The sequence below is a fragment of the Salvelinus sp. IW2-2015 genome, linkage group LG3 (assembly GCF_002910315.2).
Source record: "Salvelinus sp. IW2-2015 linkage group LG3, ASM291031v2, whole genome shotgun sequence".
In the NCBI taxonomy this organism is placed as follows: domain Eukaryota; kingdom Metazoa; phylum Chordata; class Actinopteri; order Salmoniformes; family Salmonidae; genus Salvelinus; species Salvelinus sp. IW2-2015.
Window position 1 is genome coordinate 31,944,084 of NC_036840.1, and position 128,875 is coordinate 32,072,958.

The window sequence follows — 128,875 nt, forward strand, 5'->3', positions numbered from 1 at the left end:
GTATTTTCACACATAATAGAGAGACAAATGTGGGCAGGGTCAATTTGCAGTCTACAAATTATTTGAAATTATGTTCTGGCCCCCGACCATCCGCTCAAGAAGAAATCGTCCCGCGGCTGAATCTAGTTCGTGATCCCTGCTATAGGCTATTATCCTTGTGGATAGAACATGTTATCAAATCAAATACATTTTTATTTGTCACATGCTCCAAATACAACAGGTGTAGTAGACCTTAACGTGAAATGCTTACTTACAAGCCCTTAACCAACAATTCTGTTTTAAGAAAATAGAATTAAGAAAATATTTACTAAATAAACAAAAGTACTAACTAAAGTAACACAATAAAATAACAATAATGAGGCTATATACAGGGGGTACCAATACTGAGTCAATGTGCGGGGGTACAGGTTAGTTGAGGTAATTTGCACATGTAGGCTTTCTCCTATAGAGCTCAATTTTTATGGAATGGTCTGCCTATCCATGTGAGAGACGCAGACTCGGTCTCGACCTTTAAGTCTTTATTGAAGACTCATCTCTTCAGTAGTTCCTATGATTTGAGTGTAGTCTGGCCCAGGGGTGTGAAGGTGAACAGAAAGGCAATGGAGCAACGAACCACCCTTGCTGTCTCTGCCTGGCCGGCTCCCCTCTCTCCACCGGGATTCTTTGCCTCTAACTCTTTTACGGGGGCTGAGTCACTGGCTTACTGGTGCTCTTCCATCCCGTCCCTAGGATGGGTGCGTCACTTGAGTGGGTTGAGTCAATGACGTGATCTTTCTGTCCGTGTTTGGCGTCCCCCTCGGGTTCGTGCCGTGGGGGAGATCTTTGTGGGCTATACTTGTCTCAGGGTAGTAAGTTGGTGGTTTGAAGATATCCATCTGGTGGTGTGGGGGCTGTGCTTTGGCAAAGTGGGTGGGGTTATATCCTGCCTGGTTGACCCTGTCTGGGGGTATCGTCGGACGGGGCCACAATGTCTCCCGACCCCTCCTGTCTCAGCCTCCAGTATTTATGCTGCAATAGTTTATGTGTTGGGGGGGTAGGATCAGTCTGTTATGTCTGGAGTATTTCTCCTGTCTTATCTGGTGTCCTGTGTGAATTTAAGTATGCTCCATCTAATTCTCTCCCTCTCCCTCCCCTCCCAGAGCTCTCCCTCCCCTCCCAGAGGACCTGAGCCCTGGGACCATGCCTCAGGACTACCTGGCCTGATGACTACTTGCTGTCCCCAGTCCACCTGGTCGTGCCGCTGCTCCAGTTTCACTGTTCTGCCTGCGGCTATGGAACCTTGACCTGTTCACCCGACGTGCTACCTTGTCCCAGACTTGCTGTTTTCGACTCTCTCACTCTACCGCACCTGCTGTCTCTAACTCTGAATGCTCGGCTATAAAATGCCAACTGACATTTACTCCTGAGGTGCTGACCTGTTGCACCCTCTACAACCACAGTGATTATTATTATCTGACCCTACTGGTCATCTATGAACGTTTGAACATCTTGGCCATGTACTGTTATAATCTCAACCCGCACAGCCAGAAGAGGTCTGGCAACCCCTCAGAGCCTGGTTCCTCTCTAGGTTTCTTCCTAGGTTCCTGCCTTTCTAGGGAGTTTTTCCTAGCCACCATGCTTCTACATCTGCATTGCTTGCTGTTTGAGGTTTTAGGCTGGGTTTCTGTATAGCACTTTGTGACATCGGCTGATGTAAAAAGTGCCTTATAAATACATTTGATTGATAATAAACAGTGAGTAGCAGCAGTGTAAGACACAGGGGACATGTCAATGGGGGGGGGGCGTGTCAATGCAAATAGTCCGGGTATCCATTTGATTAATTGTTCAGCAGTTTTATGGTTTGGGGTAGAAGCTGTTAAGGAGCCTTTTGGACATAGACTTGGTGCTCCGGTACTGCTTGATGTGTGGTAGCAGAGAGAACAGTCTATGACTTGGGTGACTGGAGTCTTTGACAATTTTTTGGGCCTTCCTTTGACACCGCCTATTATATAGGTCCTGGAAGTCAGGAAGCTTGGCACAAGTGATGTACTGGGCTGTACGCACTACCCTCTGTAGCGCCTTACGGTCGGATGCCGAGCAGTTGCCATACCAGGCTTTGATGTAACCAGTCAGGATGCTCTCGATGGGGCAGCTGTAGAACCTTTTGAGAATCTGAGGACCCATGACAAATCTTTTCAGTCTCCTGAGGGGGAATAGGCTTTGTCGTGTCCTCTTCACGACTGTCCAAGTTACACTTTGGATGATGTATCAATACACCCAGTCACTACAAAGATACAGACGTCCTTCATAACTCAGTTGCCGGAAAGAAAGGAAACCGCTCAGGGATTTCACCATGAGGCCAATGTTGACTTTAAAACAGTTACAGAGTTTAATGGCTGTAATAGGAGAAAACTAAGGATGAATCAAGAACATTGTAGTTACTCCACAATATTGGCAAAAAAATTAACTTCATGTCCTGAATACAAAGCATTACGTTTGGGGGAAATCCAACACAACACATCACTGAGTACCACTCTTCATATTTTCAAGCATGGTGGTGGCTGCATCATGTTATGGGTATGCTTGTCATCTGCAAGGACTAGGGGAAAACTAAGCACAGGCAAAGTCCTAGAGGAAAACCAGATTCAGTCTGCTTTCCAACAGACACTGGGAGACAAATTACCTTTCAGCAGGACAATAACCTAAAACACAAGGGCAAATATACACTGGAGTTGCTTACCAAGACGACATTGAACATTCCTGATGAGTGGCCTAGTTACAGTTTTGATTTAAATCGGCTTGAAAATCTTAGAAATAAAAATAATAATGTGCAAATATTGTACAATCCAGGTGTGCGAAGCTCTTAGAGACTTACCCAGAAGAGACTTAGCCTTCAGGTTCCTTGGTGTCCACATTATCAACAAACTATCATGGTCCAAACACATCAAGACAGTTGTGAAGAGGGCACGACAATGCCTATTTCCCCTCAGGAGACTGAAAAAATTTGCCATTGGTCCTCGAATCTTCAAAAGTTCTACAGCTGCACTATCGAGAGCATCCTGACTGGTTGCGCCACCGCCTGGTATGGCAACTGCATTGTTGGTTAAGTGCTTGTAAGTAAGCATTTCACAGTAAGGTGAAACCTTTTGTATTTGGCGCATGTGACAAATATGATTAGATTTGATTGATTTGAAAGACTCACAGCTGTAATCGCTGCCAAAGGTGATTCTAACATGTATTGACACATGTAAATGAGATATTTCTATATTTCATTTTCAATAAATTTGCCAAAATGTCTACATTTTCACTTTGTCATTATGGGGTATTGTGTGTAGATTGGTAAAATGTTTTTATATTTAAACAATTTTAAATTCAGTCTGTACAACAACAAAATGTTGAATAAGTGAAGGGGTATGAATACTTACTTAAGGCACTGTAGAAATATATATATATACATACAGTGGGGCAAAAAAGTATTTAGTCAGCCACCAATTGTGCAAGTTCTCCCACATAAAAAGATGAGAGAGGCCTGTAATTTTCATTATAGGTACACTTCAACTATGACAGACAAAATGAGAAAAAGAAATCCAGAAAATCACATTGTAGGATTTTAATGAATTTATTTGCAATTATGGTGGAAAATAAGTATTTGGTCACCTACAAACAAGCAAGATTTCTGGCTCTCACAGACCTGTAACTTCTCTTTAAGAGGCTCCTCTGTCCTCCACTCGTTACCTTATTAATGGCACCTGTTTGAACTTGTTATCAGTATAAAAGACACCTGTCCACAACCTCAAACAGTCACACTCCAAACTCCACTATGGCCAAGACCAAAGAGCTGTCAAAGGACACCAGAAACAAAATTGTAGACCTGCACCAGGCTGGGAAGACTGAATCTGCAATAGGTAGCAGCTTGGTTTGAAGAAATCAACTGTGGGAGCAATTATTAGGAAATGGAAGACATACAAGACCACTGATAACTCTCCTCGATCTGGGGCTCCACGCAAGATCTCACCCCGTGGGGTCAAAATGATCACAAGAACGGTGAGCAAAAATCCCAGAACCACACGGGGACCTAGTGAATGACCTGCAGAGAGCTGGACCAAAGTAACAAAGCCTACCATCAGTAACACACTACGCCGCCAGGGACTCAAATCCTGCATGCCAGACGTGTCCCCCTGCTTAAGCCAGTACATGTCCAGGCCCGTCTGAAGTTTGCTAGAGAGCATTTGGATTGATCCAGAAGAAGATGGGAGAATGTCATATGGTCAGATGAAACCAAAATATAACTTTTTGGTAAAAACTCAACTCGTCGTGTTTGGAGGACAAAGAATGCTGAGTTGCATCCAAAGAACACCATACCTACTGTGAAGCATGGGGGTGGAAACATCATGCTTTGGGGCTGTTTTTTTGCAAAGGGACCAGGACGACTGATCCGTGTAAGGAAAGAATGAATGGGGCCATGTATCGTGAGATTTTGAGTGAAAACCTCCTTCCATCAGCAAGGGCATTGAAGATAACGTGGCTGGGTCTTTCAGCATGACAATATCCCAAACACACCGCCCGGGCAACGAAGAGTGGCTTCGTAAGAAGCATTTCAAGGTCCTGGATGGCCTAGCCAGCCTCCAGAATCCAACCCCATAAGAAAATCTTTGGAGGGAGTTGAAAGTCCGTGGTGCCCAGCAACAGCCCCAAAACATCACTGCTCTAGAGGAGATCTGCATGGAGGAATGGGCCAAAATACCAGCAACAGTGTGTGAAAACCTTGTGAAGACTTACAGAAAACATTTGACCTCTGTCATTGCCAACAAAGGGTATATAACAAAGTATTGAGATAAACTTTTGTTATTGACCAAATACTTATTTTCCACCATAATCTGCAAATAAATTCATTACAAATCCTACAATGTGATTTTCTGGAATTTTTTTTCTCATTTTGTCTGTCATAGTTGAAGTGTACCTATGATGAAAATTACAGGCTTCTCTCATCTTTTTAAGTGGGAGAACTTGCACAATTGGTGGCTGACTAAATACTTTTTTGCCCCACTGTATATATATTTATTTTGGGGGTTTTAGGTTCCCGTGGAGGTTGGGGTGTCACGCCCTGATCTGTTTCACCTGTCCTGGTGATTGTCTCCACCCCCTCCAGGTGTCGCTCATTTTCCCCGGTGTATTTATCCCTGTGTTTCCTGTCTCTCTGTGCCAGTTCGTCTTGTATGTTCAAGTCAACCAGTGTGTTTTTCCCGTGTTCCTGCTTTTTCTATTCTCTTTTTGCTAGTCCTCCCGGTTTTGACCCTTGCCTGTTTCTGGACTCTGTACCCGCCTGCCTGACCATTCTGCCTGCCTTGACCTCGAGCCTGCCTGCCTGCCACTCTGTACCTCCTGGACTCTGAACTGGTTTTGACCTTTTGCCTGTCCACGACCATTCTCTTGCCTACCCCTTTTGGATTATAATAAATATCAAAGACTCAAACCATCTGCCTCCCGTGTCCACATCTGGGTCTCGCCTTGTTTCCTTATACTGGGGCCCCCAGATAGTATATAAACACGTCATAAGCAATGTCAAAATGCAGGAAATTAGCTTCAATGGTTGACATTGGGCACGAAAAACAGTCCATCACCTCCTCTTTCTCAATTTTCAAATAGAAATGGGGTGTGCTTTTGGTGATTCATTGATGTGTCATTCTGGTCATGGTGTAGCTAGTTTGTTAGCCAAGCTAGCCGATTGTAGCTAGCCAGTAACTCCTCCAGTATGTGTTGACTCATATCATATTCATCCATTTGTTTTGTTTTAAGCATGAAATGACTTGGTATGGTTGTGCATTGATCAATTATACAGTTTAAACCGTTATCTTTGCGTTTTTGCACAAAGTCAACCTTTAAAGTAACTGTGCAGTGTTTCCAGATATCTATGAAATATTACCTATAATTAATTACAATATATATTAAATAGTTTTCCTTACAAATGTGTTTATTAAGAATGTTAAAAAGCCGCTTTTCTATGTTGGAAGGGTGTACCCCAACAACAGAATGGTGTGGCCTTATACCAGTCATTAAAAATATTAATGTGAGTAGACCGCTGATTAGCCAGCTCATCCTCTTCAGGAGGATTACATCATCCTCTATTAGGAATTAGCAAGGATTTTTGTTTAGGATGAATCAACAACATTATTTGTGTATGAGTTAACAGAATATTAACTTTTAAAAGTGAGATTTTCACTGGACAGTTACTTTAAAACTCTCAGCCTCATGTCGAAATGTGAAGGGTAGCAGGGAAATTAATTTAAAACTGCAACATTTTCTCTTATCCTCATGGAAAAATTTGAAAAATAGTATGAGATCAGCTATAAAGCAGAAACCAAAAAATCTGTGACCCATGGCAAAATGGCAAAATGTATAGAAAATAGAAATGCATGAAATTAGCTTTAAAACGGCAACATTTTCTCTGACTCGTGACAAAATGTGTGGAATAGCATTACAAAACTGCCATTTTTTCTCTGCCCTAAGGCAAAATGTCTTGAAATGCAGGAAGTTCACTGTTTTCCCAAAAATATATCTGTTTTGAGGGTGGCCTTCCACTTATTCTTCCACTTATACTGTTTTCAAAATACCCATTCAGATACTCCTCAAAATACCCGTCCATATACCCCTCAAAATACTCCTCAAGAGAGGCATAATAAGTAATGTCAAACTGAGTAGAATTGCAGACAATACATTATTAAACGTTAAAAAAAATTCAGGGGGAGGACTTCTAAACCACAATTTCGCATTGTGATTTATCAGCTCTTGTTCTAAATTTTGCACAAACCGTCATCCCGGATACTTATAGGGCAGCCGGGTGTGGGGAAGCAGGGGGGCGTCATGCTGGCCACACACACACATACTTACAGTTAAACACACACACAATCACACACATTTGGGTGGAGGAGTCTAGAATGAGTCGACCGCACACGCACACACAAACACACACTGGTAATGACCAGCGGTAACACAAGTTGTGTCTCCATAGCTCTGTGATAATTAAGGTAATCAGTGCTGCCTATCTAGTCTCTGCCCCTGTTGACAGACTCCCGGGCGGGCCTAGCAGGGCCACATTCAGCCCCGTCAGTTGATTTTTTTGCATGGAGATCTATCAGCACGGCTCTACGTTAGGTTATTTGTAGTGGCCCCGAAATAGAAATAATTAAGACATGGGCGGGAAAAGAGGAAAAGTGAAAACGTGTCAGACCACGCATACACTCCATGCAAGGCCCTTAGACCCCCTCCTCCATCTCCCTCTGTCCTTCCCTCCCTTGTTCACTGTCTTCCCTTTGTTTCATACTCCTCTGTGTGTATGGACAGAGTGTGTGGGTGGTTGGAGGTCGCAATCCAATGCTGAAATTAGGCGAGACGAAGTAGTCAGGTTTTCCAGTTGGCCACACACACAGCATAGACATCCATCTGATCTGATGCTATCACTCACTGTGTCTGTCTGTCCGGCTGTCTTCTCAAAGTACTGACCAGGTGATGGCTTATGTGTAAGTCTAAGATGGAGAACTCTACAAGTGATTGATAGATCTCAATGATTCATGTCCCTCAGAACACTATTATCATATAGTATCCTATAGTAAAGATAACACAGGAAAACCCAATAGCCTACAGTTGTTCAGAGTACTGTATTATGTCAAGATAAAGATGTCCTTTCTAATGTCTTCCCTCTGTGAAATATAAGATATGTAGATAAGGTTGTCTTTGTTATATAAAGAAAACATGACATCTTTACCAATCTTATCTCGATAAGCACAAACAGATGAAAGCCAGTTTGAACCAGTTGGAACTAGTGTAAACAATGAACTGTAGCATCCCATCCCCAATGATGGCCTAATCATTACCTCATCTTTCTTCCTTAGTCCAGAGGAAGGTGGAGGGTGAGGGGTGATGGTGGTAGAGTGGTGTGTGTGCGTGTGTATGAGTGTGTGCATGCGTGTGTGTACATATGCGTGCATGTTGGTGCGTGTATGTGCAATTATCAAAAGTCCTGAGCCGCCTAAAAGCTTTGACCTCAAGTTCAGCCATGGCGAGGCCGGGCATGAGATATATGAGATATAATTGTCACGTCTGAATTCCCATAGTCTCCCACACACCCCCCTTCATCCTACTCCAATATAAACCCACCCCAACCGCATGCCTACAAATACCCTTAACACCAGCAGTCTGCAGAGAAGTCAGAAGCCAACAACCCAGAGGAACTAAATGATTTGCACCAACTTTCTTCACAGAAAAGATAAGTCTTAAGGTGAGTACATCTTTGGTTGCAGTCTTTCGTTGACATTGTGGAAAATCTTTACATGCTTTTCTTTCATGAGAATGTTTTTGTGTGGTATCAGAATTTGAGCTACTTCAGTATATTTTGATTGCATTACCTATTTCGCAACACATCAAGTCAACAAAAGAACGATGCTCATCTTCTAATAAACGGATGAATGTCTAAAATATAATATTTTCTGTCTGCCATACAGATGCTTTACTCAAGGTGTGTGTTAGCTGTCCTGGGACTTTACCTGATGTTGGGAAACTTGTCTGCCTTCCTGCTGCCTGATATGCTGAGACAGAAACGGGTAAGAAAATTACACATGCTCAGTGGATTTTCTTAAACAGTTTATACATGGATAGTGGCAAAAAATATCCTTAATCTTGGAAATACCTTGATGCCATTCTTGCATTTATTTCATAGATAGTTGCCCTTTGTGTGGGACTGGTGTAGCTACTTCAATGAAAATAACAAGGTTTCAAATAAATACAGATTGGTCATTTTATAGAAACTACATTGTCATATGCTGCTTGTCTGAAAATAACCTCCCCCTCCATGTCCAGGATGTCAATTGGCTGGACCAAGAGTTCTTCCCACACCTGTCTGAGCTCTCTGACCTCGCCAACCTTTCGCCACCCGGAGACGCCGGGGAGATGACCCGGGATTGGGAAGAACGTCGTTTCCAGTCTGCCACCTTCCTCGCCCCTCTGGAACGCATATCCACCCCCGTGGAACACATCCCCACCCCCGTGGAACGCATCTCTGTCCATCATCACAACCACCACCGTCGCAAACCCAAGGACAAGAGGTGAGAGAATGGAGCAGTGGGCAATTACGTAACAACGTTGAGACAAGGAGTAGCCGCTGATGTAGTGTAACGTTGTAGTAACATTGTAACAATGTTGCGCTATATTACAGTGCTGTGTACTTGCATCAATTTAGCTACCAAACAAACATGTAAGATATTTCTCTTCCTGTCACTCCAGGAGGAAGGCAACAGTTCCTCTGGATTCTATTGGAAGCGGCCTTATGTCCAACCAGCGTAGCAGAAAGGTGAGAGCACAGAACAAGAAGGGATAGACTAACCATCTGTTTATTGGGCTGTTTGTCCAGAATGTGAACCAGCTAATGTGTATCTCCTTGTCTTGCAGGATGAACCAGAAGGCTGAATGAAGGAGCAACAATAACAGCTTCCAACCCCTTCAGTCTCATCCAATGCTAACTTTACTGTCTTACAGTCTAACCAAATCCAATTAGTTGGTTGTTTTGTAAAGATGCACTCCCACAAATATGTATAACTATTTATTTCTATTTAAGATGCTGTACTAGTGTACTAACCTGCTTAGATGTGTGGGACTCATCCCCCTCTAGTGGTTCTGTAAGTATGTACAATGACAAACACATMATGTGTGCCTAACTTCAATAAAATGCATTCCTTACAATATATTAATCTACTTCACATATACTGGAAAGATAAGATACAACAGGTGCTCCCCAAAAAAGAAAACATTTTATTTTTCAAGCTACAGTTAAAGAAAAACAATATCAGATGCCGAAAATATAGCATTTGCTTGGCTCTTTTCCCCTCTCTTTTCACTTTCACATATGTACAGTCATCGAAGAACAGGGTATATACACAGAGAATCGAAGGGAAAGGTGGTGGCGAGAGTGCATTTGCTTTTTGGGGACTAAACATGACTCTCCCACCAACAAAAACAGGTAAAACCTACCAACATAAACTTCCACGAGTCCACGACTCTGATATCAACTGATTTTTCTGTACACTACAAACAGTCAACTTTGTTTTTCGAATGAGAAGATCATGAGGGGAAGAGATTTGTATCCTATTCTGATTAGGGAGCAATGTCAGCATTTTCTGAAAAGTTAACCAAAAAACAATAACATGAAAAAAAACAAAAAAACATTTTACAACCATTCATGCAAAAAGATGTTAGAGCCACTTTGACAAGGTAAAGCGACGATTCTCCAACTTTTCCCACCACGACAGTTCACAACAATGACATTCCCAAACCAGAAGTATCTTGATGAAAAACAATATACACACAAAACGTAAATAAAAACAAAACAAGCATTGTAGATTGAATTTGAAGGCTGTAGCCATGTCAAACCGTAACCAAAAGGGCAGTCATAGGACGCCATTGTCATGCTGAGGGAACTCAGTTATCAAGCTGTGCTGTAGCAGATGTCTGTTGACAAAAAAACAGAAAGGGTGAATAAAGCAACAAATATTTCTGGATATGGGCTGCATCAAAAAAACTTTCCGGCACAGCCCTCAGTTTATGAGTTACAGGCTCTTAGCAGTTACTGAAACTATGAAACTAAAGAAATTAACTTTCCAATGAAAAATAACACCTCAAAGGGGTGTTTGGTTTGGGCTCGCCTTTTAAAACGTGCACTCTTGTAGCACCAACTGTCTTTGCATATGTCAATGGAATAGATTCAACATTTCAGATTTGATCTGGTATTTGTTAGAATCTGAAAACATCCAATGAGAGACATCTCATAGGGGCTTAACACTCAGTGATAAGCAGGTACTGAGTGTTATATTAGACAAAGAAATTCATAAACAATCGCAAATCGAAAGCTTACATGAGAAAAAAGTAGCTACAAAAACAATCAAATAAAACGAGAGCTGCCCTTCTAACACTAAAAAGAGAAACTTAAGGACAAAAATAAACAGGAGTATCCGTTTTCTTTTCAGAGAAAGAAGGGGGTTGTGCCTGTGTCATGGTGTAGCAGTCGCATTGCATTGATTACTGGTTGCAGAGTGTCTCACAATAGTCAATGTACCATTATAAAATACTAGCTTTTTTCCTTGAACATTGACAGACAGAAAAGTTGTCCATCAATGTCCTAAATAAATAATTCTCTATAACTTGTCATGCACCTTATGCTATGACCTTAACATGAAAACCAGGAGATGGATATCTGTTTGGGAGTCTAACATTTCAATGAAAAAAATCTCAATTTAGTAAGAATACTAAGCAAGAGAAGCATATCTATTTGTATGTTACAGATAATAAAGAGATCTCCCCCCAATGTCTTCCTGTTTTAGCCCAGTTTTCACAGAGGCAGAAAGTGACAAAGAACCTACATGAATAAGTGAGGATAGTGATTGTCAAAAAATAACACCTAGAAAACTAACGATACAGTTGCTGTCCAGGTGAGGGTTAACAATCAGCTGCAGGCATCGCAGAAAAGAACTTGGATGTTGTAGTGGAACACAGAAAATAGGGTAGATTGAAAAGGGATATAGGAGGGATATAGTCCCTCCCACCCCCTCTCTCTTTAGGGATCTTTCTTTTGCCCCGACCGTCGAGTGTCCCTGCACTTGTGGCAGTAAAAGATGTCAGGGACGTTGGACTTCTTGATCTTGGCGCACGACAGATGGACCCACACGCCGCACTGGTTGCACTCGATCATGGGTCGCCCCGCAAACGGCTTACCGCAGTAACAGGTGATTAAGTCCCAAGAGTCGTCACCTGTGTGAGGAAGGAGGGAGAGAAAAAAAAGAGGTAAGAGGGGGCATATCATAGTGGTACAAGTAGCGTTGGGTTCAGTGGGCACCTAACGGGGGCAAACGTTTTCAAAGAGAAGAGGCACTTCAACTGTTTTGTTTGTTGAGGTCTTATTTTATGGGCCCCTAATTACTTATTTACTTAGAAACTACACGAAAACAGAGTAATTACATCTTTATTATTTATTGGTTACATGGTGACTCAAGTTCCAGAAAGTACCAATTGTTCCCAAGTAGTTTCTCATTAAATACAATGTTCCCCTGACGTGATTCCTTATTCTACATGTCAGAGAGGCATGCTTGTTCTACATAACATATTTTTTAATCTGAAGCATACAAAACATTGTGTCCTGCTGAACACACCCCAGGTATGAGCCTCTGGTTTAGAACTCACGGAACAGACCAGTGCATTAATATGGATGAATTACATGCCAAGCATTTTACCAGCCAACACTGCAGCCATAGACTGACACTGAAGTGATGCATCTTGTGTGAGGAGATTACTGCACTCACGTTTACAACTTGAAAGATATTTGCGCTTCCTTGTCCACGGCGTGGTCAGTATGAAATCACTTACCCGACTCCACCATGATGTCCTCATCAGCGATCCAGGTCTCGCCTTCGCTCGAGCTCATTTCTGCCTCCCGGTTGGACTCCTCCACCTGAATCTTAGCCAGCCCCTGCATTCCTGGTGAGGAGACCCCGTTCCCTGTCAGGTCATCTCGGACCAGGCGCTCCCCGGGATGGGCATGGCCCGTCTCTGAGTCTGTCTCACTTTGTGTGGCCGAGCTCTTAAGCTTTTTGAGGGCTTTGGCCTGCTTGGGGTTTTTGCTGCGCTTGATACGGGCCCTCTTCTCCCCGCCGCTACTCCCGCTTTCGCCCCCGCCGCCAATGGCAGAACCCATCGACAACTTTTTTAGCTTTTTGTCCTTCTTGCGCTCTGCCTTGCTGCCTGCCTGGCTGTCGTACAGGGAGTCTTTCAGGCGCATCTTGTCCAGCAGGGAGCTGTCGGAGTGCATGCGGCGCATACTCTTGCCCTTGTTGGCACGGGCCTTGCGGACAAACGTGTGGATGGTGTGCAGGTCGTTGCCGCCGTCTCCCCAGCTGGCCCCCAAGGAGCTGCCGCCGCCGCCTCCTTCACCACCACCCCCGCTTTCCCCTGACGCCCCTGAGCTGTGCGGAGAGCTGGAGGATGCTGGCGACCATGGACCTTCCTACACAGCCACAGGTGTAGCAGAAGAACAATAAAGAAAACAGTACAGGACAAACAATACTTGATGCATAGGGTCATAAATGTTGTTTAAAAATGTGGTAAGTTCTCAAACCCTATTAAAAGACAGACACACACCATCAATAATGGGGTAACTTGATGTCCTGGTGTGCCTAGTTATCCTACCTCTTTAGGATTGGGGATATAGCCTGCATATGCCAAGACAAAGTTGCAGAACTTGTTAAAGTCTTCTACGGTCCTCTTTCTCCTCTCTGGAGGCTAAAGAGAAAAAAACAATGGCATTCACACAAATTAACCAAGCTAATAAGTCATGCATACAACACCAAAGAAATTGTGAACAGGATCAGAAGGGGGGATTAAAGTAAACGTCACATCAGAAGTCTATTTACCAGAGTATCCGTTTTGCACTTCAATAACGAATCTGTGTGGAAGAAAACAATATTACTATACTACAATCTGTTCAGATTTGTAAACAAAATCATCACGTAAAAAAAAAAAAAACGTCATCATCTCCACTAACCCATCCGCATTGAAGTATTGTTAGCTGCTAGCTTGCTGTTGGTCTATTTTTGTTCGGCCTTGCGATGTATCTATTCTAGAGAATATAGCGATAACTAGCTAACATTAGCAATGAAACATGCAATGAAACAACTGAACCAGGCAATGGTTCAAAACGCAAAGTCTGCAACCTAACGTAGCTGGGGGCATTTCTATTCTAAAAGTAGCAAACTAGCTAAGTTGATGTCTAGCCTCGTGCTGCAACGTCAGTCAGCAAGGATAACGTATTGCCTTTTTAGCTAGCTAGCGTTTAGTTGTCTAAAAATGAGTGAATACCTGCCCTGTTCACAAACTAGCCAGCTAACGTTACCGCCAACAACATTGTCGTGATAGTTTCACCTAACGGGCGACGCAAAGAGAAGACCGTTTAAGATATCCATGGTTGGCTATGTTGGCTAACAGTAGTTAGTTAACAAACGTGAAACATTGTGAGCCAACATTAGCTCACGGCTGCGATGGCGTGGGGAGCCTCCCGAATTTTGAACATGGCTAGGTAGCTAACAGCATCTGGCTAACTAGTTACAGTAACTTGTTAACCAACGAGCACTATTTGCTAGCTAACTAATGTTAACTATTCAAGACATGTTAACGTTAGCTTGCTGGCAAAGCAACAGACATTATGGCTCCATTTGCTTAGCACAAACTTCTAGGTAGCTAGCCAGCGGTTAACATACCATTAGCAACCAATGACATGGTTAGTTAGCAAACATATATAGTCTATATATAGTTATCGTTACTGCATAAAAAAAGATAACTATGTGTATATAACTATGTAAGCTAATTTACGTTCTCGACTGTTAGCAGCGATGTAACAAACTTCGCTAACTAGTAAACTGCCAGTTAATGTTAACGTTGGATAGCGTTAGTTCGCTAGCCAACTAGCATGGCGATTGAACAACCAACAGTTGCTTCACTGAAGGAGGATTTTTAACAAAACCGAGAATGTCTGCCAACTAGCAATGAACTCAATATAAATGTACTATGTGAACTGACACTTTTAAACGTACCTTGGTGTTCAGACATTATTTCAAGCATTGTCGCCTCAGCAACAAGGCCCGTGATGGTAGCTACCAGGTAGCTAACAGCGTCTGTGCTTTTCTCCTGACTTGACTACTGACTGTGCGGGAGAAGCCCTAGCCAAGAACGGAGTAGTCAACACCACTCTTCGAAGCCAAGCGAATTTATTGGAGTTTGTTGGCTTGTGTTCTGGATAGTTCAGCCGGCAAGGTACCGGGCTAACCAACAGAAAATGCAACAATAATTCCGATTAGCCCGTTTAACAAGATAACTAGYTAGCTAGCTAATTGCTAATTTCTTCGTCACAGCAGCTATTGCATACATAATCCTGGCAATCAAACTACTTTAGTAAACTAACGAGCTAAGTCACCGGAGAAAAACTGCAGCAGGTGCATCCATTGTATAGGACAAAAGCATTCAGGTAACATATTTTTTACATGCAGTTGACGTTGTTCCATAACACGAGCAACTATCGACAAGAGTTTAACAAAATATACGTCTACTCCGTGTAGCCCCTTGCGCGCCTCCTCGAGCCATCAGCGATGTCAACTGWTTGCAGAAGCCCCTTGTGGTTGCCACAACGCAGTGACAGCTCTGCGCTTTGCTGGGTAGTGTAGTTTAATGTGTGTATATTCTTCTTAATGAGGACGGACGATAAATCCATAGAACAACACTACCCATGTGCCATTGCACCTACCTGAGGTTTATTTGTATCTAACTCAGTGGTCTGTATAGCAAACATGTAAAAATGGTTTATTGCACCAAACACAACCACCACACCATCCAATTACAGTAAGACCRCAGTGTCGTTTAACTAAGACTGTAATGCCTGTTCTCCAACATTTTCGCTGTTATGCAAGAAAATGTGGTCAAATAGAATTCTAAATTTTTGACAGTTAACAATGACCCTTACTGAATCAATTTCAATGTCAGAAAACATGCGCAAAGAAAAACAAATTGTCTGCATCTACCATAAGAACCTTCATTAGGCCCCTGCAGGGACCATCAGAGGTCCCTTTCAGGCAGGCTTGTATATAAAGTAGTATCAACGAGTTAACTTAGATACGTATTTTTGGTTGTTGAGTCAGTTAGACTATGCGCATTTCAAGGTTATCTTTCAGGCAGGCTTGTATAAATCATGTAAGAATCTAATTTACTACATTAATGATTTCATGACCAAAATATAGACAAGAACGGCATCATGCTTAGGCGCAAGCGCGAAAGGGGATACAAACCGGATGCTTATGGAGCATTGAGTTTCCCTGGCACGAGCTGCGTGACTTGTACATGGAATACAATAGTACAACTTCATTATTCTCCTAAACGCAAACTTCGGTGTTCCATCTATGTCCAGTTGACAAACGCTTGTCATGAGAATTGTCATCAGATTTGTAGGGCAGCATCAATATTTGAAAGCGGATGAAGAGGCATCACACGTAATAACCGACACTCTTGCTACAACGTTAGCTAACTATCTGGGCAGCTAGGAAGCTGTTTAGCCTGTAACGTTAATATGTTGTTGGAAGTTTTGCAAGGAACAGAAGCGGGAGGATTCATTTTGATACAAGGTAAATATGCTTGCTGGTGGTAAACTCGTCATTGTTTTCAGAACCACAGACATTAGCTAACTACCTAGCTTTTTTTTTTGTTGCTTTTGCGTTACTTTGACAGATTCTGTGAATTACTGTGGTCGACACCTCCTGAAAAGCTGCATCAATACAGCGCTTAAACGGTAAATAACTTACCCATGACATGAACATTTTCGCTGTTATCTAGTTAGTATTCATATAGTTTGTTGTGCGCTAATGTCATACCAATATATTGTGTTTCAGGGAAGAAGTGGTCCATGTATTGGGGTTTGAGGTTAGTCAAGAGGAACTCAATGATGGACTGGACAGAACATCTGCACAGAGGTGACTATAAACAAATAAGAAACTCCCTTTAGATGGGAGTCAACACTACTAGCAGATTTCTTGAGATCAAGCGTTAACTTGCTCATGTTTTCCCCGGACTTTGAATATAGGCTGCACTTTCACAATGCCTACTCTGACCCTCTCGGCTGGACCGGTAACTCACCGTTTACGGTCCACCAGTTTACCCTAGAGGACATCGGCACTCTTCTCAAACAAACACCTCAGGCCAAAGCAGTGACACTTGTCATTGACTCTCTGTCGTGGATTTTGAGGCATCACGACCCTGCTGCTATCTGCCAGAAACTTCAGGCTCTCAAAAAAGGTTTGTTATGGTACTTATAAACACTGTCTTTCTGACTTGACCAGCTCCATTTTATTTCAACGCTGCAGAAAGAGGTTAGCTAAGTTTCTCCAATTTCATCAATATTGATGCCATGTTGTACATTGAAGTCAGTGAAATTGTTTGGCTCCAGTTCAGTTCAGGCTCCACTTAATTCACTCGTCTTTAGGTGGAGTTGTGAGAGCAGTAATTGGTCTGCTGCACTCAGACCTGCATCAGCGAGGCACTGTGGGAAGCATATGCCACTTGGCTACCTCAGTCATCACAGTGGCCCCAGGGACCAGAGGACTAGGAGCTGTCGCCAAAATAACAAGACGCACCAAGTCGGGCAAGCTCATGCAAGATGTAAGAACAGTGGAGCATGGAGTGCTGCTGGTTTGAATTGAAGAATTGAACTGTCTTAGCAACTTTTCTGCTGATTGAAGGGTTGTGTGTCGGTTAACAGGAGGAGATCTTCAGCATCAATGAGGACCTGACAGTTACAATACAGAGCAAACGCAGTCATCCTGGAAGCACACCGATGAATACAGACGAATCTGAGGTAGCACGCCTGATATTGATTCCTGACATGCACAATGTGAGAATGATAAGGAAAAAGCCAATGGTATTGTATGATTCTCTTGTTTTCCCCAGGTGGATCCAACAGCCAACCTGACCTTTAACCTGCGCCTGTCTGATACACAGAGAGAGGCCAAAGAAAAACTGCCGCTTCCCTTYGTCTTCAGTAAAGAGAAGTGAGATTTTGTTTTCTGCCATGCCTTTTCTACATATGCTGTCTTGCTACTGTCTGAGGTGTTTATCGAACTCTCCCTATTTGTCTTCTTCCAGGAAGTCAGCACTTCTGCACCCGGGCACCGGTTCAGGACGGATCCTATACGAGCCTGATGCCAATGATGATTATGACCAGGAGGATCCTGATGACGACCTTGATGTCTAGAGGACAGGCTACTAGCCATGTAGAGCACAGTGCCCTGCTCCTTGCAGTTAATGCCACTTTTGGACATTTACATGCCGGAAACCACAATAATAGCCTGGGTTCCTGCCTGAGATATTTATTTTACTTTCCCAGAGGAGATTTAAATGAAAGTTTAACAAAATACCAGGCTTACCGAATGCCAGTTTTTGCAGTGGAGGAAGTTTATTTGGGTGGAGTCTGTAAGTATAGGAGATATATTGCTTSTTACAACAATCAATTCAGGAAAATTTCAGCGGAAGACTGAATGATGCTGAGATCAGATGCCTACAGCCTACGACAGGTCTGTTTAAATAAAGGCTACTGTTTGCAGTTTGTCTGTATATTTTCTAACAATTTAGTTATTATTTTGTAATGAAAATCCCTATACTATCACATTTGTAATGCCTCAAATTGACACCTTTTTGTACAGAATGCTTGCAGTTTCTACTGCAAACCACTGGTGTGGGAGCTTGAGTCTGTGGCCCTATTGTTCGGTTCTACGCAGGTCTAGTCAGACCCAACACGTTAGCCACATGAAATCACATAGACTAATGATAAAATAGTTCCTATAGTTTGTTGCTAATTTTAGGCCTTTAAAGGAGCAACTGAGTTCTTGTGATGGCCCTCAAGGATGCAATTGTATACCAACTCAATGGTCAATAAAAGCTTGGCACTGGTCTACTCTCTAAAAACAATCAACATCACTGGCATGGAATAGTCAGCAATGAATATACATGAATACAACTTAAATAGCTTGGCTTGACTTCTACGTCATCAATGATGATAATATAAAACAACACAGTGCTTATTGGGGTGGCAGGTAGCCTAGTGGTTGGAGCGTTGGGCCAGTAACGGAAAGGTTGCTTGATTGAATCCCCGAGCTGCAAAAGTAAACAGTTAAACGTTCTGCCCCTGAACAAGGCAGTTAACCCGGTAGGGTGTCATTGTAAATAAGAGTTTGTTCTTAACTGACTTGCCTAGTTAAATAAAGGTAAAATAAAAATGATTATCTGTGTATTTCACCATGTTTATTCAGGGTAATAATTGCAGGTGAATAGTGGGGAACTGCCACTGAGGATAAGGCAGGACAAACTTGCATTAGTGTACTGGGTGAGGTTGAAAGGGAGTTCAGAAGGACATCCAGCGGTCACTGCAACTGGGGAATGCTGGGAGCAAGGAATGGGTAAGCAGAGGGTGTACAGGTGGACAATTGGCCAGAAGGTGGTAGAATATGGACTGGGGGAGAGAGAGAGAGATAGGGTGGCAATTGCATTGGGGTGCGTTCCTCTGTGGCTGCTTCCAAAACCAAGTGTAGATGTGGTTATGAATGGGGTGAGACGGTGTGTGGAGAGGTATATAGATAATTGGTGTAATACATTTTTAAGGATATTTATTGCTTCAAAGGATCCAGTCAGTGGTAGGGTGGGGGGCAGGGGTGTATATCCCAGATTTCAATGTTAGTGTATGTAAGCGGTTAACTGATTATGTGTCAGTGTATGCGGCCCAGTTTATGGCCATGATTATAGGTTTGAGATGGGTGGAGGAGGTGAAACCACTGAAGATAGGCAGGTTGGATATGGGAGACTTGTTTGCTTAGMAGTTGATTTTGATTTGTTAGTGGAGATGATGTTGCTGTTAATGGGATTGGAGAGGATGGGAGTGGTGGTAAGCTTTTGCTGGGTTCCCGCCAATGTGGGTGTGGAGGGTAATGAGAAGACYGATGTGGTGGCTAAGAATGCTGCGAGGAGAGGGGGTAGATATTCAGGTCCCACTAAGCCGCAGGGAAGTCCTTAATTCAGGCAAAAGGGCTTGATCTATGGCAAAGGGAGTGGGATGTTAGTACTAATGAACAGAATTTAATGTAGGTAGGCCGTAACACGCCGCATACTCCAGTACAGTAGGTGGCGGTGTTTGCACCTTAAAAGTTGTGATTCCCCAACCCAATACTTTTTTAGTTTTTATGTTATTGCGTTATACAAACATTATACAAAACAACATAGAAATATCACACATAACCAAAACAAATTTTTAGAGACACAAATAAAGTATATTACCCTATAGACACGTTACATTTTGACAAATACTGTACACACTTCTTTGATAATTTGGTATTTATATATTTTAGGGATGTTATATARTATTGTAAATCAATTAGAAAAATATTGAAACTTTTTTTATCCCATGAACTTTTTTTATGAAAACTTTTTCCCAATAAAATCAAGAAATTCAAAATCCAATCAAATTGGATTGGTCACATACCAATATTTAGCAATGTATTGCGGGTGTAGCGAAATGATTGTGTTCTAAGCTCCAACAGTGCAGTAGTATCTAACAATTCACAACAATACACACAAATCTAAAAGTAAAATAATGTATTTAAGAAATAAATATTAGATTGAGCAATGTTGGGGTGGCATTGACTAAAATACAGTAGAATAGAATACAGTATATACAGTTTAAGTTGGAAGTTTACATACACTTATGTTGGAGTCATTAAAACTCGTTTTTCAACTACTCAACAAATTTCTTGTTAACAAACTATAGTTTTGGCAAGTCGGTTAGGACATCTACTTTGTGCATGACACAAGTAATTTTTCCAACAATTGTTTACAGACCGATTATTTCACTTATAATTCACTGTATCACAATTCCAGTGGGTTAGAAGTGTACATACACTAAGTTGACTGTGCCTTTAAACAGCTTGGAAAATTCCAGATATTATGTCATGGCTTTAGAAGCTTCTGATAGGCTAATTGATATAATTTGAGTCAATTGGAGGTGTACCTGTGGATGTATTTCAAGGCCTACTTTCAAACTCCGTGCCTCTTGACATCATGGGAAAATCAAAAAATTGTAGACCTCCACACATCTGGTTCATCCTTAGGAGCAATTTCCAAATGCCTGAAAGTACCACGTTCATCTGTACAAACAATAGTACGCAAGTATAAACACCATGGGACCACACAGCCGTCATACCGCTCAGGAAGGAGATGCGTTCTGTCTCCTAGAGATGAACRTACTTTGGTGCGAAAAGTGCAAATCAATCCCAGAACAACAGCAAAGGACCTTGTGAAGATGCTGGAGGAAACAGGTACAAAAGTATCTATTTCCACAGTAAAACGAGTCCTATATCGACATAACCTGAAAGACTGCTCAGCAAGGAAGAAGCCACTGCTCCAAAACCGCCATAGAAAAGCCAGACTATGGTTTGCAACTGCACATGGAGACAAAGATCGTACTTTTTGGAGAAATGTCCTCTGGTCTGATGAAACAAAAATAGAACTGTTTGGCTATAATGACCATCATTATGTTTGGAGGAAAAAGGGAGAGGCTTGCAAGCCCAAGAACACCATCCCAACCATGAAGCACGGGAGTGGCAGCATCATGTTGTGGGGGTGCTTTGCTGCAGGAGGGACTGGWGCACTTCACAAAATAAACAGCATCATGAGGAAGGAAAATTATGTGGATATATTGAAGCAACATCTCAAGACATCAGTCAGGAAGTTAAACCTTGGTCGCAAATGGGTCTTCCAAATGGACAATGACCCCAAGAATACTTCCAAAGTTGTAGCAAAATGGCTTAAGGACAACAAAGTCAAGGTATTGGAGTGGCCATCACAAAGCCCTGACCTCAATCCCATAGAAAACTTGTGGGCAGAACTGAAAAAGCGTGTGTGAGCAAGGAGGCCTACAAACCTGACTTAGTTACACCAGCTCTGTCAGGAGGAATAGGCCAAAATTCACCCGACTTATTGTGGGAAGCTTGTGGAAGGCTACCCAAAACGTTTAACCCAAGTTAAACAATTTAAAGGCAATGCTACCAAATACTAATTGAGTGTATGTAAACTTCTGACCCACTGGAAATGTGATGAAATAAATAAAAGTGACAATAAGATCATTCTCTCTACTATTATTCTGACATTTCACATTCTTAAAATCAATAAAATTGCAATCAAATGTATTTATAAAGCCCTTCTTAGATACAGCTGATGTCACAAAGTTCTGTTCAGAAACCCAGCCTAAAACTCCAAACAGCAAGCAATGCAGGTGTAGAGCAACGGTGGCTAGGAAAAACTCCCTAGAAAGGCCAGAACCTAGGAAGAAACCTAGAGAGGAACCAGGCTCTGAGGGGTGGCCAGTCCTCTTCTGGCTGTGCCGGGTGGAGATTATAACAGAACATGGCCAAGATGTTCAAATCTTCAATAGATGACCAGCACGGTCAAATAAATAATCACAGTGGTTGTCGAGGGTGCAACAGGTCAGCACCTCAGGAGTAAATGTCAGTTGGCTTTTCATAGCTGATCATTCTAGAGAGTTGAAAAACAGCAGGTCTGGGCAGGTAGCACACGTCCGGTGACCAGGTCAGGGTTCCATAGCCGCAGTCCAGAACAGTTGAAACTGGAGCAGCAGCACGGCCAGGTGGACTGGGGACAGCAAGGAGTCATCAGGCCAGGTAGTCTGAGGCACGGTCCTATGGCTCAGGTCCTCCGAAAGAAAGAAAGAAAGAGAGAAAGAAAGAGGAAAAAGAGAGAGGGAGAGAATTAGAGAGAGCATACTTAAATTCACACAGGACCAGGATAAGACAGAATAAATACTCCAGATATAAGACTGACCCTAGCCCCCCGACACATAAACTACTGCAGCATAAATACTGGAGGCTGACACAGGAGGGGTCGGGAGACACTGTGGCCCCATCCACGATAGCCCCGGACAGGGCAAACAGGCAGGGTATAACCCACCCACTTTGCCAAAGCACAGCCCCAACACCACAAGAGGGATATTTCACCACCCACTTACCATCCCTGAGACAAGGCCGAGTATATCCCACAAGATCTCCGCCACGGCACACCCCAAGGGGGGTGGGTGGGGGGGGGGGGTGAACCTACTGACCTAAGACAGGGAATTTTTATTTGGATTAAATGTCAGGAATTGTGAAAAACTGAGTTTAAATGTATTTGGCTAAGGTGTATGTAAACTTCTGACTTCAACTGTATATACAGTACCAGTCAAACGTTTGGACACACCTACTCATTCAAGGGATTTTCTTTATTTGTACTATTTTCTACATTGTAGAATAATAGTGAAGACATCAAAACTATGAAATAACACATATGGAATCATATAGTAACCAAAAAAGTGTTAAACGAATCAAAATATATTTTAGATTTTAGATTCTTCATAGTAGCCACCCTTTGCCTTGATAACAGCTTTGCACACTCTTGGCATTCTCACAACCAGCTTCACCTGCAATGCTTTTCCAAAAGCCTTGAAGGAGTTCCCACATATGTTGAGCACTTGTTGGCTGCTTTTCCTTCACTCTGCGGTCCAACTCATSCCAAACTATCTCAATTGGGTTGAGGTCGGGTAATTGTGTAGGCCAGGTCATCTGATGCAGCACCATCGCTCTCCTTCTTTGTCAAATAGCCCTTACACAGCCTGTAAGGGCTCTATATTTCCATACTTGTACAAAACATTTCACGATGCAAACAATCCCAATATAAATGCTCTAGAATCAAATGTTCCAATTCAAAAAAGCTACATTAATGACATATTTAGAAATAAGACTATTACAAGGATAACATCTGTGAAGGATCATGTAAGAGACTTCTCTGATTAGTCCACCCACACAGCCATTTCATATCAAATGAAGATGCCCACTGAAAATTTGCAGCAGCGGTAAACTTGCTGTAAATAATTTATCTGACTAAATCGTCGTTACATTTCTTATTTAATATATTGATGCCATTAATTTATACACTATCACTGTAACTTAGTGCATGTAATGAAAAGCTTGATYGATCTTTCAGTAAAGTAAGGATTCCATTGGGAATAGCTTTCATTAAAATGTCATATTCCTTACACAACATAACAAAGTTAGATTTGGCTAATAAGTCATTGTAAGTATAAAGATTACCATTGTAATTTATAAGCTGATTAACCACAAAGACGTTATTGGCAACCAATTGTGAAAAAAAGGTTTTATTTCTATATTTAATATCACTGTTATTGTAAATAAAACATTTGTGTGGAGAGAAGTTGTGCTTGTATAACAAGGACCAGCACATTATAGGTTGTTTATGAAATTTGGCTAATTTAACAGGAAGTTTACCCACAGCATTATGGCATTGGAGTAAAAAATGAAGCCCCACAATATTCTGGAAAATAAAATGTGGTATTATATTTAAAAGACTAAGGTTTTTGAGATACCTTTTAACCCAGTTCCCTTTTGTAGTCTGGTTAAACAGCGTAAAATCTAAAACATTAAGACCACCATCACACATMTTTTTATTGAATAATAATTGGTCGAGAGAGTTACACATAGATTTACGAATCTCTCTAAAGAAGCTCGAGATAAACCCTCTGCCTTTGACAGGAGAACTCTAACCTGAAGAGAAAAATCTCTTGCCAACTATGATCATTTTTTAAATATATATATTCAATTAAGCGATGTACATTAATTGCTTTCATTTCGTTAGTATTTCGTGTAATTTTGACACCTAAGTAGGTTACTACATCTTTCACATATTCTAGGARTCATTGCATCTTTAAGTGCGCAAATTTCACATTTTGCAATATTCAATACCAAATCTTACACTTGAGATTATTGCTCTACTGTATGTGTAGCTAGAACCTGATTTTAATTTCTTWAAAAAGTACTGCTCGTTCACTTTTTGTTTGTCTGCTTTCCACGGAGACGTGCTGCGCGCAACCGTCAGTTTCGAATCGTATGAGAATACTTTTCTCCCCGCGGAAGTGACGGCAAGGCGGCTCGCAGTTCGATTCCGGATTTGCTGTAGACTGCAAGCAGTTTTCATGTTGACGTTTGTTTGTTTTCAATCATAATTTTTCTTCAGATACCACGGAGCAAATACGCGCACGAATTACTGCTTTCAAATTGCAATGGCCGAAAGTTTTTAGTTATTTTTGTCAAGGGTTCAATCAAGGTGGTGGTCAGCCTACCGAGCTAGCTAGCTAACGTTACTAGCTTGTCGGCGAGAAGAGCTGCGTGGTACATTCTGACCGTAGCTAGCCAGATTGGCATTGGATAGCAGTCATCGTGCTAGAGTTACTAGCTACTTCTGTTTTAGCTATTGTTTTTATAACAATTATTCTGCTACACAATGCCAATGCATTCCAATCGATGAGAGTTGTGCAGCAAGCGTGCAGAGGCTCTCACACGTTTGCTTGGTCTAGTTTGGTTGATTTGGACGCATTTGGTTCGTTTTGGAGAGGTTGTAGCGAAAGTATTCCCGATTCGACTCTTCGAAGCCTAGGCCGAACCAAATTGGTCAACTTTGTTGAGAAGGCTGGCTTGTAGTCCCTTCAATCTCCTGTTCCTGTGTGGGTCCCCGTGTGGTCGCCGACATGCTGAAGACCAGACAGTGTCTACTTGGCATCCGCACTTTCCTAGGTGTAACGTCCAGAGTATGGGGCTTCTTCTTGTACATTCTCAGGAAGCACCTACGCACGGTAAGCATTACCACAGATAGAACAAGGGTTAGTTATAAAATATCTTTGACATTATTATTGAGAAGTAGTTAAACCAACTCACTCCTCGATTCTCACGTTTTTTTTTGCTATGTCTGAAGAGAAGAGTGGGTCCAATGATTTATACRCTGAACAAAAATAATYCCAACATGTAACAATTTCAAAGATTTTACTGAGTTACAGTTCATATAAAGAAATCAGTCAATTTAAATAAATGCATTAGGCCATAATCTATGGATTTCACGGCTGGGAATACATATGAGTCTGTTGGTCACATATACCTTTTAAAAAAGTTAGGGGAGTGGATCAGAAAACCAGTCAGTGTCTGGTGTGACCACCATTTKCCTCATGCATCAYGACATCTCCTTTGCATAGAGTTCATCAGGCTGTTGATTGGGGAATGTTGTYCCACTCCTCTTCAATGGTTGTGCGAAGTTGCTGGATATTGGCTGGTGCTGGAACACTGTCATACATCTTAATCCAGAGCATCCCAAATATGCYCAATGAGTGACATTTTGGTGAGTATGCAGGCTATGGAAGAACTGGGACATTTTCAACTTCCAGGAATTATGTACATATCCTTGCAGCATGGGGCTGGGCGTTATCATGCTGAAACATGAGGTGATGGCAAAGGATGAATGGCATGACAATGGGCCTCAGAATCTGGTCACGGTATCTCTGTGCATTGAAATTGCAATGAATTGATAAAATGCAGTTGTGTTTGTTGTACATAGCTTATGCCTGCCCATACCATAACCCCACTGCCACCATGGGGCACTCGGTTCACAACGTTGACGGCAGCAAACCGCTCGCCCACACAGCACCACACATGTCTGCCATCTGACCGGTACAGTTGAAACCGGGATTAGTCCGTGAAGTGCACATTTCTCCAGCGTGCTAGTCGCCATCCAAGGTGAGCATTTGCCCACTGAAGTCGATTACAACCCCAAACTGCAGTCAGATCAAGACCCTGGTGAGGATGACGAGCACACAGATGAGCTTCCCTGAGATGGTTTCTGACAGTTTGTGCAAAAATTCTTAGGCTTTACAAACCCACAGTTTCATCAGCTGTTCGGGTGGTTGGTCTCAGACGATCCCGCAGGTGAAGAAGCCGTATATGGAGGTCCTTGGCTGGCGTGGTTACACGTTGTCTGCGGTTGTGAGGCCAGTTGGACGTACTGCCAAATTCTCTAAAACAATGTTGGAGGCTGCTTATGGTAGAGAAATAAACCTTATATTCTCTGGCAACAGCTCTGGTGGACATTCCTGCAGTCAGCATGCCAATTGCACGCTCCCTTAAAACTTGAGACATCTGTGGCATTGTGTTCTGTGACAACTGCACATTTTAGTGGCCTTTTAGTGTCCCCAGCACAAGGTGCGCCTGTGTAATGATCATGCTGTTTAATCAGCTTCTTSATATGCCACACCTGTCAGGTGGATGGATTGTCTTGGCAAAGGAGAAATGTACACTAACAGGGATGTAAACAAATTTGTGCACAACATTTTAGAGAAATAAGCTTTTTGTGCATATGAAACATTTCTGGGATCTTTTATTTCAGCTCATGAAACATGGGACCAACACATTACATGTTGCRTTTTATATTTATATCATGCGTCATTGGATGTGTGAGTCTGAGACACACGCAACTCGCATATTCAAATGTCTTGGTTACAGCTGTCATAACCCTGTCACAAACCCAAAACACAATCAACCTAAACTCAGAACCAATCATCTCACTAAGAGCACAAGCCTTATCAGAGCCATAGTCAGAATAGAATTTGGTGGAAATGTGCTTCAGGTGGGGCTGTAGGAACCATTGATATAAACACAGACAGAACCTATGCTATGGACCCAAACTAACCCWTCTGATTCTGACATTTGTTAATTGAATGCCGCTGCTCATATGTTTCTGGGTTGTAGCCCACTACTGTAGTGTTAGGATGACAAAGGATCTTGTTCGACAGAAGTCTTTGATATATGGACTTGACCCAGAAGACTCTGGTCACCTACTGGTTCACTGATGCTCCTAATATAAACTTGACATTTTGAGGTGTTCAAGGCTCCACCTGTCCACCAAGTAATGCACAGTTGGGTCGGGTGACACGTATTGTGTGTTTATTATATACTGTCTCTAGGCTGTAAACTCAATGCCGCGGTATCAAATTATTTAGTTTCTGACTTAGTTTTGCAGCGAGAGAGGAGGGGGGGGTGTTACGTCTAGGTATGGTGTAATATTAGTTCCAGTTTGTTTTGCTTCTGGGTTAACAGAAGGTAGTCCACATTAGGGCCAAAGGGTGAGGGATTACTGAGCCACAGACTACCCTGCTACTGTTCACTCTCTCACTCACACACACACACATGGTTTAGTCACGTTCCAGTGTTAACGGCTTGTACTGTATTACCTAACAGTGATACATTGTCACTGACCAGAGAGCCTCAGGGCCTAGTCAGTGGGATGCAGACGCAGTGTTTGGATAGAGATACTCTATGATGTGTGGGGTTGATGTAACACATCATTCTACATGGCGGGAAATAATTTATTCCACAATGTAGCAACCTGTTACTCCCCTGAACGAGCGGTTTAATGTTAATTCTCTGGAGTATGATATTACAGGTGCGACGGTGGTTTTCCCACTCCAAATGACCAAGGTGACGACAGGCCTAGGTGTCTGGCTGAAGCAGGTTGCACATTCATACAATAGAGAGCCTGGTATGCTGTAGCCATATAGGCCTAGACCAGGGCTCTCCGACCCTGTTCCTGGAGAGCTACCCTTCCGTAGGTTTTTGCTTCAGCCCCAGATTTAACTAATCTGATTCATCTTATCAACTAGCTAATTACTAGAATCGGTTGCAAACAGGTTGTTGTCGTATGGTATATTTGACGTAGTCTAAACAAACCATGTGCCGCATTACAACAAAATGAATCACGCTACACATCAGCTACTTTTGTAGGTTTACGACTGGGACCGCACGGCAAAGCAATGCCCAAGTTGAAAAAATCCAACACACTCACGCAGTGCCACACACCACAACCTAGTTCAGCAGATGACTCGCAGCGGTGCGGATTGCCTCCCAATGAAATTGATGGACTTCTGTCAGAACGCATACAGTTCGACGCAACCGGAGTGCACAATGCGTTAGTGAACCTGCAGGACGGTAGCTCCCCAGGAACAAGGTTGCAGAGCCCTGGCCTAGACTATGTATAGACACACATTCCCAAAAAKGACTTTTTGTTTCATGCACCCATCACTATTGGATAATGGAGCATAAACACACATGCTCCTTAATCTGTGTGCTAGACACATCATGAGCTAGTTGCATCATAATCTTCAAGACCGACAACAATACGACATAAATGCATGGTCTTCAGAATGGAGGGCTGGAGAGTTTCCTGGGTTAAGGGGGTGGCATACAGACAACACCCCAGGGGGTACAGAAAGTGGGGCTGTGGGTTCCATCGGCTGCTCATGAACAGGCTATCCCTAGGCCTGGTCAGCCATGCCAAGCTCCACAGGGCATGAAACGGGCCTGGCAGGGCGGCGCTGTCTAATGGTTTCGGACAAAACAAGTTTCTTTTCGGCCCCAGTCAGTCACCCTGCAGGTCTCCCTTTTCCACTTGGTCCCCTATTCTAGTGACAGCCGCAGACAGCTGGGGGAGCTAAATATAGCCCTTATGGAAAACAGGGGCCTGGGGCCACTGAGTCCAAAAACTGTCAAAGAAGCAAGGAGGGAACCAAGAATGAATGAATGGAGTGAAGAAATGGGTGTGAATAATCTGATGTTCTTTCTCGTCAAATCCTTTCCAACAGGTGTCTCATCTGCACTGACGGGTGTAAGAAAATTCCCAGTAGCCATCCACAATACTACATAGTGCTGACAAGTAAATGAAGCAGGTGTAATCACAACTTTTGAAATGCACACAAGGATAGCAGCATAGGTAGCAGACAATGGAATGACGAGGGCTTTTACTGTAAAGTGGGGTTTGATGCATTACATCGTCTTGTAATAGTTATCTATAGCTTGAATTGTTTTGTGTGACATTTTTAGTCCTGTAACACGGCCAAGACCACAGTAACCAAACGTTGTCTTCTGTTCTGTTTTCAATTCTTGAATTTTATGCTCACAGATGGACTCTGTCGTTGTCGTTGGCTGAGTTGACTATGTTTCATCTCATTCAGTCTGTCTTTCTTTCAGGTTATCCAGTACCAGACAGTGCGGTATGACACTTTACCCCTGTCCCCCATCTCCAGAAACAGACTCAGTGAGTATATAGTCCACTTGTCTAAATTTAGTTAAGTCATTGTTCAGTAATGCCTGTAAACCGATCTGCAAAGAAAGATCTGTAACTTTTCCAGTTATTTTTGTAAAAAAAAAAATATAGACAACAAAGCAAAGTGAGAAAGTATTATCACAAATACAGAACACACACAGACAAAACAATGAAAAAGCAACAGGTACAATCTGTACAAGGAAGCTAGTACAACAGTGATGGGTATCTAATTGTATACATCTTCAAAGACAACCTACTGTATGTGCATGAAACACAGGTGCTCGCTGGGCACTAGGAGGCCCAAATACTACTGTTTAAGAGCTCGTTTCAATAAAGGAAAACGGGGGACCGTGCTTTCACAAATGTGGATTCGTGGTCCTGTAAATCCATTGTTAATTTCAGTTCTTCTTAGGCTGAAGAGTATGAACGCACCCCAGTCTTTTCAAATGGCTTTTCTGTAGGACAGCCCTGCTCTGCTGTGTTATCCAGTGGTGTAATGGTGCCTGGAGAAGTGGGTATACTCAAATTTAGCTAAAGAAAATTCAGAAGCGGGGCACCTGGGGGGAAAAAGCCGTTGACAAGCTCTGTTTTCCCATAGTTTATACAATTGGATGTTCTAAGTTCACAACAATGCTTAACTCCCATCCGGAGACCATTTTTTTTAGGTCTGGGGAAAAACATTTAAAATAACATTTTGGGAGGGTGTAGTTGCCCTTTCATTTAATTGCTCACCTAGCAAGAGACCGTTTTGCTAGCAGTGTTTCTGTACAATGTAGCTAGCCCTACAATTTAGGCTACAGGTGACGGCAGAGWTTGCAAAACAAATGCCCTCCCGATTGATACAAAGACCTACTTTGCAGTCAACATTTAATTGGGAAGGTTTTTTGGGAAATCCTTTTGAATTTAAATTTGAACTGCCATGATGACTGAATTACGCATTGCAAAGATTCAACTAAGATTTACGACCAAACTTTTTGAATAACTTTTGCATACCCATTGTTGCCTAAATTAGCATTTACTGGTAGATATCATAAATTGAAGCGTCTTTCCTAGCCTTACGGCTACCGATGTCGTTCAATTCTGTGAGCTGCTCAATGAGAACCAGTTGAGARCTACACGCTCTTGCTGCCTGATATTCTGCTGAAACTAGATGTGTGCTGTGGGCATGTGGATATATTTCACGTGCTTTGCGATTGTGTAGGATACTTTGTGCATGATACTTTGTGCATGATTTCTCTTTTGCGCTATATAATTGATACGGCGTATATACTTGCACTATACTATTGTGATACACATCAGTGGGGATTAAGTAATGTGTGTGTGTGTGTGTGTGTACGCAATGCCCACTGAAAAGAATATATACCTATACCTGCGTATAGCCTCCCAATACACCACTGAACTTATCACATATATCGGATACCTTCTGTTGAAGCGTGTGTTCACAAAACAAATATGTGAGCGCATTGGCGCAAACAAACAATTTTGTCACTTGTGTAAGATGGTAAAATCATCGCTATTACTGTTATGTTATTTTATGGTCTTAGAGATTAGACCTAGCAATGTGTGTGTATTGTAAGCCTTGTCCAAGCCAGAGTGGCCCATAGTGCACAAGCCTCTCCTGTTTCTGTAGCGCCAGGCAGCTTGATATGCCCCCTGGACAGGACACTAGTCTGTCACAGGGACTTGCCCCCCAATCTTCTTTATGCTGAGTGCCAAGCAGAGCGGCATCGGGTCCCATTTATTTTTTGTCTAAGGTATGACTCGACCGGGGAGGGAACCCCCAATCTCGGGGAGGACAATCTAACCACAAGGCTACTAAGTTGGTGAGGTATATATTATTGAACAGGTAATAAGCAGGTGTGTGTTTGGTATTCAGATGCAGTGAAGAGGAAGATTCTGGTACTGGATCTAGATGAGACGCTGATCCACTCTCACCACGACGGGGTCCTCAGACCCACAGTGCGACCCGGCACACCACCAGACTTCATCCTCAAGGTAAACGCATGTGTGTAGAGAACAAGGGGGGGGTAGCCAAACCTGGACCCTCTGGTCCAGAGGCAAGCATGCTGCGCGTACACCCATCTGACCTAAGATGATATTACTCCTAGTCTGTTTCCTCTCTCTTGCAGGTAGTCATTGACAAGCACCCTGTCAGATTCTTTGTACATAAAAGGCCGCACGTCGACTTCTTTTTAGAAGTGGTGAGTAAAAGTTAGCAGTTTTTGTCCTTCGTCAACTATGAGTTCTATTTTGTACGTCAGTAGCTAGGTTTCCATCCAATTGGCGACTGATTTTCATGTGAATAGTCTAAAATCCGCATAAAGAAAATATGCACGTTTTCCCACCAGTGGTGTTTCCACCAAATTGACTTGTAGCTGATCTTATTAAAAAAATATTCGGTACCTGAAAACTTAATGTTCAATGTGTTTACATCGCATTTTCAACTCGAGTGATAGTTTTCTCACAAACTGTTGCATTAAATAGCAAATGTGCCTGCTCTGGTGTTGACATATGGCTCTAGCCAACAGCTGGCAGATATAGTGAAGGTAGACTAGTTTACATGATTAAATTATTATGTCTAAATTAGTCATGCATCGATCACCATGTCACCAGAATCAGACCCTCAATATTTATTGAAAAGGAGCATCAAGATTACCATGCACTTTCACCACCCTGGGAAGTTTATCTTAATTTATTTCATATGTAGCCTAATAAACTGCATGGTTTCCAGAGTCGTAGTGGGAGGACCACACATGTCATCGCGTGACTTGATATGATGGTTTTATAGTAATAATTATTATTTGTGTGTCCCTTACTGGAAATGTCTCAACAAACAGCACAGAATCACCAATAGGTGCATAAATGTGGATACGACAACACACGTGGATACAGTTCGATATTCAGTTTGTAAATTCTCCGGGGGAGGGGCATCGAGCAGTTATTTATTCACTTGATTTATACTGGTGGGAATGAATTATTTCTGGGCTCTGTTGGTTTTGTAAAGATGGACTCGGTGTCAGCGGCCTGATGGTAGGAGCTGGTACTCCTGGTTGAGTGGGTGTGTCAGGTTGGTGGCAGTTCGCGGTCTTGCCCTCACCACTCCAAGAACAGCGTTTCCATGTACTTGAGATGAATTTAATTTACAGCTTTATTACTCTTTTGTGTAGTGGGTTTTTATTTGCGACGTACCAGGCTTTGAAACCGAGGGTGATGTCTGAACAAAGGATGTGTAGAATATGGTTATTCTTTTGACCTAATTTATTTAGGGTGCGTTTGTAAATTCACCTTGGCCATCTACTCCGATTTCAGAACACTCTCATTTGAGTATGCCAGAGCGCAGAATAACTGATGAATTTACGAACACGTAATATGAATATGACCGGAGTCAGTGAACGTAGGCAAAAAAAAACATCATATTGTTGTCATTGGCACAGTTAGTCGCCAACGCTCTAGATAACATGAATACAGCCTAACCAGCTCTGCTAGGGCGAGTAAAATGGTCAGGTGAGGGATTCTATTAATTGTGTCTGGAAGTAGCAAGCTAGCWAACTTTAGCCAGTTAGCTTGGGTGCTTGACTGCCGCTGTGAGGTCAGAACGCTCGGATCAACCTTACTCCTCGGTCAGAGCGTCCAGTATGCGCTCTGAATGGTCCGAGAGCGAAACGCTCTGAATTTACGAACAACCTGAGTGCACTCTGGCACTCCAAAGTACATTTACAAACACCCTTATTCTCCTCATGAAATAGTCATTTTCCATTTTTGTATATCTGTGTGTTTGCATTCCAAGGAGAGTTTTGAGTCAATTATAGTTCAAAGGTATTTCTATTGCTCAACTGAGACTATTTGTTCTGAGTCAATGTGGATGGGCCCGGAGTCATCTTTTATAGTTCTAAAGTCATTTCCTTGGGGGGGGGTTCACATTAAGAATGTTGTCCTTGCACCATTGGGTGGTGTGTGCTATTTCTGTCCTGTAGTCATCCTCGGACCCCTTAATTAGACCAACGATTGCTGTATCTTCTGCGTACCTTACTGTTGCACATTCTGATGTTATTTGGGTGCAATCATTGGTGTAGAGCAGGGGTGGGGAATTTGGGTGTTGGGGGGCCACAGTGGCTCGTGGGTCTGATAATTGAAAGAGAAAAAAAAAGCGTTGTCTGCGTCCCTAAAAAGGGTGGCATACAGGCCGCCAGTTGCCCATCGCTGGTGTAGAGGGTGAACAGTACCGGTGAAAGGACACTGCCCTGGGGTGTACCCATATATTGGTGGTTAGTGTGCCCGATGTATTCACATTGAACCTCACTGTTATGACACAACTGGTGAGAATACCGGATCCAGTTGATTAGAGGCGCAAGTCTTTTTTTGTAAAAAAWAAATAWATAWATATATCAAGATGTAATAAGTCGAAGGCAGATGAACAATCGACACTTCTGGCATTTATCTAGGTGCATGTAGATTTTATGGAGAAGGAAGAGCAGTGCGTCTTTATCTCTGTGGCCTGGTTTACATACAAACTGGAATGGGTCCAGTAGGCTCTCCGTGTGCCAGAGAAGGTGTCCCAGGACAATGCTCTCCAAGCATTTGATTATCACCGAGGTCAAGGAGATGAGACGATAGTCATTCAGGGATTTGGGATTATTCACTTTAGGAATGTGCACAATCGTTGCAGTTTTCCAGAAAAAAAGGATTCTGTGTGTGTCACTGTTGCCATTTACACTCCCTGATAATCCGCCCGCTTAGACCATCAAAGCCTGTTTTCCGACGATTGAGTTTAGAGAGGACATGGAGGACATCATTTTTCAGCGATGATTATGGGACTGTCATTCGGGAGGGGTAAGTAATTTACAGGAAGCCTGTCCGTTGTTTAAAATCTAGCAAAAAGGTGTTTAAGTTCATTGGCTAGGTTGTTGTCATTTGTTTAAGATATTTCCATGCCTCCCTTTGTTGTTTTCAAGCGTGTTTTCCATTTTGAGTTTGTAGTCCAACTTGTTATTTTTGATCTGTTTTAATGTCTCTCTGTATGGATTTCATCAGTTGTCCTTCGCACACATTGCTTTTCACTTTTGGTCAATTAACTGTTTTAGTTACTTAGTTATCCAGGGTTTTGCATTTTGGAAAAACGTTTAGTGGTCTTTACTGGAATTACAGAGTTAATGCAACAATGTAGTAAGTAATAGTTCAGTCCCTTAATGTTTTTGTTCGTGTCACTGAATTTCTTCCAAATGGTAGTCAAAGCAGCCTTTCAACATGTCCATATTTGTTTCAGACCAATCCTTCACATACCTTTTATACAAGGTTCCTCAGATTACATGTTCTGTTTGTAGCTAGGTGAGAGCAAAATGGAATTACGATCTGAGTCCCCAAGCCATGCTTTGTACTTAGCCATGCTTTGTACTTCTATAACTGAGATCTAGTGTTTTTCGATTGCAAGTGTGGCAGGTTAATTATTGTTAATAATTTGAGAGGATTTTCTTTAAGGTACAGCTGTTTTAAAATCATTGAGGATGAGTTGTTTGGGTGCCTCTGGTGCTACGTTCTCCAATCTCCTGATGAGATCATGGATTATGTCAGCAGCCTTGTCGTAGTTGGCTTTGGTGTGTTTGTGTATATATACATTTTTGAGCATTAAGGCATTTCCAGTGCCATTTCTCGTATAATTCATTTTACCAACACAAAGATCCCACCATGTAGAACAAACAAATGATCTGTCGGCATTTAAAAATTGTACCAAAACTTCCTGTTTCCATCACAGCTGTTGTGATTAAATAAAAAAATGTTTTAGTTATACAATATGACTTTAACGCGCATAACTGTGGATGGAAATGTGGTTATTGTCAATGATGTTTCCCTCTGTTCTGCTTGACCAGTTCTTTGACTGTAAATGATGGCGTGAGCCTTACATGTATCCCTGGATGTGTGTGTCACCCCTGTCTCCAGGTCAGCCAGTGGTATGAGCTGGTAGTGTTCACGGCCAGTATGGAGATCTACGGCTCGGCAGTGGCAGACAAGCTGGACAACAACAGGAACATTCTGAAACGCAGATACTACAGACAGGTATCACTGTCCCCTTTTCATATGAACAACTGATTTATGTCCATCCATAGTGACCTAATAGTGACCTCTATGGAGATTGATCGATTCTATCATGTATTTGCAATCTGCTTACATCCTGTATGTATTTCCCCTGTGTCTGCAGCATTGTACGTTGGATCTAGGTAGCTATATTAAAGACCTGTCAGTAGTACACGATGACCTGTCTAGTATCGTCATCCTGGACAACTCGCCTGGAGCTTACCGGAGCCATCCAGGTGAGACGACACACACTCACACACACTCATATGGCGGTCCTGTATGGCTCAGTTGGTAGAGCATGGCGCTTGCAACACCAAGGATTGTGGGTTTGATTCCCAGGGCCACCCATACATAAAATGTATGGACGCATGACTAAGTCTCTTTGGATAAAAAGAGCCTGCTAAATGGCATATACTGTWTTCTATGCATATATGCTACCGTTCAAAAGTTTGGGGTCACATAGAAATGTCCTTTTGAAAGAAAAGCACACAAAAAAATKGTCCGTTAATATAACWTAAAATTGATCAGAAATTTAGTGTAGACATTGTTAATGTTGTACATGACTATTGTAGCTGGAAACGGCAGATGTTTTATGGAATATCTACATAGGCCCATTATCAGCAACCATCACTCCTGTGTTCCAATGGCACATTGTGTTAGCTAATCCAAGTTTATAATTTTAAAAGACTAATTGATCATTAGAAAATTGCAAAAGGGTTATGTTAGCACAGCAGAAAACCGTTGTCCTGATTTAAAGAAGCAATAAAACTTGCCTTCTTTAGACTAGTTGAGTATCTGGAGCATCAGCATTTGTGGGTTCGATTACTAGCTTAAAATGGCAAGAAACAAACAACGTTCTTCTGGAACTCGTCAGTCTATTCTTGTTCTGATAAATGAAGGCTATTCCATACGAGAAATTGCCAAGAAACTGAAGATCTCGTACAACGCCGTGTACCACTCCCTTCACAGAATAGCTGTCTCTAACCAGAATAGAAAGGAGTGGGAGACTTCGGTGCACAACTGAGCAAGAGGACAAGTACATTAGAGTGTCTAGTTTGAGAAAGACGCCTCACAAGTCCTCAACTGGCAGCTTCATTAAATAGTACCCGCAAAACACCAGTCTCAACGTCAACAGTGAAGAGGCGACTCCGGGATGTTGACCTTCTAGACAGAGTTACAAAGAAAAAGCCATATCTCCGACTGGCCAATAAAAATAAAATATTCAGATGGGCAAAAGAGCACAGACACTGGACAGTGGACAGACAAATCTAAGTTTGAGGTGTTCGGATCACAAAGAAGAACATTTGTGAGACGCAGAAAAAATGAGAAGGTGCTGGAGGAGTGCTTGACGCCATCTGTCAAGCATGGTGGAGGCAATGTGATGGTCTGGGGGTGCTTTGGTGGTGGTWAAGTGGGAGATTTGTACAGGGTCACTCCATTTTGCAATGCCATACCCTGTGGACGGTGCTTAATTGCAACCAATTTCCTCCTACAACAGGACAGTGACCCAAAGCACAGCTCCAAACTATGYAATATTATTTAGGGAATAAGCAGTCAGCTGGTATTCTGTCTATAATGGAGTGGCCAGCACAGTCACTGGATCTCAACCCTATTGAGCTGTTGTGGAAGCAGCTTGACCGTGTGGTACGTAAGAAGTGCCCATCAAGCCAATCCAATTTGTAGGTGCTTCAGGAAGCATGGGGTGATATATCATCAGTTTACCTCAACAAATTGACAACTAGAATGCCAAAGGTCTGCAAGGCTGTAATTGCTGCAAATGGAGGATTCTTTAACGAAAGCAATTATTATTTCAACTAAAAATCATTATTTATAACCTTGTCAACATTTGGACTATTTTCTATTCATTTTGCAGCTCATTTCATGTATGTTTTCATGGAAAACAAGGACATTTCAAAAGTGACCCCAAACTTTTGAACATCATTTTAGGTCATATCCTTGTGGGTGAGCTTAGATAATTGTTTTAAACTAAAAAGGTTGTGAAATCAGTTGCTTTCAGCTTGCTGGGTGTGGGTGGAAGGTTGCCAAGCAGCTCTTGCATGTTTTACGCAAACAAACCACGCACACCATATTCAAATGTTTCCTATAGAAAGTGTGATTAGCCTTGTGACAGGCTTGTGAGAATCAGGGTAAGTTGGCATCTACGAAGGGACAACACCCCGCATCTTAGTAATACAACGAATGTTTTGTTGATTTTCTAACCGCAGATAATTTTGTCCTACTCGCCTTATTTTTTACCTATCAAATATTATGTTTCCTAACTCCTACTTTTGTTACTCAGAAGTACTCTCCTTTGTTTCCGAATCTCTGTATTTGCCTTTTAGACAATGCAATACCTATCAAGTCCTGGTTCAGTGACCCTAGTGACACAGCACTCCTTAACCTGCTGCCTATGCTGGATGCACTTAGGTGAGTATTTCAGGTATTCAGACTGATGGATGAGCATCCTGCACTGTAGCAGTGTTTTTTTCCATGTACCTGGTAGCATGAGAAATGTATTACCCTGACAACTGTCTTCTCTCCTAGGTTCACCGCTGACGTCCGGTCCGTCCTCAGTCGAAACCTCCACCAGCACCGGCTCTGGTGATTGGCTTATTCTGCAGGGAGGGTTTGGCTGATTAGCCCTCTTTTTAAACCCCTTCCCCTTGCCGGCTCCCATCGCTCCTCTGTTTCCACGCAGTGGACCTCTCCCCTCACCCCTCTCAGAAGGGGACAGAGGAGAGGAGGGTCACAGCATAACATGAAACAAGGGATGAACAGAGCGAGATCTGGAAGGCCAGGATGTTTTTGCTTCTTTGTGTTTTTTTCTTCTTTTAAACAAAATGGAATCTCAGCCTTACAGTTCCTGATACTGACTCTGTGTATGTACGCATGGGGCTGCGTTTGTGTACGTTGAGTTGGGCGAATGCTCACATTTGTACGTCTTGCTAAACTTTTGACGTTACAAAAAGAGAAGGAACAGCAAGGCAACGAACGAGACAAGTTTCCATCTTTTGCTTCTTACCCTGGACTCTGCACAACAAAAACAAAAACAATGGCCTGTCATTTTACACTCTCTCTACTTGGTACTGGACTTTACTTCACTTAAGACGGCCAAGAGCAACCAGACAGGAGAAAATGGAGGATGGTTAGTTTTGAATGGGGGTTTTGGGGGTATAGGCCCTGTCAATCAATCAAGGTAATTAGTGTGTCAGGGGTTACCGATGATTGAGTTAAGACTGGTAATTTTACACAATTAAGACTTTCTACATACTTAACAGACATCTCTGGATGAATTATAAAGCAGTCTGATTTGTTTTATCAAATGACTGACATGATCATGTCTATCTTGAACGTGTTCCCCCAAAAATGCTTGTAGGATACATCAAGATGGAAGGATGGACTAAAGAAGTTATGAAAGAAAAGAATAGTTCAAAAAAAGACTTATTTGGATGGTGGAACCTCACTCTTTTTAAATTTCTCATCTTTCAGTTACCGTGATGTGTATAGTATGACCTGGACATCTCCATTATTGGAAATCTTATGCCTGATWCCATTTCAATTTATGAGATTTGCACTTAATTTCTGGATTTTTCTGCTGCTGTTTTGTATTTGAAGCAGAATGATCAGCCACCTGAAAATGTTTTACCTGCTCCCTTGACCGTATTGGTACCATTGTCTGCCACCTCTGTCTTTTCAATGCCATTTGAACAATTTCAATCTTGTCAAGGCTCCAGTCATGACTGMTTCTTTTTGGTTCAGTCCCCAGGTCTGTGTTACTAATAAAACACTTGTCAGTATCGACCACTTTTACCTGGCTCTCCTTTTTAAATTCACTCTCCCTGGAAAATACTTGGAAGTCAAGCCTGGATTATACTTTTGTTTGCGTGTATCTTGACAATAGTATGCCTTTTGTGTGAATATACAGAACTACCTGCACTGGAAAGAGGAACACATGTTATAAATTACTCATATTGCAGTTTTATTCTAGATCAGTAATAGTGAAATTCTGCTCAATGAGTTCCACAAATATTACAAGTCTTCTAACACTTGACTGCTCATGTGGTAAGATGAATAACTGCATCGCTTGCTCTCGTTCCCCTTAGTCGTGGTCTCTGCTTGACTTGAAGGCTACCTGTTGAAGTAGCAAGGCATGTCTATTCCTATCCAGGCTGGCTGCTGGAGGGCAACCACACTGCTGGTTTCTATGCTTTCCTTCTATTTAGGAACTGACCTAAGAAACCAGTGAGTGAACTCTAGCTGATCCATGACATTAGCTAATCAACTGCTAGAAGAAAAGGGGACCAGCAGTGCTGTGGCACCCAGGGCCTGGAATTTGTAGAGTAGGCCGTATTAAGTTCAGATAACTATAAAAACATAAGAAATGGCTCAAATTGGAGTATGAAATGGGTATACCCCCCTGGATAACTCTTGCTTTTCAATCTGTTATGATCAGACTACTTGTACGGATATTGTGACCATTACCATTTTATAGCAGCAGCTACATCAGCTGACATGACTCGAGCATATGATCACGTCCACTCTTGTGTAACTGCCCACACAAACTACATGACACCCACCTTGAAGCTTAAGTGTGAATAGACACTATGGGAACATTGCGAGGAATTATTACAGCCCCACAATAACTTCTTTCCAGCTATGTCAAAATTAATAATTGATTTCAGGCATTAATTTGACAGCCTTGAATTCGCTTGCTGCCAATGACTGTTCGCCACGGAAACTGCAGTGGATGGGTCATATGACTAGGGCAACTGCCTCATCACAGCCGGTGAGACAAAAATAAAGTAGTACTGTTGAAAAAAAATTTTTGGGGGGGGCAACAATAACTATGAAACGGCTAATTTGTTGAAGAATCATTACATTTCTATTAATTGATGAATATGACTAAATATCAACCCAACCACAAACAGTGTGGTTCTTAGCGGTCAACGTTCATGCTTCCACAATTCATTTTAGCCTTGCGGCGTACAGACCTCCCTTTCGCGTCGTATGTTTTGGTATTCCTCCGCCGCAGTCGCACTAGGAAAGAACCCRAACAAAACAGTAGCCCAACTAGCTAGCGTTGTCGACGAATTACTATTTGAGGAATCCCAGTCGGTAATCTCAGATATACCTACCGACAGCCTGTCATTCGTTTGACAATGAAGTTTCAATACAAAGAGGAGCACCCATTTGAGAAGAGACGGTCTGAGGGCGAGAAAATAAGGAAGAAGTATCCGGACAGGGTGCCCGTAAGTAGATGCCTTCTTTGCTAGATAGCTAACGTTAGCCTACTAGCTACAGTACCCTGGCTGGTTTGGCTTCTCAATATGGGTTACTTTGTAGAAAAAGTGTTGATGTCAGTGAGCCCAATTACGACATAACTAACGTTATATAATATCCTCAAGCCATGTCATGTTTGGTTAGGTGCATGTTCACAACGACGCCAAAGAAATAGCTTACTAACGTTGGCTAGTTGGGCAACAACAAACTGCTTCTAAAATGGGCCTAGCAAGCCACCCTACTTGACGGTCAAGTTGACGCAGTTTGGTTGAAAGACTTAAGTCATAGTTTCTACACTGAATGGGAATTTTACACTGAATGGGAATTTGTTTTACTAGCTATAGTAAGCTGTCAACTTATGTTATTTATATTGAGAATGAGACAGATGTGATTTTATTACACACAGCTAACTATAACAATTTAATTGTAGCTATGTTTGTTTAAAGGTCCAATGCAGCCGTTTTTTGTAACCCTATCAAATAACGTTATCTGGGTAACAATTGAGTACCTACTGTGATTGTTTAAAATTCAAATGGTCAAATAACTTCGTAGCAAATACATTTTTTGCTAGGACTGTCTGGTTGGGGAAAGCGTATCTGTTATCAATAATAATAGTGACGCGGCCTGTAATTAGGGGCGTTCCAGCATGTGGACATTTCTGCATCTTCAGTTAACTTCACATTCCAACTCGGGCATCATCTGTACTACGACGGTGGATATTGCTGGTGGATATGGCTTGTAACGCTTCGATCACACCGACAGTATTATTGCGAAAAATAGTATGCAGCAGCATCTGGATATGTATGCAACAAAAAAATCTACATTCACCTTCTGCCACCATTTCTGTCAAGCCGTCAAAGCATACAGTTTGACCCATACGTTCGATAAATYCCGCTGCAAGGCAAACGCAGCGTTTTATTGGAAATGTAGTGTAATTCTGGTGTACCAAAATGCAATAACTCTGTCGGTGTGATCAAAGCATAACGCTTGGAACACACCGACAGCATCATTGTGCAACATAGTATGCGCCATCATCTGGATATGTATGCAACCGAAGTTTAATATTCGCGTTCTGTTAACATTTCTGTCAAGCCGTCTACGCATACAGTTTGAGGCGTACTTTCGATAAATGCAACTGCCTCCTCAACGCAATGCTGCTAGGMAAACGCAGAGTTTAATTGGAAATTAATGTAATTCTGGTGTACCAAAATGCAATGACGCTGTCTGTGTGTTCGAAGTGTAACACCTGCCGTCGTGAACAGAACTGTGGGAAAACAGTGCCAGACAGGCGGGGGCAAACGACACTGTCTACCGGTGTCCTAGYTGTCATTAGCTAGCTACCTATCCTGCTTGCTGTGTACTGGATCCTACCTAGCTAGCATCCAATGTCTTTGCCTGCCAAACACCTGCCCTCACTGTCGTTAACAGAACTGCGGGAAAACCRTTCCCGGCAGGCAAGGGCAAAGTACACTGTCTACCACTGCTAGCTACAGGTGTTGTCTCCCAGACTCTTTGGGGTTCAGGGCATAAAATTCATAACCCCCCAAATTCGGCGGGTGTTCAATTTGCAGGGCTCTACAGTGTGAGCATTACATTCTCGAATAAAAATTCAAAAGGCAAGTATGAGCACGTTAGTCTGGCACTGTTTTCWAAGTATTTCTGTTTGTTTCATAGCTGCTAATTGCTCAAATAAATACAAATCCTATATCCCAACTTGCACCTCAACCCTGCCTGGCAGGGGAGCTGTGTTCGATGACTGAAGTGCTGATTCATTTTTGGAGACGCTGCGCACAGGCATAAAAGTTGGTCTAATTTACAAAGTGAGACTGTGCTTGTTTTTCTTGGCAATATACATTGTTTTGTTCACAAGCTCTGTTTTTCCATAGTTAGTTTGAGTCTGCTGCTTCAACTGATAGCGAATTGACTCCCTAGTCAGATCACAGATGTGTGACAGGGATGAGTGGCCCCGTTACCACGGTAACCTCAGCCCTTAAAGGGGCAGCTGAACATTTAGATTTTTTTGCAGTATATCACATTACTTCTTACTAATACATGTATTGTATTACAAACATTACAAAGCATGCRCATTTGTTTATTGGTGTAATTATGGCAACAACAAAAAAATGGCTAGTAAAAAATCTGAGTGGCTGGTAGATATTTTATTATCTACCTGCCACAGTGGCTGGTGGACCAAAAAGTAAAATTTTGTCCCTGGTGGGGTTTATCGGCGGATGGTGTCCAACATTGACGCATTACCGCCACCTATTATATGAGTGTTCACGCATATGTACCGGAGTCTTAGCTKAAAAATTTACCAATAGGGGTTTCTGCAGATGAAGGAATGGCCTGAATTACAGTCTGCAATTGCACCCTTTACGCTGTTATTGATAGAGTTTGGAACTCTTTTTATTATTGGTCTAACTAATTTACCGCCTGGTGATGTCACCAGGCAGGCCAAAACTCCATCCCACCAAAACAGACAAATTTCAGGTGGTCTTTTCAAACAGCTCTTACACTAAAGGACATTATCATTATTTTCACATTTTCAGTATTATTCCAACCTCATAGTGTGGAAATGTATATAAAACTCACGTTTTACACTGCACAGTGCCTTTAAAACAATAACTAGCTACCAAGCTTGGGACTGTTTTCAAAAACCAAGACCTCATGACTTAAAAATAGTAATTTACTTCCAATGCAATACTTTGACAGGTTAATAGGTAGCTGTAAGAGTTACGGTGTGTGTTTGTTTTAAAGATGTTTTATTTAACTAGGCCAGTCGGTTAAGAACAAATTCGTATTTACAATGATGGCCGGGGAACAGTGGGTTAAACTATTATTCCGCCATTAATTTCGGCACGGTCTCGCTTTAACGCACGCTGTATGTCGTAGTAACGTTAATTTTAAAAATCTAACACAGCGGTTGCATTAAGAACTAATGTATCTTTAATTTGCTGTCCAACCTGTATTTTTTTGTCAAGTTTATGATTAGTTATTGATTAGATTAGGTGCCTCTCCCAAGATTTCTCCCGACATTTTGTTTGCATTTTGGCTACTATTCATATTGTATAACCACGATTTGTGCCGCTAAATAGCACTTTTCGAACAACATATATGTATTGTGTAATTTGATGTTATAGGACTGTTCATTGAAGAAGTTTGAGAAGGTTAGTGAAAATTTTATATCTTTTGCTGGTTTATTCGCTGTATCGCTAACTTTATGTTGAATGAATGGGGCTGTGTGTAGGCTATTGTAGTAAGCTAATATAATGCTATATTGTGTTTTCGCTGTAAAACACTTAAAAAATCTGAAATATTGGCAGGATTCAAAAGATGTTTGTTCTTAATTTGCTGTACACGTGTATTTTTCATAAATGTTTTATGATGAGTATTTAGGTATTTCATGTTGGTTTCTGTAGTTATTCTAGCTGCTTTGGTGAGAGTTGTGATGGTGGCTGCAATGTAAAACTATGATTTATACCTGAAATATGCAAATTTTTCTAACAAACATATGCTATACAATAAATATGTTATCAGACTGTCATCTGATGAGGTTGTTTCTTGGTTAGTGACTATTTTATATCTTTATTTGTTCGATTTGTGATAGCTACCTATGCAGTAAAAGAATTGTGGAAAAAAAAAGTTGGGTCTTTTGCTATCGTGGTTAGCTAATAGAAATACATATTGTGTCTTCCCTGTAAAACATTTTAAAAATCAGAAATGATGGCTGGATTCACAAGATGTGTATCTTTCATCTGGTGTCTTGGACTTGTGATTTCATGATATTTAGATGCTAGTATTTACTTGTGGCGCTATGCTAGGCTATGCTAGTCAGCTTTTTTACTGATGAGGGTGCTCCCGGATCCGGGATTGTGACCAAGTAGAAGTTAACTGCCTTGTTCAGGGACAGAAGGACAGATTTTTACCTTGTCAGCTTGGGGATTCGATCTAGCAACCTTTCGGTTACTGGCCCAACACTATAACCACTAGTTATATTTAGGCCATCTATAGATGTATTGTTTTCAGTCTACACTGTGTCCCTTTAGTTTTAAAGCCCCCCCTTTTGTAAGAATGTCTTAGGCAGAAATGACAATAGGTTCCTAACCTTAATTTTCAGGGTTTGCTTAATGCTGTAATAGCCTACTTTTTGGTCGACCTGACCAAATTTCCATAGAAATGTGAGTTATAGATCTGTAATTCTCATTGAAAGCAAGTTAAGAAGCAGTAGATATGTTATATGTCCACTGTTTCTATGCTTCCCGTTTTAAAGTTTCATATTTGCCTCTTTTTACTTTTGGTTTGGTACACTAGCTGATAATCCTAGCCAGGTCAAAATGTCTATTCCTTATTTGTGATGTAAGGCATAACTATCCAAATCACTGGAGGTTGGTGGCACCTTAAATTGGGGAGGACGGGCTCGTGGTAATGGCTGGAGTGGAATCAGTGGAATGTTATCAAACGCATGGTTTCCATGTGTTAATGCCATTCCATTAGCGCTGTTGCGGCCATTAATATGAGCCGTCCTCCCCTCAGCAGCCTCGACTGATCTCTGGGCTCTCCAAAACTGTGTCTGGAGAGTGACAGTCCTGTGCGTTTTCACTCCAACCCTAATCTAGCACACCTGATTCTAATAATTAACTGAATTAGGTTAGTTATAACTGTGGTTGGAGTGAAAACCAAGAGGGGGTAGCTCTCCAGGAACAGGGTTGGAAAGCCCTGATGTAAACAATTTGCAGACAGACTCGGTGTAGGTTTTATGCACTGAATACAGGCCTTGGATGGAGCACAGGGAATTGTTATTTTTCTGGGAGATTTGGTTCTTCATTCAATCCGCATCGCTGAACTTCATTTTTACAGCATGATTGAAATGTGAAGGCAATGTTCCTGCTTTAGCGGAGAGTGCGTTCCCGGTAAACACTGCATGTGTCGGCTCAATCTGAAATTACTTTTACATTTCTATCGGGGACTCTGTAACGCTTCAGTTTTGCACATTGAATAGATCCCGTGGTTGTATTTCAGCCCCCCCAACTATATCATCCTGTGTTGTGGGTATTTGCTACGAGGGCTGTGTGGAAAACCAACTTGTCCGCTAGACATCAGCAAAATAGACATCTGCACTGTGCGCGACGCAACCACAGGTTAAGATGGCATAACTGGCCTTTTTGGCCACATCTTTTTGTTTATCGAGCTTGACCAGAGGAAGAAGCGACACGACCGGTTTCCCTCTGCCCAAAATCTGTCCAATGTGTTCCTATTGGCCTATTTTGGACCTCAGCTTGTCGCCTGCCTTACCGCCTTTGGTACAACAACTCCTGTTGTTAGTGCGTCATTATATGCAGATCTCTGGCTTGACACAGCAGTATAATCCAAATGGAGAAGCATTTAATAATCCCATGTCAGTGTGCCATAATGGTTTCTGAAAATCACCTCGCATGATGGAGTTTCAGTGGGTCTGAGACTATTTTCAGATCCCCTTTCCTCGAAATGTGAAGCAAACAAGCTTGAATAGCGCAATCGTATGTGACCAAGTTAATTTACCAGTGAGTGGAAATGTTGTAAGAGATATGAATGTAACAAAGTCTATTTTTTTATTATTTTTTTTATACATTTTTGGAGACACAGCCATACAATATTAAGGTCTTTCTAAATGTGTTTCCCCCTTCTAATTGTAGGTAATTGTGGAAAAAGCCCCCAAAGCAAGGATAGGAGATCTGGACAAGAAGAAATACCTTGTGCCCTCTGACCTCACAGGTAGGTAACCAGTTATTATGGTTATGTGCCATCCATGTACCACAAGTCTATACCACTCTCTTCAGAACTTTAATAGTTAAATTCATTTCTTTCTACTACAGTGGGCCAATTCTACTTCCTCATCCGAAAACGAATCCACCTGCGGGCCGAGGACGCCCTGTTCTTCTTTGTAAACAACGTCATTCCTCCCACCTCAGCCACCATGGGCCTTCTATACCAGGTATGACTCCTCCCCGCTACCTTAAAACGCTTTTCTGCTGCTTTTCCCCCCGCACACTGACTCGGTACCTGTACCCCCTGTGTATAGCCTAACTCGTTATTGAGTTACTAAACTTGAGTTTATTAAATATTTTCTTAACTCTTCTTGAACTGCACTGTTGGTAAAGTAAGCATTTCACGGTAAGGTCTACACTTGTTGTATTTGGTGCATGTGACAAAGTTTGGATTGGGGATGCCTTTCAGGGAAGCCTCCCCCCTCTGTTTTGTCAACTCATACCAACACCTCTTTATTGCGCTCTCTTTCAGGAGCACCATGAAGAGGACTTTTTCCTCTACATTGCCTACAGTGATGAGAGTGTCTATGGAGACAGCCAAACAGAAGTCTAAACCCCTCCCCCCTTCGTCACCCAAATCTTCTCCCCCAAACCTCCCTTATCTCCATTGAAATGCTATATCCAGCTCAGCAGCCTAGTTCCCCGAGCAAAGACGTCAGATGCACTTTCACTTCCCCTCCTTCCCTCATCCATCCATTTTTACCTCCTTTAATACTTTTCGCACAGTCTGAATTTTATTTGCCTCCGGGTCTCTGAGATGGGGATTTCGGTTGAATGGTCCCGTGGCCAGTTTTCATAGTGCTTTAATCATGCTGAAACGGATAGAGGAGAGATGCCATTTTGAAATGAGTGTTAGAATTAGACCATATTACCAGTCATTATAAAGATACGTGGAAAATAAAATGTAAACTTTGGATGTAGCGTGATAGGTTAAATTCTGCTCCATTTGGCAATGATAAAATGTTATGTTTTACTAATGTATTAGCGCTGGTAAGATACTCTGACGACGTAGTGTATTTGACGTCTGACTGGAGTAGAATAGAATTCCGACTGAACCATCATCTTCCGCCTGTCTCCGCTTTCAGTGGTTAAAAAAAATCTATATTATTTGGATTGATTACTATTATGATTCTTTATTATTGTACTTGTAATTTTTAGATGGCTTAATTTCTGAAAAGTATTGTAAAGCTCAGTGCAATTTTACTTTTTAAAAGTTTTGTTCTACTTTAAAAAAGTTAGAACTCGGTATAGCTGTTACTGGCATTCTCCACTCATGATAAAATGTGATGAAAAGCCAACTTTGTTTCCTGTCTTTTCGTTACTGTCTTTTTTTTTCCCCTGACTTTTCCTGCATATCTCTACTGTATGTGAACATATGGAAACAGTTTCCGCAACCATAGTCTTGAAAGTGGAGAACACACATTTCTCTCTTTATTTAGGTTATTCTCCTGTTCACACCTGAGCTTTCAAAATGGAATCTGTTTGATCACTACACCACAGACTGCACTCACTGTGGAGACATCCAATCCCATCATCACATAGTGTAGGGAAGACGAGACAGAAATTAATATTAATCTTGCTATTGACCCAAGATTGAGTAGTGCTGAGGTAGTTTCCTCACCTTCACTGTCAGATGGGTTTAGTTTGGTATCAGTCTGGGTAGAAGATGGAAAAAGGTTAAGACAACGGAATTCTAATACCCCATAACGCTTTGCAACAATGGGACCAGCTATGCTAGTTAGCAGCAGCCAATGAACTTGTTTATTTTGTAACGCTGCCGCATTGAATTATTACGTTGTCCAAACCTGCATATTTTCGACCTACATTATACAGTACCAGTCAAAAGTTTGGACACCTACTCATTCAATGGTTTTTTGTTATTTTTACTATTGTCTACATTGTAGAATAATAGTGAAGACAAACTATGAAATAACACATATGGAATCATGTAACCAAAAGTGTTAAACAAACCAACATATTTTAGATTCAAAGTTGCCGGCCTTTGCCTTGATGACAGCTTTGCATACTCTTGACATTCTCTCAACCAGCTTCACCTGCAATGCTTTTCCAACAGTCGTGAAGGAGTTCCCACATATGCTGAGCACTTGTTGGCTGCTTTTCCTTCACTCTGCGGTCCAACTCATCCCAACCATCTCAATTGGGTTGAGGCCAGGTCATCTGAAGAAGCACTTAATAATTCTCTTTCTTGGTCAAATACGCCCTTACGCAGCCTGGAGGTGTGTTGGGTTATTGTCCTGTTGAAAAACAAATGATAGTCCCACTAAGCGCAAACCAGATGGGATGGCGTATCGCTGCAGAAGGCTGTGGTAGCCATGCTGGTTAAGTGTTGCTTGAATTCTAAATAAATAACCAACAGTGTCACCAGCAAAGCACCCCCACATTACACCACCTCCCCAATGCTTCAAGGTGGGGAACCACACATTCAGAGAACATTCATTCACCTATTCTGCGTTTCACAAAGACGGAGCAGTTGGAACCAAAATTCTCAAATTTGGACTCATCAGACCAAAGGACAGATTTCGACCAGTCTAATGTCGATTGCTTGTGTTTCTTGGCCCAAGCAAGTCTTCTTATTGGTGTCCTTTAGTAGTGGTTTCTTTGCATCAATTTGACCACATGAAGGACTGATTGATGCAGTCTCCTCTGAACAGTTGATGTTGAGATGTGTCTGTTACTTGAACACTGAAGCATTTATTTGGGCTACAGTTTCTGTGTCTGGTAACTCTAATGAACTTAGCCTCTGCAGCAGAGGTAACTCTGGGTCTTCCTTTCCTGTGGCAGTCCTCATGAGAGATAGTTTCAGCATAGCGCTTGATGGTTTCTGCGACTGCACTTGAAATGTTCAAAGTTCTTGAAATTTTCCGGATTGACTGACCTTCATGTCTTAGTTATGGACTGTCATTTCTCTTTGCTTATTTGAGCTGTTCTTGCCATAATATGGACTTGGTCTTTTACCAAATAGGGTTATCTTCAGTATACCACCCCTACCTTGTCACAACACAACTGATTGGCTCAAATGGATTAAGAAGGAAAGAAATTCCACAAATGAACTGTTAAGACACCTGTTAATAGAAATGCATTCCAGGTGACTACCACATGAAGCTGGTTGAGAGAATGCCAAGCGTGTGCGAAGCTGTCATCAAGGAAAAAGGTGGTTACTTTGAAGAATCTCAAATATAAAATATATGATTTAACACTTGGTTACTACATTTTTTATTTAACTAGGCAAGTTAGTTAACACATTCTTATTTACAATGACGGCCTACCGGGGAACAGTGGATTAACTGCCTTGTTCAGGGKCAGAATGACAGATTTTTACCTCGTCAGCTCTGGGATTCGATCCAGAGCTGACGAGGCCCAACACTATAACCAATAGGCTACCTGCCACCCCTACATGATTCCATATGTGTTATTTCATTGTAGTTTTGATGATTTAACTATTTTTCTACAATGTAGAAAATAAACTCAGCAACAAAAGAAATGTCCCTTTTTCAGGACCCTGTCTTTCAAAGATAATTTGTAAAAATCCAAATATCTTCACGGATATTTATTGTAAAGGGTTTAAACACTGTTTCCCATGCTCAACGAACCATAAACAATTAATGAACATGCACCTGTGGAACGGTCGTTAAGACACTAACAGCTTACAGACGGTAGGCAATTAAGGTCACAGTTATGAAAACTTAGGACACTAAAGAGGCCTTTCTACTGACTCTGAAAAACACCAAAAGAAAAATGCCCAGGGTCCCTGCTCGTCTGCATGAATGTGCCTTAGGCATGCTGCAAGGAGGCATGAGTTCTACAGATGTTGCCAGGGCAATAAATTGCAATGTCCGTACTGTGAGATACCTAAGACATCGCTACAGGATGGACAGCTGATCGTCCTCGCAGTGGCAGACCACGTGTAACAACACCTGCACAGGATCGGTACTTCTGAACATCACACCTGCGGGACAGGTACAGGATGGCAACAACAACTGCCGAGTTACACCAGGAACGCACAATCCCTCCATCAGTGCTCAGACTGTCCGCAATAGGCTGAGAGAGGCTGGACTGAGGGCTTGTAGGCCTGTTGTAAGGCAGGTCCTCACCAGACATCACCGGCAACAATGTCGCCTATGGGAACAAACCGTCACTGGACCATACACGACTGGCAAAAAGTGCTCTTCTCTGACGAGTCACGGTTTTGTCTCACCAGGGGTGATGGTCGGATTTGCGATGATCGTCGAAGGAATGAGTGTTACACCGAGGCCTGTACTCTGGAGCGGGATCGATTTGGAGGTGGAGGGTCCATCATGGTCTGGGGCGGTGTGTCACAGCATCGTCGGACTGAGCTTGTCATTGCAGGCAATCTCAACGCTGTGCGTTACAGAGAAGCCATCCTCCTCCCTCATGTGGTACCCTTCCTGACATGACTCTCCAGCATGACAATGCCATCAGCCATACTGCTTGTTCTGTGTGTGATTTCCTGCAAGACAGGAATGTCAGTGTTCTGCCATGGCCAGCGAAGAGCCCGGATCTCAATCCCATTGAGCACGCCTGGGACCTGTTTGATCGGAGGGTGAGGGCTAGAGCCATTCCCCCCAGAAATGTCCGGGAACTTGCAGGTGCCTTGGTGGAAGAGTGGGGTAACATCTCACAGCAAGAACTGGCAAATCTGGTGCAGTCCATGAGGAGATGCACTGCAGTACTTAATGCAGCTGGTGGCTACACCAGATACTGGCTGTTACTTTTGATTTTGACCCCCCCTTTGTTCAGGGACACATTATTCCATATCTGTTAGTCACATGTCTGTGGAACTTGTTTAGTTGTTGAATCTGATGTTCATACAAATATTTGCACGTTAAGTTTGCTGAAAATAAAGTCAGTTGACAGTGAGAGGACGTTTCTTCTTTTGCTGAGTTTAGTAAAAATAAAGAAACTCTTGAATGAGTCTGTGTGTCCAAAATTTGTCTGGTACTGTATATACAAAAGTATTTGGACACCCCATCAAATTAGTGGATTTGGCTATTTCAGCCACACCTGTTGCTGACAGGTGTATAAATTTGAGCATACAGCCATGCAATCTCCATAGACAAACATTGGCAGGAGAATGGTCCGTACTGAAGAGCTCAATGACTTTCAATGCGGCACCGACATAGGACGCCACCATTCTGTAGCACATAACAATCGTCTGTTCTCGGTTGCAACACTCATTACGAGTTCCAAACTGCCTCTGGAAGCAACGTCAGCACAATAACTATTTGTCAGAATTTTTGTGGAATTGGGTTTCCATGCCCAAGCAGCCGCGCACAAGCCTAAGATCACCATGCGCAATTCCAAGCGTCGGCTGGAGCGGTGTAAAGCTCACCGCCATTGGTGCTCCCGAGTGGCGCAGAGGTCTAAGGCATGGCATCTCAGTGCTAGAGGCGTCAATACAGACACCCTGGTTCGAATCCAGGCTGTATCACACCCGTCCGTGATTGGGAGTCCCATAGGGCGGCGCACAATTGGCCCCGCGTCGTCTGGGTTTGGCCGGTGTAGGCCGTCATTGTAAATAAGAATTAGATCTTAACTGACTTGCCTAGTTAAATAAAGGTTCAATTAAAAAATATATATTAAATTGGACTCTAGAGCAGTGGAAACGCGTTCTCTGGAGTGATAAATCACGCATCACCATCTAGCAGTCCGACAGACAAATCTGGGTTGGGTTGATGCTAGGAAAACGCTACCTGTCCTAATGATTAATGCCAACTAAAGGAATAATGGTCTGGGGCTGTTTTTCATGGTTCGGACTAGGCCCCTTAGTTCCAGTAAAGGGAAATCTTAATGCTACAGCATAGAATGACATTCTAGACGATTCTGTGCTTCCAACTTTGTGGCAACAGTTAGGGGAAGGCCCTTTGCTGTTTCAGCATGACAATGCACCTGTGCACAAAGCGAGGTCCATACAGAAATGGTTTGTCTAGATCAGTGTGGAAGAACTTACCTATGAGGAATGAACTGTGGCTGGAGAGCCCCTTGAAGGAAAGGAAATTATGCATTATGAAAGGAAATAGTACTATGAACAACCTGTATATACATTATTAAAATAAATGACTTTAAAGGGTTATTCACCATTAGAGTCTAAATCATCTATACGAGGGATCATCAACTTGATTCAGCCGTGGGATATTTTTTTTTCTTGAGTGGATGTAAGGAAGCCAGAACATAATTATAAATAATTTGTTGACTGCAAATTTAACCAAACAGATATATTTGACTTAAACATCATTTCAAACCTTGCATACAATCACATATATCTCTATTATGCGTCGGAATAGATCGGAACAGATATCCAAAATGAAAATCACCTGGAGCTGATTTGCTGGGGCCCCAAATAAAATATACTGTAGGCTTACTTCATGACTGTCAGTTGTGTAATCTGTCTGCATATGAAACATACAAGCACCATTTCTTTTCAGTCTGAACATTTCAATACATTAGTTATAGTTGTCCCACGTGCACACTGCTCCATCTTATCAGTGTGCTGTTGAACCATGTTCTGTGTGCCTGCCCTAGATACTCAAAGCAGTGGGAGGTTTTTTATGTGCAGTGGGAGGGACTGGGAGCTATTAAAGCCCCGATGAAGAGTATAGGTTTTGATGAAGATAAAATTACAAAATAAAAGTTCCCAAATTTGCAATCAAGTTCATGTGTTTTCTGCAAACAACGTTTTTTTGGGTATTTGTGCTTTACTTTAGTATTTCTATTTTTGACAACTTTTACTTCACTACATTTCTAAGGAAAAGAATGTACTTTTTACTCCGAACATTTTCCCTGACACCCAAAAGTATTCATTACATACCTAATGCTTAGCAAGACAGGAAACTGGTCCAATTAAGTATACTGTATTTTAGCGGTTACATTTACTTTCAGTTTTACTTGAGTCATTTTCTGTTAAGGTATCTTAACTTTTACTCTCAAGGTCTTCTGGGAAGTACTGAATAGAAACCCCAACTCCCAGTGCTTCACTGACGTCAAAACAGGAAGGGTCCTTTCACACCGGAAAGGTATCAGTTCGGGAAAAAACTCATTTATGAACGCGAAATTCATAATATAGAAACAAAGTTACAGTTTTTCATAGAATAACAAATGTTCCGCTTTATAATCCACACCAAAAAACACACACCAAGAGGAGACATAAGTTTTCATCTTGGAAAACTCGCAAAGCAACGAAAGTAAGTTCTCTGTTTACAACTTCACGCCTGCTGGCCCTTCATCGATCTAACATTAACAATGTAACGTTAGCTAGCTGCTAGCATAGCCAGATCAGATGCAATGCAACGTTAGCTAGGTGGGGGTGAATGCATGCAATTTATTATTTCTATTAACAACAAAGTAAAAAATAAATAAATATGTAAACACAAGTGTCAGTTCCTAGCAATTATTGTCACCTTTTGCTGTTGCTGCCTGTAACTATATTTACTTCCCATATCTTCTCAATTGATTCTGCTGCATTCAGCTGGCCCCTCCATTTCCTGTCACCATGCCTGCTCTGCAGGACAGACCGAAGCTGTCCAACGCCATGGCCAGAGCTCTCCACAAGCACATTATGAGAGAAAGAGATCGCAAAAGACAGGGTGAGATATCACAAGGCTGGCTTGGCTTGACTACTGCATTTCCTCCCAACCATAACCAAAAAGCCAGATTTCTTCCCACAATTATGTCATTGTAATTGGTGTCTCTTTTCTTCCAAATCTTAGAGGAGGAGGAGGAGGTGGACAAGATGATGGAGCAGAAGATGAAAGAGGAAGAAGAGAGAACAAATTCCACAATTATGTTGTTGTAATTGGTGTCTCTTTTCTTCCAAATCTTAGAGGATGAGGAGGTGGACAAGATGATGGAGCAGAAGATGAAAGAGGAAGAAGAGCGAAAGAGAACAAGAGAGATAGAGGAGAGGATGTCACTGGAGGAGACGAAAGAACAGGTCAGAGAAAGTCATTACAAACAGATGGGAGATTTCTCACCTTAACCCTCTCTTACATTCCCTTTTCCTCCTCACAGGTGATGAARATGGGGGAGAAGCTGCAGGGACTGCAGGAGGAGAAGCATCAGCTCTTCCTCCAGCTGAAGAAGGTCCTGCACGAGGAGGAGAAGAGGCGCAGGAAGGAGCAGAGGTGAGAGGAAGGGAGCCCCTGACTCCTTAGGTGCATCTCAATAGTCAAGCTTCCTTAACGTTAGTGTAGCTTGATAAAATAAGGTCAATAAGCCAAATTAGATTATTGAAATGCAACCCACCCAGTTTGGAATAGGAATGAGCTTGTAATAAGGCCATATATAAAGGATTTGCTGATTTGTTAGAAATCTCCTGTCAGATATCTCACCTGTTTTTACCTCTCCTGCAGTGACATCACAACACTGACGTCAGCCAGCTACCAGTCCAGTCTAACCATGCACACAGGACAGCATCTCCTCAACATCCAAGGTAAGCTATACACGTGTTCATGACTGTCATCTCCTAAGCAATTACATTAAATGAACATCAAAATAACGTGGTCATTTTCCAGACGCATTTATCACAAGCTGTTTACTTTGAACACATGAATTCAATATATGTGGCACTGGCCCACAATTAGTCTATCCACAAATGACTTCTGAGGTTCCCGCCGGTCACTACACCATACTCCCTCATCACTTTTTTGTTCTCTCTAACCTCTATCAGAAAGTCCAGTCAGTCACAACAGGCCCGGGGCTCTCATGTCGGAGCGCAGTAAACAGTTGTTTCCAACACCTGTCATCCCGGTGAGTTGCAACTGGGTGGCCCTGTGCATGTGTAATGTCTCATCTAACCACTAGATGTCGCTATTGTAATGGTCATCTTTTTATCAGGCAAACCTTTCAATTCCAGTTGAAGTCGGAAGTTTACGTACACTTAGGTTGGTCATTAAAACTAGTTTTTCAACCACTCCACAAATTTCTTGTTAACAAACTATAGTTTTGGTAAGTCGGTTAGGACATCTACTTTGTGCATGACACAAGTAATTTTTCCAACAATTGTTTACAGACAGATTATTTCACTTATCATTCACTGTATCACAATTCCAGTGGGTCAGAAGTTTACATACACTAAGTTGACAGTGCCTTTAACAGCTTGGAAAATTCCAGAAAATTGTCATGGCTTTAGAAGCTTCTGATAGGCTAATTGACATAATTTGTGTCATTTGGAGGTGTACCTGAGGATGTATTTCAAGGCCTACCTTCAAACTCTATGCCTCCTTGCTTGACATCATGGGAAAATCAAAAGAAATCAGCCAAGACCTCAGAAAGAAAATGTTGTAGACCTCCACAAGTCTGGTTCATCCTTGGGAGCAATTTCCAAACCTGAAGGTACCACGTTCATCTGTACAAACAATAGTACGTAAGTATAAACACCATGGGACCACGCAGCCGTCATACCGCTCAGGAAGGAGACGTGTTCTGTCTCCTAGAGATGAACGTACTTCGGTCAAAGTGCAAAGGACCTTGTGAAGAGCTGGAGGAAACAGGTACAAAAGTATCTATATCCACAGTAAAACGGGTCCTATATCGACATAACCTGAAAGGCCGCTCAGCAAGGAAGAAGACACTGCTCCACAACCGTCATAAAAATGCCAGACTACGGTTTGCAACTGCACATGGGGACAAAGACTGTACTTTTTGGAGAAATGTCCTCCTTGTATGTTTGGAGGAAAAAGGGGGAGGCTTGCAAGCCGAAGAACACCATCCCAACCGTGAAACACGGGGTGGCAGCATCGTGTTGTGGGTGCTTTGCTGCAGGAGGGACTGGTGCACTTCACAAAATAGATGGCACATGAGGATGGAAAATTATGTGAGATATTGAAGCAACATCTCAAGACATCAGTCAGGAAGTAAAGCTTGGTTGCAAATGGGTCTTCCAAATGGACAATGACCCCAAGCATACTTCCAAAGTTGTGGCAAAATGGCTTAAGGACAACAAAGTCAAAGTATTGGAGTGGCCACCACAAAGCCCTGACCTCAATCCTACAGAAAATTTGTGGCAGAACTGAAAAGGCATGTGCGAGCAAGGAAGCCTGCAAACCTGACTTGGTTACACCAGCTCTGTCAGGAGGAAGGGCCAAAATTCACCCGACTTATTGTGGGAAGCTTGTGGAAGGCTACCCAAAACGTTTGACCCAAGTTAAACAATTTAAAGGCAATGCTACCAAATACTAATTGATGTATGTAAAACTTCTGACCCACTTGGAATGTGATGAAAGAAATAAAAGCTGAAATAAATAATTCTCTCTACTATTATTCTGACATTTCACATTCTTAAAATAAAGTGGTGATCCTAACTGACTGAAGACAGAGAAGTTTTACTAGGATTAAATGTCAGGAATTGTGAAAAACTGAGTTTTAATGTATTTGGCTAAGGTGTATGTAAACTTCCGACTTCAATTGTATATCTTGGCATCAATAGTGTCAATAAAGTGAGTTCCAGGCATCAGCATTTGGCCCAAGCTGGAATCAAATCCTTAACTCTGTAGTTACAAACACCACCCACTGAAACATAGTGAATGTCAGTGATGTCAACAACAGACACATAACCCATGCTCTGTGTGACTGCTTATAGAGTGACCGTTTCACTCTCCTCGCTCCACAGGGCCGCCACTACCAGAGCCAGCCTGGATTCAGTGCGGGCCCGGCAGAGCACGGCCAGTTCGGTGGCAGTCAGTCAGTCCACGAGAGCTACGGCGTGGCCCAGACACAGCACCCCTCCAGCTATGCCCCCGGCCCCTCTGTACCCGTCAGCTTCGCCAGTAGCTCCCAGATCAGAGGTAGCATGTGTGTGCAAGCTGAATATTAATAATGCCTCCGACAGGAAATGCCATTGTGGACTATGTAGTAATTAAAATTGCTAATCATGACAGCATACTGACAGTATTAGTTTCCACAGTCTGACTCTTGCTGTCTGTCTCCTGTCCAGGTGCATCTGCATTCCAAGCCATGCAGTACCTTCCTCAACAGCCTGGCTACGCTGTTCACAGTCACTTCACCTCCCAGCAAGGATTCATCACTGGTGCTGGAATACCCCTTCAGAAGCAGTTGGAACATGCCAACCAACAGTCTGGCTTCACTGATGGGGTAAGACCACTGGTCAGACAGATTGGGAGGAAAATGCTCTTTCAAGACGTGCACATTATAAGGTTAAGTTTTCTATATATTCAACCACTAAACCTAGTTGTGAATCTGTTTTGATAAAAGTGCATATTGCACAAATTAAAATCTGAGTTGTCCTTGATACTCCTTTATACAGTTGAAGTCGGAAGTTTACATACACTTAGGTTGGAGTCATTAAAACTAGTTTTTCAATCACTTCACAAATTTCTTGTTAACAAACTATAGTTTTGGCAAGTCAGTTAGGACATCTACTTTGTGCATGACACAAGTAATTTTTCCAACAATTGTTTACAGACAAGATTAATTCACTTATAATTCACTGTATCACAATTCCAGTGGGTCAGAAGTTTACATACACTAAGTTGACTGTGCGTTTAAACAGCTTGGAAAATTCCAGAAAATGATGTCATGGCTTTAGAAGCTTCTGATAGGCTAATTGACATCATTTGAGTCAATTGGAGGTGTACCTGAGGATGTATTTCAAGGCCTACCTTCAAACTCTGTGCCTCCTTGCTTGACATCATGGGATAATCTAAAGAAGTCAGCCTAGACCTCAGAAAACAAATTGCAGACCTCCACAAGTCTGGTTCATCCTTGGGCACAATTTCCAAATGCCTGAAGGTACCACGTTCATCTGTACAAACAATAGTATGCAAGTATAAACACCATGGGATCACGCAGCTGTCATACCGCTCAGGAAGGAGACGCATTCTGTCTCCTAGAGATGAATGTACTTTGGTGCGAAAAGTGCAAATCAATCACAGAACAACAGCAAAGGGCCTTGTGAATAGGCTGGAGGAAACAGGTACAAAAGTATCTATATCCACAGTAAAAACGAGTCCTATATCGACATAACCTGAAAGGCCGCTCAGCAAGGAAGCAGCCACTGCTTCAAAACCGCCATAAAAAGCCAGACTACGGTTTGCAACTGCTCATGGGGACAAAGATTGTACTTTTTGGAGAAATGTCCTCTGGTCTGATGAAATAAAAATATAACTGTTTGGCAGAAAAAGGGGGAGGCTTGCAAACCAAAGAACACCATCCCAACCGTGAAACACGGTGGTGGCAGCATCATGTTGTGGGGGTGCTTTGCTGCAGGAGGGACTGGTGCACTTCACAAAATAGATGGCATCATGAGGGTGGGAAATTATGTGGATATGTTGAAGCAACATCTCAAGGCATCAGTCAGGAAGTTAAAACTTGGTCGCAAATGGGTCTTCCAAATGGACAATGACCCCAAGCATACTTCCAAAGTTGTGGCAAAATGGCTTAAGACAACAAAGTCAAGGTTTTGGAATGGCCATCACAAAGCCCTGACCTCAATCCTATAGAAAATGTGTGGGCAGAACTGAAAAAGCATGTGCGAGCAAGGAGGCCTACAAACCTGACTCATTTACATCAGCTCTGTCGGGAGGAATGGGCCAAAATTCACCCAACTTATTGTGGGAAGCTTGTGGAAGGCTACCCAAAACGTTTGACCCAAGTTAAACAATTTAAAGGCAGTGCTACCAAATACTAATTGAGTGTATGTAAACTTCTGACCCACTGGGAATGTGATTTAATAAATAATTCTTTCAACTATTATTCTGACATTTCACATTCTTAAGATAAAGTGGTGATCCTAACTGACCTAAGACAGGGAATTTTTACTAGGAATAAATGTCAGGAATTGAGTTTAAATGTATTTGGCTAAGGTGTATGTAAATTTCTGACTTCAACTGTACCTCTTGTCCTTTCCTTGTGTTTCCCTAAACTCCTGTTGTTCCAGGGTGCTATGAGACCCATGCACCCCCAAGCCCTCCATGCATCTGTTGCTGGCCTGCTGCCCACCCCCTCCTTGGCTGTTCAGATCCCCACTCCAAAGGTACCTCTCAGCCACCCCTCCCCACCTCTCACTGTTACCGTTGACTGTTGACCCACCACCCCATCAGAAATATGGGTGCATCTGAAAATGGTTATTTAAAATTTAAAAAAAGGAAAAAAAGTGGATTGCTTTGCTTATTGTTGAAGTATAGATTGAAAAGTGAAAAGCCAGAGTAAACCCAGTGTGAATCTTGAATATGAATTAATCTTAGTGAACTAATATATATATATATATTTTTTTTTAAATGTGTCACCTGAAATTCTATTTCAATTATGACTTGGTCATTTGAAATAGGGATGGTTTGTCTTAAAGTTCTTAACTATTGCTTGGTAACATTTAACTGACGTTTCATGCAGGCACCTTTCCAGAGCTCTCCCCAAACGGCTCCCCGCCATGCCTTCCTCCCCCATGCCCAGAGTTCACAGCGGTTCTATCACCACAGCAAGTAACCACGGTTACCTGCCTAAACTATCTCCCCCGGGAGTTCTTATCGTTCAGATTTCATTGGCTCACTCAAGATTCGAGAAGACTGGAATTATGGCATAGTAAACTTGGATCATGATGGTTGATTGTAAAGCCCAAACCCACAGGCTTGACTTTAATATTTATTGTATAGTTCATTGTATTACTTTAGTTTTAGTGGCCTAAATGTTCTAGGAAACTTCTCTCCTGAAACTGTATAGTGTTTTACTTTCTCCTTTTTGTGTGTTTGGATGTATTACCTCGGAAACTGTCCTCCAAAACAAATAAAAAAATCACAATTTAACAATTTGTCTTTAATTTTGTTTGGGTGGGAGACGTTCTGCACAGTTTGGACTTCTTTGTGAATACAATAAAGCAAAAAACATGCCATAACTTTCTCATGAGTTTGTACAAAGTAATAATGGGTCAACTACTTGGTGCCTCTCCCTATAGGTGACTCAGTGTGTCTACTAGCTAGCTACCTGCTCTGTTGGCAGCCTCTAAGGGTCTTTGCCAAGGTGTCGAGGGAAATGGAAGACAAGGGACCGATTGTGGTTCCTAAGTTCTTTGCTGAAAGGTCCTGTACGTGGTCTCAATCAGATACTTGTGAAACACTGGAATTGGCATGCGAGTTTCCTTTCTCCCAAATGCTTGTGTGTGACGCTTGTTCAACTCCTACTCTGAAAGGTCTGATCCTGGCATCTTTTAACAGACAAGTTTAGGTGATATACGATACACACAATATTGAATAGGACATATGGGGCTCATTCAGAAGGGCGGATCACTGAAAATCAGATAGTAATGTATAGACCTGACAAGTCTCCATTGTTCCATTGAAAATGGTGCCAGTTCTATATTTCTATTGCAACATTACGAGCACAGCGCTCCTAAACAGAACAGCATCACTCATCATAAATCTAGAGTTGAAGAAGCCCTTGATCAATCAGGAGAGAATTTACAAAAAAGACATTTGAGACATTTCCACCAGCCCTCCCCTGACTGTAGGTGCAGTAGCTACCTACGCCCTTACAGGCGGCATGTTTGTGAGAGCACTTCTTTCTCCATTAGTCTGTACTGGTGCTGACTTGTATGCTGTGTGTGTACTGACTTGTGTGTGTACTGGTGCTGATTTGTATGCTGTCTGTGTGTGTGTACTGGTGCTGACTTGTATGCTGTGTATGTATATATATATATATAAATATATAGAGAGAATGTTTTGACTGTTTGCAATTTCCAATTATTTATTGAAATTAGTTTCCAATTTTACCCAGAGAAGGGTGAGAAAGTACAGAGGGAGAGTTAACGAAAAATTTAAAAAATAAAGAAAAAGAGAGAATAGCATTGACATGGCCGTATTCCCTCCTTTTTCAGATCCAGTGCATCTTGTTAACCCCTGGAAGAGAGTGGGGAGGACAAGGAAAGTACAGGGGTAGGATAGGTAGAAAATGAGAAAAAGGGAAAAAGAGCAAGAAGAAGTGAATGAGGAAGAAAGAAAAAAAGCGGACAGTGTAGTTGTGTGCATCAATACAAAACAGTTCACAAGTTCTTTGAGGTACAGTACACACTCCAAACACAAAGATCCGTTCACACATCAAAATACAGTAACCAACAGCACATTCAACAACCTTGACCTCACATTTCATATCCAGTGGTATTCAAAGTCGGGGTCGCAGCAGAACTTCAGTGGGGTCGGTACTCTTCAATTTTCGAATTAAAGGGATATTCAGGATTTTGGCAATGAGGCCCTTTATCTACTTCCCCAGAGTCAGATGAACTTGTGGATACCATTTTTATGTCGGTGCACATTATGTAGGAAGTTAGAGGTAGTTTAGTGAGCTAATGCTAACTAGTATCAGCACAATTACTGGAAGTCTATGGGTATCTGAGTCTATGGGTACCTGCTAGCATGCTAGCAGATACCCATACACTTCGTCATTGCGCTAACGTTAGTTAGCAATTGCACGCATAGACATAAAACTGGTAAACACAGGTTCATCTGACTGGGAAAGTAGATAAAAGGCCTCATTGCCAAAATCCGGAAGTATCCCTTTAAGAGTACAGATTATTGCATGGGACAATATACAAACGTTTTGAGAAAGATAATTAGAAAAATACAATTTTATGGACTAAATGTATTTATTGGGTTCTTTTCATTTTGATAAGAGACGAATGCAATGAATTTTAGGTTATTTGTTGATGTAAAATAATTGAACCGATTTTAAGGGTGTGTCATTAGATTTGGGCCGGGGTTGTGAAAAATTGTGTCACCACTGAAAAAGTTAGAAAACCACTGAAATATACCATTACACTCACACAAATACACCAAGCATGGGAATCTATATTAAAACAACTCTTTATACAAGATATACACATATACACACATTGTGTTTGTACATAAATACCGTAAATGAATAATAACAAGTACAAAGTGCATAAGGGGTAGAAAAGTCCATTGCTGTAACATATTGCTTCACAGGTACCCTTCAGAGATTTAATTTAATTAACATGTAAGACATCCTCAGTATACAGTCCAGTTATTTCCCCATGTTTTTCAAAACAGACATACGCTGTAGTCAGCTTAAAGACTACACAGCCTAGTAAATGAAATAAGAAAGTAGCCTGTGTAGCAGCCAAAGCGCGTCAGTATGTTGTTAGGCAAAGTAAAGAGTGTACCTAGCCTTGGCTGATAAATAAACATACAAATAAAATGCATGGCATGACACACACATACCACACATTTCCAGCCACTTTTGTCACAGGCAGTGTGTGTATGACTGAGGTGAGGGGTGACAGGTACGTCGGTTGGGATACAGAAAGCTTCTGTGTTTACCTGTAGTGTCTTATTTAGCCATGGCCTTGATGGCAACTGCAGCCTCCTCATTCATTGCAGACAGAACAGTGATCTGGGAAACAAACAAAAATGATTTTTAAATGATTATTATTAGAAGAACAACAACTTTGCAGGTGTAGTGGAAGTAAACTAGGTGTGGCCATCTTAGGCTGTGACATCATCCCCTTCCCTGAGACTTGAAGTAACTGTAACCCCCAAACCATAACACAACTTTTACAGCCGGTTGACTTGGGAATGCAGAGAGCTGCTGGGAGTATGGTACAGTCTTACTGATGAATTCCATGTATCTCTAGTGCTGCCAATATTCATTGTTAACTGAAGTGAGGGCATTTGTTTGCTCTGCTAAGCCAGTGTGTGCTCTGATATTTTGAACAGTTTGTGACAGGGACATTCAATTCCCAGAAGTATACGGGTTCAATGTGACAATAGCGGCTGTAATGGGTTGTTATCAATAAAACATCACAATAAGTGGCAGAGCGCTTGATTTGTTTTCCGGGGGGCTTGGAAACCCGCAGCTTCTCTAAAACCATTGACAACCGAGTGCCGGTTTCAAGGGATTATTATAGAAATGTTAACTATTTGGTTGTAATGTCATCACCTCTTGAATAGTCAGAACTACAAATGTCAGATTATTCCATGCAAAACAATTGTGCACATTTAGCTCTATCAGAATTATAAATCTACAGAAAGTAGGTATAACTGCATGCTTTTCATGATCAGTAAACATCCATTGATCATGTAATTTCAGATACATGAGGGTAGAGCCTCACGATATGTCTCAATATTTGCCACCATTAAATGGATATTTGAGTGATATAAAAAAGTGAACTATACCTGACAAGTACGAGTGGTTTAGGTTAATTTTCCATCCTTTGTGGGGTCTGCCTGTCAAGCAGCAGAAGGGCGCATTTGCCAAAGTCACGTTACTGATGGCTGATAATGTTTACTTTGCGAACTACTGGTATAAACTTTTTACAATTGGCTACACATAGTGGTTGGTTAGTTGAAATAATGTACTTTTTTCTCCAACCAACACAGGCCTACTTAGCAAAGTTAGCAAACATTATCCCCTTTTCAACATTGTTTTTAAATAGTGTTTAATCACGATTGCTGCTGACAGACAGACTACATTGATTGATGGGCCATGTCAAATTGGCTAGCTAGCTAATAACATACAGTTGAAGTCGGAAGTTTACATTGCCAAATACATTTAAACTCAGTTTTTCACAATTCCTGACATTTAATCCTAGAAAAAATGTCCTGTCTTAGGTCAGTTAGGATCACCACTTTATTTTAAGAATGTGAAATGTCAGAATAATAGTAGAGATAATGATTTATTTCAGCTTTTATTTCTTTCATCACATTCCCAGTGGGTCAGAAGTTCACATGCACTCAATTAGTATTTGGTAGCATTGCCTTTAAATTGTTTAACTTGGGTCAAACGTTTTGGGTAGCCTTCCACAAGCTTCCCACAATAAGTTGGGTGAATTTTGGCACATTCCTCCCGACAGAGCTGGTGTAATTGAGTCAGGTTCGTAGGCCTCCTTACTCGCACATGCTTTTTCAGTTCTGCCCACACATTTTCTATAGGATTGAGGTCAGGGCTTTGTGATGGTCACACCAATAACTTGACTTTGTTGTTCTTAAGCCATTTTCGCACAACTTTGGAAGTATGCTTGGGGTCATTGTCCATTTGGAAGACCTATTTGCGACCAAGCTTTAACTTCCTGACTGATGTCTTGAGATGTTGCTTCAATATATCCACATAATTTTCCTCCCTCATGATGCCATCTATTTTGTGAAGTGCACCAGTCCCTCCTGCAGCAAAGCACCCCCACAACATGATGCTGCCACCCCGTGCTTCACGGTTGGGATGGTGTTCTTCGACTTGCAAGCCTGTGGATATAGATACTTTTGTACCCGTTTCCTCCAGCATCTTCACAAGGTCCTTTGCTGTTGTTCTGGGATTGATTTGCACTTTTCGCAGCAAAGTACGTTTTTCTCTAGGAGACAGAACGTGTCTCCTTCCTGAGCGGTATGACGGCTGCGTGGTCCCATGGTGTTTATACTTGCGTACTATTGTTTGTACAGATGAACGTGGTACCTTCAGGTTTGGAAATTGCTCCCAAGGATGAACCAGACTTGTGGTCTACAATTTTCTTCTGAGGTCTTGGCTGATTTCTTTTGACTTTCCCATGATGTCAAGCAAAGAGGCACTGAGTTTGAAGGTAGGCCTTGAAATCCATCCACAGGTACACCTCCAATTGACTCAAATGATGTCAATTAGCCTATCAAAAGCTTCTAAAGCCATGACATCATTTTCTGGAATTTTCCAAGCTGTTTAAAACATACAGTAAACTTAGTGTATGTAAACTTCTGACCCACTGGAATTGTGATACAGTGTATTGTAAGTTACATAATCTGTCTGTAAACAATTGTTGGAAAATGTACTTGTGTCATGCACGAAGTAGATGTCCTAACCGATTTGCCAAAACTATAGTTTGTTAACAATACATTTGTGGAGTGGTTGAAAAACAAGTGTATGTTTTTTCCAACCTAAGTGTATGTAAACTTCCGACTTCAACTGTATCAAGTCAATATGGCTAGTTAACAAGCAAACTTTCAGCGGATAAACTAGATGGCTATATCCAAATATTGTTTGATTTGCTTGCCATCTATAGTGGTGATAACAGTAGTCCGACTGACAACTTTACCAAGATGAAGACAAGCTCTTTCCCGAAAGGCTACTCTCTGATGAAGCAAGCTAAATGACATGTTGTTTGCTTTAGCTAGCTAGCTAGCTACATGCCAGAGCTGGAGGTCTCCTTGCCCCCCAGCAGACAAATCAAATGCTATTGAGACGTTTTATTGATAACGACCTATAAGCCGTTTCCACCAAGCACACACTGAGTAAATGGATCAGAAGAAGAGAGGAAAACATGAATCAGATATGTCTATCTACACACCTGATGAGAGCTATGCAACACTGTCTTACAAAACCATAACGCTAAAAAGGGACATATTGTCACGCTCGTCTGAATGAATGGACCAAGCGTACTTAGAGTTCCACATGTTTAATAAATATGAAACTCACCAAAAACAATACAGAAGAAAACGAAACGTGACGTTCTGGGCTGCTCACAGGCAGCTACACAAAACAAGATCCCACAAACAACAGGTGGGAAAAGGCTGCCTAAATATGATCCCCAATCAGAGACAACGATAGACAGCTGCCTCTAATTGGGAACCATACCAGGCCAACAAATAATAGAAAACATAGATTGCCCACCCTAGTCACACCCTTACCTAACCAAATAGAGAATTACATTTACATTTACAATTAAAAGGATCTAAGGTCAGGGCGTGACAGTAACCCCCCCCAAAGGTGCGGACTCCGCCTGTAAACCTGAACCTATAGGGGAGGGTCCGGGTGGGCATCTACCCTCGGTGGCGGCTCCGGTGCGGGACGCAGACCCCGCTCCGCCAACTTTGGTGGCGTCTCTGGTGCGGGGATCGTCGCCGGGGGCTCYGGACCGGGGACCGTCGCTGGGGGCTCCGGGCCGTGGACCGTCGCCGGAGGCGTCGTGCGTGGAGCTGGCACAGGACGTACCAGGCTGGAGACATGCACTGGAGACCGGGTGCATGGAGCTGGCACAGGATATACTGGACCGTGGAGGCGCACTGGAGGTCTGGAGTGTAGAGCTGGCACAACGCGTCCTGGACAAAGGACCACCTTCGCACGGCAAGTGCGTGGAGCTGGCACAGGACGCACTGGGCTGTGAAGGCGCACCGGAGATACAGCGCGTAGAGCCGGCGCAGGATATCCTGGACCGAGGAGGCGCACTGGAGACCAGGCGCGCTGAGCCGGCACCACCCGTCCTGGACAGATGCCCACTTTCGCACGGCAAGTGTGGGGAGCTGGCACAGAACGCACCGGGCTGTGGATGCGCACTGGAGACACAGTGCGTATCACCGCAAAACATGGTGCCTGACCGGTGACACACTCACCACGGTGAGTACCGGGAGTTGGCTCTGGTTCAAACCCTGGCTCCGCCAACCACCCCGTGTGCCCCCCCCAAAAAAAATTTTTAGGCTGGCTTTCGGGCTTCCGTTGTGGTCGCGAACCCCGGTGTCGTCGTTGTTGCTCCTTTGCTGCTTCCGCCTGCTTCCCCGGCAGGGTTTCGTGTCTTGCCAAGACTTCCTCCCAAGTCCAGGATATTCTCTCCTCGACCTCCTCCAAAGACCAGGATGCCATCTCCTCCCGGGCACGCTGCTTGGTCCAGTTGTGGTGGGRTCTTCTGTCACGCTCGTCTGAATGAATGGACCAAGGCGCAGCGTACTTAGAGTTCCAAATGTTTAATAAATATGAAACCCACCAAAAACAATACAGAAGAAAACGAAACGTGACGTTCTAGGCTGCTCACAGGCAGCTACACAAAAACAAGATCCCACAAACAACAGGTGGGAAAAGGCTGCCTAAATATGATCCCCAATCAGAGACAACGATAGACAGCTGCCTCTGATTGGGAACCATACCAGGCCAACAAAGAAATAGAAAACATAGATTGCCTACCCTAGTCACACCCTGACCTAACCAAATAGAGAATTAAAAGGATCTCTAAGGTCAGGGCGTGACAAATATGTTGTCCGGGTTTAGCCGGTTTAGGCCTTCATTGTAAATAAGAATTTGTTCTTAACTGACTTGCCTCATCAACAAAAGGTTCAATAAAAACAACAATGTAATTTTCTCTCCAGGGAGAATCATAGAAGAACAAGAAAAACCAACAACAACAAGAAGAGAGGAAACGGGAACACCACTGACCAGAATTTCCTCTCCAGCGTCGTACTTGGTTTCGATCTCTTTGCCCATGTCTCCCTCTGGCATCTTCAGGTCCTCTCTCACCTCACCACTGTCCTGGAGCAGAGACAGGTAACCATCCGTGATCCCAATCAACTGCAGGGGGAAGTGAGGAGGGAGTGAAAGGATAAGAAGAGATGAGAATAAGGTTGTGTTATGATGACAGAAAAGATAAGAGACAATGTATGAAATAGGCTCTTTGTTTTAGTTTCTGCTCCTTTTGTGAATGCCAATGCACTGCCAGTCTACCAATTTGAGCTCTTTTGTGCCCTCCAATCAACTGACTGACACCCCTACCCACAGTGCCAAAATCTCCCAGCCCAAAGAGAATGGAAATGAGCACAGGAGAAAGAACAGCTACCTACTTGAGGTTCCCTATCCAGCTCTAAGGACCATGAAAAAGTTTGGAACATGTGCTGGTGTAGCTCAAAGACATTCCATCCCAGTGTTTTACTAAATAATGACCTTCGCCTACATCAGCACAAATACTACGATGCGTTCCTCTACCCTCATGGACTTTCCCTCACCTTCCCACTGGATTGGTACAGGAAAAATGCTGATGTCTCCACTTAGCCTGTTAATAGACTAGAGGGAGTTTCCACGATACTGTTGACACCTAATCAATCCCCTCAGATCTTCCAACAAGGGGCACATCGACACCTGTTATATTCGCCGCATGTGAGAAATGAAATTGGATTTGATTTGAGGCAGGGGCGTGAGTCAGGGAATTAGAAATAGGGAATCAGAATTTTGGGTAACTGGCCATCTCACTCAAACTGGCAATACCTCTTTCTCTCTACTTCTCCCTCTCTCCCTCCGTCCTTTCTGTCCTCCTCACTACTTTGGCCCTTCACCTGGTAGTCCAGTCTCTTGATGTTGGGGACGTCCATGTTGTGGGTGGAGGGACAGATATCCTCATACTTCTTGCCGTTGAAGATGTCAATACCAACCATGTGGACCTGCCCATAAAGAAAACAAAACACAAAACTGTTTATGGAGCTGGCAGACACACAGCACATAGACACACAGAACATAGACACACAGCACATAGACACACAGCACATAGACAAGACATATAGTGTGAAGTTCAGGATAACGCTGCAAATGTGAGAAAGTCTTGTTCTTTTGACTGGAGGAACGTCTTACCGAATTCAAGATAACAGCCACAGCTACTCTTTCTCATTACTCTGATCAATGTAATTATGTCTGCATGGAACACAACATCTTTATTATCACTCATTATCCAGAGCTATAAAAATGGTTACAGTCAGACACCACTGACCTTAGCGTGGCCATGTTTTCCGGTCTTGGAGGTGGACATCTCCACGATCTTGCAGGGTCGTCCCTTCAGCACCACGAAGCCGTTCTTGCGCAGGGCCGAGCACTGCTGGGGGAAGGTGGCGGATGCCCCGGCATCGCCTGTCTGGAAGTCGACGTCTGCGTCTGCCATACCTGCTCCCGAGCCCATGATGTCACAGCGGGGAGAGGGAAGGGGGGATATGGAGAGAGGTTAACGAGGACTAAGAACTGGTTAATGACACTGCTGGTAATGACATCACTGGTAATGGCATCACTGGTAATGACATCACTCAAATACCGAGGAGTCCTGGGGTAGAAGTCATGGGGAGGGGGATGGGAGTTCAGGGGTTGGGGGAGGAGCCCTGGGGTTGGGGGCAGAGGAGTCCTGCCATAGGGGGAGGAGTCCTGTGGGAGGGCAGTTCAGGGCAGAGACCAATAACTCCAAGTGGTCTACATGCCTCTAACTCCATTCTAATACATATTGGTTATGGCTTATGCTTTGGAAATGAGCTATTTGTTGATAAGTCTACAATAGATGTTTAAAAGGCCTTGCTAAAGAATAAATGTATACAAAGGGAGTGTACTCCTGCAAACTTCATATTATTAACAATAAACACATTAGTAAGCAAAATAAAAATTATTATCTACAGTGTAATGAAGTGTGCTGTAGGCCTATACTGTCTCCCTCTGTGAATTGTCAATAATCATTTTGAATTTGTCCAAATGACCAGAGAAGTAATTACATATTTTACTTAATAACTTTAAGAAATGCAACATTATTAATTGAATACAAAATTCGTGAAGAGCTGGTTCACTGCCATAAGGAGAGAGGAAAAAGAGCAGACTGAGCTAAATAAAGTAACAGAGATATGGCACCTGGACCAGTCAGCCATAGCCTAATCACAATAAGCAAAAAATATATAACAGTTTACGCAATCATTTATAGGCCTTATCTTTGTTATTTTTGTGCCATTGACAGAAAAATAGGAAGATTTTCAAATAATTAAATATGGAAACAAGCAGGTGTATTATTTGCTGAGTGTGTGTAAGTGATTATGTGGCGGCGGAGTGGACGCGATTCAAGGAAAGGCCCAGTGCACTGGTGCGTCTTGCTTTTCGGTTAGAATGTCAAAAACATTACAACGGTCAACTTGCTATTAGAATAATGGCAAAGATAAAGGTGGAAAGTAATGTCCATTCAAGAGAATGCTCTACAAAAGTATGGCCGGCCCCATATTCCAAGTAATCTACTATGATTTAATTCGGTCTGCAGCCATAGCCTGGTAAACGACACTGATTATACTGGTAGCATCTTATCGACGGCGCTTGACACACACAAGGCCACTTTGACATTAAGAGACTCACGTAAACACACTTATTAATAATAAGGATATGTTAATTTAACATATTAGTGACAGAAAAACTGTCGCTGCCACCTTTTTATAGCACGCGTGTCTTGCTCCGCAGTGTTGGAGCCGAGTGCGGCCTAGTGCGCACAAAACGTTAACGTGCTGTCAGTGACGGCGTCGCTGCATGCATGAACACTGCTCAGTGGCTGAGGCCCACTATAACTGGGGGCTCGCTSCAGTCTCGAGCCAAGTGCAACATTGTTACATTAGCGCGTGGTCATTTCAGTGTGTTACATTGTTACATTAAGCACATAAGGAGATATCGTAATCTTGATACATTGAATAGGCGACGTTGCTAATTGGAATGTAGGCTACTAGAGTATAATTATTAAGCTTATGCGTATGATAAGGCTAYGGCGTGCATAACTGCAGGATGAGTTTCGGTTCAAGTTATTTGGGTCAATTTCTATGCGTAAAATCGTACCACCAGTTATTTTGATTAAATCAATGTAGTGGGCTGATACGTAGCGAAAACTTTATTAGTGAGCAAGGGCCAATTTAACAGCATATTGCTTATCAAACTGGAAACAACGATTGCCTGGAGGGTTATCCAACAATACAATGTTGTTTTATTACTAGGCTATCATCACACAATGCTCACAAGTGACCAGCTATGTAGCATGAAAATAACGTGACAGCTATGAGCAGCCATGTGCATTTGCAATGTTATTCTCACGCAAGATTACGCCCTTTATATTCATGTTATGATAAGTATGCTAACTTACCCGGTGTACTAAGGTTTCCACAACTTGGTTACTCTGTGCGCTTTACACAAATGTCAAACCGTCCCCCTTTTAATTTTTTCCTTTTCTCTCTCTCTCCGTCGGTAGCTAACGGTTGTCTGGCTGGTGTCTACCGCCGCGGTGCCTCTGCTTGTCGTTCCTTTACTCCTAAATCAGCTCTCACTTTATTTTTCTCTCATTCCAGTCGCTTTCACTAGCCTCCGCACGGTCGAAATCGTTCTCGTCGGGGGGTGCACGCTTAGGTCAGCCGCCAGCCTAAAAAGAATGTGAACCTTAAAGCCTAGCACTCTCCACCTTTCGCTCGCTCACTCACTCACTCCCTCATCCAGCCTTTCCAAATACCCATGAAATGAACCTCGGCAGTATGGTGCTCAGTGCGCAGGCGTGGTCACCCTCAAACCTCAGATTCTAGAACAGGGGAGGGGGGCGAAATCATGGGAATATCGAGAGACTTGGAATGGAACCTCTTGTCCAAATGAGCTCAGAACCAGAAGAAAATTACATACATTTATCTCAACTGCATCAAATAACAGAGATTAATATTTTCTAGCCAACAAGACCGAGTGCATGTACTAGGCATGGGGACCCTCTCATTCATTCTAATGACTGTTATCTTCGGGAATAACAATATGGGCGCTGTTTTGTGCACCATGTAACTAGTATTTTAGTATTTTATTAGGATCCCCATTAGCTACTGTTAAAGCAGCAGCTGTTGTTCCTGGGGTCCACACAAAACATGAAACAGGACAATACATTACATTAATAGACAACTGCTCGAGGACAGCATAATACATGCTTTCATACACGTGTGCCTTAACATTTCATGCATCATACTCATATTCATCATCAATGTTAATTAACAGGTATATTGCAGCCGTTCATTGGTACATGCTCAACTGCTACAACTGATTTCTCCAAACAGGTGTTGTGCCGAAAATCTCCCCCCTGACAGAATCCCCCCCTTTGCGTGAACGCGCACACACTCAATTCTTCATTGCTGCGACTTGGTTGCTAGTTGAGATTTCTGCTCTTCACTCCGTTGTCAGTTTAGCCCACATTTCACTGATCTTAGTAACAGAAAGCATGTTTTATTTGTGCCCTTCAAGGCAGCTGTCAATGATCACATTAGGCTGCATTTCATTTCATTTTTATGGCGGTTTGATCTGCAGTTTTCGGTTTGGCTATTTGTGTATTAGTCTATAAATAAACCTCTTTCCCTAAATTTGTCATCTCTCCCATGTCTTATTCGACTAGTAGTTGTTCTGAAATGTTTACTCTAGTGACAAAATTAAGGAAATTAGAAGGGGGGGATTTCGGCAGGCAAGAAAATGGTCTTGCTGAAATACTCCCCCCCCCCCTTCTAATTTCCTTAATTGTGTCACTAGAGTCAAATACTTAATGTGGCACACATCAGGGTCAAGTACTTTCTATAGAACAAACTTCACGTCAGGATAGGCAACCAAGATGAATAATTCATGTATGTGTATTATAGTAAACATAGAGGAGGGAGTAAAATGTAGGCAAGCAATAAACATCTCAGAACAACTACTAGTCGAATAAGACATGGAAGATATGACGAATTTTGGCAAAAATATTTATTTATAGACTAATACACTTGAAACAAATAGCCAAACCATAAACTGCAGATATTAATAGTGCCTACCCCTCGATCAAACCGCCATTAATATAGAATGAAACGCAGCCTAACGTGATCATTGACAGCTGCCTTTAAGGATACAAATAAAACATGCTTTCTGCTACTAAGATCAGTGAAATGTAGGCTAAACTGACAACGCAGTGAAAATCAGACATCTCAACTAGCAAGCAAGTCGCAGCAATGAAGAATTGAGTGTGTGCGCGTTCACGCGAATGGGGGGAGAATTCTGTCAGGGGAGAGATTTTCGGCACAACACCGGCACTGATATCCTTATCTCACAGCTCCAGTGTTCTGTAAACACCAGGAAGTCACACACGATACAATAACACAAACGTTCCCTGTCCTTGGTCCTTTTACCTTCAGCAGTCTGACGCCAATATTATCAACCGATATGAACGTTGAGTCTAACATTCGAGTCTATGAGCCCCAGTTTAACACAAACATACACTGGCAGAATCATGTGTTTACCATCCGCGTCCTTCCGTTTGACGTCAATACTATGCATAATACTACTATGCATATGCAATTGAACGTAAACGCGACACATAAAACAATAACGCACACTTGGATACTGACCGAAGCCTCAATAGAGAATGAACCCTTACCCTTCACCATTTTTGACTTTCAAGGCAATATTATACTATAGTAAAATGTTCAACCTTTTTTTTWAAAGTAGATTTAGGTTTTAGAGGGTTCTGGTTTTAATGCTGAATATATGTCGCTGATGTAGCCCATGCCTAATAACAGCGTCTTATTATTGGTAAAAGTCTTTGCACTTTGTGAGAGGCTACCTATGGTGGTATTGCCCCCAATGGTGGCATTGACATGGTGGCAGTCACAGTCAGTGTCCAGTGGATGGCCCCAAAGAACTTGGCAGTTCCCCGGTGTGTTAAATTTATCCCAGTGAAACATGAATCCCATGTCCTACAGTACCAGTCAAAGGTTTTAGAACACCTACTCATTCAAGGGTTTTTCTTTATTTGACTATTTTCTACATTGTAGAATAATAGTGAAGACATCAAAACTATGAAATAAGACATATGGAATCATGTAGTAACCAAAAAAGTGTTAATCAAATCTAAATATATTTTATATTTGAGATTCTTCAAAGTAGCCACCCTTTGCCTTGATGACAGCTTTGCACACTCTTGGCATTCTCTCAACCAGCTTCATGAGGTAGTCACCTGGAATGCATTTCAATTAACAGGTGTGCCTTGTTAAAAGTACATTTGTGGAGTTTCTTTCGTTCTTAATGCATTTGAGCCAATTGTGACAAGGTAGGGGTGGTATACAGAAGATAGCCCTATTTGGTAAAAGACCAAGTCCAAAATATGGCAAGAACAGCTCAAACAAGCAAAGAGAAACGACAGTCCATCATTACTTTAAAACATGATGGTCAGTCAATTCGGAAGATGTCAAGAACTTTGAAAGTTTCTTCAAGTGCAGTCGCAAAAAACATCATGCACTATGATGAAACTGGCTCTCATGAGGACCGCCACAGGAAAGGAAGACCCAGAGTTACCTCTGCTGCAAAGGATCAGTTCATTAGTTACCAGCCTCTTAAATTGCAGCCCAAATAAATGCTTCACAGAGTTCAAGTATCAGACACATCTCAACATCAACTGTTCAGAGGAGACTGCGTGAATCAGGCCTTCATGGTCGAATTGCTGCAAGAAACCACTAATAAAGGACACCAATAAGAAGAAGTGACTTGCTTGGGCCAAGAAACACCAGCAATGGACATTAGACCGGTTGAAATCTGTCCAAATGTGCAATTTTTGGTTCCAACCGCCGTGTCTTTGTGAGACACAGAGTAGGTGAACGGATGATCTCAGCATGTGTTGTTCCCACCGTGAAGCATGGAGGAGGAGGTGTGATGGTGCTTTGCTGGTGACACTGTCAGTGATTTATTTTAATTCAAGGCACACTTAACCAGCATGGCTACCACAGCATTCTGCAGCGATACGCCATCCCATCTGGTTTGCACTTAGTGGGACTATCATTTGTTTTTCAACAGGACAATGATCCAACACACCTCCAGGCTGTGCAAGGGCTATTTGACCAAGAAGGAGAGTRATGGAGTGCTGCATCAGATGACCTGGCCTCCACAATCACCAAACCTCAACCCAATTGAGATGGTTTGGAATAGTTGGACCTCAGAGTGAAGGAAAAGCAGCCAACAAGTGCTCAGCATATGTGGGAACTCCCTCAAGACGGTTGGAAAAGCATTCCAGGTGAATCTGGTTGAGAGAATGCCAATAGTGTGCAAAGCTGTCATCAAGGCAAAGGGTGGCTACTTTGAAGAATCTCAAATATAAAATATATTGATTTGTTTCACACTTTTTTGGTTACTACATGATTCCATATGTGTTATTTCATAGTTTTGATGTCTTCACTATTATTCTACAATGTAGAAAATAGTCGAAATAAAGAAAACCCTTTGAATGAGTAGGTGTGTACAAACTTTTGACTGGCACTGTATGTATGGAGGGCCAAAGGACCAGGTGGAGGCTCTGAGGTAAAATGGAGGAGTGGGGAGGATTGGGACTGGTGGATGAGTCAGGGCATGGGCCTGAGAAAAGATGAGGGGCCGGGGACTTTTGATTACCATGTCTGCCTGGGGTGTTTGTGCTGACTGATTTGGCGCCGGGACCAACTGTGTTTAATTTATATCTGACGGCAGCACGAGCTGTAATATCCAAAACAGAGAGACAGGTTGTGTAGTGGCCTAGGGCCTGTAGCAACAGATTGGACAAGTAGGGCTATTTAGCCTACATTATTGACTGACCAAGTAAACTAAGCCTAAGTATGCCTTAGGCTAGAGCCTATTTTGTGCGTTATTGTTGTATTATTATTATTATTTTTTAAATATATATAATGCGCTCATTACTCATGCTATAGGAGAAGGGAACACCAAGAAGATCTAGACTATATCATATATGATAGATAGGCCATCTGAATTCCGCTTTGCGTTTTAAACACACATGGTTTCCTATGCTAATGTTTCCTATGCTATGTGCTTTCAAAATAATTTGTACATCCTATATATAGGCCATGCCCGCTCGTTCACAGTCCTGAGAGGTTGCATGCATAACAACACCTCATTCAGTCAATYACCCGTCTACCTACCTGCTTTCACTTTCAAACATGTCATTATTCGCAGCCTTGGCCCTTCCAATTGCCTTCCTTGCTGAGCCTATGAGACTGCTGGATTGGCTATTATGATACCAATGAGGGCGCGGTTAACATCGGGAATCCCGGGACGTTGTCTGGATAAAAAGTTTGCGGTGGTGATCTGAGCAAAGTTAAGACAAGAGGGGGACATTATTGTGAATCTGTATCCTTGCGAGTATGACCGACACAGAAGCGCAGAGCGCCCCATCGTCGGCACCAGTGGAAGAACCGCCACAGCCGGAGAGAAAAATTATAGGTAGGGAAAGTATAATTACTAGTGGCGAAGAGACCTTCCTTGACAAAAGTTTGAATAATTCGTTAGTGTTGTATGTGTGGATTTATCAAGGCAGCGACATTGGCCAGGTGTTTCAAATCAATGCGTTAAAGATGTCAGCTGGCTACAAATTGAGTAGATAAAGTGCGTAGGCTATATTTTCATTATCTTGTCAGTTTGTAGGTCTTGGGTGATGTTAATCAATTGGAGTAGCCCACATTGCACACCCAGGTCAAATTGTGCTGAACCTAAGCAGTTTTTGGAGTGTATCGTTTCTCGAGTTCCACGTCCATATTTTACGTACTGACTTGGGCTTTAAACAATTTTATATAATTGGTTTATATGTCTGCTCTATTATAAGACTATGACATCAATGTTGATACATATTATTCAAGAAGCGCATACGACATACGTTTTTTTCAAATTACCCCTCGCTGGTTTGTGCGGTTGGTAATGTGCCAACCTGTTTATACGCACTCGGTTTTATAAATTAATTAAAACAAATGTAGTTATCGACGTGGTTGAATTTAGGCTAATGCTGTCAAAATGATACTTTAACTTCACTTTACCAGATGTCACGTTTTCCAAGGCGGAGGGAATTCGTTCACAGGTGTAGGTCATTGATTGAGTATCGATTGAAGTCTGATTTTCCCATCTAACAGTCCTTCGGATCAAAATAATCACTTATCCATACTTATTTGCCACGTTCTGGCTTTCATAAAATGTTTTCAGCATTGCATTGCGCAGTGGTGCAAATTCTTTGACTGAAGTTGCAATTCAACATTCCAATAGCGGTGGCAATTACTTCTTTGTTTTTAGTTGCAACTACTAGGCGTATTCATGTATTGCACTAACCACGATGTCGAAAATGTAAATGTTTTCACAGGAAACATTAGTCCCACTTGCCCTAGTCCGTAGGTTCTAGTCAAGTATTGTTAATGATTGACACGAATGCCATATCCTGCAGCCTAGCTTGAAGTACTTTGGTTGATAAAAGAAGTTCCGATAAGGGAGGACATTTTAGACATTATGGTAATGTAATACTTTCCCGTTAAGTCTTCAGATGCTATTCATTGATGGCCAAGTGACCTAAAGGTTTGACTTGAATTTGATATTTGTGAATAGTATTTATCCAAAAGTCTGCGGAGCTTTCTTTTACTGACAACGGTATGCTATGGTTGTTTTACTTTTCGTTTATTTGTGTACGTGCGTGTATACAGGGCTCATCTGTAAAATACCTTTTGGTCCCAGCATGAATCCCTAATAAAATAAAGGTAAAAAAATGTTTTACATTGTTTTTGCAGCCACTGCAGTCCAAGGCACCGTGAAATGGTTCAACGTGCGCAATGGCTATGGCTTTATCAACAGGTACCATGTTATGTGCTAGACGGTGCCCCTGAATCATTTATTTTGTTTAATGTGGCTGTCTGATGTGCAATTAAACTGTACACTAATGGGCATTACATTTATCACAAAGCGTACACATTGTAGTACAGCTATCTGACACTTTAACATGGATATGGTTTGTCATGGATGGATGGATGGGAATTGTCATTAGTGATGTTATTTTTCCTCTCAGAAACGACACCAAAGAAGATGTCTTTGTTCATCAGGTAAGCCCAGCAAGATTAAGTTCATGTCAGGAAGAGCACCTGCTGCTTAATACCACTGGGTCACATTCATTAATGCGCACTGTTTTACAATTGAAAAGGAGGGTTTCCTATTGGACCAGTTCAGGTAGTCCCTTACTGTTTCAGTCTGCTTTCTTCTGTTTGGTGCCTAGTGAATACAACCCTGTATCACATCACCCAATCCATCTGCTGTTTAGACTGCCATCAAGAACAACAACCCCAGGAAGTTCCTTCGCAGTGTTGGAGATGGGGAGGTGGTGGAGTTTGATGTGGTCGAGGCCGCCAAGGTAGGTAAACCTGTAAGGATGGCTTTCATTTTATATCACCCATAATTAACAAGCCTAAAAGGGATAGATATCACAAATCAAAATGCGACAGACCTTTTCATGCCTCTGACTTAGTTGTAAGCCATGTTCAGTTTTATGCCATAAGGTGTGCAGCTTTCTACATTCGGAGAAAAGTCAAATGAATGGGAAATATTGATTGTGGGAATTATCCCTTCAATTTCAATGTCACTAAAACTGGTTGAATTGTACATTGAGAATTCAATAACATTTTCATTGTCTTAAATATCTCTCCAACAAGCTCTTTCCCTCTCTCAGGGCTCTGAGGCTGCCAACGTGACTGGGCCTAGCGGCGTTCCTGTGAAAGGCAGCCGCTATGCGCCCAACAAACGTCGCTTCCGCCGCCGCATCTCCCCTCGCAGCCCTCGGCCCGATGATGAGAAGGGTGACGGCACCTCTGTCCCCACCTCGGAAGGCGAAGGGGAGAATGGCAGAGGGGAGAACGGTGGTGAACGACCCGCGCCCCGCCGACGCAGGCCCCGCCGACCCAGACGGGAAGGACAAGAGGTGAGGAGTAGATGGATGGAAAAGGTGCATCCCAACAGTTTAAAGTTCCTTTCCCTCCATGTTGACTTATTTGAAGAGAAAAACGGATGGATAAAGTAATATGAATGGAACTTACTACCAGCTATTTCCTTCTACTTTCATTTACTAGGAATATTGCTTGCTTCTGTCCAGTTTGTAAATGTCTGCAAATGGAGGGATGGGGTTAAGGAAGGTTGGACCTCATCCTGTGAATATCTGTTGTGTAATCAGTTCTCTCCTTTAGTGTCATGTTGTCTGTTCTCTCCCCAGGGCGAGTCAGGGGAACAGGAGGGAGCAGTGGAAGGCGACCAGCAGAGGCCGCCACCGCGCAGGTTCAGGCCCCAGTACCGCAGGTGAGACTTGTGACATGGCATTTTTTTGCTGGCAGATTTATTTGGGATAGGATCTTAATGTCAATGGATCTTTTTGAGCCCATAGGCCAATTTGACTGTGTACATTTGACTTTGTCCCCCGCCACCTAACCTTCTCAGGCCATTCCGTCCTCGCCCACCCCCTGGGGAGGGTAAGCAGGATGGCAGCGCCCCCACTGAGAGGCAGGAAGGCCAGGCAGCGGACGGACAGAAGGAGGTGGAGGCCCAGGAGGCCCAGCAGACAAACAGGAAGCAGGCCAATGAAGAAAGCCAGAAACCCCGCCGACAGTTCAGCCGCCGCAGGCAGAGGAACTCTGAGTCTAACACTGTCTCTAAAGTGAGCCGCTCATGTAATGTTGTGACGGAAATGTTTCMCCCTGTACAATATGTTACGTGACAAAGTTTCCCCTCTGTTCATGTCTTAGGATGGGACAGAGAAGCCAGCCTTGGGGCCTAGCACCCCCCCTCAGACCTCCAAGCCAGCTGATGTCAAGCCCTCCCCCAAGTCCTCCCCTAAAGGCTCCCCCAAGATTTCCCCCAAGTCCTCCCCCAAAACCATCCACAAATCACCAGAGGTACGAGGCACCCAAGTCTTCTCAGTACTTCTATTTTTACTAACTGTTTCTTCTGGTCATAACTTGGCTGCTGAAGTCTTACTGTAGGTTATCATTTGTGTAGTTTCATTTTAATATAGATTCTTTGGATAGTTATGGCCAACTAAGTCTAAAAAACCTTCCTTTCCAGGCACCTGCCACGACAGTTCCCGTGGCCGCAGAATGACGCCTCTGAGTGGATGGTGTCACGTGACCCCATGCAAGCGGTGGGACCCCACGCTAAACTGATGCAACCTTTCAGGGGTTGGTTGGAGGAGGGTTTAGCGTTACGCCTATTGCACTACTACAAAACCGCATCGTTGGCCATCTCGTAGCTGATGTCACTAGAATGTGACCATTTAGTTCCTTAAGTAATTAGTTGTTTTTCTACATATGGGTTTTTAGAGGAATTACATAAGTCTTTTGACGGGATGGAAAGCACCAGGCATGGATTATGCTTTTCCTGTTTGCTTTATAATTTTGGGACATTCTGGCGTTCAATGAAAGCCCACCTATATTGCAGGTGTAATTTGGTTGCCAATTGATGGCTCAAATCCTGTGGGACCCACTGCTTGTTTTGAGGTTGGAAGTTTTAAGTTGTGGCATTATTTTGTGTTCAGTTTATTTTGTTTTAATGTTGGGCTCTACCCTCTTGGCATCCTGTCGGTCTCGCTCTGTCGGTCCTAGGGACCGTTAGACGCAGTCCCCCATCTAACAGTACATAGCCACCCCACCTGACTTGTCGACACACTGTGTATGGGAGGAGGAGAGGAAGGGATATAGTGGGTTATGTGTGTTTACAATAGAGAAAATACTCAATTTTAGAATAAATTGAGGGGGGGGAAGTGTGAACCTGCTTGGATGCCCATTTAAACCACAAAACCCCCAGCAAGTGTTCTTTAATTGACTGAGAATGGGCACAAGCATTGGAGCGGATCCAGCCTCTTTAAGTTTGATAACATAAAAGCAAAGCAGGTATGAGTGTAGTGGTCTGGGACCTGACACCCCCCCCCAGATTCTAAAACATGCTGCTGCCCACCCCCTCTCATAAAGGCCTGAGGCTGGTTTAATGAAATCTTTTTTGTTTTTGTATGTGCTTTTTTGGAGGGGATTATGTGCAATGTCAGTATCAGAATGTCTATAAAAATCATGTTTGCAAAGACTACAATGCAGTTCTTTGTATGCTCACATTTCTCAGTACAATGTAAAATGTCTTGAATCACATTTAGTGGGATAAAACTGAAGTTGGTCATTTAATTTCTTCACCTCAAGCTCCAGTAACATCAACATTTCATCTAAACTATAACATAAGTTGCATGTGTTTTGACACTTCTGGGGATGGTAATATATGACATGACTCTCTGAAATGTTGGGTCATCAACATGCCCATGTTTGTCAAATGGGAACAATTGTCACATGATCCACATCACAACACTGCATGTTTTTTTTCTCGCTTTACATAAACCACAGGTCCTCCCTGTACAATTGCTCAATACTAATCTTCATGGAAATGCTCAAAAAAGTACATAATAGACCGAAAACAGCACATGCGTAGCAGTTTAGGGGCAGTTTGCTGCTACGTTATCAGAGGCCTATTGCCATATCAACTATGTAGGACTACGTTTGGAAACCAGTAGAATGAATACTATTAGTGCTCACTTGGGGCCCTGTCCCATTCAGAAACTAAAGATCTACTCCTATATGTGAGTGAAGCACGAACCATTTTGTTTTTGTCAAGCAAACCAGCACACTGTATACATTAAGTACTAAACCCAGTATTTCCTCTCTGTAAAAGGAGTCTATAGGCTGTACATTGAGTCGCATGTTAAAGCGGTCCACCATTTTGTGTAATCAAGTTTAGGGACATGGACGTGGGTTGCTAGCGGTGGAGTGGTTAGCCTGCTATGAGACTTGTATTAACTTTATCAGAAATAAAATACCTCAGTCAATGCCACACGCCATAGCTTTGAAAAAAGGTACATGTTTTTTGTCATATTTCAACCAGATTCTCGCCATCTCTGAAAACATCTATTTGTAGATAAAGTGCAGGAATACCAGTTTCTCCAAGTCTCTTTCCCTCAAACATCTGTGCAGTCTCTCAGAATCAAATCACCCCCATCTGTACATGTATACCGGGGGTGGGGTAAATGCCTCAAGGTTCAGAAACATTCTAGTTCCTGATCACCCATTATGGGCTGCTCTGGTAATAAATCACCCACCCCATTGACCCTTCACCCTTTCTGGYGTCTGTTCAGTTGGTGCAATGCTTTGTAATGTTGTGCAACCTTTTCTTTGAATCAATTCCTGCAACCCCTGATTCTGCCAATATTTTTCACTCTAGCGTAATTTCCCAGTGGCAGCTATTGCATCAACTATGGCCCCCGTTCCAAACAGATTCCCTATCCCTCGACCCACACCCACACGCCCCTTCCCTACTTGATATGCCTAGACGCAACTCGATAAATGGTGAAAGGATGTTTGGAATGAGGCCTAAGCCCACCCCCAGTACCACTTTCTCTTCCTCTACCTCCTTCCCCTGCCCACCACCCCACAGTCTKTCTGGCCTCCTCTGCCTGCCTTCCCCAGTTGCCGTATGGGATCCCCTCAGTTGAGGCTCCCCTCCTCCCCCAGGTAATCCAGCTCTGTGCTGCATTTGCCCATGTCCAGGTCCATATCTATCATGGCGGGCGAGTGTTTGCTGAAGGTGTTGGCGATCTGGTCGAACGTCTTCCCCCGCGTTTCCGGCACCCGGAAGAAGGTGAAGATGAGGAAGAATAGCAGGAGCGCGGCAAAGATGAGGAAGACATATGGCCCACAAAGCTCCTGTGGGGTGGGAGAGGGAATATGTTCACTGATGTATCTTAAGACATTCATTCACTCAACATTTAAACTCAATCAGACACCATCCAATCCACTTCACTGATCAATATCATTATATTCCCATCCCAAAATTCCCCCAAAACACCATAGTGACCACTGTACTTACAGCAACATATTGGAAGCCAAAGCCGATAATGAAGTTGGCTGTCCAATTGGCGAATCCGGCCACGGCCATAGCAGCGGGCCTGGGGCCTTGGGAGAAGAGCTCAGCCACAAAGAACCAGGGGATAGGGCCGGGGCCCACCTCGAAGAAGGCCACGAAGCCAAAGATGGCCAGCATGCTGATGTAGCTCATCCAGGGAACACTGTCCTGCCAAGGGAAAGGAGATGGTTTAGCCAGAGGTACATGGCTGGTGAGTGAAGGACTGATCATAAATGACTGGAATGGTATCAAACACAAGGAAATCATGTTTGATGTGTCTATACCATTCCATTCTAGCCACTACTATAAACCCGTCCTCCCCAATTAAGGTGCTACCAGCTTCCTGTGGTACCTACATAGAAATAGTCATACCACCCATTATGGCCTCATTGACTTGAATAGGGTGCCCCTTCTATACTGAACAAAAATATAAATGCAACATGCAACAAATTCAAAGATTTTACTGAGTTACAGTTCATATAAGGGAAAAAAAGCTAGGCGCATGGATCAGAAAACCAGTCAGTATCTAGTATGACCACCGTTTACCACATGCAGTGCGACATCTCCGTTGCATAGAGTTGATCAGCTGTTGATTGTGGCCTGTGGAATGTTGTCCCACTCCTCTTCAATGGCTGTGTGAAGTTCCTGGATATTTTGTCGGGAATTGGAACACGCTGTCGTACACGTCGATCCAGAGCATTCCAAACATGCTCAATGGGTGACGTCTGATGAGTATGCAGGCCATGGGAGAACAGGGTCATTTTCAGCTTCCAGGAATTGTGTACAGATCCTTGCGACATGGAGCCGTGCATTATCATGCTGAAACATGAGGTGATGGTGGCGGGTGAATAGGCATTACAATGGGCCTCAGGATCTCATTGCATTCAAATTGCCATCGATAAAATGCAATTGTGTTTGTTATCTGTAGCTTATGTCTGCCCATACCATAACCACATCGCCACCATTGGGCACTCTGTTCACAACGTTGACATCAGCAAACCGCTCGCCCACACAACGCCATACACGTGGTCTAAGGTTGTGAGGCCGGTTGAACACACTGCCAAATTCTCTAAAACAATGTTGGAGGAGGCTGATGGTAGAGAAATGAACATTACATTCCCTGGCAAAAGCTCTGGTGGCCATTCCTGCAGTCAGTATGCCAATTGCACGCTCCTTCAAAACATGAGACACCTGTGGCATTGTGTTGAGACAAAACTGCAAATTTTTGAGTGAACTTTTGTTTTCCCCAGCACAAGGACCAACACTTTACCTGTTGCGATTATATATTTGTTCAGTGTAGTAATTTTATGTTTATGGATACATTATTCCACTCCACCAAAGTTGCCATTATGATAATATGTTAATGGCTTAATGAGCTTGTTGGTATTCGTTTGGGACTGACCAATAGGGCGAGAGCCATTGTCATGACAATGGCGCAGCCGCACATTCCAGACAGGCCCAGCATGTGTAGTGTCCGGCGACCCGTCCTCTCAACCAGGAAGAGCTGTCGATTGGATGAGACAAGGTGACAAACAGGTCAGTAACAACAGGTTCGGGTCATGCTCGCTCATTTCTAATTGAGGAAAAACTTTGCAGATGATTCTGTCTGAATTTTCCAACTGGCGTTTGCCTAAGGAATTCTCCAATCTAAAAGACTGTATTTTATGTAGGAGCTTTCTACAGGATGCAAACACAAAAGTGATGGCTTAACTAGAGAAGTTTGCATTTTAAAATCAAAGATCAACCCTCAACCCAATCAATAGCATTAAAAAAACTAATCATGACCTGGCAACCCAACTCTGGCCTATTTGGAGGGGAAAGTCTAGGTTGGGTGGACTCACTACGTTATCTTCTTTGTTCAGTGATAAAGGTGAAGAGTTAAACAGTAATGGAGGTGCCTGGTTACAGGACCTTGCTAGCGTACCGAGACCACGGTGAAAGCACAGTTGACCACACCGGCTCCTATAGTGGCGTAGACAGGGCTCTGGACCCCTGCCTTCTGGAAGATACTGGTGGAGTAGTAGAAGATCTGGACAGGAGAGAAATAGAAGACGGTTGGTCAAGGAACGTGGTCGAGCTTTCTGAGTAATACTGACTAAATATGTGCCAAAAGGCAATATGGTTTGTGTAACGGTGGAATTGTCCATTCTAACACTGATTCAAATTGTGAAAATGGCCAAAGAGGATTGCCTTTGGAAGAGTTTGAACACACACACACACACACACACACTTTCCCTTTGTTTTGCTTTATTTTGACTAACACAGCTTATCTGGAGACTCAATATAGCAAGGTTACAGCAACACAGACAGACACACCCTGACATAAACTCAATCAGGTGTATAACACACATTGGGACATTTATTAATGAACCATTCTACCATGTCTCAGAATAGAATAGTATAGACCAGAACATAATACGCAGAATAGAACTATGTCCTCTGATGGGAACTGCTTGCACAGTCTTGTTTAGTTGAAATAAAACAAAATAGTAAACACACACACAATCCAAGTCTCAAGCCTTAAAACTCCTTCTTTAACCCGTCTCCTCCTCTTTATCTACACTGATTGAAGTGGATTTAACAGGTGACATCAATAAAGGATCATAGCTTTCAACTGGAATCACCTGGTCAGTCTATGTCATGGAAAGAGTAGGTGTTCCTAATGTTTTGTGTAGTCAGTTGAAAGCTATGATCCCTTTTTGATGTCACCTGTTGAATCCATTTCAATCAGTGTAGATGAAGGAGAGGAGATGGTTTAAAAAATGATTTTAAAGCCTTGAGACAATTGAGACATTGATTGTGTATGTATGCCATTCAGAGGGTGAGACAAAATATTTAAGTGCCTTTGAACGGAGTATGGTAGTATGTGCCAGGAGAACCGGTTCGAATATGTCAAGAACTACAACGCTGCTGGGTTTTTCACGCTCAACAGTTTCCCATGTGTATCAAGAATGGTCCACCACCCAAAGGACATCCATCCAACTTGACACAACCGTGGGAAGCATTGGAGTCAACATAGACCAGCATCCCTGTGGAACGCTTCTGACACGTTGTAAAGTCCATGGCCCGACGAGTTGAGGCTGTTCTGAGGTGCAACTCAATATTAGGAAGGTGGTCCTAATGTTTGGTATACTCAGTGTATATGTTTTTATTAGTAACATAACATATTGATAACATTTTTAGAGAAGAAACTGTCAACCCTATCTAGCTATGATAGGATGTGAACTAAGTAACGGTTCATTGCAGCCCATGTTTAACTAATGTGAACTCAGTGGTATGTTGTCAAGGCTTGTGGAGCCAGTCAGCTTTCTGTGTTGAAGGTAAACAGATGTAAACAGTAGGAAGGCCTGGTCAGTCTCTCCCAGAACCCCTAGCTGTCAGTCACCGTGGCAACAGGTGCCTGTGAGATGATGGGAACTATATGGAACTCAGCGTTCAATCACCCAATCGCACGATAAAGTCCTGGACACGGCTACAAAGATCCTTAGACACACACACACACTCTTCCCCAGTCTCCTCCATCCTCTAGTACTCACAGCGTTGACCCCGGACAGCTGTTGTGAGAGCTGCAGTAGGATGGCGATGATGATGGGCTGCCGGTACATGGGGGAGCGGAAGAGCTCTGCGATGGACACCTTCCTCTCCATGTCCATCCTCCTCTTCTCCTCCTTCATCTCCGCCAGCATATCCCCCACTTCCTGTCTCCCCGTCAGCCTCCTCAAGCCTAGGGATGAGTGGGAATGAGAATCAGGCTGAGAATAGAACTTCAGATGGGTTTCAGAGTGTGTGTGTGGTGGGGGAGGCTGACTTGTTCTGGGGTTGCCCAGACTCCCTAGCCCCCCTGTTATTCAAACCCTGCCCCTATTCTGCTTGTGGTCCTCTCCTTCATCCAGAAAGAAAAAGAGACAAAGAAAGGAGACAAGCAAAAGAGGCCATCAGAGAGTCCTGGTACATGGTCGTGACTGGATCCTCACCGCTCTTGGCGTGGTGCTCCTGGGAACGGATGATGTAGAGGAAGCGGGGGCTTTCGGGGCAAAAGGGCAGCAGCACCATCTGCASGACAGTGGGCAGAACGGTCACACCCACCAGCACTGGCCACAACTCCTCACTGCCCAGCAAAGACTCCAGACCCAGGACCTAAGGAAAAGAGAGAGAGAGAGAGAGAGAGAGAGAGAAGTTTACTACTTTAATACTTGTTCAGATAGATGTGTTGTGGAGAACAAACCCCATTCTGTGGCCTGTAGAGAAAGAAACATTGTGTGGTCTGAGCGCTGTACCTGTGCTATGAGAATCCCTGTAACGATAGCCAGCTGGTGGAGCGTGCCCAATGCCCCTCGCAGACTGGTAGGGGCTATCTCACCTACATACATGGGCACCAGCCCCGATGCCAATCCTGGGAGAAAGAGAATGAGGCTCCGATTCAGAAACTGGTACGCCAAGGTGTGGAGAAAACCGAGCAGCGATAGTGGTTCCGATGAACTATTTCACTGGTCAGTACTGTTAATCTACAACCATAGAAAACAATATAGTCTGTCTACAACTACACCACTGAAAAGCCATTCAAACAGCATTAAACCACATCAAAACACATTTCTGAGATAGTCAATCTGCAGGATGAGTGCTGACCACAGTATGCACCGATGACGAATCGTCCCAGAATCATCATCTCGAAGGACCGGCTGATCTTGGCCATGCCCATCAAACCTCCTCCGATGAAGGCAAACAAGTTGTTAATGAGCATGGCTTTCCTCCTGTCAGAATAAAGAGAAATATATTAGTTATCATTGGTATACTACAAGTAAATATGATGTACATTTCAAGTTACTAGTTGTTGGTTTGCAGATATACAATTGATATTTGTGAGTAGTGTGTGTTCTGCCAGTTAGACAGTACAAGAATAGGTCTTCGACAATTCCACCATTTAGCCTCTTAATGGCAGATCACAAAACAGAGATAATGCCTCTGCTGATATATCCATGTTACAACGTGTCATAGGAGAAAGTGTCACAGGCAGGGTTGGGGAGTACAAGTAAGGGATTACAAAAAAAACAGCAACTGTAATCCGTTACATTACAAGCAAAAAAATATTGTAATCAGATTAAAGATTCTTTTGAAAAACTAGATGATTACCTCAAGAATTACTTTTAGATTCAGGAAGGATGTTTGATGCTTTTCTCAATGACATTCAAATCAGAATTGAAAAAAGGCGTGAGTTTAAGTTTGTTCYACTTGAGCGAGTCTGACCACAAGTCAGAGACCACTATGAGGACACACCAAATGTGTTTGATGGATCGCGGGAAAAGAGCAGGAATAGGCTTTTGTAGGCTACAGTCCAAGCTATGTCTTCAAAATGGTGCAACTGCTGTCGGCATCYAAAGATTATCCAACTTAAATAAACGCTTGGAGGTAAGGACGACAGCAGTGGTGTAGTCTACAGTGATACGGATATCACTTAGTATTGATATCTACATAGCGCATTGATGTGAATCACACTGCTGCTCTCTCATTTAGCTATTGCGATTTATGGATTGTGGTTGTTGTGGATGGCTGTTCGCAAATCTAAATGTATAGTTGATGGTTGAATTCAAGAAGTTTAAGCTGCCTATTAATCTTTGTTTTTGAAACCAGTGGACAGCCAGAAAAATGTGTTCTTGCAACAGCTGCATAGTGCGGATCCCAGCCTATGGAATAAAAGTCTGGCTTCTCTTACTCAGTCTAATTCATGCTGATAAAAAAAATGGACACATGCTCAAACTTGCACACTTTTGATAGACTTAAAGGGGCAATCTGTAATTTTTCCCACCATGAGAAACTAAAGTCTAGGGGGAAAGACCGGCTCCGGCTTTCTTACTCCCACTCGACTCCATTGGGATCCCCTTTCAATCACAGAGTCTGTGTCCAGATAACATCCTGGCTTGGGTTACAATAGGAAACTGAGTCGAGCCACATAACACGACCCTGCCCAGTAACACTTTCTCCCACTGACTGCCACTATCCATAGGGAACCATGTTGGATCTGACTGACACAGTCACTCCCACTGTTTTTCCTATATATTTCTCTCTGCATTGTTGGGAAGGGCCCATAAGTAAGCATTTCATTGTTAGTCTACAAAGCATGTGACAAGTTTAATTTGCTAACACATTGGATCTAACTGACTGCCACAATCTATGGAGAACCATTTTGGATCTAACCAACTGCAACTATCTATGGAGAACCATTTTGGATCTAACTGACTGACACTATCTATATGGAACCATCTTGGTTTAACTAGGCAAGTCAGTTAAGAACAAATTCTTATTTACAATGACRGCCTACACCGGCCAAACCCAGATGACACTGGGCCAATTGTGCGCTGCCCTATGGGACTCCCAATCACAGCCGGTTACGATACAGCCTGGATTTGAACCAGGGTGTCTTTAACAATGCCTCAAGCACTGAGCTGCAGTGCCTTTGACCGCTGCACCACTCAGGAGTGCTGACAACTATGCATTACGTGGGTGTATCAGTGTGTAGGTCTATGTGTGTACATACAGCCCTAAGTCTGTGAGAAAGTGAATACATCTGTCTATGTACCTACATCTATGCAAAATAAAAAATAAATGTGCTATGATGTTTACAAGTGTGTGTGTGTGCTTGTGTATGTGTGCTTGTACTTGTGTGCATATGTGCATTCTGTGGGTGTGTGTGTGTCTGTGTGTGTGTGCCCGCTCTCGCATGCATACATGTGTGTATCATCTCTCCTACCTCCCCAGCCACTCTGAGATGACGCCCACACAGAAGGAGGAGATCATGCCGCCTATAGAGAAGATGGCTACGGACAGGGACCAGAGGGTTGTGAGGGTACTGCTGGGGATAGGCTCTCCATACCGATGCACCCATGTAGCGTTGTAGTCCGCTTCAATGATCTGGACAGGCAGGAGAAGAGATATGAGACATTTAATAGAGCTAATATTTTTCCTTAGGAAGACTATAGCCTAGTCCCAGGTATGTTTGTGCTGTCCCAGCATGACAGTGACCATAGGAATTGGTAAGACACAAACTGATCTGGGACCAAGTTAGGAAGACAACAATGTTAAGATAACATTTCTTTAGTTGGTTAAGTTGGTTGGAGCGTTGTGTTTCCTTACAACAACAGAGTTGTTGGTTTCATTCCTGCATTTTGGGCTCCCGAATGGCGCAGCGGTCTAAGGCACTGCATGTCAATGCAAGAGGTGTCACTACAGTCCCTGGATCAAATACAGGCTGAATCACATCTGGCTGTGATTGGGAGTCCCATAAACCGGCGCACAATCTGCCCAGCATCGTTGGGGTTTGGCGGGGGTAGGCCGATATTGTAAATAAGAATTTGTTCTTAACTGACATGCCTAGTTAAATAAAGGTTAAAAAAATGTTTTTATCATTTCAGAGTGGATAATATTTGGTTGAGACGTTGATCAATTAAATTACAACCTAAATTCCATTGTGTTTCATCAAACAGCAGAACCAAATGACCTGGATTGCAGTTCTCGATTCTGTGTAGGTTATTACAGCAATTGTGAAGATCTCCACAGACCTGCGACAACCTATGCATGCTATCTTGAACRTGCACGATTTACTGTATTACAAAAGTAATACTGAATTGTGTTTGGTTGACAAGGCAACCAAATATTAACATTTAAAGGAGATGTATCTACTGCATGGATAGTTGCATCTGAGCAACTGGCTTAATCCCATTCTTGAACATTTATTTTTGGTTGAGTTGGAGACGTGAATCCAACTTATAATTAGTTAACTTGTCAACAAGTTAATAGGCTATTTATCATATTTCAAAAGTGATATTGAATTGTGTTTGGTTGTCAACACAACCAAATATTAACATTTGAAGGAGATGTATCTTCTGCTTGGATAGTTCCATCTGTACCACTGACTTAGTCTGGCTTTAATTACAGTTTGTCTACAAATTAATAATTRAYATGTTGGATTCAGGTATCCATCTCAGGAATAGGACTAAGGGCCTCCTGAGTGGTGAAGCGGTCTAAGGCACTGCATTGCAGTGCTAGGGGCATCACTACAGAACCGGGTTCAATCCCAGGCTGTGTCGCAGGGTCATGTTTTGGAGGACACATGGCTCTCAACCTTCGCCTCTCCCAAGTCCGTATGGGAGTTGCAGCGATGGGACAAGACTGTAACTACCAATTGGATATCACAAAAAAGAATAGGATCAAACTTTACTTACAGTTTGATTTGATTTAGTTGAGATGGATACCTGAATCCAACATRTYAATTATTAATTTGTAGACAAACTGTAATTAAAGCCAGACTAAGTCAGTGGTACAGATGGAACTATCCAAGCAGAAGATACATCTCCTTCAAATGTTAATATTTGGTTGTGTTGACAACCAAACACAATTTAATGTAACTAAATATCATAACATTTTAAATCAACCAAAGCTTGAAACCCTAGTCCTATTTAGGTTTTAAGCTGCTTCTTTTATGATAATGGTTATAATGTTGAAGATCTGATGTTGTTTTAAAGGTACAAATTCAACATATTGTATACAAGGTTAAAAATATGTAGACATTTTGTTACTATGGTTATTATGATGACATAATCCCGTGGTTAAAATTTTAACCTCAAAACAAGTTGATTACTTTTTTACAAATCCAATGTAYTTTCTACATAGATTCCACGTCACACTACGTTGACAAATTACGTTGAGACAATGTTAATTCAACCATTTTGTGCCTAGTGGGATGGCATGGGCCACAGATACTGAATCTAGGTAGTAAGTGTATGCGAGGCCTAACAAAGTGTTACTTGTTTCTTGAGATAAATACTTTGGTAATGGAACAGAGAGAGATATGCTTTGTGTGAATACTAGGACAAACTGTTCTGTGCAGGCCAGCTATAACCACAACCCAAAACTCTGTGCCTCTTGCCTGCCAATATGAATAACTTCCTACTCATTAATCCCTTACCTAGGCAGGTAGCCTAGCAGTTAAGAGTGTTGGGCCAGTAACCCTCAAAAATATCTTGGTGTGCCCTTGAACAAGGCACTTAACCCTAATTGCTCCTGTAAGTCACTCTGGATAAGAGAGTCTGCTAAGTGACTAAACTGTAATTTAACACAAATAGATGTCAGTTCAGTCTAAAGGTTGTTTTGGGCCTGAGGGTTTCRCCTGGTAAATAGATGGCACAGGGGTCAAAGTTTTGACACTGTGAGTTAAGAGGGTCTAGGKACCTGGACTCATGACCAGAGGAGCCATGTTGGTTGTAAGGCCCCTCTTGGAACACAACTCACTGACTCCAAGTAAGTTCCTCTGTCTGACTCACTCACTGGCTGTATCTAAATACAGGTACTAACAGTTGAATGATACTGCTGTCTACCCACAATGCAATATATGCAGCATGAAACGATGCTACATTTGATATAATGTGCTCTCTCCATGACATAGACTGACCAGGTGAATCCAGGTGAAAGCTATGATCCCTTATTGATGTAATTTGTTAAATCCACTTCAATCAGTGGAGATGAAGGGATGGAAACAGGTTTAAGAAGAATTTTAAGCCTTAAGACAATTGAGACATGGATTGTGTATGTGTACCATTCAGAGGGTGAATGGGCTAGACTAGAGATTTTGGGGTATGGTAGTAGGTGCCAGGCACACCGGTTTGTGTCAAGAACCGCAAGGCTGCTGGGTTTTTTACGCTCAACAGTTTCCCATGTGTATCAAGAATGGCCCACCACCCAAAGGACATCCAGCCAACTTGACACAACTGTGGGAAGCGTTGGAGTCAACATGGGCCAGCATCCCTGCGAAACGCTTTCAACACCTTGTAGAGTCCATTTCCTGATGAATTGAGGCTGTTCTGAGGGCAAAGGGGGGTGAAAGTCAATATTAGGTAGGTGGTCTTAATGTTTGGTACATTCAGTGGATTTGATGTATGGTGGCTGACATACAGTATGTTCCAATATATTCTCTATATTAGTAATTAGCAGATATATGTTCTGACATACTTCCACATCAAAACCCCATGACCCAACACCGACTAACACATTTTACGAGAAGGGGGCTTTAGGATAGTGAATCTAAGGGAATGTCTAGACAGCAGCGAGAGCATCTAACTATATCTATATGGTTCAGGAGGCTGTACTGGACGTGCACTATGTAGTGTCGCACTCCGAACACGACACCATCTGCCCTTGACTCTGTCTCGGCGTGAACCCTCTGCGAACCTGGTGAGTGTCGCCCCCCCCAAAGCCCAAAATAGCCACTTTTTCCCATGACACCAGAATCACTGCCTTAAACCCCTCTGCCTCCGATTGCACCCCTCAGCTGTGAAGGACACCTGAGATGGGGGGGGGGGGGGGGGGGGGGGGGCAATGGAGGGGGTAAATAGATGTGTGAATTGTGAGGCTTGCAGATGGGTGAGGGGGTGGAGGGGTGAGGAGGGGGTAGATGGGTGAGGAGGGGATGAGGGGTGAGGAGAGGATGAGAGGTGAGGAGGGGGTGAGGGGTGAGGAGGGGGATGAGGGGTGAGGAGGGGGATGAGGGTTGAGGGATGATGAGGGGTGAGGATTGGAAGGAGGGGTGAAGGGTGGGTGAGGGATGATGAGGGGGGATAAGGGGGATGAGGGGGATGAGAGCTGAGGAGAGGTGAGGATGGGGGGTATTTTGGCAACACTGTGTGTTTCGTCATGCAGCATGTGGTGCACACACCCCCTGGTGTTGACATTACTCAGATGTTCCCCTGGACACGCCTCGCTCTTTCTGATCTTTCCCTCTCTTGCATCCAATCTATTTCTTCCTCGCTCTCTCTTTATCCATCTCCTATTCTCTAAAAGTACATCCTCACTCTCTCTATTCCCCCTTTCACTCTTTCTCTATTCCCCTTTCTCTCTCGCTCTCTATTCCYCCTTTCGCTCTCTCTCTCTCTATTCCCCCTTTCTCTCTCTTTCTCTCTCTATTCCCCCTTTCTCTCTCTCTTCTAAATCCCTCAATGTCTCCCCTCAACTATTGACATGTCGAGTCATCGACCAAGTTTCAATACGTAATTGTTTGTACTAACATTAGGATGTTGCTTTTAAAACATATAGGGCTGGTTTTCCAGTCACAGATTAGGCTAAATTGTGGACTAAAAATAGCTTTCAGTGGAGAACTCCATTGAGAATGTTTTTTAGTCCAGGACTAGTCTTAATCTGTGTCCAGGAAACCGTCCCATAGACTGTACTGTACTGTACTGTGAAAGGGAGAAGTCAACTATGGTGTACAAATACACTATATATACAAAAGTATGTGGACGCCCCTTCAAATTAGTGGATTCGGCATTTCAGCCACACCCGTTGCGGACAGGTGTATAAAATCGAGCACACAGCTATACAATCTCCATAGACAAACATTGGCAGTAGAATGGCCTTACTGGAGAACTCAGTAACTTTCAACGTGACACCATCATAGGATGCCACCTTTCCAGCAAGTCAGTTTGTCACATTTCTGCCCTGCTTGAGGTGCCCCCGTCAACTGTAAGTGCTGTTATCGTGAAGTGGAAACGTCTAGGAGCAACAATGGCTCAGTCGCGAAGTGGTAGGCCACACAAGCTCACAGAACGGGACCGCTGAGTGCTGAAAGGCGTAGCACGTAAAAATGGTCTGTCCTCGGTTGCAACACTCACTACCAAGTTCCAAACTGCCTCTGGAAGCAACGTCAGCACAAGAACTGTTCGTCGGGAGCTTCATGAAATGGGTTTCCATGGCCGAGCAGCCGCACACAAGCCTAAGGTCACCATGCGCAATGCCAAGCGTCGGCTGGAGTGGTGTAAAGCTCGCTGCCATTAGACTCTGGAGCAGTGGAAACGAGTTCTCTGGAGGGTTGAATCACGCTTCACCATCTGGCAGTCTGACGGACGAGTCTGGGTTTGGCGGATGCCAGGACCTAATCGCCCAACATCAGTGCCCAACCTCACTAATGCTCTTGTGGCTGAAGCAAGTCCCCGTAGCAATGTTCCAACATCTAGTGGAAAGCCTTCCCAGAAGAGTGGAGGCTGTTATAGCAGCAAAGGGGGGACCAACTCCATATTAATGCCCATGATTTTGGAATGAGACATTCGACGCGCAGGTGTCCACATACTTTTGGTAATGTAGTGTACCTGGTCCTTAGAGAAAACAACAACAATAATCGGTTTTAGAAAAGGTCATGCTAGAGGTATTAATTCCCTGGTCGGTTCTTAAACAGCAACTCTCTTTGATGACTCACTCATAGAGCACAGAGAGCTGTTTTCAGTCGCTGCCCTTTATCAGTTGAAACGGCGAGACTGAGCTTAGCTGGGTGGAATCAAGGGGACATCTGTGTAAATGCCAACTCACTACCTGTCCCAGGTAGTTTTGCAGCCACACTCACCTATCAGTGTGTGAAATGAAATGTGAGACAACCCATTGAAGAGTTCTTGGTTAACAGTTATTCAGATTCTGAACCATCTCACCTCGTTTTGAAGTGTATGCAACCGTCTGAGAACCATGGTTCTGGCACTAGCATCTATGTTTGCAGACCCATGTTTCATGATAACACTTTTGGTGCAAACATGGCATCTATAGGAAATTCTAAATCCCAATTTGCAGAACTCTGTATCAATAGCTCTGGTTGATGAGTGCAAGTCGGTCTTACCTTCTGAGGAGCGTTGATGACACCTATGTTGTACCCAAACTGAAAGGAACCCAATACAGCGGTGAACACTGAGAAAGCAAGGGTTCCAGTCACCGTCTGTAGAGCACACACAAGAACACAACACCTCACTGTTACCATGATGCAATTGTGTGGTTGTTCATAAAGAGATTGTGTGAAGGATGTGGAGAAGATGGACCATCTAGAAAGGTATGGTTTGTTGCACAGACAATGTCATGTCCATCCACAGACAATGTCATGTCCGTACACAGACAATGTCATGTCCGTACACAGACAATGTCATGTCCGTACACAGACAATGGTCATGTCCGTACAAAGACAATGTCATGTCCATCACACAGACAATGTCATGTCCATCCACAGACAATGTCATGTCCGTATACAGACAATGTCATGTCCCGTAACATGACATGTCATGTCCGTACACAGACAATGTCATGTCCGTACACAGACAATGTCATGTCATACACAGCAATGTTATGTCCATACACAGACAATGTCATGTTCCATACACAAGACAATGTCATGTCCCCGTAACAGACAATGTCATGTCCGTACACAGCCAATGTCATGTTCCGTACACAGACAATGTCATGTCCATACACAGACAATGTTATGTCCATACACAGACAATGTCATGTCCATACACAGACAATGTCATGTCCATACAAAGACAAAGACAATGACGAAACTGCTGTTGTAAGATGACCATGGTCTAGACTGTTAACAAGCTTCTATATTTTGGGAACTCTCCTGTCTTAGTAAAGGCCAAGACTACACACACGCAGACAGACACACACACACACGCACAAACAGACCCCACATCCCTCCAGACACACCTCTCTAATATCCACTATATATAACTGTGGTACTAAATGAGAAAGGATCTTTTGTAGCCGTGTCCAGGACTTTCCTGTGTATCGTGTGATTGGGTGACTGAACGATGAGTTAGTAGTTAGTAGCATGACGATGAGTTAGTAGTTAGTAGCATATAGTTCCCATCATCTCACAGGCACCTGTTGCCACGGTGACTGAGCTAGGGGTTCTGGGAGAGACTGACCAGGCCTTCCTACTGTTTACATCTGTTTACCATCAACACAGAAAGCTGACTGGCTCCACAAGCCTTSACAACATACCACYGAGTTCACATTAGTTAAACATGGGCTGCAATGCACCGTTACTTAGTTCACATCCTATCATAGCTAGATAGGGTTGACAGTTTCTTCTCCAAACATTTGATCAGTATGTTATTAATAAAAACATATACATGGAGTGTTTACTGTTTTATTTCAACTAAACAAGACTGTGCAAGCAGTTCCCGTCAGAGGACATAGTTCTATTCTGCGTATTATGTTCTGGTCTATACTATTCTATTCTGAGACATGGTAGAATGGTTCATTAATAAATGTCCCAATGTGTGTTATACACCTGGTTGAGTTTGTGTCAGGGTGTGTCTGTCTGTGTTGCTGTAACCTTGCTGTGTTGAGTCTCCAGATAAGCTGTGTTTGTCAAAATAAAGCAAAACAAAGGGAAAGTGTGTGTGTGTGTGTGCGTCCCACATCGTACAACAAATAAAACATTTCTAGTCTAAAGGCAAGAGTCCCGCTCTATTTCACTTCACAGAACGTGCTTCACAACATTTCAACTGTAGCCTGCATATGTAGAACATATTGGGAAAGACAGAAAAAAATGGGACAGAGTTGAGGTCAAGGCAAGATAATATTGTTTCTCACTGTCTCAGATTCTGTTATCAGCAACCAATTAAAACGTACCGGCATTTTGATACAACAGTTTGGTGATGTGTTTTTTTGCTATTGTGCCACCAATCATGACAAGAAAGAATACCTCAAGGATGCTGAAATCCTAGTAAGTCTAAGAAGAATGTTTTTGACTTAAAGTGTCAGTAACCGTGTTGGCGTCAGCTGTGGTAAGGAACAAGGTATAGGTTGTACTGGGTGATCTACCAACCAACCCATATTCATCTCAGCCCTGATCATTAAGCACGCTGGTCTCTCTGCTGATCAAGGTCACTATATAGGACCAATACAACTAAGGGCTCTCATGTCCAAAATAAAGGCTGACGTTATGTTTTGTCAATCTTCCAGAAAATAGAACATTATGTTTTGTTTGATATATGAATAGCAATTGTTTTAATTATTCTAATAACACAAAATGTCAAATTTAATTTCACTCTCAAAAGAAACACTATGTCTTTTCTTATCTTGTTATATTTGACGGGCACTAACAAACACAGCAGTTGCTGAGTCCTTATTTTGGTCAACCATGTTGTTGTGAACCACGTCACAGATCACAAGTTTCTGCAGTGGTATTAGTGACCGTTTGCTCATCATTGTATGCACAGGCGTCAATTCAATTTAAATTCCACGTTGATTCAACTTAATTTCATTGAAATTACATGGAAACAACGTTGATTCAACCAGTGTGTGCCCAGCGGGATTCAATGCCACTGGCAGACCAGTTATTTTGTCAGGTGAAAAAAAATCGATCATGCACTCAGAGGAGGATGAGAATAAACAGATAGAGATACTTAGACAAATATATATTAGGATAAGAGTGCGTGATCGATTTTTCTTTTTCCTAATGAGAGCCTAAAACTTGGATAATAAAATATAAACAATAAATGTATAATTTGATGAATAGATAAATTGATAGTTATGCTTTAACAGTCGTAGAAAAGGGTTTTAAACAACAAAATATACATTTTAAATCACACATTAAATTAAACTTCATCCATCATAGGCTACTCAGTGTTAGTGCGCATGAAAACATTTCATTGCAATTTACTTATTGCAAATCAACTATTTTCTTATAAAAACGAGTGTTGTTTAGATTACCTCCCCTCCGAGTTGCTGAAACCCAGCCGGCATGTCTTTGACAGCGCGAGACACAGATTACAGTCGGTGACAGTTGTGTCCCGCTCCCCCGCGCGCTATCCCAACTGGACACCACGTGAAAAAAACTCAATTGGAATAAGGACAATAAACCTGGTACTTGTATTAAAAGTCGAAAGGAAAAGTAAAACCCAAGACAAAAACTGGAACCAAAGTGAAAACCGACGAGGTGGCTATAGTTCTAAATGTGTAACTCTACGTGTCCTCTCTTTGAAGTTTGTGGAGCGTCTGGGTCCAGTTTGCATATAATGACATCAGTACACTGGCGCACAACTCTCTTGATATTTTCAAACGACGGAGAGAAGGTGCGGAGGGGACGAGGGGCGACGAGAGGGCGTTTTAGCCGCCCCCTACTCTCGAAGGCCTGTCACAGAGGTCGTCTTTTGGGGTGAGACAGAAGCAGAAAGCCATGTCTTGACCTTATACACTATTGGCTGAAGTCAAGAGGAGCGCTTCATCAGCATACAGAATAACCACCATCTCACTGTAACTTCTATGGGGTATGCACTGTGGGTTTTTCAGATTCCATGAGTGGCCTAGATACAGTATATTGGACAGCATGTACAAAAGAGATAGTCGTGATGGATCATAACATTGTTAAATTCAGTTAAAAAGCATTATTTTAAAAAGTGCGGTAGGCTAGTTGGTCTACTTTTAAACGAATTCCTCTTCAACCTTAACATGTGAATTTTCCCACCACCATTAAGAAAGGTTATAATTGGGTGAAGAGACACATTCATCTTATTGATTGGATTGAGACCTGCAGTGGCTGAAAAAGGCACATCTATAGAAAGGATGACATTTATGATATGCTTAGATATGTAGCCCATTCCTCTGCAGGGGAGGGTGTGCAAAGGCTGGATGCCTGGACCTTGGGAGAAAGCCAATGTCCACCACCACCAATCTGGACCTATGACTCAACACTTCTTCTGGACAGCCAGATGGGCTTGTCTGCACTGCCCTGGCAGTCATTCTGTCTTTCCGCTATTTTAGAACACATGCCAAAAGGGTGACGCTCCCCACCAGTACACCACAGCTAACTCACCCCATCCACCACAAACACTTCCCTATTTCACACAAAAATATGAATCTTTCCCAAGGCAACCAGTGGGCCCTAAATTTGGAATGTACCACTTGGGTCGGCGAAGTAGGGGTGGCTGGGGAAATTGGGGACAGCTAGCAGGTGTGAATTGGGAGGTGTGTCTTGGTAGGGGTTATGAGAGGCAAGGCAGGACCTGCCAAAAAGGCAATGGAAAAATATCTGGACTAGATCTATCAATCCAATTCACCCACACCCTTTGTGAACAAGCTCGCATCTCACCCCACTTTCCCTTCCTCACATCTTCCCCTTCCCCCCTCCCCTCTATCATACTCTAATCTAAGGCACATATTGAGAAAGAGGAGCTGAACCTGACACCATCCTCCAAAGCCAGGGCCCCAGGCCAGTGAGTCATGTGTATGGCCCACACTAAATGAGGAAGAAATTCTATACCAGGAGACAGTGGCCTAGGACCTCCAGACCACATAACATGCACTCTTAAAAAAGGGTTGCAAAGGGGTCACAATAGGAGAACCCTCTGTGGAAAGGGTTCTACATATAACCCCCAAAGGTTCTACCTGGAACCAAAAGGGTTCTACTTGGAACCAAAAAGGGTTCTTCAAAGGGTTCTTCTATCGGGACAGCCAAAGAACACCTTTATGTTCTAAATAGCACCTTTTCTTTCTAAGAGTGTGTGGGTTTATGTAGACCTACATACCTGTATCCCGGGACAGACAGACAGATAATACACAGTAGTGCCTGTAAGAACCATCAGAACTGTCCCAATCAAAGATTAAAAAACAAAACTGGCCCAAATAAAGAAAATGAAAACAGAACAAATATACAATGTTTGGGCAGTCACAGTGCAAATGTCAGTTGTGTTGTCCCAAAACTGGAAGTAACACCAATCAGAGAGTGTTATCTGATGGAAAGTCACACCGCCACACTGACCGACGCACACGGACCATGTGACTGCCCCACCGTCAGTCAAACAGGTGACCTGCTGTGAGTCAGGCGATGTGATTACCGTTCCTCTGTAATGACTCGCTCCCGCACTGTGTGTGTGTGTGATTAGCAAATGGGGGCTGCCAGAGTGCCAGGTCTTAATAATTTTACAGTAATGTGATGTGTGTGACAGAAAACGGGTGTCGCATTATTGCATTATAGCCAATTGTGCGTTCAACAAGTCTCAGACTTAGAAAGCAATGGTGTATATTGGCAAAAAAGGAGCACATGCTATACTAGTATGGATGTCTATCTATGCTTAACTTAGATTCTAAATAAAAGACTCTGGTTATAACTAGTTAGACTTGCATAGTCAACTCCTTTAGACCTGTAATCATAAGAGCAAACACACACTCTTAGAAARAAAAGCGTGCTATCTAGAACCTTACACGGTTCTTCGGCTGTCCCCATAGGAGAACCCTTTGAAGAACCTATTTTGGTTCCAGGTACCTCTTTGCAGAGACAGTGGTAGCTCACTAATGGTGAGCAAACTCTAGTGTGAAGAGTAGACTAGCCTGATAACCTAAATCAGTTCCTAGCAGTGGGATATTTTCAAAGTTCAGCAATCAGCCAGAGTCACAATATTGCAAGGCATTTTATTTAAGCAATGTTTTTACCTGGCAACTACTCTGTTTGAAATTCCCATCACCGCCTCTCTTCTGCAAATAACACAGATGCCTCAGCAAAAACGTCAGGACTGGTTTCAAAAAGTAGACACAGTTGAAGTCAGAAGTTTACATACACTTAGGTTGGAGTCATTAAAACTTGTTTTTCAACCACTCCACAAATGTTTTGTTAACAAACTATAGTTTTAGCAAGTCGGATTAGACATCTACTTTGTGCATGACACAAGTAATTTTTCCAACAATTGTTTACAGACAGATTATTTCACTTATAATTCACTGTATCACAATTCCAGTGGGTCAGAAGTTTACATACACCAAGTTGACTGTGCCTTTAAACAGCTTGGAAAATTCCAGAAAATGATGTCATGGCTTGAGGAGCTTCTGATAAGTTAATGTACATAATTTGAGTCAATTGAAAGTGTACCTGTGGATGAATTTCAAGGCCTACCTTCAAACTCAGTGCCTCTTTGCTTGACATCATGGGAAAATCAAAAGAAATCAGCCAAGACCTCAGAAAGAAAATTGTAGACCTCCACAAGTCTGGTTCATCCTTGGGAGCAATTTCCAAACACCYGAAGGTACCACGTTCATCTGTACAAACAATAGTATGCCAGTTTAAACACCATGGAACCACGCAGCCGTCATAGCACTCAGGAAGGAGACGCATTCTGTCTCCTAGAGATGAACGTACTGTGGTGCGAAAAGTGCAAATCAATCCCAGTACAACAGCAAAGGACCTTGTGAAGATGCTGAAGGAAACAGGCACAAAAGTATCTATATCCACAGTAAAACGAGTCCTATATCGACATAACCTGAAAGGCCGCTCAGCAAGGAAGGAGCCACTGCTCCCAAACCGCCATAGAAAAGCCAGACTTTTGGAGAAATGTCCTATGGTCTGATGAAACAAAAATTGAAATGTTTGGCCATGATGACCATCGTTATGTTTGGAGGAAAAAGGGGGCCGCTTGCAAGATGAAGAACACCATCCCAACCGTGAAGCACGGGGGTGGCATAATCATGTTGTGGAGGTGCTTTGCTGCAGGAGGGACTGGTGCACTTCACAAAATAGATGGGATCATGAGGGTGGAAAATTATGTGGATATATTGAAGCAACATCTCAAGACATCARTCAGGAAGTTAAAGCTTGGTCGCAAATAGGTCTTCCAAATGGACAATGACCCCAAGTATACTTCCAAAGTTGTGCCAAAATGGCTTAAGAACAACAAAGAACAACAAAGTATTGGAGTGACCATCACAAAGCCCTGACCTCAATCCTATAGAAAATGTGTGGGCAGAACTGAAAAAGCATGTGCGAGCAAGGAGGCCTACGAACCTGACTCAGTTACACCAGCTCTGTCGGGAGGAATGTGCCAAAATTCACCCGACTTATTGTGGGAAGCTTGTGGAAGACTACCCAAAAGGTTTGACCCAAGTTAAACAATTTAAAGGCAATGCTACCAAATACTAATTGAGTGTATGTGAACTTCTGACCCACTGGGAATGTGATGAAAGAAATAAAAGCTGAAATAAATCATTCTCTCTACTATTATTCTGACATTTCACATTCTTAAAATAAAGTGGTGATCCTAACTGAACTAAGAGAGGACATTGTTTCTAGGATTAAATGTCAGGAATTGTGAAAAACTGAGTTTAAATGTATTTGGCTAAGGTGTATGTAAACTTCCGACTTCAACTATGCAGTCCCATCCCTGTAAGCTACTGTACACTGTGTAAAACAATAATAATATGATGATAGATCGACTTGTATTATTAATGCCTTAATCATAACACTTTCTGAAATCCATTCACACAAACTTATAAGACTTAAAACTATAAGAGTTTAGTAAGTACTTATTATGTTCTTATAAGATCTTTACAAGCTGCGATTTAATCAGTTAGTACTGCTGTCTCATTCAGAATGGTTAAGCATGTCTTTGTCATTTAGATATGATTATGATCAAATTAGGTGCTTGTGTGGACCTTACAACTCAAATGGAGTTATTTTCTATCTGTTTGCATTGCTCTGAAGTGACCTTACTAACACCATTCATGGTATCTATATCCTAGATATGTCTATATACAGTAGCCTACTACTATGATCAGGATTAGGTTCCTACTGCTGGCTGGTACCATCAATATCATTTCCCGGTCCTGCACATGCATGTGTAAATATCCAACGTCAATTCGTTTGAGTGCCTTCTTGTATTATATTTTAGCTAAATTACCATTCTATTTTTACTTCATAAAGTTTGTATTTTTCCTACTCCTTGTTTTCAATTGCTTACTTTTCTATTGTTGCTGCATTGTCCAGAGGTGAACCTGAAAGAATGCTAAGCAGTTTATTGCACTCTGCATCCATGTATATATATTTTTATTTTGTATTTTTTTATTTCACCTTTATTTAACCAGGTAGGCTAGTTGAGAACAAGTTMTCATTTACAACTGYGACCTGGACAAGATAAAGCAAAGCAGTGTGACACAAACAACAACACAGAGTTACACATGGAATAAACAAACATACAGTCAATAATACAGTAGAAAAAAAAGTATATATACAGTGTGTGCAAATGAGGTAGGATAAGGGAGGTAAGGCAATAAATACGCCATAGTGGCGAAATAATTACAATATAGCAATTAAACACTGGAGTGATAGATGTGCAGAAGATGAGTGTGCAAGTAGAGATACTGGGGTGCAAAGGAGTAAAACAAATAACAGTATGGGGGATGAGGTAGTTGGATGGGCTATTTACAGATGGGCTATGTACAGATGCAGTGATCTGTGAGCTGCTCTGACAGCTGGTGCTTAAAGATATTGAGGGAGATATGAGTCTCCAGCTTCAGTGATTTTTGCAGTTCGTTCCAGTCATTGGCAGCAGAGAACTGGAAGGAAAGGCGGCAAAAGTAGGAATTGGCTTTGGGGATGACCAGTGAGATATACCTGCTGGAGCGCGTGCTGCGGGTGGGTGCTTCTATGGTGACCAGTGAGCTGAGATAAGGCGGGGCTTTACCTAGCAAAGACTTATAGATGACTTGGAGCCAGAGGGTTTGGCAACGAATATGAAGCGAGGGCCAGCCAACGAGAGCATACAGGTCGCAGTGGTGGGTAGTATATGGGGCTTTGGTGACAAAACGGATGGCACTGTGATAGACTGCATCCAATTTGCTGAGTAGAGTGTTGGAGGCTATTTTGTAAATGACATCGCCGAAGTCAAGGATCGGTATGATAGTCAGCTTTACGAGGGTATGTTTGGCAGCATGAGTGAAGGATGCTTTGTTGCGATATAGGAAGCCGATTCTAGATTTAATTTTGGATTGGAGATGCTTAATGTGAGTCTGGAAGGAGAGTTTACAGTCTAACCAGACACCTAGGTATTTGTAGTTGTCCACATATTCTAAGTCAGAACCGTCCAGAGTAGTGATGCTGGACGGGCGGGCAAGTGTGGGCAGCGATCGGTTGAAGAGCATGCATTTAGTTTTACTTGCATTTAAGAGCAGTTGGAGGCCACAGAAGAAGAGTTGTATGGCATTGAAGCTCGTCTGGAGGTTAGTTAACAAAGTGTCCAAAGAAGGACCAGAAGTTTACAAAATGGTGTCGTCTGCTTAGAGGTGGATCAGAGAATCACCAGCAGCAAGAGCGACATCATTGATGTCTACAGAGAAGAGAGTCGGCCCGAGAATTGAACCCTGTGGCACCCCCATAGAGACTGCCAGAGGTCCGGATAACAGGCCCTCCGATTTGACACACTGAACTCTGTCTGAGAAGTAGTTGGTGAACCAGGCGAGGCAGTCATATGAGAAACCAAAGCTGTTGAGTCTGCCAATAAGAATGTGGTGATAGATATAGGTCTGTAGCAATTTGGGTGTCTCCCCCTTTGAAGAGGGGGATGACCGTGGCAGTTTTCCAATCTTTGGGGATCTCAGGCTAGTAATAGGGGTTGCAACAATTTAGGCGGATCATTTTAGAAAGAGAGGGTCCAGATTGTCTAGCCCGGCTGATTTGTAGGGGTCCAGATATTGCAGCTCTATCAGAACATCAGCTATCTGGATTTGGGTGAAAGAGAAATGGGGAGGCTTGGGAAAGTTGCTGTGGGGGATGCGGGGCTGTTGACCGGGTTAGCGGTAGCCAGGTGGAAAGCAAGGCCAGCCGTAGAAAAATGCTTATTGAAATTCTCAATTATTATGGATTTATCAGTGGTGACAGTGTTTCCTAGCCTCAGTGCAGTGGGCAGCTGGGAGGAGGTGCTCTTATTCTCATATAATGTGTACATGACAAATAAACAAGCTTGAATATTCACTCAAAGGTCAGCTAGTTAGCTATCCCTCTTAATAGCAGTGCTAGTAGTGCCATCAATGCTAGTAGCCTATCAACTCATCATCAACAATATTCCATAATTTAGGCATATCAACTAGGGCGGAAGAATGAATATTGGTGAAATTACATGAAGCCGTTATGAAAGTTGAAATAAGGACATTTTGAGGAGCAGGCATTTCTTTTCCAAATCCATGCAACTTTTTATATTTTTTATTTTGAATGAAATAATTTTGCATGAGTTCATAATCTTTGGACATGCACATAATCTGAGAAATTAGACATCATTATCAGATATTATTATCACAGAACATGAACTATGCAATTCAATGTGATAATACAACGCATGATAACCAGTGTGCAATGAATGATGTGCCTCAAACGCCACAATATTTGTTTTCATTCCTGCATTCAGCCAATATAATTTTAGAAATACCAAAATGTAAAATGTGTCCACTTAATATTTTGTTTTTGGAACATTTCGCGCCATCCCATTTAAAAACATACACCTCGGTGGGCGCGGCCTCTGATTGGTGGCCTGTGAACTCTGCACAGCCACTCCYCTATTCTGGTTATTGGGGAAATCCCCGAAATGCACGCTTTTCAGTGAAACAAAATATTTTGCTTTATAGCAGTTACGGATTGCATTGAAAGAGAACCGAGGGGCGGCAAGAAAAGATTCATAAACGGGAGGCGAGGTATAAATCCATGTTTAATTTATTTTAGGCAGCGTAGCAAATTATTTTGCCTGGAAAAGTTTGTGGTCGTTGTTGATTGGAGATTCTAGTAAAACAGCCAGTCAAGTTTACAACTGAGCTAGCAGATTTTAGTGGAAGATGGTGGGTGAAGTTTGGTGTGYCTTGTATTTCGTTGTATTAATACAAATTTAACCACAACACATTGTAGTATTATATGACATCGAAGTTGGATGATGATCACGAATCGCTTACTGTTCAGACTTTTGTGTGTCTAACCTGCTAGCTAATTAGCTAGGACATGCTAGGCCATAACTGAGGAACGCTCAACCCCTCGCGCGATATGTCAGAAACCAGATTGAGCCACCTTCAGTCGATACTTGTAAAAATGTCAATTCTGAAAACGCTTATCTGTACCAATGTGTTTTATGTACAACTGCGGCCTTTCTGCAGGGTTCTGAAATTCATATTTTTAATAATAACTTTTATCGAACACCCCCATGTCCGGCCACCAACTTGCGCTTATCGCCCTCGTGCGGCAATGTTTGGGAACACCGAAAGCGGTCTATACCAGTTAACATGATCTTTTATGAATTATGAAACCGTTTTTATTATTACATACATTCTTCAGAATTCACAAAAAAAGGACGTTAGCTGGTTATCTCATAGAACAAGAAATATAAGATATCCTAAGCCTGTGTATACCATAATCTTATTTTCACCGTGTATCCATTTAACTTTACCCTAAAACAGGGTTCCCCAACTGGATTTGGCCCGCAGGTGGTTTTATTTGGCCCCCCAAGTTTTCTGAGCAATTATTATTTTTTTTTTGAATTTTCAATGTCAGACATGACTGCAAAAACCCCAGGAAATATAGCTCCAAGTGATTTACTTTAAAAAATACATATGTTCCCAAGTATTCCCACACATAATAGAGAGATGCATGTGATCATATACAAATGTAAAAATCTAGTTGATGATCCCTGCCCTACACCAACGACGTTCATTTTCCTCATAGGCTCTGTCCAACAAACCATGGCATACAAGAATACGCCTTTATTATTTCTCTCTGTATAGGGTGGGTTGCAAGTTAGTCATAGATTTAGATGAGGTGTTTATTTGGTAAACATAGGGTAGCTAGCTGGGCACTTGAGCAACACCAAGGATTAGCCTAATACCGTGGCACCAGTGCTCACATTGCTGTCTAGCTAACAACACAACCCAGTCAGTCATTATCCATCCCCTGTCTGCATTCTAGCTTTTTTATTTATTTATTTATTTAACCTTTATTTAACTAGGCAAGTCAGTTAAGAACAATTTCTTATCTACAATGACGGCCTACCCCAGCCAAACCCTAACCCGGACGACACTGGGCTAATTGTGCACCTCCCTATGGGACTCCCAATCACTGCTGTTTGTGATATAGCCTGGACTCGAACCAGGGTCTGTAGTGACGCCTCTAGCACTGAGATGCACTGCCTTAGACTGCTGCACCACTTGGGAGCTGTTGTCCCCCTTTCCCCACTCATCCCATAAATGTATTGTTTTGAAGACACAGGTAGCTGCTAAAACTAGTATAGATTTTTTTCTTAACTAATCACATGGGTGTGCTCTCTCCTAGATCCTATCGCCTTCCTCCCTCCCTCCTTGTGTCCCTGTGTCCAATCCTCTCCTCCCAAACGGTTCTGTGAGCTGTCGAGAAAGTGAACGGATACAGGATGGGAGAGCTCAGCCCCCCACTGGGCCAATGTTCCTTCCAGCAGCTTTGGGAGAGCAAGTAAGTTTTGAACAACCTTTAGGACCACAGACTTATAGAAGTATGTTTAAGACTACCACGGTATGTAGCTACTTCTAGACTAGACCGAGGTGGTTGTGTGTGAGTGGAAGCCCAAAGACATTGTTCAACGTATTACAGCACCTTTTCTGCATAGGTCTTTTCTGGGCCATACTAATGACTGATCCGGTGATTTCTTTTCTATAGTATGACACCTCAGGGGCCCAGTATTCCACTGGTTGCTACTCAAAACTGGTCTGACCTGGATGTCTCGGTACGTTTGATTGTCTACCTCATGACGTAAACGTGACGCCACACCTTTTTAGAATAGGCTAATGAGCCCCCCCTTCTAGTAGTACAGTGATTGTTTGAGTTACATTTTTTTTCTTCTGGTAATTTGATATCCATGGTGGGCACTCCTGTTTCATTAGTCAGACAGAAATGTAAAAAGCAACTGAAAACTTGAATGCTTTACTCCTCTGTAGATAAATGGCATCCACTTACCTCCCTCACAGCTCCTTCCCGACGCGACTCTCCACAAGGTCTTTGACGAGGGGCTGTTTGAACTGCTGGAGCCCCCGGTTGTGGAGCCCTCTGTGTCAACCCTGGACAGCGTTCCTCCCCCCGCCTCCACCGTCCCCTCCACCAACGACTACCCTGGGCAGCACGGCTTCCAGCTGCGATTCCAGAAGTCGGGTACCGCCAAGTCTGTCACCTCCACTGTGAGTATCATGTGGCTTACTGCACATGCCTGAATACATACACACACGTATAGTTAAAGCAATAAGGGCCGAGGTGGTGTGTTATATGGCCAATATACCACGGCTAAGGGCTGTTCTTCTGCCCGACACAACTCTGAGTGCCTGGACACAGCTCTTAGCCGTGGTATATTGGCCATATACTTAAAAATAAAGGAGAGCCGCAAACTCTAGGAGCTCAGATGCAAAAATGTAATTACCAACGTTTCGACAGCCAAGCTGTCTTCATCAGGGTATTGGCCATATACCACAAACCCCAGAGTTGCCTTTTATAAACTGGTTATTAGCGTAATTAGAACAGTAAAGATATTTTGTCATACCAATGCTCAAACCACCCAGTTTATAATTCATGATAATATAAAATAAGTGCTGTGTTTTGTGTGGGCTGACCCTGGCATGTAAGCATGTAAATCTCTCTCGTACAAGGTTAATATTTTAATCAATATATTCGGCTCTATTTATTCTGTTTCGAAAATGCTAATTAGGATCAAAGTAGACATGATGGAAGACTACAAATCCCTGCAAGCTCCTGCACATCTTCTTTAGCTGACTCCTTTGCTAACAGGTATTGTGTCCATAAAAAAAATATATATATTTTTTTACCTTTATTTAACTAGGCAAGTCAGTTAAGAACAAATTCTTATTTTCAATGACGGTCTAGGAACAGTGGACACTGCCTTGTTCAGGGGCAGAACGACAGATTTTTACCTTGTCGGCTCGGGGATTCGATCTTGAAACCTTTCGGTTACTAGTCCAACACTCTAACCACTAGGCTACCTGCCGCCCCATTTAAAACTTGCACAAGACAGTTCACAGAATTATATATTTTAAAGACATTTAGCCAATTTAATCATTACAAATTTTAGCTAACATTAGATAATTAATCCAAAGATTCTTAGCTTTGCCTCAATTCAGCAGTCTTGTCTAGATCACGGCATTTGTAGTTCTTTACGATAGCCACATTCGCAGCTAATTAGCATTTCATTTTTGAGGTGTAAATACAGGCGATATATTATAAGTCACCTTGTCTTAGAGCAGTCCTTCTCAAATAGTGGGGCGCGCCCCCCTGGGGGGGCTCGGAGCGATGCCGGGGGGGGGCGCGTGTGACCCCGGGGAACATGCTTTTTTTTGCCGCAGGGAGTAGTTTTCTTTTGCACTGAACAGCACAGAGCAGGAGATATGAAGTGCAGATAACAAACTCTTAAGAGACACCATGGAAAAATATTTAACAGGGATGAAAAGAAAGGTGGAGAGAGACGGAGATAATGAGACAAACGTAAGTCTCCCGAAAGCTAAGACGAGGAAATATGACGACGCGTATGTAGCGCTTGGCTTCACTGTGACTACGGTGRGAGACGGGGAAAGACCGGTATGTTTACTGTGTCTAAAAATGTTGGCAGCGGACAGCATGAAGCCAAATAAATTAAGGCGTCACTTAAAGACATTACACCCCAATCACGCTGATAAGCCGCTTGAGTTTTTTCAGCGAAAACGTGCCGAATATTGCCAACAATCGTCCCGCTTTGTGAATGCTACTTCAGTAAACCAGCGAGCACTGTTAGCATCATATAAGGTGGCGTACCAAATTGCTCAGTGCAACAAAAAAAACACTCCATAGCGGAGGAGCTGATACTGCCTGCAGCATTAGACATGGTCTCCATCATGCTGGATGACGCAAGTGCTGCAAAAATAAAATACTAATCAGGAAACAGGAAATACTGATTCATTCGAGAACCTGCATTAATTTGTTGACACTACTGACTGATGCCACCTCAGTGATTCCATATATTAAGGAGCATATTTCATCACTGATGGGATTCTTTAAAAAGTACTTCCCTGAAAACAGTTCCTAATATGACTGGGTGAGAGATCCTTTCAATGCACCAGCTCCAACTGGTTTCAGGTCTGCAGAGGACCAGTTCATTGATATGACGTCTGACTCCACATTGAGACTGAGGTTCACATCACAGACACTGAGTGAATTCTGGCTGAGTGTAGAGAGGCAGTATCCACTCTTAGGTCAGAGAGCCATGGGCATTCTTCTTCCTTTTGCAACATCTTATCTTTGCGAGACTGGCTTCTCTGCTGTTGCTGCACTGAAGACCAAGTACAGGTCCCAGCTAAACATTGAGCAGGAGCTGAGAGTTGCAGTATCATGCTTCAAACCCCGCTTCGAAAAGCTGTGCTCTGCAAAACGTGCTCATTGTAGTGATTAATCCCATTAATCCTAACTTCCTCATTTTGATTTTAAAAAATCAGCACAAATTGTTTTATTCATTTGTTTTATAGGTCAAAGTGTTTCATATATTGTGCTCCTGAGTTAATGTTGCTGATCAATTTGAATTTATTATTATTTATTGATTATATTTTATTTTTCAGTATCAAATGGTCCAAAAATGTTTACAGTTTAAATAAGGCTTGATTTTTTTTTTTTTACATTTCAGGCAAATTGATACACTTTAAGTCTTTCTGTTACAGACTAAAAAACAATGTTAATAAAGTTATTCTTTGTTGTAAGTTGATCTATATTTTTTTCTTTTTTTCTTTTCTTTAATGTTAATAAGGATACAATGTTATGCAGGGGTGTACTTATAACAATTTTATAGACAAATTATACTATTTACAGTCGCGGCGCAGAGTTGGGGGTCGCGAAATGTTTACTTCTTCCTGGGGGGGCGTAACAGAAAATAATTGAGAAGCACTGTCTTAGAGAGATTCACATGGTTATCAAAACGTCACCCCCGGGTAAGCCTACACAAGACGCAGCCCTTATTTTAAGTGTTTCTAAAATCCCCTATGGCAGGGGTTCCCACACTTTTTCCCTCAGGGCCCCTAGCATTGGGGAACATTCTGCGCCCCACCTGCACATGCGCCACGTCTATTTCTATGGGCACTAACACTGTTCATGACAAACTTTTCACACCCCTCTTGTTGGCGGAGAACATTTAGCAGGTTTAAAGCCGATTTTCTAGCAATTCTATACGTTTTGGCATGTCTAATGGGTATTCATGTGATATTTGAGTGACACAAATTACARTATCTAAGGGCTACAAAACCTACCTAAAAACACTTTAGCTGACATGGACTTGTTGATCTGGACATTTCTGGCAAGTTATAAATAGCTCTCTAAGGTATGCAATGACTAACATGACAAGAGAAACTGATGATGCACTGCCAAATATAGAAATTGCACCTTGTGCATTCTACTATTGCAATTTTCAAGAGGAAGTTTAAAGCTGGAATGAGCCCCACAGTTTGGGAACCACTGCCCAGTGGGAAGAATTGATGGTGGACAAATGGTTGGAACCATTTCCTTGTTTGACTGCTAGGCTTTATGGGTATTATGACTCATACTGTGGTACTCTATAGGAATGAAACACAGCTTACCATGGGGTCCAGCCCCACCCTCTAAGTAGCCTTGTCTCACTGTATATTCACATGCTATATATATATATCTAGCTCTATTGATCTCTCTTTCAACTTTGAATGACGTTTCTCTTCTGGGGGAAACATCTATTTGGATTAATATACTWTTTTGACAATCACAATAAGTAACAGTAAAATGGCTCAAACCAGTTTAATCCATGGTCTCATTTCAATCAATTAATTAAAGAAAATTGCAGTTACTTTACCTCCGACAGAGATGAAAGATATTCCACTCATTCTAATTCCCTGTGGTTGCATTCAACTGGAATCCAGTTCATTGTGACGATTTGCTAAAACTCAAGGTTTGGCGAAAAARTATTTGGATTAAAACAGCCAATAGCATCAAGGTTTCCACAGTGACTCGCATGTCAGCGTACTATGATAGACCTATCAGGCTTGAGTTAGGGTGTKCTGCCCTCAAACTAACGCCCCCTGCAACTCATTCATTGGAACTGAGGAGTTGCATGCTGGTAGGTTGCAGTAATGCATGGGTCTGACATGACAGGGCATGTTCCACACAAGGGCTCCATTATGGAAAGGGTTAAAATACAGCCCTTTTGGTCAAAATGTATAGTTATAAACAAGGTATTTATGATTTTCAGAATATGAATATAATTGTTAATGTGTATTATGATCTTATACCTGTAGGTGTTAAGGCCACCTTTTGCTAGTGTTTGTATTTTATGTAAACTTTATAAACGGGTTATACTCTATTTTTTTTTATCKCCAAAGTGAAATGCTGTCTGTGGGAAGTAACTTCACCAATGTGCTTATTTTTTTCCACTTTTTATCAATTCAATTCACCACTTTGTTTCACAAAATAAAATTCCTATAGACACATACAACTGGTTGCTCATTGTTTTCTCTCCCCTCCCAGTATTCTGTGCAGCTGAACAAGCTGTACTGCCAGCTGGCTAAGACGTGCCCTGTGGAGGTGTTGATGGCCATGGATCCCCCGCCAGGAGCCATCCTCAGGGCCACCGCTATCTACAAGAAGTCTGAGCATGTCTCTGAGGTGGTCCGGCGCTGCCCCCACCACCAGAGCGCCTCAGATAACAATGAAGGTGGGTGTGTTTGGGTGTGTGTTTTTAGTCTAAGGTAAACATTCAAAACTGATGTAGATAATAAKTATTTTGCCCTTAATTAAGAGTGGGAAAAAATGGACTAATATGCATGATTTTATTTTGGCTCAGGTTTTGTATTTAGCCATGTACACAAATAAAGAGGAAATGAAACCCATCCAAATCTGATCATAATATTCCCCATGGTCTCAGAGATGAGGTATACCTTCACTCCCCATGTAATAGAGTGTCCCAGGAATAGAGGAGACTCCCCCTCACTACTTGTCTACTTCCTGTTTTTTTGTCTAGGCGTGGTCCACCGCAGTCACCTGATTAGGGTGGAGGGTAGCCAGTGGGCTCAATACCTGGAGGATGGAAACACCAAGCGTCAAAGTGTGCTGCTGCCCTATGAGCCTCCTCAGGTATACCCTATAGAAAGAGAATTAATAGAGCGGTCGTCCCCATTCAAGTAAATGATGGCATAATGGGTGGACTGGCGGCCTTTGCTAGTGTACCCAGATGAGCAAGGCAGGAAGTGTACCCCATCAATCTGTTCTGCGATTTGTTGAATCAACTCAAATGAAATTATTTAAAAAATAGCCACGTCAGTTTGTATCATTTGAATGAACATTCTACATTACCATGGAAATCATTACATCACCATATCAGGAAGCCATTATGTACCCATGAGTTTACCAGTCAATTTGGCTGGATTTGAGCTTCCAAGCCCGTTCTGTTGATTTTTATCAATGGTATTTTATTTGCCATTTCTCTTGCCACTTTCATTGAGACATCTGTCTATAATGCATTGGCGATTTGCATTTGTCAATGTACGTTCAAGTGAAGCTTAACATTGTGTATATGTGTTTGTATAGCTGGGCTCTGAAACGACTACTGTTCTCCTGAACTTCATGTGTAACTCCAGTTGCATGGGTGGTATGAACAGGCGGCCCATCCTCACCATCCTGACCCTGGAGACCCAGGAGTAAGTGTCTCCTTATCCCTTCTCACTGAGTTTGTTTATTTTGGAAATTGCGCATCAGGGTCTGAGTTTGCGTTACATTTGCCGTAATGTGTGTTTTTTAGGGATGTGACGATTCACCGATATGAATCGGTCCCCGGTTGAAATATTTAAGATACGAGTGCGTCTGTCAGCGGGACCACGATCCGAATGTAGCATGCATCTGTCACAAAATTGGTTCCAACGTTATGAATCGCCTGTAAAAACAATTTTGGTGCTAAATTACTTTCTACCTTCCGAAAATACCTCCATATTTTGTGACAACTGCGTCCGTGCCTTCAGCATGTCATTGTTTTGACAGTCATTGATCTACAAGTCATTTTGCATGCCGAACAACCACAGGAAATATCAGTAGCCTAGTAAAACTGCATACTGTGCGCAGCTACGAGCACTGAGCAATGAAAAGTAGGCCTATTCCTGATCTGCCATATTTGCATGTCACTGTCAGCATGCAAATATTTGTAAAATAGCATGCGCAATATAAGGTATTTTTTGTTGTGACAATCAAGGAATTTGCTCGGTTATGTTTTTATGAAATGTAGTGTTGAAAATTGTTATACCGGAATAAAAGTAGCCTAAGCTACCCGCACTGCATGGTTGACACAGGAGAAGAAGTAAAACGGTCTAAACCGGGGGGTACGGACCGCCGGGCATTTCAAACCGGCCCGTGAGACATTTTGTGTTATCCAACTGGTAGTTAGTCTTGTCTCATCGCTGCAACTCCAGCACGGACTCGGGAGAGGCGAAGGTCGAGAGCGGTGCGTCCTCCGAAACACGACCCAGCCAAACCACACTGCTTCTTGACACAATGCTTGCTTAACCCGAAAGCCAGCCGCACCAATGTATCGGCGGAAACACCATACACCTGGTGACCGTGTCAGCGTGCATGCGCCCAGTACGCCACAGGAGTCACTAGAGCGTGATGGGAGATCTCAGCCTGCCCAAACCCTCTCCTAACCCGGACGACGCTGGGCCAATGGGTCTCCCAGTCACGGCCAGCTGTGTGACAGCCTGGGATCAAACCCGGGTCTGTAGTGACGACCGCTGCGATGCAGTGCCTTAAAACGCTGCGCCACTTGGGAGGCCCCCGCAAATTTATTTTAACAAACAATTGGTCCCACAAAAAATGCGACCCTCCGTTGAAATTTCAAACCCCCGATGTGGCCCTCGAGCCAAAAAGTTTGCCCACCACTGGTCTAAACCATTAAATTATGAGACAATGGTGAAATCTTATTACACGACCACAATACCTTTTTTGTTTTGAAGGTGTTCAGAACAATATTAACGGCAAAGAAAGTTGTCTGAACACTGAAAGCTTTGTTGAACTCTCTACAACACAAAATCCGGGTAAGGGCCAGCTGAGTAGAATACTATCTGCATATAATTGGACGAGGGCGCTTCCTACTGCCTGAGCTATGTTGTTGATGTAAATTGAGAAGAGCATGGGGCCTAGGATCAAGCCTTTGGGTACTCCCTTGGTGACAGGCAGTGGCTGAGACAGCAGATGTTCTGACTTTACACATTGCACTCTTTGAGAGAGGTAGTTAGCAAACCAGGCCAAAGACCCCTCGGAGACACCAATACTCCTTAGCCGACCCAGAAGTTTGGAATGGTGTACCGTATCAAAAGCTTTGTCCATTAAGATAGCAGCACAACATTGCTTAGTCACAGGCAATGGTGACATTGAGGACCTTAAGGTTGCAGTGACACAATCATAACCTGAGCAGAAACCAGATTGCATACCAGAGATAATACTATAGACATCAAGAAAGCCAGTCAGTTGATTATTGACAGGTTTTTCCAACACTTTTGATAAATAGGCCTATAACAGTTAAGATTGATCTCCCCCTTTAAATAAAGGACGCACCGTGGCTGCCTTCCAAGCACTGCCTACTAAGCACTGCCTTCCAACCACTACAAACACACAGAAGAAACGAGTTTAGGGAGAATCTGTGTGGCAGGGGGAAAAGAGGGTGGAGCGTTGGGGATAGTCACATTAGAAGGGCTGGTAGAGGAAGTGTTGGGTGGGTAAGGAGGCGTGTCTGAGTCAAAAAGGAATCCTGACTTAATAAAGTTATTTTTAAAGAGCTCAGCCATACGCTCTTTATCAGAGCCTTTCGCCAAATGGTGCTCTTGAGGTGGAGTAACTGCCAGATCACGGTCGAACCAGGGGCTGATCTTGTTATTTTCTTTATGGGGGCATGCTTGTTAACAATGCCATTGAAAAGATGCACAAAAAAATGAAGTTCCAAGCATCTTCAACAAAGGGGATCAAGCTGATTCTATACCATTTTACAGAGGCCAGGTCATGAAGGAAGGCTAGCTCATTAAAGCTTTTCAGCAAGCGTCTGACGAATCCGGAGAGGTCATTTTCACTGAGCAGCCATTACAAACACAAGCAGTAAAACAGTGATCACTTAAGGTCATTACAGAAAACACCAGACTGATACCAATCAGGATTATTTGTGAGGATAACGTCAAGGAGAGTAGACTTTTCTTGGTGTTTGGGATCATTCCATGTGGGATTGGTGATCTGAGAGAGATTTAGGGAGTCCCATTGTTTTAAGACATGGCCAGGTGGTTTAAGCATGTCCCGGTTTAGGTCACCTAGCAGGACAAATTAAGACTTGGTGTAAAGGGCCATGAGAGAGCTTAGGGCAGGTAGGGTACAGGCTGGTGCTGATGGAGGATGATAGCACCCAGCAACAGTCAACAAAGAGCTATTTGAAAGCTTAATGCTTAAAACCAGCAAATCAAATTGTTTGGGGACCTATTTGGTGGAGACAACCGAGCACTGAAGGTGATCCTTGGTAAAGATGGCCACTCCCCCATCTTTGGAAGATCTGTCTTGCCGAAAAAGGTTATAACCTGAAAGTTTAACATCAGAACATTCTTTCTTAACCACGTCTCAATAATGACCAACATATCTGGATTGGAGCTGTGAACCCACACTTTCAATTGATCCATTTCAGGTAATAAGCGTCTAGTGTTAACGTGCAGAAAGCCAAGGCTTTTACAAGGGCAGAAATCATCAGAGCAAATATCAGAATTGTGACTAGCAACCGTAGACGGGCCAGGGTGTTCATGCACATTTCCAGGGCACGGTAGAGGACAGGGAGAGCTCTGCAGTGTTGATATTTTTAATGACATTTGAATGTGCATTAGATGGCAACAAGATCATATTGTACAGCAATTTCATCAGGTAACATGAGTACAAAGCCAGCGAGGGAGGGTTAGGATGGGAGGCCTAGAGTACATGTAACCAATAAAGAAGTTTGTCGCGAGGGTGGGAACAAACATTGTCTAATCCACGTTCTGGTAAATGAGCAACTATATACTCAACAAAGCATGCAGGAGTCATGGAGCAAATAGCACAATAAAAAAGTGAAATAGCTTGAGGCTAGACATTGTAAATTGAGAGTCAATCGCCCCAACACAATAACGTGGCTCTCTGAGTCCAATAGGCTATAAAAGTCTGAGGTTAATAAATAGTAGACCGATGCTAGTTAATGGAAAGCATTTCTGAATAAAGCTCGCATAATATTATTCACAAGTTAATTAGCCTACCTAAAAATTCAGATCAGTCCAAAGTCTACGGCGTGCATGTGTGCTGGAGCCAAGCGAAAGCTCGGGGGAGTGTGGCGGGGGTACCTGTACCAGATTGGGAGACAGGCCAGGGCAGGCAGGGAGTAGATCGCCGGGTGAGATCCAAGCAGCAGGTAACGGAAGCAGGTGTCACACAGGCTTGGGAGAGCTTTGGTCGGGAGGCTGAGTAGGAGAGGAGGCATTCAACCTTACCAGACAGGTGTGTGGTGGAGCAGATAAAGTGTCCGGAGCGAAAAAGCTGAAAGCCAAACTTGAGACAAAACCATACACATAATTTATAATTTACGCACGTACGCCCACACGTCCGCTCGGACAGATCCAACTCAGAGAGACCCAGCTCATGAGCTCCATCAGCAGCAGATTTTAATTTAGAATGGAAAATTAATGTTTATGCAACCGAAGTTAGTGCATCGTATCACACTGAATCGATTCGTTTCTCTAATCGCACTGAATTGTTTCAAACTAAAAATGTATTGTAGCCCATATACAGTGCTTTGGGAAAGTATTCAGACCCCTTTTTCCACATTGTTACATTATACCCTTATTCTAAAATTGATTAAATAACATAAGTTCCTCATCAATCTACACACAATACCCCACAATGACAAAGCGAAAACAGGTTTTTGCTAATTTATGTAAATACGTGTTATTTTTTTATAAGTATTCAGAACCTTTGCTATGATACTCGAAATTGAGCTCAGGTGCATCCTGTTTCCATTGATCATCCTTGAGATGTTTCTACAACTCATTGGAGTCAACCTTTGGTAAATTCAATTGATTGGACATGATTTAGAAAGGCACACACCTGTCTATATAAGGTCCCACAGTTGACAGTGCATGTCAGAGCGAAAACCGAGTCATGAGGTTGACAGAATTGTCCATAGAGCTCCAGAGACAGGATTGTGTTGAGGCACAGATCTGGAGAAGTGTAACAAAGAATGTCTGCAGCATTGAAGGTCCCCAAGAACACAGTGGCCTCATTCTTAAATGGAAGAATTTTGGAACCACCTAGACTCTTCCTAGAGCTGGCCAACCGGCCAAACTGGGCAATCGGGGGAGAAGGGCCTTGGTCAAAGAGGTGATCAAGAATCCGAGATCCTCTGTGGAGATGGTTGTCCTTCTGGAAGGTTCTCCCATCTCTGCAGCACTCCTCCAAACAGGCCTTTATAGTAGTGGACAGACGCTAGCCACTCAGTAAAAGGCACATGACAGCCCCCTTGGCGTTTGCTAAAAGGCACCTAAAGGACTCTTTGGCCTGAATGCCAAGTGTCATGTCTGGAGAAGCATGGTGGTGGCAGCATCATGTTGTGGGGATGTTTTTCAGTGGCAGGGACTGGGAGACTAGTCAGGATCGAGGGGAAAGCTGAATGGAGCAAAGTACAGAGGGATCCTTGATGAAAACCTGCTCCAGAGCACTCAGGACCTCAGACTGGGGCAAAGGCTCACCTCCCAACAGGACAATGACCCTAAGCACACAGCCAAGACAACGCAGGAGTGGTTTCGGGACAAGTCTCTGAATGGCCTTGAGTGGCCCAGCGAGAGCCCGGACTTGAGCCCGATCAAACATCTCTGGAGAGACCTGAAAATAGCTGTGCAGCGACGCTCCACATCCAACCTGACAGAGCTTGAGTGGATCTGCAGAGAATAATGGGAGAAACTCCCCAAATACAGGTGTGCCAAGCTTGTAGCGTCATACCCAAGAAAACTCTAGGGCTAGGCTGTAATCGCTGCCAAAGTTGCTAAAACAAAGTACTGAGTAAAGGGTCTGAATACTTATGTAAATGTAATATTTCAGTTTTTATTTTTTAACAAAAAATGTTAACCTATTTTTGTTTTGTCATTATGGGGTATTGTGTGAAGATTGAGGGGGGGAAACAATTTCATCAATTTTAGAATAAGGCTGTAACGTAACGATGTTGAATAAGTCAAGGGGTCTTAATACTTTCCGAATGCACTGTATCTAGATGCATATCGAATCATCTTGGAAGTGAAAGATGCATATCCCTAGTGTGTTTGGCTCCCCGTGAGTTTATTGCCTCTAACTTTCACTATTCTTCACCCCTTTGCTTCCTTTCTAGGGGTCAGGTTTTGGGTCGCCGTTGTTTCGAGGTCCGTGTGTGTGCCTGTCCCGGCCGGGACCGCAAGACCGAGGAAGAAAACACAAACAAAGTTCTGAACGGGACCAAGACCACCAACGGCGTCAAGAGAAGTAAGACTCGGGCCACGTCTCAACCCTCGTCTCCTATGTCATTGTTGACCTTGTCTCCTCTCCCCTCAGAGTCCCAACATGCCCTGCCCCCTCCAGGGACCAGCAAGAAGATCAAGAACGGCTCCAGCACCGAGGATGAAGACAAGGACAATGTATTTTTGTTGCAGGTGAGGGAATGACACACACACACACACACACACACACACACAGCTGACAGACAGAGGCACTTTTGTGAGGGAGAATTTGTGTATCTCTACTTCATGGTTTTGCCCAAGGGAAATCCTCTCTCACTTCCTCTCTTCTCTCAGGTCCGTGGCCGAGAGCACTATGAGTGGCTCAAGAAGATCAATGACAGTCTGGAGCTGATGGACCACATTCCTCCCGCTGAGCAGGAGAAATACAAGAAGAAAGGGTAAGCTACCAGCGGCAGCCATTCTGACGACGGGATTTCTCCCTAAAATCCCCATGTACCATTTACATGCATTACCAGCCACCCCCCCCCCACATCTATTACCTGTAACATACATGTTCTCCTCTCAATAGTAAACAGTCTCCACCCTCTGTTTGTCCTGTATTTGTCTTAGTTCCGCTAAGATCCTCAAGCAAGAAGCAATGGCCCCGAAGAGCGGAAAGCGGCTGCTTACAAAGGAAGACAGGAGCGACTCGGACTAAGGCCAGGACACGTCTGTCCTTATTCTCCGGTCTATTCCAGACCAACATTAAGTTGTGACTCCCAAGTTAAATGTCCAATACCAAACCCTAGTCCCTACATGTAGGCACTTCTGAAAGGATAGATATTAGCAACATGGTAATATCTCCACCTAGACAGCCATACGCTGGACCCAGAAAGGGGTCAATAGAGACAGACCAACATTTTAATATTTGTTGTCATATGAACACGCAAGACATGGCGAAACGTGTGGAATTACAGATCATTGTCTTCAAAACTGCAACATTTTCTCTCTGCCCCATGGCAAAATTCAAACTGTGTAAAGTTATTATTATTTTTAATTGTATTTTTTTATATACCGGTGAATGACTGTCCATCCGGAACTTTGACAGCTAGGAAATTTGTGACCGGACCTTCTCAAATAGTACTCAAGTACCATGTTGGGATTTTCACCATATTTCGGATACCAGTCCAACAATTTCAGTACAACACAAACTGCGTAAGTGTAGGGTCTAGAGTTTGGTTTAGAATTAGGTAAGTAAGCTAAGACCCCTCCACCCACTGCCTTAACCATCTGGTGGGACTTCCTCCTCCTCACCTGCCCCCCAAACAGTACTTTAGCTTGTGCTTTTATGATTTGGACCAATTAAATCAAGTATTCATATCTTGACCTGCCTAGGCACGATGCTTTGTTACCAGTTAATTGGCCAGTTGGCTGTTAGTATTTTTATACCTGTTGAACATAACTGCTGTTATCCTTTCCCCTGAAACCTTGACTTTCTTTTCCCCATTTTTTTTTTTTACTTGTCGCTCTTGTTATCAGAATGTTTTTTCATTGTTAAAAAAATATAGATTTTAGTTTTCTCTCTTGTGAAGAGTTCTGATACTATGATTATGATACACTTAGCACATGTATATTTGTTTAATTTATCATTCTCTGATGGAAACTCTTTTTGATGTCATTCGGTGCTGAAACATGAGGCTCTATTTTGTTTAGGGGGGGAAAGGAAACATTTCAGGGAACTTTTACAATCAAATTAAAGCAATTTCTTAAGTAATACTTAAATCCTCAGTCTTTTCTCAATACCTGCCGTCTTTTGAGTTCTGAACAAAGTGACATGGGTGCGTGACAAGGTTGTCTAGAGACTACCCATAATCTCGGAACCCAGAACCAAATGTTGCGTGCCAGGGCCATCTACTCTATTATTTCAGCTGACCTACTTCACTGTCCCAGACCATTCTCTAAGTATCTTTTATTTATTTAACCTTTATCTAACTAGGCAAGTCAGTTAAGAACAAATTCTTATTTACAATGACCCTGGCCAAACTCTGACGACGCTGGGCCAATTGTGCGCCGCCCTATCGGACTCCCAATCACGGCCGGATGTGATACGGCCTGGATTCGAACCAGGAACTGTAGTGAACTGAAGCCTCTTGCACTGAGATGCACTGCCTTAGACCACTGCGACACTCGGGAGCCCTACTGCTATGTTTACATATCGACCCAGCATGCTTTGCATGTGTGGAGGAGTAATGCAAAACCAAGTATCTCTCTTGCATCCATTTAACAAAATCTTCTTTGTAGTTCCATTTTGTTTGCATGTGGGAGCCATGTTGATCCAGTAGATAAGCTCCTAAATGGGAGGGAGATAGTTTCAGGTATTTGATAGATGACTACCATCTGTATTCGAGTGGTTGTTGATTTCAAGAGAACCTTTGGGGTACACCTGTGAGTTATGCAAGAACCACAGGCGGCCGTGGCACATGTAACTGAGGAGGACGAGCTCGTAGTAATGACTGGAACGGAATATATGGAATGGTATCGAGAACAGCAAACATGGTTTCTATGTGTTTGATACCATTCACTCTATTCCAGCCTTTATTATGAGCCATCCTCCCCTCAGCAGCCTCCTGTGGCAAGAACTCTATTAGTGGTTTTGGCTCCAAATCACATTTTATACGTCACATGCAGATTACTGAAGGTATAGAAGGTGCTGTGAAATGCTTGTGATAGCTCCCTCAGCAGTTCAGTACATCATCAGTTAATGATGACAAAAACAGTCAAGTTATAAATAACAAGTCATAGAAGTAATAAGAGGTAGTATGCATGGTAATAATGGACTATTAGTATTTACAAATATAAAGTGGGTAGTGTCTTGGTCACGCAGTGGAATAACGTTAAATTGTATGCTGTTGGACTTCTTGAGAACCCGAGAGCCCATGCTTAATTTCTTAAGTCGCCTGAGGTTTTAGGGGCGCTGTTGCCTTCAACACCACGGTGGTGGTGTGACTGGACCATACCCGGTCATCTGTGACGTGCACACCAAGGAACTTGAAGCTTTTGAACCTCGCCACTGCAGCCCGTCGCTGAATATAGAGGCGCGCTTCAGCCAGTTTCCTGTAGTCCACCATCAACTCCTTGGTTTTACTGTCATTAAGGCCGAGGCTGTTTTCCTTGCACCTCTCTGCCAGGACTCTAACCACCCTGTAGGCTGTTGCGTCTGCGGTAAGGCCCACCACCATCGTGTCGTCAGCGAACTTAAATGGTGTTGGAGTCATGGGTGTACAAGGAGTATAGAAAGGGGCTGAGCACTATTCATTCGCGGGTGAGCTGTTTGTTCACCCGCACCCACCTGCAGTTGCTAAAAATCCATCCGCAACCGACTATGCGATGAAGTGAAAATCTGAGGCCCGCACTGAACCTAAACCCGCAAATATGGGAAATTGCGCTGTAGCCTACAGACTGCGGAACATTTTTGGGGGGACATGATTTTAAAAATAGGCCCATGTTTCTGTTTTAAACGTGAAACATTTTGCCAACTCAGGGCGTGAAACACACTCTTCTCACGCTCTCATGGCACACCTCTTATATCTCACGCGCATTGAAAAGTACTGCTTTTATTGTTCTAATTAGTCCATTATAGTCAGTGCATTAACTTTTCAACTGTGCGCCAAATCGTTTTGAAATCGGAGCATCTGCGACTGCAATTTAACATCACGAGCGAACCTCTATCCTGTTTTGCTACAACGCTGAACTGCGGAATATTGAAGCATATTATTGGTGAAATTATGTTAAGGATCAAGGGGATTGGATGCATGTTTTAAAGAAACGCCCCTCAAGATTGGAGTGGTAATGAATGGCGATAGAACCTTTATCGATGAGTTTAAAACTGTATTAAAAAAAACTTATGCACAATGTTGTCAACAAAATTAGGTTGCTGTTACTCCTGCTTCTAATGCAGAATGCAGCCTTTTGACAGCATATTTAATCCACACTTGCAAAAGTGATTTTGGTGATTGGCATTTAGGCTGTGACTGACCCAGAGTATGTTTTAGCAGGGACGTTTGGGACGGTGACCTGATTTGGAACTATGAAAAATAATTTTGTCAAACAGATTATGAATCCAAAAGTGTACATTTTATTCTAGGGGGTGGACAATAAATAGAAACATAATTTAGTTTAGTGTGTAGGGGCAGATCTGTCATCTTGTCTTCAGGATATTTTATCTATTTGCTATATTTAGTCTGAACAGTGGAACAATTGTCATTCTTAACAATGAGCAACGATATAGGGTAATTCCTGTGCTTGTCATCAAGAACACTACTGTTATTCCCCACACTTATTTTATATTTCCACTTCCCAATTTTGCCAGTGTTATCACTTATTTGAAATCTGATATGACTACTTGTGTCTTTGGAAATTAATTATATGAGGCCATGTATTTTTTCAGCCATTCATGGACAGTTTTGAATAAGTCATACAAATAAGCATGTTTATATTAAATATAATTTGACATTTTAGGGGGACTCAACTGTTCAAGTCAATTTGTTTTCCAATAATACTCTGAATACTCCAATAATACTCCCTGTGAGTCTTCTCTCCATCCTCTCATTCTGAATGCAGTCTGTGTATCCATATTCAAATGAGAGGGAGCGAGAGAGAGAAGTTGCCTGCACAGGTGTAAAGATCAAATGCTGCGTCCGCAGTTGGTTTGTTCTCACTCCTTTTGGTAAGGTTGTAGCGGTATTGGGATATTGATTAACCTCTTCAGTTTATCTTGGATACATTTTGTGGATTTCACAGCTGTTTGTCTGATTAAATGTATTCCAGTGTGAATATCTAAAAAGGTAACCAGAACAAAGAAGTCTGAATCGTTCCAGTCGAAGGATGGGCAGGATTCAACACCTGATATTATGGGGTGAGTTCAAGTCTTGCGTTTCACAAATGTATTCTTTTTCAGTGTTGATTAAAGTTCTACAGAAAGGTGAACCTTTTTAGGGTCTAAAAAACAAACAATCATTAAGTTCTACTAACAAGAGAAGCAAAACTGTAACATGGAAAGCAGATATTGTATTTGGCAGGTTATTAAACCAGAAAGAAGGGCGCAAGAGTGAGAATTGTTTAATTCTTTTTAATAAAAAATGTTCAAGTGACATTTACAATGAATATTCTGTTTGTAAAAAATATATCCCTAACTTCCTGGACTAGCATTCCCTCATATGCAAATTCATGCAAAGACATCCTATAAAACAAATCTAATGGCACCCAGTTGTAGACATGGAATAACAGTGGTGTCATTTTACTTATCTTTTGAATCAATAGTGCTGATTTTGGATCAGTTTTGCCTTCTAGATCACAATGAACATGATTACATGGGCAGAGGGAACCTGATCCTAGAACAGCACTCCTACTCTGAAACACTTGCTATGGCCCCTGATCTAGGATCAGGTCCCCCGTGTCCATGTAATTATAATCAATATGATCTAAAAGGCTAAACTAATCCTAGATCAGCACTTATATTCTGATATGCATTATGAATATGGCCCTGAATGATACACAGGTGCTAAAAATCAATCAGTCAAATTTTAACATGACTTTTAGCCTTGCATTATAAAGTTTGCTGAATAGGATCATTGATTATCATACTGGAACTGAAAATGACTGTAAGCTGTATATGAATGTTAACTCAAAATCATATTCAGATGTCTTCCTCCTTCCCTCCTCCCAGCTGTGTTGGTGGTGTGTTGTGTAGCTGAGAGACAGTACTTCCTCCAGTCACACTCCTCCACCTGGGAACAGGCCAGACTACACTGCCAGGTAGAACACAAAAATATACAGCTTTATTGTCCCCATGGGACACTTTTCCTGGACACAAACTTCTTGTACGCAATGTAAAACAGCAGTGGCCAATTAATGTGTGCAGGCTTTTGTCAACCACAACCTAGCTTTAAAACGGCTGGTTAAACCAGTGACTCGATTGAGGACAATGATTAGATGATGATGTTATCAAATATTATTGCTGGACTGGAACAGAAGCTGGCACACATTGGCCCTCTAGGACCAGTACTGACCCAATATACCTGATATTATCCTTGTCCTGTTAGGCGTGCTACAAGGAGATGGTGAGCCTGACCCCTGACAACATCCAGCAACTTGTCCAGAACCTGACCTCTTCTTACTGGATCGGCCTCCGCAAAACCATGAACAACGGCTCCTTCCCCTGGTCCCACTGGTCCAACGGAGACCCCCTCACCTTCCAGAACTGGTACCCGGGTCGCCCCATACTCTCTAAGCCCAAGAATCCTGTGAACATCTTTAACAACTACTATTCCATCAGCCCCAATGTCTGTGGGTGTTGCTGCACCAATAACAGCAACTCTAGCTACCATGGTAACTCTACAGATGACCCTTTCACAGAGAATGTAAACATGACTGCAACGATGACACCAGCCGTGACAACCAAGGTGGCAAAGATGCCGTCTGTCATGACGAGGGGATCAACGTTCTTTACTGGAGTTACTGGTGGCATCAATGGCACCAATATGACTAGTGGGACCAATGGGACGAATGAAACTGAGACAGACGTGTACATTGAGGAGCCTTGCATAGCCATGCTCAGTTTCGGACTTTGGTTCGATAAAAACTGCTCAGAGCTTCTTCATTATATCTGCTATGAAGGTAGGGGGGGGTTTAAAAAAATACAAATGTTTCTAATTTACTGTGATGTTCCCTTGAAGTGGACTGAGATGTTGATGTTTGGGGTGCATTACTTACTGATAAACATATTGATGTGTTTTCTTTGACTTGCACCCTTTCCCCCCCTCTTTCTCTTTCCCCCTCACCCCAACCCACCCCAATCAACAACCGCTTCTCACCTGTGTATGTAGACCGTTTCTACGGTAATGCCACCGTGACCAACAAGACACTACACAACGCGACTCTGAGCTGGACCCGTGGGCCTGGTGACATCAGTGGATACAGGGTGGAGGTCAAGTCCACTGACTACAACCTGACCCTAAACCACAGCAGTCTGAACCAGACCTATGACCTTTCCAACCTCACTGCCGGAACCCAGTACAGAGTCCAGGTGTACCCCATTAAGTGTGGAAGAGACCTCAACCCACAGAACGTCTCCTTCTACACCAGTGAATATGGGGAATACCACTAGTAGCAAATGTTACTGTTGAATAGGGCCACTACAACTGCTGTTGTTGCTACTGTTCCACTACTTCTAATACTACTAGTTGTAGAGATCCTAGACAGATATCTATGTGTAGATGTTTATTATGATATTGCTGTAACAATGTGAAGACATCGATATCAATGATGACGATTATGCTAACTACTGATCATGAATTCTCTCTCAGAGCCTGGCGTGATCCAAAACCTCAAAGTCACCAATGTCTCAGAAACAAGCATCTCCCTGTCCTGGTTCGCTTCTGAGGGCAACCGTGACTTGTACAACATTCAGGTGAGGGGTGAACCCGACCTGAAAATGACTACACGCACAGAGAGCGCCCTGGTCAAAGGCCTGATACCAGGAGGGTTCTACACGTTTGAGGTCAACACCGAGGTGGAGGACAAGTCCATCGAGGGAGATCGACTGGATATCCGCTCCTACACGAGTGAGTCAGAGCACTGTTGTTGTTTTTCCTATGCAAATGTTTAACTGCTTTTCCTAGAGGAACGTTTCCATAGTGGAAACTGTAAATAATAAGACTTTCCGTTTCAAATTCCATTTTAATTTCATTCCATTGAGAAAGTTAATGTAATTAGAATTGAAAGGTCAGTTTTATACATTTATATTTGCAGTTAAGAATTTTTCTTAACTGACTTGCCTAGTTAAATAAATAAAATAAAAATGTTCAGTGCAGCTCACACACACACACACACTGATCTCTCCTTTTTCCTTCAGAACCAGGAATGGTGTCAAACTTAAAGGCGTCTGCTCTTACTAAGAACAGTGTCCACTTCCAATGGGAACAGCCGAGAGGTAACACCTCTGGGTACAGAGTGCACGCCTGGAGAGAAGAAAACAACACGTATGTAGGCTACTATAGAACGTTACCAAGTATGTAGGCTACTATAGAACGTTACCAAGTATGTAGGCTACTATAGAACGTTACCAAGTATGTAGGCTACTATAGAACGTTACCAAGTATGTAGGCTACTATAGAACGTTACCAAAGTATGTAGGCTACTATAGAACGTTACCAAGTATGTAGGCTACTATAGAACGTTACCAAGTATGTAGGCTACTATAGAACGTTACCAAGTATGTAGGCTACTATAGAACGTTACCAAGTATGTAGGGCTACTATAGAACGTTACCAAGTATGTAGGCTACTATAGAACGTTACAAGTATGTGGGCTACTATAGAACGTTACCAAGTATGTAGGCTACTATAGAACGTTACCAGTATGTAGGCTACTATAGACGTTGCCAAGTATGTAGGCTCTATGAACGTTGCCAAGTATGTAGGCTACTATAGAACGTTGCCAAGTATGTAGGCTACTATAGAACGTTAACAAGTAAAATGTAGGCTACTATAGAACGTTAACCAAGTATGTAGGCTACTATAGAAGGTACCAAGTATGTAGCTACTATAGAACGGTACCAAGTATGTAGGCTACTATAGAACGGTACAAGTATGTGGGCTACTATAGAACGGTAACAAGTATGTAGGCCTACTATAGCAACGTTTACAAGTATGTTGGGCTACTATAGAACGTTAACAAGTATGTGGGCTACTATAGAACGTTAACAAGTATGTGGGCTACTATAAGAACGTTAACAAGTATGTGGGCTACTATAGAACGTTACAAGTATGTGGGCTACTATAGAACGT

The 128,875-nt window shown here is 42.7% G+C and overlaps 10 protein-coding genes across 23 annotated transcripts in view; 7 read left to right on the forward strand and 3 right to left on the reverse strand.

Moving 5' to 3' along the window:
* Window positions 1-11,481: 11,481 nt before the first annotated feature.
* LOC111954856 (PHD finger protein 23B) lies at window positions 11,482-14,974 on the reverse strand. Of its 2 annotated transcripts, none has more exons than XM_023974762.2 (5): window positions 14,604-14,974; window positions 13,428-13,459; window positions 13,204-13,296; window positions 12,385-13,021; window positions 11,482-11,772 (listed from the first exon to the last, which is right to left on the reverse strand). In XM_023974762.2, the coding sequence occupies exons 1-5, from the start codon at window positions 14,629-14,631 to the stop codon at window positions 11,579-11,581; spliced, it is 984 nt and encodes a 327-aa protein (XP_023830530.1). In that variant the 5' UTR covers window positions 14,632-14,974; the 3' UTR covers window positions 11,482-11,578. The 2 variants fall into 2 exon arrangements, with proteins under 2 accessions (XP_023830530.1, XP_023830534.1); XM_023974766.2 differs by lacking the exon at window positions 14,604-14,974 and adding an exon at window positions 13,559-13,629.
* An 891-nt stretch (window positions 14,975-15,865) lies between these two features.
* elp5 (elongator acetyltransferase complex subunit 5) lies at window positions 15,866-18,151 on the forward strand. The gene is made up of 8 exons (XM_023974779.2): window positions 15,866-16,181; window positions 16,285-16,345; window positions 16,446-16,526; window positions 16,637-16,848; window positions 17,036-17,211; window positions 17,312-17,407; window positions 17,500-17,600; window positions 17,695-18,151. Exons 1-8 carry the CDS (start codon window positions 16,127-16,129, stop codon window positions 17,801-17,803), a joined length of 891 nt encoding a protein of 296 aa, XP_023830547.1. The 5' UTR covers window positions 15,866-16,126; the 3' UTR covers window positions 17,804-18,151.
* A 6,776-nt stretch (window positions 18,152-24,927) lies between these two features.
* Window positions 24,928-38,836, forward strand: LOC111954883 (CTD nuclear envelope phosphatase 1A). The gene is made up of 8 exons (XM_023974798.2): window positions 24,928-25,291; window positions 29,505-29,571; window positions 31,457-31,575; window positions 31,710-31,781; window positions 35,515-35,631; window positions 35,774-35,885; window positions 37,992-38,076; window positions 38,194-38,836. Exons 1-8 carry the CDS (start codon window positions 25,187-25,189, stop codon window positions 38,252-38,254), a joined length of 738 nt encoding a protein of 245 aa, XP_023830566.1. The 5' UTR covers window positions 24,928-25,186; the 3' UTR covers window positions 38,255-38,836.
* Window positions 38,837-40,463: 1,627 nt separating this feature from the next.
* Window positions 40,464-48,031, forward strand: LOC111954890 (gamma-aminobutyric acid receptor-associated protein). Its single transcript, XM_023974809.2, has 4 exons — window positions 40,464-40,898; window positions 46,602-46,680; window positions 46,782-46,900; window positions 47,206-48,031. The coding sequence occupies exons 1-4, from the start codon at window positions 40,809-40,811 to the stop codon at window positions 47,284-47,286; spliced, it is 369 nt and encodes a 122-aa protein (XP_023830577.1). The 5' UTR covers window positions 40,464-40,808; the 3' UTR covers window positions 47,287-48,031.
* A 5,656-nt stretch (window positions 48,032-53,687) lies between these two features.
* Window positions 53,688-60,504, forward strand: LOC111954914 (G protein pathway suppressor 2). Of its 3 annotated transcripts, none has more exons than XM_023974838.3 (10): window positions 53,688-53,953; window positions 54,238-54,355; window positions 54,593-54,702; window positions 54,780-54,892; window positions 55,121-55,200; window positions 55,438-55,517; window positions 57,349-57,553; window positions 57,703-57,860; window positions 59,665-59,760; window positions 60,117-60,504. In XM_023974838.3, the coding sequence occupies exons 2-10, from the start codon at window positions 54,262-54,264 to the stop codon at window positions 60,207-60,209; spliced, it is 1,029 nt and encodes a 342-aa protein (XP_023830606.1). In that variant the 5' UTR covers window positions 53,688-53,953; window positions 54,238-54,261; the 3' UTR covers window positions 60,210-60,504. The 3 variants fall into 3 exon arrangements, with proteins under 3 accessions (XP_023830606.1, XP_023830614.1, XP_023830623.1); XM_023974846.3 differs by having other exon boundaries at window positions 53,697-53,953; window positions 57,379-57,553; window positions 60,117-60,503; XM_023974855.2 differs by lacking the exon at window positions 53,688-53,953 and having other exon boundaries at window positions 54,270-54,355; window positions 54,479-54,702; window positions 60,117-60,503.
* A 17-nt stretch (window positions 60,505-60,521) lies between these two features.
* Window positions 60,522-77,338, reverse strand: LOC111954955 (eukaryotic translation initiation factor 5A-1). 3 transcript variants are annotated; one of them, XM_023974942.2, is made up of 6 exons: window positions 77,293-77,338; window positions 69,214-69,383; window positions 68,786-68,890; window positions 67,896-68,027; window positions 63,053-63,125; window positions 60,522-61,615 (listed from the first exon to the last, which is right to left on the reverse strand). In XM_023974942.2, exons 2-5 carry the CDS (start codon window positions 69,379-69,381, stop codon window positions 63,063-63,065), a joined length of 468 nt encoding a protein of 155 aa, XP_023830710.1. In that variant the 5' UTR covers window positions 69,382-69,383; window positions 77,293-77,338; the 3' UTR covers window positions 60,522-61,615; window positions 63,053-63,062. The 3 variants fall into 3 exon arrangements, with proteins under 3 accessions (XP_023830710.1, XP_023830693.1, XP_023830702.1); XM_023974925.2 differs by lacking the exon at window positions 77,293-77,338 and adding an exon at window positions 77,057-77,223; XM_023974934.2 differs by lacking the exon at window positions 77,293-77,338 and adding an exon at window positions 71,365-71,746.
* LOC111954934 (Y-box-binding protein 2-B) lies at window positions 76,133-81,119 on the forward strand. Of its 4 annotated transcripts, none has more exons than XM_023974876.2 (9): window positions 76,133-76,469; window positions 77,792-77,855; window positions 78,067-78,100; window positions 78,316-78,417; window positions 78,721-78,969; window positions 79,258-79,340; window positions 79,479-79,695; window positions 79,784-79,933; window positions 80,103-81,119. In XM_023974876.2, exons 1-9 carry the CDS (start codon window positions 76,391-76,393, stop codon window positions 80,136-80,138), a joined length of 1,014 nt encoding a protein of 337 aa, XP_023830644.1. In that variant the 5' UTR covers window positions 76,133-76,390; the 3' UTR covers window positions 80,139-81,119. The 4 variants fall into 4 exon arrangements, with proteins under 4 accessions (XP_023830644.1, XP_023830653.1, XP_023830679.1 ...); XM_023974885.2 differs by having other exon boundaries at window positions 76,219-76,469; window positions 78,316-78,405; XM_023974911.2 differs by lacking the exon at window positions 76,133-76,469 and adding an exon at window positions 77,286-77,654 and having other exon boundaries at window positions 78,271-78,417.
* A 56-nt stretch (window positions 81,120-81,175) lies between these two features.
* On the reverse strand, window positions 81,176-98,929 carry LOC111954898 (solute carrier family 2, facilitated glucose transporter member 4-like). 2 transcript variants are annotated; one of them, XM_023974819.2, is made up of 11 exons: window positions 98,490-98,929; window positions 95,617-95,712; window positions 89,719-89,879; window positions 87,600-87,724; window positions 87,251-87,366; window positions 86,948-87,110; window positions 86,510-86,697; window positions 84,898-85,002; window positions 84,376-84,477; window positions 82,938-83,141; window positions 81,176-82,774 (listed from the first exon to the last, which is right to left on the reverse strand). In XM_023974819.2, the coding sequence occupies exons 1-11, from the start codon at window positions 98,520-98,522 to the stop codon at window positions 82,556-82,558; spliced, it is 1,512 nt and encodes a 503-aa protein (XP_023830587.1). In that variant the 5' UTR covers window positions 98,523-98,929; the 3' UTR covers window positions 81,176-82,555. The 2 variants fall into 2 exon arrangements, with proteins under 2 accessions (XP_023830587.1, XP_023830593.1); XM_023974825.2 differs by lacking the exons at window positions 89,719-89,879; window positions 98,490-98,929 and having other exon boundaries at window positions 95,617-95,705.
* A 7,160-nt stretch (window positions 98,930-106,089) lies between these two features.
* LOC111954968 (cellular tumor antigen p53) lies at window positions 106,090-121,609 on the forward strand. Of its 4 annotated transcripts, none has more exons than XM_023974970.2 (11): window positions 106,090-106,223; window positions 107,842-107,997; window positions 108,202-108,268; window positions 108,480-108,716; window positions 113,056-113,242; window positions 113,549-113,661; window positions 114,115-114,224; window positions 119,945-120,075; window positions 120,145-120,242; window positions 120,384-120,487; window positions 120,660-121,609. In XM_023974970.2, exons 2-11 carry the CDS (start codon window positions 107,939-107,941, stop codon window positions 120,745-120,747), a joined length of 1,194 nt encoding a protein of 397 aa, XP_023830738.1. In that variant the 5' UTR covers window positions 106,090-106,223; window positions 107,842-107,938; the 3' UTR covers window positions 120,748-121,609. The 4 variants fall into 4 exon arrangements, with proteins under 4 accessions (XP_023830738.1, XP_023830754.1, XP_023830721.1 ...); XM_023974986.2 differs by having other exon boundaries at window positions 108,510-108,716; XM_023974953.2 differs by having other exon boundaries at window positions 119,945-120,242.
* A 1,554-nt stretch (window positions 121,610-123,163) lies between these two features.
* LOC111954993 (receptor-type tyrosine-protein phosphatase H) overlaps window positions 123,164-128,875 on the forward strand; it is a 12,264-nt gene continuing 6,552 nt past the window's right edge. The window contains exons 1-7 of one of the 2 annotated variants that reach the window (XM_023975015.2): window positions 123,164-123,251; window positions 124,857-124,944; window positions 125,755-125,843; window positions 126,131-126,704; window positions 126,914-127,171; window positions 127,394-127,651; window positions 127,942-128,068. In XM_023975015.2, the coding sequence (XP_023830783.1) occupies window positions 124,914-124,944; window positions 125,755-125,843; window positions 126,131-126,704; window positions 126,914-127,171; window positions 127,394-127,651; window positions 127,942-128,068 (1,337 nt within the window). In that variant the 5' untranslated portion in view covers window positions 123,164-123,251; window positions 124,857-124,913. Of the gene's footprint in view, window positions 123,252-124,668; window positions 124,756-124,856; window positions 124,945-125,754; window positions 125,844-126,130; window positions 126,705-126,913; window positions 127,172-127,393; window positions 127,652-127,941; window positions 128,069-128,875 lie in introns of those variants that run through there. The other variant, XM_023974999.2, reaches the window with a different exon arrangement.

What these genes read in the sequence shown, in the direction of transcription:
- LOC111954856 (XM_023974762.2), bottom strand. Translation starts at nt 14,631, where the DNA reads ATGCTTGAAATAATGTCTGAACACCAAG. An exon ending in AATAATGTCTGAACACCAAG is followed by an intron (nt 13,460 to 14,603) that starts GTACGTTTAAAA and finishes TCTTCCACACAG; the next exon opens with ATTCGTTATTGAAGTGCAAA. An exon ending in AGTGCAAAACGGATACTCTG is followed by an intron (nt 13,297 to 13,427) that starts GTAAATAGACTT and finishes TTTTCTCTTTAG; the next exon opens with CCTCCAGAGAGGAGAAAGAG.
- LOC111954883 (XM_023974798.2), top strand. Translation starts at nt 25,187, where the DNA reads ATGCTGAAGACCAGACAGTGTCTACTTGGCATCCGCACTTTCCTAGGT. An exon ending in TCAGGAAGCACCTACGCACG is followed by an intron (nt 25,292 to 29,504) that starts GTAAGCATTACC and finishes TCTTTCTTTCAG; the next exon opens with GTTATCCAGTACCAGACAGT. An exon ending in AACGCAGATACTACAGACAG is followed by an intron (nt 35,632 to 35,773) that starts GTATCACTGTCC and finishes CTGTGTCTGCAG; the next exon opens with CATTGTACGTTGGATCTAGG.
- LOC111954890 (XM_023974809.2), top strand. Translation starts at nt 40,809, where the DNA reads ATGAAGTTTCAATACAAAGAGGAGCACCCATTTGAGAAGAGACGGTCT. An exon ending in TGTGCCCTCTGACCTCACAG is followed by an intron (nt 46,681 to 46,781) that starts GTAGGTAACCAG and finishes TTTCTACTACAG; the next exon opens with TGGGCCAATTCTACTTCCTC. An exon ending in CCATGGGCCTTCTATACCAG is followed by an intron (nt 46,901 to 47,205) that starts GTATGACTCCTC and finishes GCTCTCTTTCAG; the next exon opens with GAGCACCATGAAGAGGACTT.
- LOC111954934 (XM_023974876.2), top strand. Translation starts at nt 76,391, where the DNA reads ATGACCGACACAGAAGCGCAGAGCGCCCCATCGTCGGCACCAGTGGAA. An exon ending in TTCAGGCCCCAGTACCGCAG is followed by an intron (nt 79,341 to 79,478) that starts GTGAGACTTGTG and finishes TAACCTTCTCAG; the next exon opens with GCCATTCCGTCCTCGCCCAC. An exon ending in CCATCCACAAATCACCAGAG is followed by an intron (nt 79,934 to 80,102) that starts GTACGAGGCACC and finishes CTTCCTTTCCAG; the next exon opens with GCACCTGCCACGACAGTTCC.
- LOC111954955 (XM_023974925.2), bottom strand. Translation starts at nt 77,108, where the DNA reads ATGACCTACACCTGTGAACGAATTCCCTCCGCCTTGGAAAACGTGACA. An exon ending in CTTGGAAAACGTGACATCTG is followed by an intron (nt 69,384 to 77,056) that starts GTAAAGTGAAGT and finishes GCTCGGGAGCAG; the next exon opens with GTATGGCAGACGCAGACGTC. An exon ending in ACGCTGGAGAGGAAATTCTG is followed by an intron (nt 63,126 to 67,895) that starts GTCAGTGGTGTT and finishes TTTGTTTCCCAG; the next exon opens with ATCACTGTTCTGTCTGCAAT.
- LOC111954968 (XM_023974953.2), top strand. Translation starts at nt 107,939, where the DNA reads ATGGGAGAGCTCAGCCCCCCACTGGGCCAATGTTCCTTCCAGCAGCTT. An exon ending in CGCCTCAGATAACAATGAAG is followed by an intron (nt 113,243 to 113,548) that starts GTGGGTGTGTTT and finishes TTTTTTGTCTAG; the next exon opens with GCGTGGTCCACCGCAGTCAC. An exon ending in CTGACCCTGGAGACCCAGGA is followed by an intron (nt 114,225 to 119,944) that starts GTAAGTGTCTCC and finishes CTTCCTTTCTAG; the next exon opens with GGGTCAGGTTTTGGGTCGCC.